General features: G+C 44.6%; 2 protein-coding genes across 3 annotated transcripts; one reads left to right on the top strand and one right to left on the bottom strand.

The window, feature by feature from the left end:
- The first annotated feature begins 27,849 nt into the window (after positions 1-27,849).
- Positions 27,850-108,315, top strand: LOC122931518 (arf-GAP with SH3 domain, ANK repeat and PH domain-containing protein 3-like). 2 transcript variants are annotated; one of them, XM_044285585.1, is made up of 25 exons: positions 27,850-28,472; positions 38,989-39,061; positions 43,562-43,707; positions 44,290-44,364; positions 44,443-44,492; positions 57,669-57,765; positions 57,870-57,955; positions 61,159-61,234; positions 61,348-61,434; positions 62,706-62,809; positions 66,945-67,014; positions 75,407-75,494; positions 80,496-80,544; positions 84,445-84,605; positions 84,694-84,827; positions 84,917-85,008; positions 86,497-86,677; positions 86,772-86,857; positions 89,021-89,136; positions 98,826-98,893; positions 98,973-99,074; positions 102,266-102,455; positions 102,794-102,965; positions 103,053-103,171; positions 106,966-108,315. In XM_044285585.1, exons 1-24 carry the CDS (start codon positions 28,332-28,334, stop codon positions 103,141-103,143), a joined length of 2,535 nt encoding a protein of 844 aa, XP_044141520.1. In that variant the 5' UTR covers positions 27,850-28,331; the 3' UTR covers positions 103,144-103,171; positions 106,966-108,315. The 2 variants fall into 2 exon arrangements, with proteins under 2 accessions (XP_044141520.1, XP_044141521.1); XM_044285586.1 differs by having other exon boundaries at positions 106,848-108,315.
- Positions 108,316-115,080: 6,765 nt separating this feature from the next.
- On the bottom strand, positions 115,081-116,655 carry LOC122931594. The gene is made up of 2 exons (XM_044285667.1): positions 116,432-116,655; positions 115,081-116,347 (listed from the first exon to the last, which is right to left on the bottom strand). The coding sequence occupies exon 2, from the start codon at positions 115,909-115,911 to the stop codon at positions 115,081-115,083; it is 831 nt and encodes a 276-aa protein (XP_044141602.1). The 5' UTR covers positions 115,912-116,347; positions 116,432-116,655.
- Positions 116,656-144,179: the final 27,524 nt, after the last annotated feature.

The raw sequence follows: 144,179 nt of genomic DNA, 5'->3' as shown, positions 1-144,179 counted from the left end.
GCCCTAATGCATTCTGAGTGGACGCGGATCCGCTCAGAATGCATCAGTCTGGCAGCGTTCAGCCTCCGCTCAGCAGGCGGACACCTGAACGCTGCTTGCAGCGTTCGGGTGTCCGCCTGGCCGTGCGGAGGCAAACGGATCCGTTACAAACGGATATGTGTCATATTCAAACGGATCCGTTACAATGTAAGTCAATGGGGACGGATCCGTTTGAATATGACACACTATGGCTCAATTTTCAAACGGATCCGTCCCCCATTGACTTTCAATGTAAAGTCTAGACGGATCCGTCTGAGGCTACTTTGACACTTAGACATTTTTTTACAATATAATGCAGACGGATCCGTTCTGAACGGATCCACCGTCTGCATTATATGAGCGGATCCGTCTCAGACGGATCCGCTCTGAACGCAAGTGTGAAAGTAGCCTTAATCTGCCCCTGGATGCTATGGGTTTTTATTGTCTCAGAGCGGAAAATCTATTATCTGTGATTTGCTTACATCGCCAATGGCGGGAAGAAGGTCCCCTTTTAACTACCTTAGCCCCCCTAGCTTAAACACCCTTAATGACCAGACCACTTTTTACAATTCTGCACTACACTACTTTCACCGTTTATTGCTTGGTCATGCAACTTACCACCCAAATGAATTTTACCTCCTTTTCTTCTCACTAATAGAGCTTTCATTTGGTGGTATTTCATTGCTGCTGACATTTTTACTTTTTTTTGTTATTAATCGAAATTTACCAAAATTTTTGCCAAAAAATGACATTTTTCACTTTCAGTTGTAATTTTTTTTTTAAACGACATCTATATATAAATTTTTTTATAAATTTATTATTCTACATGTCTTTGATAAAAAATAAATGTTTGGGTAAAAAAAAATGGTTTGGGTAAAAGTTATAGCGTTTACAAACTATGGTACAAAAATGTGAATTTACGCATTTTGAAGCAGCTCTGACTTTCTGAGCACCTGTCATGTTTCCTGAGGTTCTACAATGCCCAGACAGTAGAAAAAACCCACAAATAACCCCATTTCGGAAAGTAGACACCCTAAGGTATTCGCTGATGGGCATAGTGAGTTCATAGAACTTTTTATTTTTTGTCACAAGTTAGCGGAAAATTATGATTTTTTTTTTTACTTACAAAGTCTCATATTCCACTAACTTGTGACAAAAAATTAAAACTTCCATGAACTCACTATGCCCATCACAAAATACCTTGGGGTGTCTTCTTTCCAAAATGGGGTCACTTGTGGGGTAGTTATACTGCCCTGGCATTTTAGGGGCCCTAATGTGTGAGAAGTAGTTTGAAATCAAAATGTGTAAAAAATGCCCTGTGTCACATGTGGTATCGCCGTACTCAGAAGAAGTTGGGCAATGTGTTTTGGGGTGTCATTTTACATATACCCATGCTGGGTGAGATAAATATCTTGGTCAAATGCCAACTTTGTATAAAAAAATGGGAAAAGTTGTCTTTTGCTGAGATATTTCTCTCACCCAGCATGGGTATATGTAAAATGACATTGCCCAACTTCTCCTGAGTACAGCGATACCACATGTGTGACACTTTCCATACAGCGGTCCCTACAGCCGCTGCTCTACTGTGAAAGCAGTCCGATGGTTGAAGGGTTAACAGAGGGAGGGAGCTGTGGCAGAGTCCCATTGGTTACCATGGCAACCAGACGTCTTCACGGGCATCCGGCTTGTTATGATATATCTGAGCCTGTTTAGGCTCCTGCTAGGCTTAGTGTAAATGAAAATACACTGCAGTACACTAAACAGTATACTGCAGTGTATTGTAGAGCCATCAGACCCACTTGGATTTTGTGTAAAGTGTAAAAAATAGTTGTAAAAAGAAAAACTGTGATGGAATTACAATTTTCCCACCTCACTTCCCCAAAAATGTTATAAAAAGTGATCAAAAAAGTCATATGTACCCAAAATTAGTACGAATCATCCGTCACCTCACCCCGCAAAAAAAAGCCCCAACATAAGACAATTGCCCGAAAATATAAAAAAATTGCCTTTCAGAAAATGCACCAAAATTCACCGTAATTATTGATGGATATTCACAATTAGGTCACCAATAATTCTAAGTCACAGGTTGTTGTAGGGATGCTAAAAAATAACAAACCAACTTTATTCTGTTACTTGACTTAAAATTGGGGGAAACTACACTTAAAGAGGACCTTTAATGGGTCTGAACATTTTAAAATAACTATCTGGGCATGTAGTGCGCCGCCCAGGGATCTCACTGCACTTACTATTATCCCTGGGCGCCACTTCGTTCACCCACTGTGGCCACGTTACCTTCTCCCGTGCTGTATGGTAATTGATACTATTGGTTCACCAGGGAGGAGTCTACCCTGTTTCTCCCTGGGCGTTCCTTCTCCCTGGCTATAGCGCTGTCCAATCGCAGAGCTCACAGCTAGGGAGAAAAAAAAAAACTCCCAGGCCGTGAGCTCTGCGCTGAGATTGGACAGCGCAACAGCCAGGTAGAATGAACGCTCAGGGAGAAACAGGGTAGACTCCTCCCTGGTGAACCAATAGTATCAATTACCATATAGCATGGGAGAAGGTAACGGGGCCACAGCGGATGAACGGAGCGTTAATGTCAGTTCTTGAACCCTGCAGACATAGAGAACTGAAGTCTGATCCAGCTGACAGAGGCGTTATTCGCAGAGACGTAATGTTCATACGAAAAAGTTTGTAATCCACCTCCTACTGGTCCACAGATCTCGTGATGAGTCACCAACCAAGGAATCCAAACACCGGACCCGAATACCTTCAAGAAGGAATAGAACAGATGGTGCAATACCCTCGGTATCTTTAAAGGTAAGAGGTTTATTGTACTTACAATTATCAAGTTACAAGCATGCACATAGAAATGCCCGACCCGGGTTTCGCTATTCGCTTCTTCAGGGGCTGCGGTGCAAACGCCGCTGCAAACCACGAGTAAAAGATCACTTCTACCCCGGAACTGAAACGGACTTCCGTTATCAGATAACCTATCACTTGCAAATATCTGATGTCAAAACATATATAAAATGTGCATTATAAATAAACACATGAAATCACATAAAATATACCCTAATCCATAAATACAATATAAATACATATATGCAAAGTAAAAATTATATATATAAAATTATCATTATAAAATTTAAAACGGTAATGGTATCATACAAGTCAAGCCATACAGACTGCTTTTATATCCCACTCAATGTTTAATCCTTGTGGATGTAGAGTGTCCATCTCAAATATCCAGTGCCTGCCCCTTCTTAATATTTCTAATATGCTCTGCCACCCGGACTTTAAGCTTCCTTAATGTTCTACCTATATATTGGAGCCCACACGGGCACTCCAACATATAGATGACTCCCATAGTCTCGCATGAGATGTTTCCCTTTATCTTTAATGTGGTTGTTTTGGAGGTGGACACGATTTCTTTTATTTTAGATTTTTTCTTTTCTTCCCTGGAACGATTTTTACAACAGGGGCAGAAACCGCACCAGGTAAATGCACTGGGGGATTTGGTTGTAATGGGGTCATTTTTCACAAAACTGTGCACAATACGATTCCTAACAGTGGGGGCTCTTTTGAAAATAAACGGGGGTATTTTTGGGATAAGATCTCCAATGATCCGGTCATTTTTCAGAACATTCCAGTTCTGATGGATAATATTTCTGATTTGGGGGCAAATGGTGGAATAAGAGGTGGAGAAGGCAAATTGATATTTATCCCTTATCTGTTCTGTATGTTTACTGGGATCCATATTTTTATTCTTTATTTTATAATTGTCTGACTTTACTTCTTCCCTCTGTTTATACAGTGTTTCCCTTTCATATCCCTTTTCTATGAACCGATTTATAATGATGTTACTTTGATTCTCATAATCTTCTATGTTGGTACAATTCCTTCTAATGCGTTGTAGCTGTCCTTTCGGTACATTGCACAACCAGGGCTTGTGATGGCAGCTACTCCTTTCTATATATCCATTCCGATCAGTTGGCTTAAAATACGTTTTGGTTATAATTTTACCTTGTTCTAACGTGATCTCAAGGTCTAAAAAATGGATGGTGGCTCTACTGATATCCTCAGTGAATTTTATATTCCATTCATTGGAGTTTATGCATGAGATAAAATCTAACAATCCTTTTTCAGTACCATGCCAGATACCGATGCAGTCATCGATGTATCTCTTCCAAAATCTCAGACTGCCATCCACGGTATCTCTCTTTAGTGCAGGGGAGATGGTGAAATGCTCCCAATATGCCATAAAGAGGTTGGCAAAACTGGGTGCGAATTTCGCACCCATCGCCACACCAGAAATTTGCAGGAAATAGTAATCATTGTACCAAAAATAGTTATGTCCCAGACAATATTGTATGCAGTCCAAGATAAATATTTTATGATCTTCACTCATCTGTTCATCCCCGTCCAAATAGAATCTAACCGCTTCCATGCCAATTTTGTTAGGTATTATGGTATATAATGATGTAACTTCAAGGGTCATCAGAAAAGTATTATCTGAGATGTTATCAATATCTTTCAGAAGTTCCAATATATGCCCTGTATCTCTTAAATAAGAAGGAGTGGTAGTCACAAACCGCTGTAAAAAAATATCTATGTACTCTGATATGCGACTGGTGATTGAGTCGATACCAGAGACTATCGGTCTCCCAGGGGGGCGCTCTGCATCTTTGTGCAACTTCAGTAAATAATATATGGTAGGGGTTTTGGGATGTAAATGATTTAAATACTGATATTCTTTATGGTTAAGGACCCCTTGAGCAAGACCTCTATTGAGGAGTGTTTTCAATTGCTTCTTATATTCAATGACCGGATCACTTTTCAATTTCTTGAAGTAGAGTACCAAAACCAAGGGAGGTTTAGACAACAATACCTCCCGTATTTTGATCATAGAGGTATGGATAGCTATGCACCTGAATATAACGGAAGGTATCAGACTGAGACAAATCATAGGTATCATAACGATAGGTATCATAATGAAACAAGCTACGGGAAAAAAACAGGATATGGAACAAGGGGAATCTATTCCCCTAAAGTAAACAGACAATATGAAACCCACATCGAAAATGAAAATAGCAATGAAGCACGACCATATCCCAATGAAAGAATTGATAATAGTGTCCAGGAAGAAAATTTTCCACACAAATTAATAAAAGGAAAAATACTGCAAACACTACAAAAGAAGGAAGAAACACCCAGAAAAAAAAAAAGAAAGGTAGATGCAATAGGGGAGGAAAGAGACACAATAAGCCCCGAGGCAAAGAAGGGCAGGGGAATTCTATAGGCATTTACAACCTAAGTTCACATACTTTGTCATCTGAGGAGTTGTCGGTCCTGAGTAAGGGTCTCAAGTTTGCACCCACTTTTCAGGGTAACAAATTTGAGACCTATTTGGATCTGCACCGGTTCATCAGAAAACTAAATATCCGTAAATATCTTATTAAAAATCCTATTAAGGCTCCCCAAACAGATGGGACGGGGATATATACAGATTTAAGGAATAAATCCACCTTTTACCCAGATAATAAAGAAAATGAATGTATTGAAGCTTTTAAACGTGGTGTATTGAAGGGACTTGACCAAATAGATACAAGGGGCACGAAGCAGAATAATTTGAGTAAAAAAGAAAAAGGCTTTAAAAAACCTTGAACAACATGATAAAATAATAATCAAACCGGTTGATAAAGGGGGGGGGGGGGGGGGCCCCATAGTGGTGTTAGATAAGGTAGACTATAATGCTGAAATGGAGAGAATCCTGAGTGACAAAAATACATATAAGAAATTGAAAAGTGATCCGGTCATTGAATATAAGAAGCAATTGAAAACACTCCTCGATAGAGGTCTTGCTCAAGGGGTCCTTAACCATAAAGAATATCAGTATTTAAATCATTTACGGTACATCCCAAAACCCCTACCATATATTATTTACCGAAGGTGCACAAAGATGCAGAGCGCCCCCCTGGGAGACCGATAGTCTCTGGTATCGACTCAATCACCAGTCGCATATCAGAGTACATAGATATTTTTTTACAGCGGTTTGTGACTACCACTCCTTCTTATTTAAGAGATACAGGGCATATATTGGAACTTTTGAAAGATATTGATAACATCTCAGATAATACTTTTCTGATGACCCTTGATGTTACATCATTATATACCATAATACCTAACAAAATTGGCATGGAAGCGGTCAGATTCTATTTGGATGGGGATGAACAGATAAAACAAGGTAAAATTATAACCAAAACGTATTTTAAGCCAACTGATCGGAATGGATATATAGAAAGGAGTAGCTGCCATCACAAGCCCTGGTTGTGCAATGTACCGAAAGGACAGCTACAACGCATTAGAAGGAATTGTACCAACATAGAAGATTATGAGAATCAAAGTAACATCATTATAGAGCGGTTCATAGAAAAGGGATATGAAAGGGAAACACTGTATAAACAGAGGGAAGAAGTAAAGTCAGACAATTATAAAATAAAGAATAAAAATATGGATCCCAGTAAACATACAGAACAGATAAGGGATAAATATCAATTTGCCTTCTCCACCTCTTATTCCACCATTTGCCCCCAAATCAGAAATATTATCCATCAGAACTGGAATGTTCTTAAAAAAATGACCGGATCATTGGAGATCTTATCCCAAAAATACCCCCGTTTATTTTCAAAAGAGCCCCCACTGTTAGGAATCGTATTGTGCACAGTTTTGTGAAAAATGACCCCATTACAACCAAATCCCCCAGTGTATTTACCTGGTGCGGTTTCTGCCCCTGTTGTAAAAATCGTTCCAGGGAACAAAAGAAAAAATCTAAAATAAAAGAAATCGTGTCCACCTCCAAAACAACCACATTAAAGATAAAGGGAAACATCTCATGCGAGACTATGGGAGTCATCTATATGTTGGAGTGCCCGTGTGGGCTCCAATATATAGGTAGAACATTAAGGAAGCTTAAAGTCCGGGTGGCAGAGCATATTAGAAATATTAAGAAGGGACTGGAGACGCATAGTGTCTCAGCCCATTTTAAAAGAGTTCACCAAAAAGATCCTAGTGGTTTGAAATTTTGCGGCATAGAATCAGTGAAACGCTATTGGCGAGGAGGTAATCCCGCCACGCAAATTAACAAAAAAGAGGCGCAATGGATATTTGAGATGGACACTCTACATCCACAAGGATTAAACATTGAGTGGGATATAAAAGCAGTCTGTATGGCTTGACTTGTATGATACCATTACCGTTTTAAATTTTATAATGATAATTTTATATATATAATTTTTACTTTGCATATATGTATTTATATTGTATTTATGGATTAGGGTATATTTTATGTGATTTCATGTGTTTATTTATAATGCACATTTTATATATGTTTTGACATCAGATATTTGCAAGTGATAGGTTATCTGATAACAGAAGTCCGTTTCAGTTCCGGGGTAGAAGTGATCTTTTACTCGTGGTTTGCAGCGGCGTTTGCACCGCAGCCCCTGAAGAAGCGAATAGCGAAACCCGGGTCGGGCATTTCTATGTGCATGCTTGTAACTTGATAATTGTAAGTACAATAAACCTCTTACCTTTAAAGATACCGAGGGTATTGCACCATCTGTTCTATTCCTTCTTGAAGGTATTCGGGTCCGGTGTTTGGATTCCTTGGTTGGTGACTCATCACGAGATCTGTGGACCAGTAGGAGGTGGACTACAAACTTTTTTGTATGAACATTACGTCTCTGCGAATAACGCCTCTGTTAGCTGGATCAGACTTCAGTTCTCTATGTCTGCAGGGTTCAAGAACTGACATTAACTGTCTTTTAGAGCGCGGTTCCCACACCTTTTGTTTTTAGCCACTTAGGAGATTGAACCTACTCCCTTAAGGGTACTGCTGCTGAGGTCCATTACTTTCACACCGGATAACATTATATATTTCTTTTTCCAGTTATCTTACAATGTTCGGACCCCTGAAAGGTCCTCTTTATGATATACTATAAACACATAATACCATACTTAGGCGCTATCACGGTACTGTTTACTGATCTAGCCAAGTACATATGTGTATACACAGGCACATTAGCTCCTATATACTCAACTGGGAGCGGCCTAAGTATGGTATTGTGTGTTTATAGTATATGTTAAGTGTAGTTTCCCCCAATTTTAAGTCAAGTAACAGAATAAAGTTGGTTTGTTATTTTTATTTTAGCATTCCTACAACAACTGTGTTTCAGAAAATGGAGACACAAAAACATGATTTACTTTCAAAAATGCTTTTATTGTGTAAAACAAAAAATAGATATATTAGGTCTGTAACAACCTGCTCTATAAAAATATCACATAATCTACCCCCTAAGGTGAATACCGGAAAAAAAATTAAATAAAAACTGTGTAATTTTTTTTTGTCACCTTACATAAAAAAAAGCGTAACACCAAGCGATCAAAAAGTCCAATAATTACCAAAATAGTACCAATCAAACTGTCACCTCACCCCCAAAGAAATGAGGCCCTGCATGAGACAATCACCCCAAAAAAATAAAAAATATGGCTTTCAGAAAAATAGAGACACAAAACCATGATTTTTTTCAAAAATGCTTTTATTGTATAAAACCTAAATAAAATTTAAAAATAGACATTAGGTATCGCCACGTCGGTAAAAACTTGCACTATAAAAATATCACATGATCTAACTTGTAAGGTGAACATTGTAAGGGTGGGTTGACACTAGCGTTTGGGATTCCGTTATGGCTTTCCGTTATAACATGGTTTTAACGGGAAATAATGGAATGCCCAGACTGAATGCAAAACGGAAGCCTTTAAAAGGCATTCCATTTGCTTTCTGTCTGTCATGGTCTTACCTTCTCACTGTTCTCCTTCGTTTGACATGTGCTGGCGGCCATCTTGGTTTCTGGGTTTCTGTAGCCTCCCACCCTGCGGCTTCTCCTTCCCACTGGGAGGAGCTGGATGCCTAGCTCATATATATAGGAGGTCTGTGGCTTCAGTTCCTTGCTTGGTCCTCCTGTGTTCACATGCTTCTAAGACTGCTGCTGCTTCTGGTTCCTGATCCTGGCCTCGTCTGACTACCCCGTTGGTTCCTGATCCTGGCTTCGTCTGACTACCCTTCTGGTTCCTGATCTCTGTCTACGCAAGACCCTGCTTCGGTTTAGCCATCCGTTTGGACTTTTGCTTACGGCTTGATTTTCAATAAAGCCTTCTTATTTTCCACTTATCTCTTGTTGTACGTCTGGTTCATGGTTCCTTGACATTAGGACCAAGCCATGAATTCTGACGGTACAGGGCCATCCTCGCTACCTATGCTGGTTGCCAGACTTGATCAGCAGGATCACCTGTTGGGTCGGTTCGCTGTGGCGTTGCAAACCCTGCTTGAACGCACGGCTCATTTCGCTTCCGTTGCCGATGGGTCGGTTGTCGCTCCTGGGCCCGCTCCTACTGCCGCTCCGGTTGTTGCGCCAGAGTCTACCCCGACACCTGTTGCTGCGCCTGCGGTGTCTCGGGGTATGACCGGTTCTGCCCCCCTTCCACATCGCTTTGGGGGAGAGCCAACTCAGTGCCGAGGTTTCCTTAACCAGGTGGGCATTTATTTCGAGTTGCTGCCACATGCCTTTCCTACTGAGAGATCAAAGGTGGGCTTCTTGATCTCGCTGCTCTCGGACAAGGCCTTGGCCTGGGCCAGCCCTTTATGGGAGAACAACAATCCGGTGGTTGCCGAGTTTTCCGGTTTTGTTGCTTCTCTTCGGAAGGTATTCGATGTGCCGGCTCGTGCTGCCTCTGCTGCGAAGCTCCTTATGTCCATCAGACAGGGTTCACGATCCGTAGCTGAATACGCCACTGAGTTTCGTACCCTGGCAGCAGAGGTGGGCTGGAATAATGAGGCTCTGGTCGCTGCTTTCTCTCATGGTCTCTCGGATGCCTTGAAGGATGAGGTTGCAGCTAAGGACCTACCAGTGGAGCTCGAGTCTCTTATTTCTTTCCTGATTTTGATTCACACCAGACTCAGGGAGAGACCTTCCTTTAAGGAGAGCCTGCGGAGGTCTTCTAACAGATTGGCGCCTACGTTTGCTGTCCCACCCGTGCCTCCCTCTCCTCCCACGCCTCCTGGGGATGACTTGTCTGGGGGTGAACCCATGCAGCTGGGGTTTGCTCGCCTGTCCGAGGGGGAGAGGGTACTCCGGAGACGCGAGGGCCGATGCATGTACTGTGGTCTCGGTGGGCATTTTCGGTTGGCATGTCCGAACCGTCCGGGAAACGCTCGCACCTGAGATCCTGTCGGGGGCAGATCTTGGGTGGAGTCTCCTCGTCCCCGGTTTCCCGTGTTGACAAACCACTGATCACTGTTGTCCTCTCCTGGGTCGGGGGCTCGGTGACGACCCAGGCGTTGGTGGACTCTGGTGCTGGTGGTTTGTTCATTGATAGTGTGTTCGCTGCCGCCAATTCCATTCCTCTGCAGCCTCGAGGTTCCCCACTGGCTCTTGAGGCGATAGACGGCAGACCCCTTCTGCCGCCACACGTGACTCATGAGACCCTTCCAGTGGGGATAGCCATTGGTGCCGTTCACAGAGAGTCGGTCTGTCTCCAGGTGATTTCGTCTCCACACTACTCGGTGGTCTTGGGGTACCCCTGGCTCCAGAAGCATAATCCGACTTTCGATTGGAGATCGGCCGAGATCCTCTCGTGGTCACCGCAGTGTGGGGCTAGTTGCATCCATGGGCCTGTCAAGTTGCTGTGTACTTCCTCGGACTCTCTGTTGCCTCCTGAATACGAAGAGTACCGGGATGTATTCGATAAGGTGCGCGCGGTTGCCCTACCTCCGCACCGCCCATACGATTGTGCCATAGAGTTACAATCTGGTGCCGTTCCTCCTCGTGGCAAAGTCTATCCACTGTCGGTAGCGGAGAATGAGGCCATGGAGGAGTACGTGAGGGAGGCGCTTTCACGCGGACACATTCGCAAATCCTCGTCCCCGGCAGGGGCTGGATTTTTCTTTGTGAAAAAGAAGGGCGGTGAGTTGAGGCCTTGCATCGATTACAGGGGTCTCAATCGCATCACGATCAAGAACGCTTACCCGATACCCTTGATTTCCGAGCTGTTCGATCGCCTCAAAGGGGCCACGGTCTTTACCAAACTCGACCTGAGGGCGGCATATAACCTGGTAAGGATCAAGGCGGGCGATGAGTGGAAGACCGCGTTTAACACCAGGACCGGTCATTATGAATCCTTGGTTATGCCCTTTGGGTTGTGCAATGCGCCCGCAGTCTTCCAGGAATTCATCAACGATGTTTTCCGTGACCTGTTGCAGCAGTGTGTGGTGGTCTATTTGGATGACATCTTGGTATATTCTGAATCCATGGAGGCCCACATTATGGATGTCAGAAGAGTGTTGCAACGGTTACGAGAGAACAGGCTGTTCGGTAAGCTTGAGAAATGCGAATTTCACCGATCCCAGGTAACCTTCTTAGGTTACATCATTTCCGCTGAGGGGTTCTCCATGGATCCTGAGAAGGTTTCGGCTGTCTTACAGTGGCCCCAGCCCAGAGGTCTCCGTGCCCTGCAGCGCTTTTTGGGCTTCGCCAATTATTATCGGAAGTTCATCAGGGACTTTTCTATGCTAGCCAAGCCGCTCACGGATCTGACCAGGAAGGGCAGTAATTTCCAGGTCTGGCCGCTCGAGGCCATCCGAGCGTTTGAGGCTCTAAAGTCCGCCTTTGTGTCGGCTCCGATTCTGTCGCATCCCAACCCTGGGTTGCCTTTTGTCCTCGAGGTGGACGCGTCTGAGACGGGAGTAGGCGCCCTCCTGTCTCAGCGTAGAACACCAGAGGGTCCTCTGCTTCCTTGTGGGTTTTACTCCCGGAAACTGTCTTCCGCGGAGTGCAACTATCAGATTGGTGACAGGGAGTTATTGGCCATCGTGCAGGCCCTTAAAGAATGGAGGCACTTGCTCGAGGGTTCGGTGGTTCCGGTTCTCATCCTGACGGACCACAAGAATCTGACCTACCTTTCTGAGGCCAAGAGATTGACACCACGTCAGGCCAGATGGGCTCTGTTCTTGTCACGTTTTAATTACGTGGTCTCCTACCTACCCGGTTCCAAGAACATCAGAGCGGATGCCTTATCACGGCAGTACTCCGAGCTGTCCGGGGAGGAGTCGATTCCGACTTCGGTCATACCTCCGAATCAGATCCTGGCCGCCATTCGCACCAGCCTGACCTCTCCCCTGGGTGAGCAGATTTTGGCGGCTCAATCTGGTGCTCCCTCTGGGAGACCCAACGGCAGATGTTTTGTGCCTGAGGAGTTGCGCACTCGGTTGTTGCGAACCTACCATAACTCCAAGGCCGCGGGGCATCCTGGAAAGAATCAGCTGTCCTGGGCTGTTTCACGTCTGTTCTGGTGGCCTTCTCTACGTTCCGACATCGCCGCATATGTAGCGGCATGCTCCGTTTGTGCCCAGAGTAAGTCCCCTCGGCACCTTCCGTTGGGCCTGTTGCAACCCATAGCCACCGGGGAGCGCCCATGGTCACACCTGGGGATGGATTTCATTGTGGACCTCCCTGCATCCCGAGGCCATACGGTCATTCTCATGATTGTGGATCGGTTTTCCAAAATGTGCCACTGTGTTCCTCTCAAGAAGTTACCCTCTGCACAAGAGTTGGCCACGATTTTCGCCAGGGAGGTCTTCCGGTTGCACGGTTTGCCCAAGGAGATTGTGTCGGATCGGGGGAGTCAGTTTGTGTCCAGGTTCTGGCGCGCCTTTTGCTCCCAGTTGGGGATTCATCTCTCTTTCTCCTCGGCCTACCACCCCCAGTCCAATGGGGCCGCAGAACGATCCAATCAGGCCTTGGAGCAATTCCTTCGTTGCTATGTCTCCGATCACCAAGACAATTGGGTTGACCTCCTGCCTTGGGCTGAGTTTGCCAGGAACACGGCAGTGAACTCTTCCTCTGGGACGTCTCCCTTCATGGCCAATTATGGGTTCCAACCTGCCGTGTTACCGGAGGCATTCTCTCCCCAGGATATTCCGGCTGTGGAGGATCACCTTTCCGTCCTACGTGCTTCTTGGGTACAGATCCAGAGGTCCCTTGAGGTCTCTGCGCAGCGCCAGAGACTCCAGGCTGATCGCAGACGAGCGCCCGCTCCTTCCTACCAGGTCGGAGACCGTGTATGGTTGTCCACCCGCAACCTCAACCTTCGAGTGCCCACTCCCAAGCTGGCGCCTCGCTTTGTTGGTCCCTTCCGAGTGCTTCGCAGGGTAAACCCTGTAGCCAATGCCCTTGCGCTTCCTCCTGGCATGCGGATCTCCAACGTGTTTCATGTCTCCCTGTTGAAGCCATTGGTGTGTAATCGTTTCACTTCCTCGGTTCCTCGGCCCCGTCCGGTCCAAGTGGGCAATCGTGAGGAATATGAGGTGAGCAATATCCTGGACTCGCGCCTGGTCCGCGGTCGGTTGCAGTTTTTGGTCCATTGGCGTGGTTATGGTCCAGAGGAGCGTTCCTGGGTTCCCTCCTCAGATGTCCATGCTCCTGCTTTGCTCCGAGCCTTCCACGCACGCTTCCCTCAGAAACCGTTCCTTACTCCGCGGAGGAGGGGCCCTTGAGGGGGAGGTACTGTCATGGTCTTACCTTCTCACTGTTCTCCTTCGTTTGACATGTGCTGGCGGCCATCTTGGTTTCTGGGTTTCTGTAGCCTCCCACCCTGCGGCTTCTCCTTCCCACTGGGAGGAGCTGGATGCCTAGCTCATATATATAGGAGGTCTGTGGCTTCAGTTCCTTGCTTGGTCCTCCTGTGTTCACATGCTTCTAAGACTGCTGCTGCTTCTGGTTCCTGATCCTGGCCTCGTCTGACTACCCCGTTGGTTCCTGATCCTGGCTTCGTCTGACTACCCCGTTGGTTCCTGATCCTGGCTTCGTCTGACTACCCTTCTGGTTCCTGACCTCTGTCTACGCAAGACCCTGCTTCGGTTTAGCCATCCGTTTGGACTTTTGCTTACGGCTTGATTTTCAATAAAGCCTTCTTATTTTCCACTTATCTCTTGTTGTACGTCTGGTTCATGGTTCCTTGACACTGTCCTAATAGAAGTCTATAGGAAAGCATAACGGATCCGTCTGGGTCCCGTTATGCAAGATGGAAAACATAGACTTCTATTAGGATGTTGAGCAAACGGAATGCCTTTTGAAGGCTTCCATTTTGCATTCCGTCATAATACAAGTCTATGGGCAGAAGAACGAATCCGTCCTTCCGTCTTATGGATTCCGTTATTTTCCGTTATAACAGAAAGCCATAACGGAATCCCTAACGCTAGTGTGATCCCACCCTAAAAAACTAAAAATAAAAACAGAACAGCCATTTTTTGGTTACCTTGTGTCACAAAAAGCGTAATATTGAGTGTTTAAACATCATATGTTTAGTACCAATAAAACTGTTACCCTATCCCATGGTTTCCAAAAGAGGGTAATTTTTGGTAGTTTCTACTGTAAGGTGAATCAAGGGGGCTTCAAATGGGACTTGGTGTCTAAAAACTAGTCCAGGAAATTCTGCCCTACAAAAACCATCTAGCGCTCCTTTCCTTCTGCATCCTGCCGTGTGCTGTTACAGCAGTTTATCACTACATGTGGGGTGTTTCTGTAAACTTTGCAATCAAGGTAATAGATATTGAGTTTAGTTTGGTTGTTAACTCTTGCTGTGTTACAGGAAATAATGGATTAAAGAGTAAAATCTGCAAAAAAGGTGAAATTTAGAAAGGGTTAACAAAGTTAGTAAAATCAGTTTTGAATAACTTGAGGGGTGTAGTTTCTAAAATGCTGTCATTTATGGGTGGTTTCTCCTATGTAAGTCCCAGTGACATCAGAAATGAGCAGGTCTTTTAAAAGTGGGTTTTTGAAATTTTCTAATAAAATTATATTTACAAAATGATGCCAACATATAAAGTAGACATATGGAAAATGTAAAGTAATAACTATTTTACCTTAAAAGCAGAGAAATAAAAATTTAGAAAATTGCAAAAAAAATTAAAATTTCAGGAATTGTAGGATTTTTATGTTTTTATTTATTTATAGTTTACCACTGTCATGAACTACAATGTGTCACAGGAAAACAATCTCAGAATGGCTTGGATAAATAAAATTGTTCCAAAGTTATTACCACAGATTTGCAAAAAATGACCTGGGCAGGAGGGTGAAAACTAGCCCAGGGTAATGGTTAATTAATGGGAGTTGTGCTGCCATGAGGCTGAGTTTAGGATTGCAAGGATTACTCAAGTAAATCGTGTAATTCGGGGATTTGTTTGTGTAATGTGACCACAGAGTGTGAGTGAAGTGCTTGCTATTACTCATGCTCCGCGGTCCTCCGCCAGCTTGCACCGTGCTTCACTAGATCCTGACACATGCAGATAAGCATGCACTATGACCTGACTCTGTGTGACGTCAGGAGGCACGCAACGAAGTGGAGGCTAGCAGAGCTGTGGAATGGCGGCAGCGCCTCTACAGGAGAGGTAAGTATTTCACTGGCGCTGGGGACTGAAGGCTAGGAGTGGAGATGGTGACACTGGGGGAGCTGAGGGCACGGAGGACTGATGGCATGGGGGGGTGATGGCAGGGTGCACTGATGGCATGGGGGTGATGTCACAAAGTACTGATGGCATGGGGTGATGTCACAGAGTACTGATGACATAAGGTGATGGCACAGAGTTCTGATGGCATGGGGGTGATGGCACAGAGGACTGATGGCATGGAGGTGATGACACAGATGACTGATGGCATGGGGGGCTGATGGTACAGAAAACTGATGGCATGGGGGGAGCTGCTGGCACAGAGGACTGATGGCATGGGGGAGTTGATGGCACAGATGACTGGCATGGGGGAGCTGATGGCACTGGGAGAGCTGATGGCACAGATGACTGGATGACTGATGGCAATGGGGGGAGCTGATGGCACAGAGGACTGATGGCACTGGAGGAGCTGATGGCACAGAGGACTAATGGCACTGGAGGGCGTTGATAGAACAGAAGACTGATAGAAAGGGGGGAGCTGATGGCACAGAGGACTGATAGCACGGGGGGAGCTGATGGCACAGAAGACTGATGGCACGGGGGGAGTTGATGGCACAGAGGACTGATGGCACTAGGGGGAGCTGATGGCAAAGAGGACTGATGGCAGAGAACGCTGATGGCATGGGGGGCTGATGGCACTGGGGGTAACTGATGGCATGGGGGAACCTTATGGCACTGGGGGGAGCTGATGGCATGGGGGATTGGTGGCGCTGAGGACTGATGGCACGGGGGCTGATGAGTTTTTATAAAGGAAAACTTTCTTTTATTAGTCTTTTCTTATTACTCATTGGATTAATCGATAGAATACTTGATTACTAAAATAATCGACAGCTGCAGCCCTAGCTGAGCTGCGATACCAAGCATAGCCAATATCACATGTATGGTACTGTGTTTGATAAGCAGAGAGAAAGCTGCAGCAGCTGATTGGCGGGGGGTCCCAGGTGTCCGACACCCACCGATCAGATAATGATTACCTATCCATTTCAAAATCCACAATCCAAAATCCATCCATTTCAGCATCAAAGTATATTGTGCGGCTTCCTCAGGGCCGGCTCCAGGTTCATGTGGGCCCTTGGGCGATAAAGTCTCAGTGGGCCCCCTTACACAGTGATAACTCTGCAGTCCTATGTAACAGCACAGATAACACAGTCATGGCTATCTGAGTACAGAAAATGTAGTAGTGTTACCTGCAGTCCTATTTAAAACCACAGATAACACTGGTGCTAATAATGTGGTAGTGTTACCTGCAGTCCTATGTAAAACAGATAACACTAGTGTAGATTATGTGGTAGTGTTACCTAGGTCCTTAGTGTGCCTCCCTATGTCTCTGCCACGGACTCCATGCTGGCGGCGCTGCCTCCTCCTTTTCTTCTTGCCCCGTACAGAACGTCCTGATGCAGCTGCGTCAAGAGAAAGGAACACTGTGGGCATGGTGATGGTGACACGCACACAGAGGGAGAGACACGCACACAGAGGGAGAGACACAGACACACAGGGAGAGACACATATACACAAGGACACAGATTGGGACAGTCAAATACACACAGGAACTGATACACACACACACACAGGGACGGACACACGCACACACACAGGGACGGACATACGCACACACACAGGGACGGACACACGCACACACACAGGGACGGACACACGCACACACACAGGGACGGACACACGCACACACACAGGGACGGACACACGCACACACACAGGGACGGACACACGCACACACACAGGGACGGACACACGCACACACACAGGGACGGACACACGCACACACACAGGGACGGACACACGCACACACACAGGGACGGACACGCACACACACAGGGACGGACATACGCACACACACAGGGACGGACACACGCACACACACAGGGACGGACACACGCACACACACAGGGACGGACACACGCACACACACAGGGACGGACACGCACACACACAGGGACAGACACACGCACACACACAGGGACAGACACACGCACACACACAGGGACAGACACACGCACACAGGGACAGACACACGCACACAGGGACAGACACACGCACACAGGGACAGACACACGCACACACACAGGGACAGACACACGCACACAAGGACAGACACACACACACACAGACATACATATGGACAGACACACATATGGACAGACACCTGTTCAATCGTCAACCAACTTCTATCTAATGTGTGGCCACCTTTAGGGGACATTAAAAGGGAATTCCACCTTTAGTTATGCTCCAACCTTTTGTTACCATCTAATATGACTCCCACTGATTCCCAGTACTAAGGGGACATGGACTGGGGTTTAAAAGGGAATTATCAACATGTACCAGAAGGTGGTCTAAACTGTAACCCATTAGGCACTGGCTAGACTGTGGGATGGAGTCTAAGCAATGCCTTAGGCCTCATGGACACTGCCGTTATGCATCCGTTCTGTGCATTGGAAACCGCAATTTGTGGTCCCCAATGCACGGGCAATATCCGTGCGGCGGCCGGGACGGATTGGGACCTATTCAACTTCAATGGGTACGTGATCCGTCCCACCCGCAAAAAATAGAAGATATTAAAAAAAAAATTGTGGTGCAAAGGCACGGCCAGAAACACCAAGGAAGCACTCCATAGTGCTTCTGTGGGGTTCCGATCCATGCTTTCGTTACGCATATCTGTGATTGTGGACCCATTCAAGTGAATGGGTCCGCATCTGTGATGTAGAGTGCACATGGGCTGTGTGGCCATGGGCACACAATGGCCGTATGCATGAGGCCTAAAACATAAACTCCTATAAGAAAATAATAATCAATAATACACTTTATTGGCAAAAATTCATAAGAGGAAAATTATTGGCTTGGCTTGCTCTTTTATTTTTGGGTTTTACACATATAGCCCCACATTACTTTGTAGACTGTAGTTCATCTGACCTGAATTCTAAAAGAACAACTCCAGCTGCTGCTCCAGCCTCCAGGTTTCCTCTTGGGCTCCGCTCGGCTATCGGCTATGATGTCCTGAATCTTCTTCTGCAGGCTGCAGCTGCGCCTGCTGATCAGCTCCGCCCCCTGTGCCCTCTGAGACGAGTCCTGGCTGGGAAGCTGAGAGTCTGTGCGCTGTAGTGCGGCGTGCCCAACTGTACTCACGCGCCGCACAGAAGCTCAGCCTGGAGAGACCGTGAGGGGGCAGCAGCGCTGCACAAGTCAGTATGTCAAAATTTTAAAAGAGCCGCGCCGGGGAAGCGAGTGGGCCCCCTAACTTACAGTGGGCCGCGGCACTTGCTCGGGTTTGCTGGGTTCTGACGCCGGCCCTGGTGCCTATTATGATGTTCTGCTGCATCTGAGGTGTGTGTTATGTTTTGCTGCATCTAAGGTGTGTGTGTGTTATGTTCTGCTGTGTCTGAGGTGTGTGCTTTGATATTCTGCTGTGTCTGAGATGTATATTATGATGTTCTGCTGCATCTGAGGTATAGATTATGATGTTCTGCCAGGGACCTAGAGCTGTAGAATACAACACAGCTGCTAAGGACCGCTAAATCAGAAAGCGACTACTATATGAGCAATTTAACAAGGAGAAGCATCCTGCAAAACAAGGAGAGTTCTTTAAAATATTGTGTCTTCCCTCGTCAACATTGTGTGACCCAGTGACAACGCATGGGTGACTGATGCGGCCAGTCATTGGCTGCAGCAGCCATGTGACCCACTGGATGTTGACAGGAGACCAGAGACTTGGAGTGCCCCGGGGGATTGATGAACCCAGCAGGAGGGATCAGGTAAATATGATTCCCACTGTGGGTATGTCCACACTAGGGGTTCTAGAGAAAAGGTCCCCAGGGGTGAAAAAACACTTTAAAGGGGAGAAGCATTTATAATGAATTTAATAGGTTTAAGGCAATCATCATCATCAGAGTATCATTTATACAAGAGTATGAAAAACTGTGAAAAATTACAGGTATATTGAGCGCCACTGGATGAGGCTAAGACGGGGTCAGACTGGCCTACCAGAACATCCTTCGGTGAGCCAAGGCTCTGCCATAGCGGGCCCAGGAAAAAAAAACAATTGGCTTCCTTCTGAGTCAATCACTTGCCACTATTTCTGTGACTTAAAACCTATTTGATTTTATTGATGATATAGGAGTTGAACCTTGACCCTTGAGAATCATTTCCTGTCGTAGGCTCAAGGAACCACAGTCCAACTTTGAGCTAGAGGTCCTTGTAGTTGTTTAAATAATGCCTTTGTAACAGATAATACATGTTATAACACTGGAGTGGACTGACATTACTGTTTGGATATATACAGTCTATAAATCCGGTTTTGGCTCCAATCACATCTGCGTCGGAGGCTCTGTCACACTGGAGGAGCGGCAGTGGATGTGCCCATTATTATTATTTATTAACGTGCCATTTTGCTAATCTGAAATGTGTCACTTTATGTAGTGATAACGCTTTTACTTATCCAGGCCATTCTGAAATTGTTTTTTAAATTTCTCTACTTTTATAATAGATAGTAATACCTCCAAAAATAGTTATTACTTTACATTCCCCATATGTCTACTTCATGTTTGGATCATTTTGTGATTGCCATTTTATTTTTTTGGGACGTTCGAAGGCTTAAAAGTTTACAAGCAAATCTTGAAATTTTTCAGAAAATTTCCACAACCCACTTTTAAGGACCAGTTCATGTCTGAAGTCACTTTTTGAGACTTACATAATAGAAACCACCCAAAAATGACCCCATTTTAGAAACGAAACCCCTCGAGGTATACAAAACTGATTTTACTAACTTTGCCAACCCTTTAGGTGCTCCACAAGAATTAATGGAAAATAGAGATGAAATTTCAGAATTTCATTTTTTTGGCAGATTTTCCACTTTAATCCATTTTTTCCAGTTACAGCCAAACAAAACTCAATATTTATGGTCCTGATTCTGTAGTTTACAGAAACACCCCATAAGTGGTCGTAAACTGCTGTACGGGCACACGGCATTGCGCAGAAGGAAAGGAATGCCATATGGTTTTTGGAAGGCAGATTTTGCTGGACTGGTTTTTTGACACCATGTCTCATTTGAAGCCCCCCTGATGCACCCCTAGAGTAGAAACTCCCTCGTTTTGGAAACTACGGGATAAGGTGGCAGTTTTGTTGGTACTATTTTAGGGTACATATGATTTTTGGTTGCTCTATATTACACTTTTTGTGAGGCAAGGTAACAAAAAATAGCTGTTTTGGCACTGTTTTTATTTTTTATTTACAACGTTCATCTGACAGGTTAGATCATGTGATATTTTTATAGAGCAGGTTGCTACGAACGTGACAATACCAAATATGACAATATGACAAAAAAAATATTTTTTAGGTTATCCACATTCTGAAAGCCGTAGTTTTTTTTTATTTTCTGGGCGACTGTCTTGTGTAGGGGCTCATTTTTTTCAGGATGAGTTTGATTGGTACTATTTTAGGGTGTATATGACTTTTTGATCACTTACTATTACACTTTTTGTGATGTGAGAAAAAATGGCTTTTTTTAAACCTTTTTTTTACGGTGTTCACCGGAGGGGTTATGTGATATTTTTATAGAGCAGGTTCTTACAGACGCCACGATATGTCAATTTTTTTTTTATTGATGTAAGTTTTACACGATGATATCATTTTTTAAACAAAATTATTTTTTTTGTGTCTCCATAGTCTGAGAGCCATAGTTTTTTCAGTTTTTAGGTGATTGTCTTAGGTAGGGTACAATTTTTTCGGGATGAAATGACAGTTTCGGGGTGCATATGACTTTTTGATCGCTTGCTATTACACTTTTTGTGATGTAAGTTGACAAAAAATTGCTTTTATGACACCGTTTTTTTTTACGTTGTTCATCTGAGGGGTTAGGTCATGAGGTATTTTTATAAAGCAGGTTGTTACGGATGCGGCGATACTTAATATGTATACTTTTTTATATACTTAAGTTTCACACAACAACAGCATTTTTTAAACCCCCAAAAATATGTTTTAGTGCCTCCATAGTCTGAGAGCCATAGTTTTTTTTTATTTTTTGGACGATTGTCTTAGGTAGGGTCTCATTTTTTGGCGGGATGACGGTTATTTTGGTACTATTATGAGAGGCATACGCCTTTTTGATCGTTTGGTGTTGCCCTTTTAGTGATGTAAGGTGACATTTTTTTTATTTTTAGCAGTTTTTATTTTATTTTTTTGACGGTGTTCATTTAAGGGGTTAGGCCATGTGATATTTTTATAGAACCAGTCAATACGGACGGTGATACCTAATATGTAAAAAAAATATATTTACTTTATTTTGGGAAAAGGAAGCTTTTTTTTTTACTTTATTGTAACTTTTTTTTTATACTTTATTTTTTTGTTCCACTCTGGGACTTCAACTTTTGGGGGTCTGATGCCCTTTACAATGCATCACAATTCTTCTGTATTGTGATGCATTGGCTGAAAGTGTATTACAGACTGTAATACGCTTATAGCCTGCTCGCCTGTGAGATCCAGGGGGCTGGATCTCACAGGCTCTCCCGGAAGGCAGCCACGGTGCCTAAGGAAGGCATTTGGCTACCTTCCCTGCCATCGGGTCCCCGTCACAGCAGCACGGGGACCCGATGGAAGCTCCGATACCCGCAAGGACATCGCAGGTGCCGCGATCAGCGCTGACCGCGGCACATCAAGGGTTAACGTGCCGATTCCGGCGCATGCAGCAGGGGTCTGGCTATCAGTGACTGACGGACCCCTGCCGTGGATCGTCATTAAGTCACGGACATCTGTGGCGTACATGTACAGTGCGGGCCCTCTACGGGTTAAGCATGAACAAGAGGAGTTATAAACAGGTACAAAACAAGAGAGGACAAGGGCTTACACTCTACAAGGGTAAAGCTAGTCATACAGGGATATACACTGCTCACAAAAAGTTAGGGATATTTGGCTTTTGGGTGAAATTTATGTAAAAAGTTTAAAGTTTACCCTACAGTGATATTACGTCATGAATGTACAGCATTTAAGTAGAAGCATGTAATGGTGATTTCCTCATCTTAAACAATTTATTGAAACAAAAGCCAAGAACAGGGTGGGTATACCCCCACAAAAAAATGTCAGTGTCTCAATAACTTGTCATGTGGCCTTGAGCATCAACTACAGCTTGACAACGACATCTCACGCTGTTCACCAGGGCCCTCTTTACCAAGGGTCAAAAGGGGCAGCTGCCCCGGACCCACTTGTTCCTGGGGGACCCAAGGCAGCTGCCTCTTGAGCCCTGCTAGCCACTGCCCCGGGTGACAGGCTGTCAGCTACACAGGGGGTGCTGCCATGCCATGCCTGCCGGCACTGAGTCCAGGCATCGTACTGTGTTAGAGCTGTGATCTAGGACCTTAGATGACATCATCACCATGTGACCAGTAACGTAGCAATATTACTGGTCACATGGCTATGAGGTCATCACAGGTCCTACCAGGAGTGTTGCAGGAGAAGTTTGCCTTAACTGTGGAGCTTTTTTTTTTGTGAAGATTACATCAGAAAAAGGTGTCAGGGGTTGTTATGCTAATATACTGTAAACTACTGTATAGTGGGGTGCTGTATACTGTGGGTGCCTTTATACTGTGTGGGCCTGTACACTGTGGGGGGCCTGTATACTGTGTGGGGGGCTGTATACTGTGGGGGGGCCTGTATAGTGTGGGGAGGCCTGTATATTGTGGGGGGCTGTATACTGTGTGGGGGCCTGTATACTGTGTAGGGGCCTGTATACTGTGTGGGGGGGCCTGTATAGTGTGGGGGGCTGTATACTGTGGGTGCTATATATTGTGGAGTGCTATACTGCTGTACTGTATACTGTGGGTGTTGTATAGTGTGGAGTGCTATTCTGCTGTACTGTATAGTGTGGGGCGCTGTATCGTGTTTAGTTTGGGGTGCTAAATACGGTGAGGTGCTATACTGCTCTACTGTATACTGTGAGGTGTTATATACTGTGGGGTGCTATACTGCATACTGTGTGGTGCTGTATACTATAGGGTGCTATACTGCATACTGTGGGGTGCACTGTAACACTAGGGTGAGCCGAGCCCTGGTCTCCTTCCTGCAGAGCGGTGCCCACTTCCAGCCTGAGCCCAGAGCACTGATCCTGAGCCACTGGAGTCTTCAGAACTGGAAGCATTTACAGTCATTCACTGTACTCTACCAGATGTGTGGATTTTTTGTGTGTGTGTTGTGGTGGAGGGCGTGATTGCCTGCTAATGTGTGGGAAGGCGGGATCCAGGGGGCCCAGGTAAAGTTTTGCCCAGGGTCCAATCAATATTAAAGACGGCCCTGCTGTTCACAAGTCGACTTATTGTCTTCTGAGGCACGGCATCTTCTTGAAGGGCGGCCCTCAGATCATTGAGGTTCTGGGGTACAGAGTTATGAGCCTCTACACTGTGATTCAGCTGATCCCATAGGTTTTCAATGGGATTCAGGTCTGCAGAAAGTGCAGGCCATTCCATTTGAGGTACCCCAGTCTCCAGCAGCCATTCCCTAATGATGCGACCTCGATGAGCTGGGGCACTGTCGACCATGATGATGAAATTAGGCTTGTGTTGTTCATGCAGAGGCACAATGACTGGATTAAGCTACTTTCACACTAGAGGCAGGACGGATCCGACAGACTGTTCACCCTGTCGGATCCGTCCTGCCGCTATTTTGCCGTGCCGTCCAGCATGCAGACCACGCTGTTGTAAACCATTTCTAATGGTCTTACGTGACACTTGGGTACCTCTCACTTTCCTTAAATGTGCCTGAAGTTGTGTCCATTCATCATCTGGTTCAGCAGGACATTGTTCACAATGAAGCAGTAATCAGTATGGGATGTGGCTAAAAGACGTCCACTTCTATGCCTTTCTGTGACTCTTCCAGTCTCTCTGTATCTCTGATACAACTGCTGATGACACTCTGTGACACTCTAAGCTCAGTGGCCACTTCTGTCTGAGAACATCCTGCTTCAAGCCTCGCAATGGCGAGGTACTGTTGATCAATTGTTAGGTGTCGTCTTGGTCTCATGATGTCAAAATGTGAACAGCATGATGAGGAGGCCTGTTTAAATACCAATTCTAATTGAACCAGGAAATTCAATGGGCGATTCACGTATTAAACACCTGTTATGAATTTTGCTTTGAGCTCATTGTTAGAAAACAGCAAGTTGTACAAAAAGTACTGAAACATTGAACAGTTGGACATGTGCATCCAAAAGTTTATTGAAGGTCTCATTAACCGCCTCCGGACTGCCTAACGCAGATGTGCGGTCCGGAGGCGGCAGCGCTGCGCACAACGACGCATATACGCGTCATCTCGCGAGACGCAAGATGACGCGCTATGCTGCCCGCGCATGCGCAGTTCGGGCCGGCATTTCGAAGAAGACCATTTCGTCATCAGCTTGCCAGCCAATGATCGCGGCTGGCAAGCTGATGATTTTCAAAAAAAACAATCACAGAGCCAGATAACAGATCATATTTGTAAATATGATCTGTTATATGGCTGCCTGCTCCTCTGCTGGTTCTTTTCGTCGGTTGGATCCAGCAGAGGAGCAGGCTTCACAGTGAGTACACCAAACACTACACTTTAGCCCCAGATCACCCCCCTGAACCCCAATTAACCCTTTGATCACCCCTTTGTCAATCACTAGTGAAAGGAAAAAAGTGATCAGTGTAAACTGTCACTTTTTTTTTCCACTGGTATTGACCGTTAGGTTTTAGGATAGTTTAGGTCCCTTGGTTAGGTTGTTAGCGATCAGTTAGCGCCCAGCCCACCGCACCGCACCGCAGTCCGTTATTCGCTGATTAATCAGCATTTGTACTTTTATAGTATCTGGAAATGATCAAAACTGATCACGGTCAGATCTATAATAGTACTAGTGTCACTTTAGTTCGCCCTCCACCCAAAACGCAGTGTTTGCCCGATCAGGCCTGATCGGTCGCCCACACGTGCGTTCGCCCACACCCGCCCCACCACATGTGACAAAAAAAAAAAATTCTAGGAACTCGCAGTGCCCCTCACGGAATACCTTGGGGTGTCTTCTTTCCAAAATGGGGTCACTTGTGGCGTAGTTATACTGCCCTGGCAATTTAGGGGCCCAAATGTGTGAGAAGTACCTTGCAATCAAAATGTGTAAAAAATGGCCTGCAAAATCCGAAAGGTGCACTTTGGAATATGTGCCCCTTTGCCCACCTTGGCAGCAAAAAAGTGTGACACACGTGGTATCGCCGTACTCAGGAGAAGTTGGGGAATGTGTTTTGGGGTGTCATTTTACATATACCCATGCTGGGTGAGAAAAATATCTTGGTCAAATGCCAACTTTGTATAAAAAAATGGGAAAAGTTGTCGTTTGCCAAGATATTTCTCTCACCCAGCATGGGTATATGTAAAATGACACCCCAAAACACATTGCCCAACTTCTCCTGAGTACGGCGATACCAGATGTGTGACACTTTTTTGCTGCCAAGGTGGGCAAAGGGGCACATATTCCAAAGAGCACCTTTCGGATTTCACCGGTCATTTTTTACACATTTTGATTGCAAAGTTCTTCTCACACATTTGGGCCCCTAAATTGCCAGGGCAGTATAACTACCCCACAAGTGACCCCATTTTGGAAAGAAGACACCCCAAGGTATTTTGTGAGGGGCATGGTGAGTTCCTAGAATTTTTTATTTTTTGTCGCAAGTTAGTGGAATATGAGACTTTGTAAGAAAAAAAAAAAAAAAATCATCATCATTTTCCGCTAACTTGTGACAAAAAATAAAAAGTTCTATGAACTCACTATGCCCATCAGCGAATACCTTAGGGTGTCTACTTTCCGAAATGGGGTCATTTGTGGGGTTTTTCTACTGTTTGGGCATTGTAGAACCTCAGGAAACATGACAGGTGCTCAGAAAGTCAGAGCTGTTTCAAAAAGCGGAAATTCACATTTTTGTACCACAGTTTGTAAACGCTATAACTTTTACCCAAACCATTTTTTTTTTTTGCCCAAACATTTTTTTTTTTATCAAAGACATGTAGAACAATAAATTTGGCAAAAAAATTATATATGGATGTCGTTTTTTTTGCAAAATTTTACAGCTGAAAGTGAAAAATGACTTTTTTTTGCAAAAAAATCGTTACATTTTGATTAATAACAAAAAAAGTAAAAATGTCAGCAGCAATAAAATACCACCAAATGAAAGCTCCATTAGTGAGAAGAAAAGGAGGTAAAATTCATTTGGGTGGTAAGTTGCATGACCGAGTGATAAATGGTGAAAGTAGTGTAGTGCCGAAGTGTAAAAAGTGCTCTGGTCATGAAGGGGGTTTCAGCTAGCGGGGCTGAAGTGGTTAAATTCACCTATAAAGGTTACAATGCATTTTAGGTTCATCCTGGAATTTCACCCACAAACCAAATATCCCTAACTTTTTGTGAGCAGTGTATTCTAGTGGCAGCAGGGTTACTGTATGTGTGTAGACTTTTCTGAACAGATGGATTTTCAGATTTCATTTTAAGGTTTCCATGGTAGTTGAGCATTTGATATGTTGGGGTACAGACTTCCAGAGTATGGGAGATACACGGGAGAAATCTTGGAGGCGATCGTGGGAAGAGCAGATAAGAGAGTAGAGAAGGAGATATTGTAAGGATCCGAGATTGCATGTGGGAAGTTACCAGGAGATCAGGACACAGATTTAGGCCTCATGCACACGACCGTTTTTCGGGTCCGCATCCAAGTCGCAGTTTTTCACTTCAATGGGGCCGCAAAAGATGCGGACAGCACTCCGTGTGCTGTCCGCATCCGTTGCTCCATTCCGAGGCCCCGCAATTTTTTTTTAGCATGTCCTATTCTTGTCTGTTTTGCGGACAAGAATAGGCATGTCTACAATGGGCCGCCCGTCACGCAAATTGCGGAAAGCATACTGGCGGCTTCTGTTTTTTGCAGATCCGCGGTTTGCGGACCGCAAAAAAAAAGCCATGGTCGTGTGCATGAGGCCATATGGAGAGGAAAAGTAGTTGATGACCTTGCATGTCATAGTTAGAGTTTTGTACTGGGTTCTGTGGCCAATGGGGCGCCAGTGAAGGGACTGGGAAGGAGAAGAGACAGAGGGGTAACAGGAGAGGGGGACTAGTTGGGCAGGGCAGTTGAGGATAGCTTGGAGTATGCTGCAAAATTACAAAAGGTGAGGGTATTTAGGCACTGGCTTTTACCTCACACAGGTTTACACTAGGTGCCCCTTGTCTTTTCTCCTTTTCTAGGTTCTTTCTGTACACAGTTGCTTCAGGGTGTTGGCTGGTCAAACAAAAATAAGTGGAATCCTTGCTTTTCCTCATAAATGTGAAAAGTGGAATAAACCCAGGGGCAGTTTCACACACAACATGCCGGCTCCCTGCACAGGTGAGCACACACTGCAGGTCACATAGCTGTGCAGCAGAAGCAAACATGCTCAGACTCTGCTCCTAGACCGACTGGTCATGTGACTGGGATAGGCCCGGGGAGAGGGGGAGGAGGAGGGGAGAGCCCAGAGACCCCGACTCCTGTGAAGTGACTCCAGAAGACAGCCCAATAGATAATCCCCACCCAAGGAGCCTATCAACACATAATCCGGATTGTAGGGAAAAGTCTCTCTCCTAAGAGAAAGTGAAATCTACAGGGCGTATTGAGTACAGGCTCAGGATGCCAACTTGTCGCTAGCATCGGATCCCCTGCATTGACATAGGAATGCAGCAAGTCAGTGCACAGCCTGGAGCTCACGTCCTGTGAGAGCACAGCAGCATCATCTCAGGTCCATGAAGGAGCTGGCCACCATGCCAGACGTCACCCCAATGTCGCTCTTCCAGGAGGTGTCTTCAGAACTTCTTCAGGGACCTTCAGCCAGCGTCCTGGGCAGAGTGCAGAAGTGCAGGCAGGGAGTGAGTGCCCTGGAGGAGGTGAGTGCAATGCCCACATACCAGTGTATGGAAGGATGTCTTCTACTTCTGGGGCTCGCAGTCACCATTTTCCATACACCGCTGTTGATTGCAGTTCTTTGTTTTGGTTGCGGTGTCCTCTTGTGTCATTATGTCACACCTTGTGGGAGAACTAAAGAAGGGGGGTTATATCCGCATACCAGTGGCTATAAAATACCTCCCAGCCCCCTCCCCTAATATAACGCCTCACCTCTCCTTGCCTATCACAGCAGCCTCCATCTTCAGGAGGATCACACACCACCACAGGGAAGTGTCCGCCACCAAAAGCCGACCTTTCTGTGCTGTCCAGTCTGGTCACACAATTCATGGAATCTGTTTAATCCATTGAAAAAACGTTAGTGACTTTTTTTGAGGAGAAAAACATGACCCCAAATGTGCATTGTGTACATTTAGTGGGGTGCCCGTCCTGCGCCTGTTAGTCCTCAAACTTAGGGCTTGTTCACACCTGCGTTGGTGGCTAAATTGCAGATTTAGTGGCCGCAAAAAGTTCTCCATGCAGGACTTTTAATCCCCTAAAAAAGTGGCTATCCAGACAAAAACTGGACGGACCTCATTGTAGTCGTTGGGGTCTGTTTGGCTCTTTTGGTTTCAGTTATTTTCTTTGTTCTGCTACTCTAAGGCCTCATGCAGACGACCGTATACGGTCCATGTTGCGTCCACATTTTTTGCAGACCCATTGACTTCAATGGCTCCACGGTCCACATTTTGTTCAATTTTTTTTTTTTGCAGAACAGACATACACATGCAGAAAGCAAACAGATCCTCCATGTGCTTTCCGCATCCTTATGGCTGTTCCGTAAAAAGTAGGAACGTGTCCGCAAAATGTGCACCACGGACCCGTTGAAAACAATGGGTCTGCACATAAAATGCAAACGGCACACGGACTGCATCTGTATTTTGCTGATCCATGATTTGCAGACAGCAAAATGTATACGGTCGTATGCATGGGGTCTAACGGAAATACCTAGTGGTGATGTGAATGTGGCCGTCCTGGCATATAGCATTGGGTGTGCCACAGTTGCAGCATGTCATATCGCAGTGCGACATCATAGACTATCATTATCAAAATTGTCACGCGACACATGTTGCAGTGTAGCCCTATCCTAATGCTGAATTAGGAGGTCAAGCAAGGGTGTCTTCACACGCTGCAGATTTTGTTGCACAAATTTTCTGTGACTGAAAATCAGCTCCATTGCTTGCTGCCAAAACAACCCCATTCGGAAGAATGGAATGGATTTTCAGTCACGGTGTGCTGTCCGCAGCCCTATAGAAGTGAATAGGTCCGCATCCGATCTGCAAAAATATGCGGGTTGGAGGCGGACTAAGATATGGTCGTGTGTATGAGGCCTTAGCGAGCGGGGAGGTGGAGAATGCCGTCAGGAAGGACGGCTTCTGGTGATATGTCTCGAATGATTCTCCTAAGAGCCTCTCTTCTAGTCGCAACCATTGGTTTAGTCTCATGAGTGATGTGAGTGGGTCTATATGTGTGATGTCACTTTTCTGTCACTGAGTATCACCTGTTTGATGCATCCTGCATTTCACTGGAGTTCCCCTTAAAATGTGCGGCCTCTTTTGTGGATTAGCAGATTGTGAGATATCTTCGGTGCCGTGTTTTTGATATACACCATTAATCTGTATATTGTTCCCATTTTATACCATTATTTATTTCTGCATGTCCTTCATTGGCATGAAGACTAGGGCTTCATGGTGACTACCATGCTACCTCATGGTTTACCTACAAGGAGAAACATTGCTAGTGTCTTGTCCTCTATAGGTTAGTGATCATGGTAGTGGCATTTAGTGCAACCAGCCATAAAGCCCTAACCTTACCATCCCTCAGAATTAGGCCCCATGCACAGAACCGTAATTTGTCCATGCCCGTAATGTGTATATTCACTTGAAGGGGTTCACAATCCACCAGATACGGTGTGGTAAAGAGCGGAAGCACAGAACGGAAGCACTACGGAACGCTTCTGTAGGCTTTCTGTCCATGCCTCCTCACCGCAAAAAAATAGTACCTGGATCGTGGAATTATTCAAGGGAATGGGTCCACATCTTCAGACGGTGGTAACATGGATGGCCTGCAGCATGGGCACCGACAGCCTACGGGTGTGTGTGCATGAGGCTTTACTCTGACCCATCTCTTATGCTCCATTCACACGTCCGCAATTATCCTTCCGCATCTGTTCCGCAATTTTGCGGAATGGGTGCGGATCCATTTATTTCAATGGGGGGGTAATTGCTGTCCGCATCAGCACTTCCGTAATGCGGTTCTGCAAAAAAAATGAAGCATGTCCTACTCTTGGCTGCAAATTGCAGTCCGCGGCCCCATTGTACTCAATGGGTCCGCAAAAAAGCGGATGACATGCGGAAAGACACCAAATGTCTTCCGCATGTCATCCGCATATCATCCGTATTATGGTATGGTACCCTAGCAGCATGTATTCCTCCTTCCTTTTTTATTTCTGCAGAAACACGGAACGGATGTGGATGCACTTTTGTAATAAACTGAAGGTTTTTACGGAAACACGGATCTGCAAAAAACGGACCGTAAGGATAATTGCGGACGTGTGAATGGAGTCTAAGGCTTATTGCACACAACCGTATGGCTTTTTCAGTGTTTTGTGGTCCGTTTTCACGGATCCGTTGTTCAGTTTTTTGTTTCAGTTTTTTGTTTCTGTTCTGTTTTTCCGTTCCGTTTTTCCGTATGTCATATACAGTATACAGTAATTATATAGAAAAAACTTAAATTAGGCCTCTTTCAGTTTACGGGCCATTTTTTGCGTTCTGTCTACGGTCTGTATACGGTCCATATACGGAACCATTCATTTCAAAGGGGCCGCAAAAAAAAAAATGGTATGTACTCCGTATGCATTCTGTTTCCGTATTTCCGTTTTTCCGTTCCGTTGAAAAATAGAACATGTCCTATTATTACCTGCAAATCACAGTCCGTGGCTCCATTCAAGTCTATGTGTCCGCAAAAAAAACGGAACACGTACGGAAATGCATCCGTATGTCTTCCGTATCCGTTCAGTTTTTGCGGAACCATCTATTGAAATTATATTTTATGCCCAGACCAATTTTTTCTATGTAATAACTGTATACTGCATATGCCATACGGAAAAACGGAACGGAAAACGGAACAACGTATCCGTTAAAAATGGGCCGCAAAACACTGAAAAAGCCATACTGTCGTGTGAAAGAGGCCTAAAGGGAATGTTTTTTTATTCTGTTTCCTGAACATAATTATGGGGTCTGCCATCTTGCCTGAGCTTTTGCTAACAGCATTTACAGATATAGTTTACAGCAGCCACAAGGACAATAGACTGAACATGAGGGGACTTCTATAAGAGAGTTTTGTAGGCATGCTCTGTAACCTGTGCAGAGGTCAAGAGGGAGTAGATAAGGCTACTTTCACACTCTTGTTTTGTGCGAATCAGTCATGGACGGATCCGTTCAGTTAATACCGATCCGTCTTAAGCACCATTGAAAGTCAATAGAGGACGGATCCGTTTTCTATTGTGTCAGTGAAAACGGATCCGTCCCCATTGGCTTACATTGTGTGTCAGGACGGATCCGTTTGACTCAGTTTCATCAGACGGACACAAAAACTCTGCAAGCAGCGCTTAGGTGTCAGCCTCCAAAGCGAAATTGGAGGCGGATCGGAGGCAAACTGATGCATTGTGAGCGGATCCTTTTCCAATCAGAATGCATTAGGGCAAAACTGATCCGTTTTGGACCGCTTGTGAGAGCCCTGAACGAATCTCACAAACGGAAACCAAAACGTGAGTGTGAAAGTAGACTAAGGGCTCTTTCACACTTGCGTTGTCCAGATCCGTCGTGTACTCCATTTGCCGGAATTACACGCTGGATACGGAAAAACGCGTAAGAACGCATAATTTTTTCTTTCCGGATGCGTCTTTCCGGCTTTTTTGGTAAGAGACTGATCCGGAAATCCTGAAGCCAACATCAACGTTTTTTTTCGTACGACGGATCCGGAAAAAAAATGATGTTGGCTTCAGGATTTCCGGATCAGTCTCTTTTCGCGCCAGCCAAGCCCTTCCTATTTCCTGGCGCAGACGCAACTTCTGGATCTGTCGTTGCGTCGTAACAACTGAAGATGTTAGGACGGATCCGGAATAATCCATTTCAATGGGCTATTATTCCGGATCAATCGATGCGGCAAGTGTTCAGGATTTTTGACTGGAGCAAAAAGCGCAGCATGCTGCGGTATTTTCTCCGGCCAAAAAACGTTCCGGTCCTGAACTGAAGACATCCTGATGCATCCTGAACGGATTTCTCTCCATTCAGAATGCATGGGGATAATCCTGATCAGGATTTTTCCGGCATAGAGCCCCGACGACAGAACTCTATGCCGGAAAAGAAAAGCGCAAGTGTGAAAGAGCCCTAAGCTGTGATATTACCCACTGTGAATGGTGGATCATGCGTTATCTACAGTGGATATAAAAAGTCTACACACCCCTGTTAAAATGTCAGGTTTCTGTGCTGTAAGAAAATGACAAAGATAAATCATTTCAGAACTGTACAACTGAATTGAAATACAAACTGAAATCTTTTAGGTGGAGGGAAGAAAACAAAACAAATTAAAATGATGTGGTCTGCTCTAGTTGGTCTTTCCTGAAATTTTCTTAGTCGCATCCCACAGCAAAAGCCATGGTCCACAGAGAGCTTCCAAAGCATCAGAGGGATCTCATTGTTAAAAGGTATTAGTCAGGAGAAGGGTACAAAAGATTTTCCAAGGCATTAGATATACCATGGAACACAGTGAAGACAGTCACCATCAAGTGGAGAAATATGGCACAACATGGACAATACCAAGAACTGGACTTCCCTCCAAAATTGATAAAAAAGACGAGAAGAAAACTGGTCTGGGAGGCTACCAAGAGGCCTCCAGAAACATAAAGGAGCTGCAGGAATATCTGGCAAGTACTGGCTGTGTGGTACATGTGACAACAATCTCCTGTATTCTTCATATGTCTGGGCTATGGGGTAGAGTGGCAAGACTAAAGCCTTTTCTTACAAAGAAAAACATCCAAGCCAGGCTACATTTTGCAAAAACACATCTGTCCAAAAGCATGTGGGACAAGGTGTTATGGTCTGATGAAACCAAGGTTGAACTTTTTGTCCATAATTCCAAAATATATGTTTGGTGCAAAAACAACACTGCTCATCACCAAAAGAACACCATACCCACAGTGAAGCATGGTGGTGGCAGCATCATGCTTTGGGGCTGTTTTCTTCAGCTGGAACTGGGGCCTTAGTTAAGCTAGAGGGAATTATGAATGCCAGTCAATATTGGCACAAAGCCTTCAGGCTTCTGCTAGAAAGCTGAACATGAAGAGGAACTTCATCTTTCACCATGACAATAACCCAAAGCATACATCCAAATCAACAAAGGAATGGCTTCACCAGAAGAAGATTAAAGTTTTGGAATGGCCCAGCCAGAGCCCAGACCTGAATCCAATTGAAAATCTGTGGGGTGATCTGAAGAGGGCTGTGGACAGGAGATGCCCTCGCAATCTGACAGATTTGGAGTGTTTTTGCAAAGAAGAGTGGGCAAATCTTGCCAAGTGAAAATGTGCCATGCTGATAGACTCATACCTAAAAAGTCTGAGTGCTGTAATAAAATCAGGTGCTTCAACAAAGTATTAGGTGCTTCAACAAAGTATTAGTTTAAGGGTATGCACACTTATGCAACCATATTATTTTATTTTTATATTTTTTATTCCCTCCACCTAAAAGATTTCAGTTTGTTTTTCAATTGAGTGGAAAAAGTTCTGAAATGATTTATCTTTGTCTCATTTTTTTACATCACAGAAACCTGACATTTTAACAGGGGTGTGTAGACTTTTTATATCCACTGTATATACAGTTGCAAGAAAAAGTATGTGAACCCTTTGGAATGATATGGATTTCTGCACAAATTGGTCATAAAAAATGTGATCTGGTCTTCATCTAAGTCGCAACAATAGACAATCACAGTCTGCTTAAACTAATAACACAAAGAATTAAATGTTACCATGTTTTTATTAAACACACCATGTAAACATTCACAGTGCAGGTGGAAAAAGTATGTGAACCCTTGGGCCTCTTTCACACGAGCGTGTCCGGATAAGGTCCGGATGCGTTGCGGCAAACGCGCGCGAGTAGGTACCCAATTACTAGGGATCGACCGATATTGATTTTTTAGGGCCGATACCGATAATTTGTGAACTTTTAGGCCGATAGCCGATAACTTATACCGATATTCTGGGAATTTTCATTTTTGAAAAAAAATAAAATAAAAATTCCCACAAATCTGCTGAAAATTAATGTTTATTGTTAATGTGTATTTTTTTTTGTAAATCTTTCTTTTTCATTTATATTTAATATTTTGGTGTTTTTATTATTTTTTTTGTAACTTTTTTTTTTTTTAACTAACTTTTAGCCCCCTTAGGGACTAGAACCCTTGTCCTATTCACCCTGATAGAGATCTATCAGGGTGAATAGGAGCTCACACTGTCCCTGCTGCTGTGTGCTTTGTGCACACCGCAGCATGCAGCTTATCATGGCAGCCAGGGCTTCAATAGCGTCCTGGCTGCCATGGTAACCGATCGGAGCCCCAGCATTACACTGCTGGGGCTCCGATCGGAGGAGCAAGGGAGAGGGAATCCTGTGGGGGGGCGCACTGCGACTGGGGTGGGGGGCCCTATGCGCCACCACTGGGGGGGGGCGCACTGCGCCACCAATGTCTGATACTGGGGGGCTTGGGGGGGCGCACTGCGCCACCAATGAAGCTTAATCCCACATTTATTCATATACAGGAGGCGGGAGCTGGCTGCAGGATCACATAGCCGGCTCCCGACCTCTATGAGCAGTAGCTGCGATCCGCGGCACCTGAGGAGTTAACTACCGCAGATCGCAGCTACAGCTCATAGAGGCCGGGAGCCGGCAATGTGATCCTGCAGCTCCCGCCTCCTGTATATGAATGAATGATAGATTAATCTTCATTGGTGGAGCAGTGGCCATAGCTCCTCCCCTCCTCCTGTCCCCTGTCCTTACATTGGCGGCAGCAGCACAGGGGGAGGAGACACTGCTTCCTTCTCCCCTGTGCTGCTGAGGGGAACACGGAGAGCGCTGTCAGCAGCGCGATCTGCGTTTCCCATACACTATCGGAATATCGGCAAAATAGATGCCGATACCGATAGTGTTCAAAATCCTGAATATCGGCCGATAATATCGGTAAATCCGATAATCGGTCGATCCCTACCAATTACAGTCACTTTTGACTGCGATTGCATTCCGTTGTTCAGTTTTTATCGTGCGGGTGCAATGTGTTCTTCACAGAAGTTCAGGTTTGGGTTCAAGGTTGTATAGATTGTATTATTTCCTCTTATAACATGGTTAGAAGGGAAAATAATAGCATTCTGAATACAGAATGCATAGTACAATGGGGCTGGAGGGGTAAAAAAAAATAATAATTTTTTTTTAACTCACCTTAATCCACTTGTTCGCACAGCCGGGCATCTCTTCTGTCTTCTTCTTTGAGGAATAGGACCTTTTGATGACGTCACTACGCTCATCACATGGTCCATCACATGATCTTTTACCATGTGATGAGCCTAGTGACGTCATCAAAGCTTCTATTCCTCAAAGAAGAAGACAAAAGAGATTGTACTATGCATTCTGTATTCACAATGCTATTATTTCCCCTTATAACCATGTTATAAGGGAAAATAATAAAGATCGGGTCCCCATCCCGATCGTCTCCTAGCAACCGTGCGTAAAAATCGCACCGCATCCGCACTTGCTTGCGGATGCTTGCGATTTTCACGCAGCCCCATTCACTTCTATGAAAAACGCACAATATAGAACATGCTGCGATTTTCACTTAACGCAAAAGTGATGTGTGAAAATCACAGCTCATATGCACAGCCCCATAGAAATGAATGGGTCTGTATTCAGTGCGGGTACAATGCGTTCATCTCACGCATTGCACCCGCGCAGAAATCTCACCCGTGTGAAAGAGGCCTTGGATTTAATAACTGGTTGAACCTCCTTTGGCAGCAATTACTTCAACCAAACATTTCCTGTAGTTGCAGATCAGACGTGCACAATGGTCAGGAGTAATTCTTGACCATTCCTCTTTACAGAACTGTTTCAGTTCAGCAATATTCTTGGGATGTCTGGTGTGAATCGCTTTTTTGAGAACATGCCACAGCATCTCAATCGGGTTGAGGTCAGGACTGACTAGGCCTCTCCAGTGTTGCAACACCCATCTTCTGTTGAGCTTCAGCTGGTGGACAGATGGCCTTAAAGGGATTCTGTCACCTCCCCTCAGCCAAAAAACGATTTAAAAGCAGCCATGCAGCACAGCTTACCTGGATTAAGCTGTGCTCTTTTATCTTGAAATCCGTCTAGCAGTTAGTGCAAAAAACGACTTTGATCGATATGTAAATGTGTCCTGAATGTGCCCAGAGGGGCGTTTTTTTCTTCTTAGTGAGCCCAGTACCGCCCCTCTTTCAGTGCCCAGCCAGCCTTCCTTGTACTTTCTAACCGCCGCCCCCAGCCTGCCACAGCCTCTCCTGCCTCTCCTCCCCCTCTCTCACGCCGAACGAAGTCTCGCACAGGCGCAGTACCCACTGAGGGCTGCGCCTGTGCGATCATCAGGAGACTGAGGGCGGCAGCTTCATCTTCGTCACTGGGCATGCGCCGAGCCCAGTGACGTCCGATGTTAGCTCTTTCCCTCAGTCAGCCTGGTAGGAAGCGCAGAGGATTGCCGATCGGCTGCTGCACCCTGCGCTTTCTCCAGTCTGCCTGCCACAGTGAAGACGGCCAGCGATTTCTTTCCCCACCCTCCCTTCAGGAAAGAAATAAGTATTTGTTGGGGCGAATTAGGTATTATTATATTAAGTAAAGGCAGGCAGACTGGAGAAAGCGCAGGGTGCAGCAGCCGATCGGCAACCCCTCGTTTTTTGGCTGAGGGGAGGTGACAGAATCCCTTTAAGTTCTCCTGCAAAATGTCTTGATAAACTTGGGAATTCATTTAGTTTTGGGGCAAAGCAGCCCCAAACTATGATGTCCCCCACCACCATACGTCACAGTTGGGATGAGGTTTTGATGTTGGTGTGCTGTGCCTCTTTTTCTCCACACATAGTGTTGTGTGTTTCTTCCAGACAACTCAACTTTGGTTTCATCTGTCCACAGAATATTTTGCCAGTACTGCTGTGGAACATCCAGGTGCTCTTGTGCAAACTGTAAACGTGCAGCAATGTTTTTTTTTTTTGGACAGCAGTGGCTTCCTCTGTGGTATCCTCCCATGAAATCCAATCTTGTTTAGTGGTTTACCTATCGTAGATTCGCTAACAGGGATGTTAGCATATGCCAGAGACTTTTGTAAGTCTTTAGCTGACACTCTAGGATTCTTCTTCACCTCATTGAGCAGTCTGCGCTGTGCTCTTGCAGTCATCTTTACAGGACGGCCACTCCTAGGCAGAGTAGCAGCAGTGCTGAACTTTCTCCATTTATAGACAATTTGTCTTACCGTGGACTGATGAACAGCAAGGCTTTTGGAGATACTTTTATAACCCTTTCCAGTTTTATGCAAGTCAACAATTCTTCTGAGAGCTCTTTTGTGCAAGGCATCATTCACATTAGGCAATGCTTCTTGTGAAAAGCAAACCCAGAACTAGTGTGTGTTTTTTATAGGGCAGGGCAGCTGTAACCAACATCTCCAATCTCATCTCATTGATTGGACTCCAGTTAGCTGACACCTCACTCCAATTAGCTCTTGGAGAGGTCATTAGTCTAGGGGTTCACATACTTTTTCCACCTGCACTGTGAATGTTTACATGGTGTGTTCAATAAAAACATGGTAACATTTAATTCTTTGTGTTATTAGTTTAAGCAGACTGTGATTGTCTATTGTTGTGACCTAGAAGAAGATCATATGAGATTTTATGACCAATTTGTGCAGAAATCCATATCATTCCAAAGGGTTCACATATTTTTTCTTGCAACTGTATAGGTGATATCTGTCATTGTAAACATGACTTTGATGATAATGATGAAGAGTGATCTGTAAAGACCAAGAAGTGGCGCCTATTATTAGGCCTAGTGGCTAGTGTGAAAACTGCATGATTTTAGGATTTTTTTGAATATAGGTAGTGACATGGAAAATTAAAACTAACGTCACCAAAGTTCTTTAGAAATATGTTTAACATTAAAAATTGTGTGTCATTTATGAAACTGGTGTAAAGTAGAACTGGCCTAGTTGCCCATAGCAACCAATCAGATTCCACCTACCATTTTTGACAGCTTCTTTGGAAAATTAAAGGAGGAATCTGATTTATTGCTATGGGCAACTAAGCCAGTTCTACTTTTACACCAGTTTGATAACTGACCCCCTTGATTTAAATAATAGGTAATTTTATGATGACCCCTTTTATTTTCTCATGTATGTTTCTTATAATTATAGAGTTTAGAGACGGACCTGCAGGTTCTGAGCAGGATTCGGAAGAGTGTTAGATCCATCTATACTTCAGGCCTGTGTGAGTATAATGGAAGCAGATGAGTATTTGAGTGCATACAGATCATTATTTTCCTTACAGCTTTATACTATAAGCCTTTAGTGATAAACAACAAGCAAAAACAGAAATTCAGATTTTCTTTTTGGTTACAGTTGATCATCCCCATTCTCTTTCCACAAAAAATTCCTGGGATCCAGCAATAAAAGACTGGGGCAGAAGCCAGGCAGCTGGCGGCCTCCAGCTCCTGCATCAACATGCGAGCTTGGATGGCGTGCAAGAGAATGGGATAAGCATCTGCCAAACACTTCTGGCAGTTCTTATTTCCAGGGGAATAGAGGATCAGGTTGTCATTTATCTAAGTATATGTTGTGATCACCTCGCCTTACCAAACAGTGAAGGAATGTCTACTGACAGGGAATCCAGAACTTCAGGGGTCCACTGTGCAGGCCCTTCAGGGTCATGATCACAAGAAAACAGAAAATGAAGACTCTGAAGAGTGAGATGCTTGGGTGGGCCTGCTTTGTGTGAGTGCTAGCTAGCGATATTCAACAGCATATTTATATTTAAGGGCTTGTTCACACGACCATGCCATGTTTTGCAGTCCGCATATTGCGGATCCGCAAAACACGGATGCTGCCCGCGTGCCATCCGCAATTTGCGGAACGGATGGCCCTTTATAGAAATGCCTATTCTTGGTCACAAAATGGACAAGAATAGGACATGATTTATAATTTTTGCGGGGCCACGGAACGGAGCAACGGATGCGGACAGCACACAGAGTGCTATCCACATCTTTTGCAGCCCCATTGAAGTGAATGGGTCCGCACCCGAACTGCGGCTCAGATGCAGAACCAAACCACGATAGTGTGAATGAGCACTAAAGCATGTGGAACTAACTATCCCATCAGAATTTAGGCAAAATACTGTTTCACTTTCACATGTTTTTTTCCTGCATAGACATTGAAACATATCAGTAGGATAAATCATCCATATGATTGGGATCCAGATTAGACATTGATTGCATATTTTAAAATGAAGAGTAATGCACACAGTAGCGTTTAAAAAGGGCCCGTCACCTCTCCTGACATGTCTGTTTCAGCAAAAACTTTCATCCTACTTGTAAAGACAAGCCTGGCGTCTATTCCTTTGATTCTGTGATGTGCTATTATGCATGAATTAGGCTAGGTCTACACGACGACATTTGTCGCGCGACAGATAGGGCGCAATAGCTGTCACGCAACATTTTGTTGCACTAATGTCGCGCGACAATTTTTATAATGGCAGTCTATGGTGTCGCACTGCAACATGCGACATGTTGCGACTGCAACGCAACAGCCGCAGAAAATCCATTTGAGATGGATTTTTCTGCGACTGTCGCGTCGCAGTCGCAACATGTCGCATGTTGCAGTGCGACACCATAGACTGCCATTCTAAAAATTGTCGCGTGACATTGGTGCAACAAAATGTCGCGCGACAAATGTCGTCGTGTAGACCTAGCCTTACTAACAGTTGTCAGACAGTGCAGGGGACCCCCCCCCCCAAACTGGTAACACCCATCTGAATCTTTATTGCAAACTGCTAGTAATTCATTCTTAACTTCTAGCAGGAATAATAAAGGAATCGCACATCACAGTCATAAGAATAGATGCTTTGGAATTGTTATCACATGGGGAATGCAAATAGCTCTTACACCAGACATGTCAGGAGAGGTGACAGGTCTTATGTAAGGGATAGGTGATAAGTATCTGATTGCAGAGTTACTGGGACCCCTATAGCTCTTACACCAGACACGTCAGGAGAGGTGACAGGTCTTATGTAAGGGATAGGTGATAAGTGTCTGATTGCAGAGTTACTGGGACCCCTATAGCTCTTACACCAGACATGTCAGGAGAGGTGACAGGTCTTATGTAAGGGATAGGTGATAAGTATCTGATTGCAGAGTTACTGGGACCCCTATAGCTCTTACACCAGACACGTCAGGAGAGGTGACAGGTCTTATGTAAGGGATAGGTGATAAGTGTCTGATTGCAGAGTTACTGGGACCCCTATAGCTCTTACACCAGACATGTCAGGAGAGGTGACAGGTCTTATGTAAGGGATAGGTGATAAGTGTCTGATTGCAGAGTTCCTGGGACCCCTATAGCTCTTACACCAGACATGTCAGGAGAGGTGACAGGTCTTATGTAAGGGATAGGTGATAAGTATCTGATTGCAGAGTTACTGGGACCCCTATAGCTCTTACACCAGACATGTCAGGAGAGGTGACAGGTCTTATGTAAGGGATAGGTGATAAGTATCTGATTGCAGAGTTACTGGGACCCCTATAGCTCTTACACCAGACATGTCAGGAGAGGTGACAGGTCTTATGTAAGGGATAGGTGATAAGTATCTGATTGCAGAGTTACTGGGACCCCTATAGCTCTTACACCAGACATGTCAGGAGAGGTGACAGGTCTTATGTAAGGGATAGGTGATAAGTGTCTGATTGCAGAGTTACTGGGACCCCTATAGCTCTTACACCAGACATGTCAGGAGAGGTGACAGGTCTTATGTAAGGGATAGGTGATAAGTATCTGATTGCAGAGTTACTGGGACCCCTATAGCTCTTACACCAGACATGTCAGGAGAGGTGACAGGTCTTATGTAAGGGATAGGTGATAAGTATCTGATTGCAGAGTTACTGGGACCCCTATAGCTCTTACACCAGACATGTCAGGAGAGGTGACAGGTCTTATGTAAGGGATAGGTGATAAGTATCTGATTGCAGAGTTACTGGGACCCCTATAGCTCTTACACCAGACATGTCAGGAGAGGTGACAGGTCTTATGTAAGGGATAGGTGATAAGTATCTGATTGCAGAGTTACTGGGACCCCTATAGCTCTTACACCAGACATGTCAGGAGAGGTGACAGGTCTTATGTAAGGGATAGGTGATAAGTATCTGATTGCAGAGTTACTGGGACCCCTATAGCTCTTACACCAGACATGTCAGGAGAGGTGACAGGTCTTATGTAAGGGATAGGTGATAAGTGTCTGATTGCAGAGTTACTGGGACCCCTATAGCTCTTACACCAGACATGTCAGGAGAGGTGACAGGTCTTATGTAAGGGATAGGTGATAAGTATCTGATTGCAGAGTTACTGGGACCCCTATAGCTCTTACACCAGACATGTCAGGAGAGGTGACAGGTCTTATGTAAGGGATAGGTGATAAGTATCTGATTGCAGAGTTACTGGGACCCCTATAGCTCTTACACCAGACATGTCAGGAGAGGTGACAGGTCTTATGTAAGGGATAGGTGATAAGTATCTGATTGCAGAGTTACTGGGACCCCTATAGCTCTTACACCAGACATGTCAGGAGAGGTGACAGGTCTTATGTAAGGGATAGGTGATAAGTATCTGATTGCAGAGTTACTGGGACCCCTATAGCTCTTACACCAGACATGTCAGGAGAGGTGACAGGTCTTATGTAAGGGATAGGTGATAAGTATCTGATTGCAGAGTTACTGGGACCCCTATAGCTCTTACACCAGACACGTCAGGAGAGGTGACAGGTCTTATGTAAGGGATAGGTGATAAGTGTCTGATTGCAGAGTTACTGGGACCCCTATAGCTCTTACACCAGACATGTCAGGAGAGGTGACAGGTCTTATGTAAGGGATAGGTGATAAGTGTCTGATTGCAGAGTTCCTGGGACCCCTATAGCTCTTACACCAGACATGTCAGGAGAGGTGACAGGTCTTATGTAAGGGATAGGTGATAAGTATCTGATTGCAGAGTTACTGGGACCCCTATAGCTCTTACACCAGACACGTCAGGAGAGGTGACAGGTCTTATGTAAGGGATAGGTGATAAGTGTCTGATTGCAGAGTTACTGGGACCCCTATAGCTCTTACACCAGACATGTCAGGAGAGGTGACAGGTCTTATGTAAGGGATAGGTGATAAGTATCTGATTGCAGAGTTACTGGGACCCCTATAGCTCTTACACCAGACATGTCAGGAGAGGTGACAGGTCTTATGTAAGGGATAGGTGATAAGTATCTGATTGCAGAGTTACTGGGACCCCTATAGCTCTTACACCAGACACGTCAGGAGAGGTGACAGGTCTTATGTAAGGGATAGGTGATAAGTGTCTGATTGCAGAGTTACTGGGACCCCTATAGCTCTTACACCAGACATGTCAGGAGAGGTGACAGGTCTTATGTAAGGGATAGGTGATAAGTGTCTGATTGCAGAGTTCCTGGGACCCCTATGCTTCATGAGAATGCTCTGCCATCTCAGTCTCATAGATTTTGAATGGAGTGGTAGTGCATGACCTGTGCTCCATTTACATGGGGGACACTGAATCCCCATTCTTTTGATTAGTGCCGGTCCCAGCATTCGAACCTCCAGCGATCAGATACTTATCGTGTTGAGGTGATAGGTGTCGATTATGGGACGTTTCCTTCAGAGGTTACATTATGGGCTCCATCTTCTGTGTCTATGACTCTCAAAGAATATTTCTCCTTAAACCCCAGCGTTTGTGGAAGCTCAGGAGAGTTTTGTGGAACCTCTGCAGGCTTTGGGTTCCAACCAGCTCTCAACCAACAACCATGAGCTAACCACCGGCTTCCTGAACTTGTCTGTCCTTTCAAGGGAGCTGGGCGCGCTCTTCAGTAACATGGTGAGTGTACTTGTTCTCACTTTATGAATCTTTAGCTCCCCACCCCTGTGTGTAACTGCTGACCTGACAGCACATTCTCCTCTTCATATGGCTCCAATTAAAGAGAAACACCCAGAGAACTTGTTGGGAGTATGCAGACTTTGGTGTGAGAGGACAAAAAAGGAAAACGCTTTGAAAACATGAAAGTAAAGCAAAGTGTAATAAACCATACAAGAAGTTAAAATGTGCGAGATGGAGCAGTTTTTATTTAGTAAAACCTTTCTGCTTTTACCTTACTTAACCAGTGCTTTACTATCGATGCTTCTGTATTATTTTCTGATTTTCTGGCTGTGATGGTTTTCTTTCGTTTCCAAGAGAAGCCACAACCACTGGCTCGATATGTCATACTTTTGCAAAGCCCCTAGGTACATTCTGTTGATCTCAGCAGATTTAAAGCTCCAGATGGGGGACAGTTTGGACAATGGTTGTCTGTTCAATGAGAAATCTTTAGCAGCAATGCAGAAGTAGTATTTTAGGAGGAAAGTAAGATGACTACAAAAAAGTACATTTACGTTCCTTTAACTCGTCAATGCATTTCTGTAGATACACAACCTGAACAGCATCCTCTCTTTTCCTGTTGACTCGTTATTACGCGGAGAGTTAAAAGATGGACGAATGGTGAGTTGGCGTCATTTGCCTTTAACCTGTCGCATGGTAGCTTGTAGCTGTCTGACATCTATCTATATGTCACTACAGGAACTGAGGAAGCAGGCAGACAAGAGCTGGAAGGAATGCGAGATAAGAATGTAAGATAACAGCTCCTTGGGGGATACTATGAGGTGGCGGTGAGCAAAGTGGTTTTGATGCTGAGAAGCGGTCAAATATGTGTGATATTCTAATACCTCTGTTTTTGAGCAGTAAAAGGTATTACTGAATCAGCACATTCCCTTGGTAGGATGCATTTGGAAGCAATCTAAGGCTACATGCACACGGCAGTGGAAGAAAGCGTCCCTTAAAAACGGATAAACTGTCCATTTTTAACAGACCTTTTTTTCACTGATGTCGGTCAGTGAAAAACAGACAATATAAAAATTTTTTTGGACGTCCGTTATTCATTGACCATCAAAAAAACTACTGTGTGAATAACCCCATAGACTACCATTGGTCTTAAACCAGACGTGTGATGGTTTTTAAAAAAACATTCACCACATGTACGTTTTTCACGGACATGTGATCACGTTTCACGGGCATGTGATGTTGAAAATATGAAAAGATAGGGAAGTTTTAGAAGTGTAAGCTCATATATTTTTTTTTTACAATGTAGTTAAAAACACTGGGTCACGTTTATAGTGTTGTACGGGTGTGGGACACGCATACAAGAACCGCACTGCTTTAACTGCAATTCGCATGTTTTTCAATTGCTGGTTGTATTGGTAAAATTGTGATTTTATTGAAGAATGTTCAGATATAAACAAAGTTTATAAAACGGCAGTGTTTGCTTGTAGATTTTAGCTGACGTTCCTGTTGATTTCTAGAGGTGATGATGTCATCAGTTAGGGTCCATTCACACGTCCATAGTTTATTGCTGATCCGCAACACACCCGGCCGGCACCCCTATAGAAATGCCTATTCTTGTCTGCAATTGCGGACAAGAATAGGACATGTTCTATTTTTTTCCAGAGCCGCGGACCGGAAGATTGGGGGTGCGCTCTGGAAATGCGGATGCGGACAACACACTGTGTGCTGTCCGCATCAATTCCTGCCCCATAGAGAATGAATGGGTCCGCACCCGTTCCACAATTTGCGGAACGGATGCGGACCCATTATTACGGACGTGTGAATGGAGCCTTAGACTGTAGGTCATATCCAAGCTGAAATTGGTGCAGAGGATCTGAAGAAAGTCTGTAACGGGATAATAACTATTAGAAATATTCCTCAGAGATAAGATATTTTGTATGATATCCTTAGTTATTTAGGATGCAATGTAGATTAAAGGGGTTATCCCATGATTAATGTAAAAAATTAAAATCAGACATCATATAATACATGACAATCTCTTTCTAACAAAGCTAGAACCAGCCCTGTACCTCACATGGATCCAGAGATCTCCCTATTCATTGCTCCAATTGCTCAGCTAGGTTTGTTTCAAGCTGGCAGCTCAGGGGGCGTGTCCTTTCTCACAGGGCATGTCCTTTCTCAGAGGCCACGTCTTTTCTGCGGCAGCTCTCTTCCTATTACAGCTCATGTTCTTACTCAGGGGGCATGTCTTTGCTGTGGCAACTCTCTTCTTATTACAGCGCATGTTCTTACTCAGGGGCCATGTCTTTTCTGCAGCAGATCTCTTCCTATTACAGCTCATGTTCTTACTCAGGGGGCATGTCTTTGCTGTGGCAACTCTCTTCTTATTACAGCGCATGTTCTTACTCAGGGGCCATGTCTTTTCTGCGGCAACTCTCTTCCTGTTACATCTCATGTTCTTTCTCATGGGCCATATCTTTTCCGCGGCAGCTCTCTTCCTATTACAGCTCATGTTCTTACTCAGGGGGCATGTCTTTTCTGCAGCAGATCTCTTCCTATTACAGCTCATGTTCTTACTCAGGGGCCATGTCTTTTCTGCAGCAGATCTCTTCCTATTACAGCTCATGTTCTTACTCAGGGGGCATGTCTTTTCCGCGGCAGCTCTCTTCCTATTACAGCTCATGTTCTTTCTCAGGGGGCATGTCTTTTCCGCGGCAGCTCTCTTCCTATTACAGCTCATGTTCTTTCTCAGGGGGCATGTCTTTTCTGTGGCAACTCTCTTCCTATTACAGCTCATGTTCTTTCTCAGGGGCCATGTCTTTTCTGCAGCAGATCTCTTCCTATTACAGCTCATGTTCTTTCTCAGGGGGCATGTCTTTTCTGTGGCAACTCTCTTCCTATTACAGCTCATGTTCTTACTCAGGGGGCATGTCTTTTCTGCAGCAGATCTCTTCCTGTTACAGCTCATGTTCTTACTCAGGGGCATGTCTTTTCTGCAGCAGATCTCTTCCTATTACAGCTCATGTTCTTACTCAGGGGGCATGTCTTTTCTGCGGCAACTCTCTTCCTATTACAGCGCATGTTCTTACTCAGGGGGCATGTCTTTTCTGCAGCAGATCTCTTCCTGTTACAGCTCATGTTCTTACTCAGGGGCCATGTCTTTTCTGCAGCAGATCTCTTCCTATTACAGCTCATGTTCTTACTCAGGGGGCATGTCTTTTCTGCAGCAGATCTCTTCCTATTACAGCTCATGTTCTTACTCAGGGGGCATGTCTTTTCTGCGGCAACTCTCTTCCTATTACAGCACATGTTCTTACTCAGGGGCCATGTCTTTTCTGCGGCAACTCTCTTCCTGTTACATCTCATGTTCTTTCTCATGGGCCGTGTCTTTTCTGCGGCAACTCTCTTCCTATTTTAGCGCATGGTCTTTCTCATGGGCCATATCTTTTCCGCGGCAGCTCTCTTCCTATTACAGCTCATGTTCTTTCTCAGGGGGCATGTCTTTGCTGTGGCAACTCTCTTCTTATTACAGCGCATGTTCTTACTCAGGGGCCATGTCTTTTCTGCGGCAACTCTCTTCCTGTTACATCTCATGTTCTTTCTCATGGGCCCTGTCTTTTCTGAGGCAACTCTCTTCCTATTACAGCGCATGTTCTTTCTCATGGGCCATATCTTTTCCGCGGCAGCTCTCTTCCTATTACAGCTCATGTTCTTTCTCAGGGGCCATGTCTTTTCTGCGGCAACTCTCTTCCTATTACAGCTCATGTTCTTACTCAGGGGGCATGTCTTTTCTGCAGCAGATCTCTTCCTATTACAGCTCATGTTCTTACTCAGGGGGCATGTCTTTTCCGCGGCAGCTCTCTTCCTATTACAGCTCATGTTCTTTCTCAGGGGGCATGTCTTTTCTGTGGCAACTCTCTTCCTATTACAGCTCATGTTCTTACTCAGGGGGCATGTCTTTTCTGCAGCAGATCTCTTCCTATTACAGCTCATGTTCTTACTCAGGGGGCATGTCTTTTCTGCAGCAGATCTCTTCCTATTACAGCTCATGTTCTTACTCAGGGGGCATGTCTTTTCTGCAGCAGATCTCTTCCTATTACAGCTCATGTTCTTACTCAGGGGGCATGTCTTTTCTGCGGCAACTCTCTTCCTATTACAGCGCATGTTCTTACTCAGGGGCCATGTCTTTTCTGCGGCAACTCTCTTCCTGTTACATCTCATGTTCTTTCTTATGGGCTATGTCTTTTCTGCGGCAACTCTCTTCCTATTTTAGCGCATGGTCTTTCTCATGGGCCATATCTTTTCCGCGGCAGCTCTCTTCCTATTACAGCTCATGTTCTTTCTCAGGGGCCATGTCTTTGCTGTGGCAACTCTCTTCCTATTACAGCGCATGTTCTTACTCAGGGGCCATGTCTTTTCTGCAGCAACTCTCTTCCTGTTACATCTCATGTTCTTTCTCATGGGCCCTGTCTTTTCTGCGGCAAATCTCTTCCTATTACAGCGCATGTTCTTTCTCATGGGCCATATCTTTTCCGCGGCAGCTCTCTTCCTATTACAGCTCATGTTCTTTCTCAGGGGCCATGTCTTTGCTGTGGCAACTCTCTTCCTATTACAGCGCATGTTCTTACTCAGGGGCCATGTCTTTTCTGCGGCAACTCTCTTCCTGTTACATCTCATGTTCTTTCTCATGGGCCCTGTCTTTTCTGCGGCAAATCTCTTCCTATTACAGCGCATGTTCTTTCTCATGGGCCATATCTTTTCCGCGGCAGCTCTCTTCCTATTACAGCTCATGTTCTTTCTCAGGGGCCATGTCTTTTCTGCGGCAACTCTCTTCCTATTACAGCTCATGTTCTTACTCAGGGGGCATGTCTTTTCTGCAGCAGATCTCTTCCTATTACAGCTCATGTTCTTACTCAGGGGCCATGTCTTTTCTGCAGCAGATCTCTTCCTATTACAGCTCATGTTCTTACTCAGGGGGCATGTCTTTTCCGCGGCAGCTCTCTTCCTATTACAGCTCATGTTCTTTCTCAGGGGGCATGTCTTTTCTGTGGCAACTCTCTTCCTATTACAGCTCATGTTCTTACTCAGGGGGCATGTCTTTTCTGCAGCAGATCTCTTCCTGTTACAGCTCATGTTCTTACTCAGGGGCATGTCTTTTCTGCAGCAGATCTCTTCCTATTACAGCTCATGTTCTTACTCAGGGGGCATGTCTTTTCTGCGGCAACTCTCTTCCTATTACAGCGCATGTTCTTACTCAGGGGGCATGTCTTTTCTGCAGCAGATCTCTTCCTGTTACAGCTCATGTTCTTACTCAGGGGCCATGTCTTTTCTGCAGCAGATCTCTTCCTATTACAGCTCATGTTCTTACTCAGGGGGCATGTCTTTTCTGCAGCAGATCTCTTCCTATTACAGCTCATGTTCTTACTCAGGGGGCATGTCTTTTCTGCGGCAACTCTCTTCCTATTACAGCACATGTTCTTACTCAGGGGCCATGTCTTTTCTGCGGCAACTCTCTTCCTGTTACATCTCATGTTCTTTCTCATGGGCCGTGTCTTTTCTGCGGCAACTCTCTTCCTATTTTAGCGCATGGTCTTTCTCATGGGCCATATCTTTTCCGCGGCAGCTCTCTTCCTATTACAGCTCATGTTCTTTCTCAGGGGGCATGTCTTTGCTGTGGCAACTCTCTTCTTATTACAGCGCATGTTCTTACTCAGGGGCCATGTCTTTTCTGCGGCAACTCTCTTCCTGTTACATCTCATGTTCTTTCTCATGGGCCCTGTCTTTTCTGAGGCAACTCTCTTCCTATTACAGCGCATGTTCTTTCTCATGGGCCATATCTTTTCCGCGGCAGCTCTCTTCCTATTACAGCTCATGTTCTTTCTCAGGGGCCATGTCTTTTCTGCGGCAACTCTCTTCCTATTACAGCTCATGTTCTTACTCAGGGGGCATGTCTTTTCTGCAGCAGATCTCTTCCTATTACAGCTCATGTTCTTACTCAGGGGGCATGTCTTTTCCGCGGCAGCTCTCTTCCTATTACAGCTCATGTTCTTTCTCAGGGGGCATGTCTTTTCTGTGGCAACTCTCTTCCTATTACAGCTCATGTTCTTACTCAGGGGGCATGTCTTTTCTGCAGCAGATCTCTTCCTATTACAGCTCATGTTCTTACTCAGGGGGCATGTCTTTTCTGCAGCAGATCTCTTCCTATTACAGCTCATGTTCTTACTCAGGGGGCATGTCTTTTCTGCAGCAGATCTCTTCCTATTACAGCTCATGTTCTTACTCAGGGGGCATGTCTTTTCTGCGGCAACTCTCTTCCTATTACAGCGCATGTTCTTACTCAGGGGCCATGTCTTTTCTGCGGCAACTCTCTTCCTGTTACATCTCATGTTCTTTCTCATGGGCTATGTCTTTTCTGCGGCAACTCTCTTCCTATTTTAGCGCATGGTCTTTCTCATGGGCCATATCTTTTCCGCGGCAGCTCTCTTCCTATTACAGCTCATGTTCTTTCTCAGGGGCCATGTCTTTGCTGTGGCAACTCTCTTCCTATTACAGCGCATGTTCTTACTCAGGGGCCATGTCTTTTCTGCAGCAACTCTCTTCCTGTTACATCTCATGTTCTTTCTCATGGGCCCTGTCTTTTCTGCGGCAAATCTCTTCCTATTACAGCGCATGTTCTTTCTCATGGGCCATATCTTTTCCGCGGCAGCTCTCTTCCTATTACAGCTCATGTTCTTTCTCAGGGGCCATGTCTTTTCTGCGGCAACTCTTTTCCTATTACAGCTCATGTTCTTACTCAGGGGGCATGTCTTTTCTGCAGCAGATCTCTTCCTATTACAGCTCATGTTCTTACTCAGGGGCCATGTCTTTTCTGCAGCAGATCTCTTGCTATTACAGCTCATGTTCTTACTCAGGGGGCATGTCTTTTCTGCGGCAACTCTCTTCCTATTACAGCTCATGTTCTTACTCAGGGGGCATGTCTTTTCTGCAGCAGATCTCTTCCTATTACAGCTCATGTTCTTACTCAGGGGGCATGTCTTTTCTGCAGCAGATCTCTTCCTATTACAGCTCATGTTCTTACTCAGGGGGCATGTCTTTTCTGCGGCAACTCTCTTCCTATTACAGCGCATGTTCTTACTCAGGGGGCATGTCTTTTCTGCTGCAGCTTTGTGCTCATCACAGTTTGGGGGGGAGGGGTTGTCCTTTCTCAGAGGCCATGTCTTTTCTGCGGCAGCTCTCTTCCTATTACAGCTCATGTTCTTACTCAGGGGGTATGTCTTTTCTGAGGCAGCTCTCTCCCAGTAATTGTCAAATTTTCTAACAAGATATGGCTGGTGGCAGTTGAAGGATGGAACTGAGCACATGTGTCCAAGTCAGTAAGGTGGACAAAGGGATGAGGAAACAGCAGGTGGCACTATACAGATAGATTTTATTGAATAACTCAGTGGCTATACTAAATTTCTCATTATGTGCATTTGCAAAAGTATTCAGAACCAGGTGCTGGTTTGAAAAGGGAAAAATATTTTTCATCGGACAATCTGTTTAAGTGCTCTTGTTGCTTTCTGTGGATCTCTATGAATTTGATATGTTTTGTGAAATGTTGCTGGTTTGGCTACCTTCCTTATTAAAGGTTCCTGGCCAGTTGGTGAGTTTAGAGGGTAAGGACCCGGAGAGGCTAGAAGTTCTAGTCTTGCACTACCAAGAAAGTTGACCAAACTTACGGTTGTTCGGTTTTGAGAAAAGACAATTTGTGGGTGATTATGAATAAATATATACAGTTTATTCCTGTAAAGATGACAAGTGGAGAATGCAGTATGTCTGCAGCAAAGAGCATTTCATCACAGCAAGAATTTTTACAGGGTAATGAGACTATGGAAAGGACTGGATTCCTTTTGCAGAAGACATAATATTCCAATTTATCTGTCGCAGACTGCTTAGATTAATCTATTTGTAGTGATATTTATTCTTCCATGTTGGAGCAAATAAGGAATTTTCTTTGCAGACTATGAGGCCATTAACAGCTAGCTCATAGATCAATGCTGTAATTGGCGAAACTTTTTCAATTCAGTATTTTTTTTAAAGGAAAAAGAAAAAAAGGAAAATATAGTTTCTTTAGTATAAAATTTTTATGACCGTGTTAAGCCTCCTGTACGCGACCAGTAGGTGGCCCGTGCTCGTGCTGCGGACCACATATGCGGATCCGCAATACACGGGCACCGTTCCGTGGGCATTCTGCAAATCCGGAGATGCGGAACGAAAGCACAGAACGAAACCCTGCGGAAGCACTATGGAGGGCTTCCGTGGGGTTTTCGTCCCGTACCGTGGGTATAGCTATGTCCTCTAGGAGGCGTTGACACTAGATAAAGCTGTTAGCTCCTCCCCTGGCAGCTATACCCCCTCCAGCCTGGAGAGAGAGCTTCAGTTTTTTCTAGTGTCAATAGGAGGCAAGACCTCCCTGCTCTGCAGGGATCTCCTGAAGATTTTTTATTTAAGTTTATTTTTTTCCTTTTTTTCAGATGGGAAAACAGTGGACGCCTCGCCTCCCTGTTCTCCCGGGGTCGAGTTGCGCCAGTGTCGGTCACCCGCACTGCTGCCCCCCCTACAGAAGACAAGGTGGACCAGGGCAGCCTCGCTCCCCTGCATCCCGCCAGCCAAGGGGTCACCCATCCAAGCTCCCCTTTCCAAGCGTCCTGCCACTACGGTGCCAGTAGCTGAGGGGGTGACCCTGCTGGACCAGAGGAGGGGTGAAGATGGCAGCAGGAAAGAAGAGAGGTGAGTACACGGTACTAGGTGAGTATGTTAACCCTCCTGGCCCTCCCTCACTCTTGGTAATTGTCTTCATGCCCTGAGGCCATTTCCAGCTCCCCTGAGGCCATTCCAGCTCCCCTATTGACATTTTCAGCTCCCCTTAGGCCAATTCCAGCTCCCCTGAGGCCATTCCCAGCTTCCCTCAAGCCATCAGCACCCTCTTGTCATTCCCTTCACTCCCCCTCTTGTTGTCTCCAAGCAGGGACATCGGCACATGGGGGTTAATGCCTCCGTCCAGAGTGCACATGCAGAGAGGGGAGCGCAGGAGGCTCCTGCTCCCCGACAGTAATCCTAAGGTGGAGGAAGTCATACTGAATGGGCCGGCGCTTCACTATTGCGGCACCTACCTCATTACCACCCCCTTCGGGAGCGGACGCCGTCCTCGCCGCTCCGGAGGGGGTTAATTGCATACTTTCGGCTGGCACCGCATCGGTGCTCCGGCCGTGATATTCTTAGCCCGGCCCGCACTGGCATCCGCCCGGCCCGCGGGGTGGCGCATTCGCCGCTGCTCTGTTCATGTGGCTGGCCGATGCAGGGCTACCATGCCCTAATCAGCTGTGCGCAGGGGCTTGGTGAGCCATCTTGCGGCCTGCTAGACCGCAAATTTCGTCCCATGGAAAGGGGGGGGGGGGGGCGCGGGGAGTATTGGGCCTCTCTGGCGCGAATTATTCCCGCCACACTCCCCCTCCCCAGAAACATGCTGAGCTCCGCCCCGGTCCTCAACTGGACTTAACCCTTTCTGCGGCCACCTCTAGGCGGGCATATCTGGGGATCTGCAGGTTTTGTACTGGGGAAAAACTTAACCCCTTCCTGCCTCTGGTGTACTTGAAGCCGGCACCTTGGTTTAAAAATATAAATAAATAAATAAAACAGATGTGCGCCATACGGGTCCCCTTCTCTGCCCTCTCTACTGCAGGACCACCCTGTCTGGTGGTATCACGCTGGGTCCGTGTCATATCGGACAAGGAGGACCTCTCATAGTTCCCAATCCACCCTCCGGGGCCGTTTGGTTGATAATTCTCCACCTTTGCAGATCCGTGGAGGACAGCTGAAGTTTTCCCAATCCGCCCTCCCAGATCGTTTGGTTGATAATTTCCACCTGCGCAATTCAGTGAAGGACCTCTGCAGGATTTCCAATCCGTCCTCTGGGGCCGTTTGATAATTCTCCACCTCCACAATATAGTGGAGAGCTCCTGGAATTTCCAATCCACCCTCCGGGGTCGTTTGGTTGATAATTCTCCCCCAGCGCATTCAATACAGGACCTCTGACATCCCCAATCCACCCTCCTGGGTCGTTTTGGTTGATAATTCCCCACCTACGCAATCCAGTGGGGGCCCGCTGGAACTCCCAGTCCACCGTCTGTGGTTGTTTGGTTGATATTCTCCGCCGGCGCCGTTCAATTAGGGACCTCTGTCCTCCCAATCCACCCTTCCGCCTGCGCGATACGGTCGACAGACCTCTAGAATTCCCATTACACTCCCTGGTTTGTTTGGTTGATAAGTCCCCACCTGCGCAGTCTGCAACTGCCAGGGACGATATTCTGAAGGGTAGACCTGCGCGCTAGCGGACCACAGCAGGTCATCTTCTCCTCAGATATCTCCCTTCCTCCCGGGTCACACTCAGGCGCACCCTCTCTCACAGGAGCGGGTCCGTCCGAGGGAGGGGGTGGGGGGGGGGAGAATCACTTATTCAGACCCTGACATGAGTCCGAAGCAATCTCCTAAGATTGTGTCTACGGTGGCCAGCAGCACTTGTCGTAGGCATTACCCCCTTCCTTGGCGGAGTAATTGCACTACTTGGAATACAGTACTGACCTTATACATTGTCCCCTGCCATAGGTGGACTAAGTACAAGAACACGGATTTCAGTGCTGGACGTATGCATTCCCCCTTCTGTAGGTGGCGGAATTGCATCTCCACTGGGTTCAGTACCTGCCGTATTCATTAGCTCCTTCCATAGGTGGCGGGATGACATTATCACTGGTTACAAGGTGTGCTGTATGCATTGCCCCCTTACTTAGGTGCTAATTGCACTCCCACTGGGTACAGAACTCGCCATATGCACTAGTTCTCGCTGTGGGCATTAACCCCCCTTCTTAGGTGGGGTATTTTGCCTACCACTGGCTTCAGTACTCCGTACGCATTCCACCTTCCATAGGTGGGGTAATTGCACCACCATTGGATACGGTCCGACTGTCACGCTATCCTTCTATAGGCGGAGTGTTGCACATCACTGTGCTTCCTGCCTGCCTTACCCCCTTTCGCAAGTGATCCACTAGCGGGGGAATATCTGAACATCTTCAAATACGGCAATTCAACAGTCGGTACTCGACGGTACCCGGTACTCTTACTCTAGTACTATGAGTGCGGCCAGTGGATACGGTGGCTATTCCTCATTGTGTTCTTTTGTTGCTGGTTTTGGCCATGATTATAACTCCTCTGTCTTCTCAAGGGATTTACTAGCATCACTTGTGTCCTAGTGACTCCCATCTCCATGGGCCTCCATTGTTCCAGTCGTTCATGATATTGTTCGCATCAGTAGTAGTGCGTACTCCATTGCACATATATGGTCAGTACTTAACAGGGAGTCAAGTGCTTCACTGACTGTATTCTCTATCCACCACTTCTCCTCCTCTGGGAAAGTGGTTATGCTGGCACTCTGGTAGCAGCTACAGCATGTTCTTTTCCACAGGTGCAGCCTTTCGCTAATGCTCGAGTTGGTGGTCGCTGCAGTGGGACATCCCCTCAGGTGGGGGCCCTACCCTGGCGCCAGCGTGGCAGTTGCTCCTGTTCAGCACCGTTCCAGGTAGAGTTTTTAAGGTTGCTCTACTTAAACTGGGGCAGTATGGTACGTGGCTTCTACGGATAGTCTCGGGCCTCCCTCTCAGTTTTTGTGCTGACAGGGCAAGCGCTGGCTACTACTGTGAGAGCGGTATTGCGTTACCACTACATACTTGGGTTCTGTCTGTTCAGCTCTTTCGTCAGGTGATGGACTCTTTTAGCACTAGATTCGGTGGCCTTTGCGGGTGGCCTCCTCTTCTGCTGGGGTATGGGGCTAGCAATACAGTGTGACCCCCCCTTGCCCGGCTTCCTCCTCAGGCAGTTTTTTGCGCAGCCACTTAATCCTTGGCTACTTCTGTATAGCGCCAGTCTCAGACGGGAAATGGGCTTGGACTAGCCTATTCTTCCCCTGTCCTTTTCCTCCTCTGGATCATAGTTCTGACACCCCGCATGCCTTCCCTCATCTGCATTGCACGGGGTATTCTTTTGGTGGCCTTCCATTCCAGACACGCTCCGTTCCCGACTGGTGGGCTGTGGCGCCCTACACATCCCTTCTTCTATGGGGACTCCTTCCATGGGTGTGGGTGTGCTAATGGCATCTACACGAAAGCTCCCCACCTTCTCTCCCGAGCAGGAGCTCCGTAAGCATACGACATGGATGCCCTCACATCTCTTTGGTGGGAGTTCTCCCTCCCTACGTGTTTCTTCTCTCCTACCGAAGGTTCTACGGAGGATCAGATGGAGGGTATTCCGACAAATCCTAGTTGCTCCGGATTGGCCCCGTCGCGCGTGGTACGCCGACCTCGTTCTCCTTCCAGGAGATGTCCCTTGTTACTGCCACTCAGAGACGACCTTCTTTCAGGGTCTGGTCTTGCATCGGCATTTAGGGTCTTGGTTGACGGCATGGCTACTAAAACTGCCATCCTGAGGTGGAGGAAGTTTTTTCGGCGGACGTCATCCGCACTATGATTCAGGCCTGTACCGCCCAGGATCTATTATAGGACCTGGCGGTCCTCCTGGGCTTCTATGAGAGCCGGGACTTCCCCTCACTCAGTTTTTTCTCTCTCCACAGTCCTATCCTTTCTACAATCAGGGTTGGACCACGTAAAGGATTGGCGGCCTCTGAGGTGGCAATTGCACGATGGATTCGGTAAGCAAATGCTGTACCTTCCGCACCGGTGCGGGGTTCCGCCCTTAGGTGTCACGGCTTGCTCCATTCAGCGGTGGACGCTTCTTGGGCTCTGAGGCATCGCGCCTCAGCTGCGCAGTTGTGTTTACTCGGCTACCGGTCCTCCTTACACACATTCACAAAGTTTTTCCAGGTGCATTCTTATGCATCGGCGGCCGCTGCTTAGCCCGCAAGGTCTTGCAAGCGGCAGATTCTTAGCTACCAGCAGGGATGCTTGCTTCCATGGGTCTGTGGTTTTTTCCCTCCCCGTGGACTGCTCTTGAACGTCCCACGGTTTCTCTTTCCCCCAATGAATATGGGCGAGAAAAGGAGATTTTTGTATAACTTATCAGTAAAATCTCTTTCTCGCTCTTCATTGAGGGACACAGCACCCACCCAGTATTATCGTTCGGCCACAGTGTGGCAGTTGCTGGTTAAAACCTTGTTGGATCTTTTGACATGGTTGGTGTTCCATGTTTTTTCGTTGGTTTACTTGCTTCTCCTACTGCTTCTCACAAACTGAAGCTCTCTCTCCAGGCTGGAGGGGGTAAAGATGCCAGGGGAGGAGCTAACAGCTTTATCTAGTGTCAACGCTTCCTAGAGGACATAGCTTTACCCACGGTTCCTGTGTCCCCCAATGAAGAGCGAGAAAGAGATTTTACTGGTAAGTTATACAAAAATCTCCTTTTGCAGAACGGGCAGATCGCGGACCCAATAAAGTGAATGGGTCCGCGATCCACTGCGGCTGCCCCACGGTCAGTGTTTGTGCATTGCGGCCCGCAATTTCCGGGCCGCAGCACGGCCACGGAGTGCGCAGGTTAGTGTGCAGGAGGCCTTATGCTGGGATCCCCTCAATGTATATGCCAATAAAGCAGAAGTAAGGAAATAATCCCCCTGTTTTATACATTGCTTTTGTTAAATTACGGCACCCTATGTGTTGTCATTTTTTATGGCCAGACTACCTCATGCTGTACTAAAGAGGGATCTTCCACTAGGAGCATTGTTTCCCAAGTGAATACACTATGGAACCATACATACATCATCTACCTTACAATGGCACATGCAGTGTCTATGCAGAGACTCTTTGTTGTACGGGGCACATGCCGTACTAAATTGCAACTGTTGGATCATATAAAAGTATTACTTTCACTGCTATCTTATGTGAAGTAAGTGATGAGGTTTAAATGTATGCTGTGTTCCCTCCCTGTAGGACAAAGAAAGCTCGCTCAGGAGGGTCCCGAGCAGAATCTGACAGTGCAGAGGATGCTGACAAAGAGAAAAAACTCTTTCAACTTCACTTATGTGAGGTACAAAAGAAGATAATCAGAAGACAAATAGTTGTGGATAAGAAATCTGCATAAACAGGTTTATAACTTTGCTAAGTAGTCTTCTTTTATGATTTCTTCACTAGTACCTGCTCAGATTAGGAGAGCTGCAAGTTAAACAGGGTCCTGACTTCCTTGAATGTCTCATCAAAGCCTTTCATGCACAACGCAAGTAAGTATTTATGCTGTTCTGTTTGATGGTAGTTTCTTACATAGAAGTTCACCACCCGGTGTGTAAATCATATAGCAGTGTGCAGATCCAACCCCTGAGCTGGGAGTGCTGGTGGACAGGCATACTTAAGGTCTGTTTACATGGGATAATTTAGCAGGCCATTATCAGAAAGGAAGCGTTTCTTCTTGAGAATCGCCTGTCCGTCAGTGTAGGAGACTGCTACATTTACATGCAGTAATCTCCTCTACAGTATGGGAAGAAGCGATTGCTAAAGGCTACTTCCACACTGGCATTTTGGCTTTCCGTTTGTGAGATCCGTTCAGGGCTCTCACAAGCGGCCCAAAACGGATCAGTTTTGCCCTAATGCATTCTGAATGGAAAAGGATCCGCTCAGAATGCATCAGATTGCCTCCGATCAGTCTCCATTCCGCTTTGGAGGTGGACACGCAGCGTTTTGGTGTCCGTCTGATGAAACTGAACCAAATGGATCTGTTCTGACACACAATGTAGGTCAATGGGGACAGATCCGTTTTCACTGACACAATCTGGCACAATAGAAAACGGTTCTGTCCTCTTTTGACTTTCAGTGGTGTTCAAGACGTCTTGGCTATGTTAAAGATAATACAAATGGATACGTTCTGAACGGATGCATGCGGTTGTATTATCTGAATGGATCCGTCTGTGCAGATCCATGACAGATCCGCACCAAACACGAGTGTGAAAGTATTGAAAATAGGTAAATGAACTGGACTGGCACTCTGTATGTGTGAAATAATATGGGTAAAAATGAGCAATAAAATGCTATAAAATACAGTGTAGAGTGATCACACAATTTAATTCAAATAACAATAAAATCAAATAATGTAACTAAAAAAGATAAGATAGACGCTGCGCAGCAAAATAAGATTGCAATGACAATCGTAAAAAATGGTCATAGATCTGATAAATCTTTAGAACCAATATAAAATTTCTGCATATATAAATCTTGTAATGGATGTTAGATCTTTCCTTTCAAATGAAGAAATGTCGCATTGAATGTGCAGTAGTGAGTAATGTCTGTACTCAGAAGGGACTTTAAAAGGAGCAGGTTCCCGAAATAACTTTTCCGTTGGTTATAAATAAAGTGCTGTATGCAGATTGTTATTTGAATTAAATTGTGTGATCACTCTACACTGTATTTTATAGCATTTTATTGCTCATTTTTACCCATATTATTTCACACATACAGAGTGCCAGTCCAGTTCATTTACCTATTTTCAATATTTTCTCCTGTACGGGTGAAACAGTTTTCTGGCCTAGAGCACCTGGTCCTAATTGCTTAGGAGTGAGCTATTCCTGTTATTAATTTCAGCGAGTGTGAAAGTAGCCTAATACCATTGCTCGTCCCCGTACAGAATCCTTGTTTGCAAGTAGGGCGTGTTAAGATAGCAGAATCTGCTCCCAGCAAACAATGATTTAGATGACCGCACAAACGATCATATTACCTTATGAACAAGGCAGAAAATTGCTAATAAGTGCTCCTTTGAACGCTTGTTAGTGATTACCTATCCGATTCTCGGCCTGTGTTAAGCAGCCTTTAGTCACTGCTCCACAGACAGGTCCCTGTATAGTGTTCCTTTGTTCATTGCAGAGCATTCACTAGAAATAGCCTTCTGACCTGCTTTTCAGGGAAGGAGCAGATCCTCTGCTATAGCATGGCAGTAGACTCCTTCTGGAGGTGAAGTAAGAAAGGACTATATTTTCAGCTGCAAGAGGGGAAGGAGACTGATTCTGTCCAGAGCCCATCCACTAGGGAAATTCTAAATAATTAGAGGAATAGATGTATCAGCCACAGCAGAGAGTCTTCAAACAACCTGCATCCCTATGGAGGACGCACACATTTATACATTATATGGGCAGGCCATTGATTTTGACTGGAACGGAGTAATGCTCCTATAGTGGTGTGGCATAGAAGTTGAACACTTCTTGTCAAGTTCCCCCATATAACACAGTTAATTACTGGTGGCTCCCAGTAGTAGGATCAGTTGTGACCAGATGGTCCGTAGACTCTTCTAAAAAATGGGCTAGTCAAAAGTGGAAAACCCCTACAAGGAAGAGGCTGTGCCCATGAAATGCTCGTGGAAAGATACCAGGGGCATCTCACAGACATTCCTTAGTCTTGATCCCCTGGTTGTGCTCTTCTCATATCTCTGATCTGGGTTACTATATTTCCGTATAAGATGTGAAGTTTCAGGATTTCAGGTTTGGATGGAAGGGGGTGGAGTTTTGGAAGGCTCTGTTTGTCATTGCTGTGCCTTGATGTCACAAGCACTTAGGTTACTTTCACACTTGTGGCAGGACGGATCCGACAGGCTGTTCACCATGTCGGGTCCGTCCTGCGGCTATTTCGCCGTGCCCGCGGACCGCTGCTCCGTCCCCATTGACTATAATGGGGACGGGGCAGAGCTCTGGCGCAGCACGGCGGTGCACGGAGAAAGCCACCGGACTAAAAAGCCTGACATGCAGTAATTTTAGTCCGGCGGCCCCGTCCCCATTATAGTCAACGGGGACGGAGCGGCGATCTGGCGGCACGGTGAAATAGCCGCAGGATGGATCCGACATGGTGAACAGCCTGTCGGATCCGTCCTGCAGCAAGTGTGAAAGTACCCTTAATGTTGCAAGTTATTATTTGAGAAGAACCCTCCCTGTGGTCTGTTTGTAACCATTGTTCTTTGTTCTCTTATTCTTTATTTCCGCTGCATGGGGTAAACAGTGGCAATCTTTGAAGGCAGTTATCGGGAATTAACCGTTCATTCCTGATAACTTCCTGCTTGTCACAGGTGAAAGCTGCATTTAGATGCAGCAGTCGTCTCTTTATGGGGACCAGCAATCGTTCATCCCCAGACAGATTCCTTGTTTCTGGGCAGGATCTGCTGCCCAGAAGCAAAGATTTTGGTCTCTGCATCAAGAATAGGACATGTTCTATCTTTTGTGGAACGGACATATGATTGCGGAAAGCACATGGATGACCTGAAGGCAATGAGTCACCTGTATGCTGCGGATTTGCAGTCGTGTGAATGCCCACTAGCTCGTTTTGCTCTTACCGATTATGCATTTGATCCTGATGTAGGTTCACTTCTGTAAAGCTTTGTCTATCTTATAAGACTTGCTTTTCACTAATACTAAAGGTTGTTTGAGGGAAATTGCTAATAGTTGTGGCTTAGTTTTTTTCAGGATGGATTAAATGCTACGCAAAGTCTCCTTCCTTTCATAGAGAAGTTGTCGTCGTCCCTGCATACTGTGAGCACCATTTCCTATATTCCGCATATCACCATAATCATGACAGTAATAGCAGTTTGTTCACTTCCTTCATTTATAATGCTCTGAAATAATGTCTTTCATGTGCTTTTTAGATTCATCAGACTCAGGATGACGACCTCAAACAACTTTCAGATGTTCGGGATGATCTGCAAAAACAGTTACTTATAGAAAATAAGGAGGTGAGAAGATCTTGGCAACATTTCTTTGTTAAAGATAAAAATAAAAAATAAAAAAAGAAAGGTGGGTCATGGACACGCAAGAGGTCCCTCAAGTTACAGTGGCCTTAGGTTGCAATGTTTCCAGCTTACAATAGTCTTTCCTAAAACATTGTAACTTGAAACCACATCCAGCATACATTGTCACAGATGGTCTGGATCTGAGACGTGTGGTTGGCTGCAGGAGCCAGCCAGTCTGCATGGGCATTTTACTGCTAAATCGCCTGTATTACTGAAGTGCATGCACTGACTGGCTGTCTACTAGTGCCTCTCTACGGTGCCGTGTGGTACTGCATACCCTGTACTGCCTTTTCCTTTACCAGCATGAACAGCTCCTTTGGGCACCAGGTAAGGACAGTTCCATCCAACAGCTCTTTCTCACTGATATATGTAAGAATTAGCTTTATTTTTTTACTTTAAAAAAATAATAATTATATCCTCATTTTTTCCTTATTTTGGTTTGACATTTTGGGGCTTTGGAACCAATTACTAATTTTCCATACAGTTTTGGTTTCAAATTGAAATATGTTCAACTTACAATAGTCAACCCAGAACCAATTAATATTGTATTCTTTTTCCCCACAATGACCGTTCTTGGTTAAGAGTCTGTCAGCCTCTGAAGATATATGACTGTTGGCGGATTCATTCGAACTTGGCAGGATGTGCAAACAAAAATCTTCTGTTTCACGAGCTTTAACAAAGGATCAGGCATGTTGACATCCAACATCGTTGGATCGTTGCCCAGACACCCTCTTCCCTGGACGGTTGAGAGGCCCTCATACTCATTACATTGTCAGTTAATTCCATCAGTATTAATGTAAGCTGACTATACATTTGAGATAGCTGTCAGCCAGACACTCATTTGTATATTCTTCCTGACTATACTAAAGTTCACTCTTGGCCAAATGTGTATGATTGTACAAAGGGGAGAGGCCAATAGGCTGCTACAAGATCCCTCTGACATATATCTCTCAGAGCAAAGGATACGGCATGTTTTATTCCACCAGGCCTGTTGCTCCTCTAACCCAACTTCTGTTGTTGAGAGAGAGAGTTAGGGGCCACCCATGCACATTAGATAGTTGGCTGATCCCTCTGAAATTGGTTGGTTTGGTTGAAATGGATCTGATGTGTAAGGGCAGCTTTAGCACAGTGTTTTTTTTTATTTCAAGAAAAGTTGTGAGGAGGTGGTACAAAGCCATGTTATGCTAAGTGGGATATGACTTTTGCTGTTTCAGGATTCATTGAACAGGAAGGATTCTGGATATAGTTTGCACCAACCTCAAGGGGATAAGCAGCATGGAACAGAGAAATCTGGCTTTCTGTACAAAAAGAGTGAAGGGTGTGTACCATTCACAATTACACTATTAATTCATTAGCTATATGAACTCATTCTACTTGTGTCACTTACTACTGCTTTTGAGATTTTTTTTTTTTTTTTCTATATCCAGTCACTATTAGTACTATGAGTAGCTTTTTCTACACACTGTAGTTTTTGCATGTTTTTTTTGGGGGGGTGGAGTAGAAGCGAATAAACTGAACCTAATCGGCACTGTTGAATGCAGCGTATTTCTGTCCATCTCTACAAAAAATTATTTCAGAGGAAACATGAAATACAAAAATATGAGGCTGTGTGTATGCCCTTTCAGGCTGTAGGTTGTAGAATATCTAATTTAGGTGTAAGTCACAGTTTTCTCTTTTGAAATTGGCAATGCCAACTTACTTTCCTGTACCTCTGCTTTTTAATGTGTGAAAAAGTAGTAAGAAATCATTCAAATTCTAAACTCCTCAAGTATTTGGATGGTTTCCCTATATTCTTATAGGCTTATTGTGCAATTCAAAAAAACAAAGGGGCTAATGTGGAACTCAAAGGCCCATAAGTTCTAGTAATTAGTAGAGGTCCCAGGTGCCTATCTTGTGATATACTGACATCTTGATGTCAGAAGATGAACCTTCATTATAACCCTTTTGCTGCAGGGGTTTTGCACCTCTGATAGCCTGGAAAATTTTTGCACTTTTGACGAATGACAAATAAAACATAAATTGTAAAATAAAAAAATCACTCCAATTTTTATACACAACAGCCCCATTCAATTTTGTCTCAGTCGTTGCAATTTTTCATAAAAATCACATAAAAATGTATATTAGTAGGTAAAAGTGTTGCCCAAGCAGAAAGCTACGGTATATGCACCACACCTTCTCCTAAAAATAAAAGTTCAGCATATAATTAAGGGTCCATTCACACGTCCGTTTTTTCTTTCCTGATCTGTTCCGTTTTTTGCGGAACAGATCAGGACCAGATCTGGACCCATTCATTTTCAATGGGTCCTGGAAAAAAATCGGACAGCACAATGTGTGCTGTCCGTTTCCGTTGTTCCGTTCCGCATGTCCGTTTAAATATAAAACATGTCCTATTCTTTTCCGCAAAATTCTGATCCTGGTACAATACAAAGTCAATGGATCCGCAAAAAACGGAAGACATTCGGATGTCATTCCGTATGTCATCCGTTTTATGCGGAATCCGTTCCTGGAAACACATAACAAATTTTTATTTATTTTTTTTCAATTATTTTTTCAAAGAAATCCAAACAACTTTATTTGATTATTGCAATTTATACATGGTTCCGTTTTTTGCGGATCCGCAAAAAACGGATGACATACGGAAACATTTTCAGGAACAACGGATTGAAAATCGGGATATAGGAAAATACTGACGTGTGAATGTAGCCTAAAACCTACATTTGCATGCATATCTCTTAATAAAATTACCAGAACTGGAAAGACCAAAAATCTGGTTTTGAGCTGGAAATAAAAAATAAAATAAAAAAAACAACCTATTAAATAAAGGGATTACACACCTTGAAAAATAAGTGTATTCACAAACCTATTTATTTCCTGAAAGCAGACGACCTGATAATTGCAGTTGACGCACTGTTATTAACTATGTCCACCTTCATGTAACTACAAACAGGTATATATATATATATATATATATATATATATATATACTGTACACCGCAAACAGCTAAATTTCCTGAGAGTGCACATCATACCATTAAATATGAAGGCTAATTTCACATTAGCGTTTTCAATTCCGCTATTGAGATCCGTCATAGGATCTCAATAGCAGAAGACAACTCTTCCGTTTCGTCCCCATTCATTGTCAGTGGGGATCAAAACTGAACTGAACGAAACTGAATGCTCCAAAATGCATTCTGTTCCGTTTGGTTGCTCTCCCATCGCGGACAGAATAACGCTGCAAGCAACGTTTTTCTGTCCGCAATGTAGTGCGGAGCAAGACGGATCCGTCCTGGCACACAATATAAGTCACTGGGGACGGATCTGTTTTCTCTGACGCAATAGAAAACGGATCCATCCCCCATTGACTTTGAATGGTGTTCATGACTGATCCGTCATGGCTATAGAAAACATAATACAACCGGATCCGTTCATGACGGATCCATGCGGTTGTATTATGGTAACAGAAGCGTTTTTGCAGATCCATGATAGATCCTCAAAAACCGCTAATGTGAGAGTAGCCTAACACACAACCACCTTCATGCAGCTTTGCAAAAAAATACTGATTTTGATATAAAAAAAATTGTATGAAAATTCAGTTTTTGACTAGCAGAGTCATTATTCAAATAAAATATAGTCTGCAAAAAAACTCTAGGATGTGACAAGTTTATACATACCACACATGGCTGCATACCACACTGCTGCATGTGTTGAAGACATCCAAAAACCGCAGGAATTCAGCAACCAAATTTTGCATGCAGATATTGGAATTATAGAAGTATAAATCCCTAAACTTAATATAATGTGTCAAAGGGAATCTGTCAGTGTTTAGTGTAAATGAGGCCGAGTCCGATTATGTAAGGCTACTTTCACACATGCGGCAGTGTGATCCGGCGGGCAGTTCCGATCTGCCCGCCGATCTGCCGCTGACTGAAAGCATTTGTGAGACGGATCCGCATGCGTCTAGTTTGGGAGGTGTTTCGGACCTGACAGAGTTCATTAACTATGACCACATTCAGATGGGCACAATGCAAATGCTTCATTGCTCCTGTATTATGGACACAGCGTTTCCTCAGAGGGTACATAACTCTGGTTATGATGAATCATAGATGGTATGGGTTTTACCATAGTACCATAGTATGGACACCAAAAAGCATGTGTATTACCCCCGTCTAAAAAGCTGCCAAACAGTTTTTTACTAATTGATAAAAAATTGTTTATGGTGAAAGTCAGAGGGCGAAAATGTGTTTTCTGACTGATCAAAAAATCTTTTCCGTCTGTCAGATATATGTTAGATATTTCTGTAGTGATGATCATTATCTCATTATCGTAGTATGTAACAGGTATTGCTGGAGAAGTGGTCAGAATATTTTATATTAAATACCTGATGTGGACTAGATACTGACAGTGTAAAATGTAAGCTATTGATGTGTGTGCAGCAAGTGTTTGATGTGACTTACTTGACACTGATCAGGATGCTGGTAGACCTCTGGGTCATGGTGTCACTTAACAGCCTAATAAGTTGCAGAGGGGTAACTAGATGACCAAGCAGTCATCTTCTCACTATTTCTGGAACACCTTCCCCCCACCCCCATAAGTGATTGTTAAATAGCAAGTATACTCTCTAATTGAGAGGATGAGGATTGATAACATGCACTGAAATGCATGTTACCCATCCCCTGGATTCATGTACACCTATACAGGGATAGGAGGATCTATACCTCTCCTTCTTTCCCTGCAGTCTGTCAGCACGTTCCTCACAGACCCTCCTGCTCCAAACTGGCTAAGACTATAGTAGTTCAGTCTGTATAGCAGCTCTGACCAGGTCTTGTTGTTTTAAAGCTGGACATCTAAGAAGTCAGTGCTATCTGCAATACAACCAGAAACAGCATTTAGAAATTGAGTTAGGAGTGAGATCTGCAGGTATGTGTTTCCGACGCGTTTCTAAAGGCTATATCTCTGGCTATAATGCAACTAGATTTTTTTAGGTTTCAAACAAGACCTGGTTTACATAGCGATCAGTAGCAAGGGAATATGAGATACGTCCTTGGCATAGAAAGGGGTTAAAGGAATTGTATCATCAACACTAACACAATTTAAATCAGACTTTTATTATAAACATATGACTATCCACAGAAAATTGCAATATTATAGTTTTTGCACTTGTTGCTAGAGCAGTCACTATAGGCTGACACGTTTTTCTGTAGCTGACTTGTACGTTTTTCTGTGTAGACTGGGACAGGGCTGCAGAGGTTTGGAGATTTAATGACCGTTGTATGACATAGATAAGCCAGAATAGCAACACTATACCTACAAACAAGGCTCTGTGTGCAGCCTCCCTGTCATGCTCTGTGGAAGATCTATATTACATCCCCTCCTGCAGACTAAAAAAAGCTCAATACTCTAGGAATGGTATTATTTAGTATCTAATTTATTTATTCAACTTTTGTTATATTTAGTATCCGAAAAGTATGGCAGAAAAGAAAATGTGGAGTGAAATATGGATATCTGACAATATCTCACAGTACGGTGAGTTAAAACTGTTTGCTCCAAATAACTATGCTGCTGCCTGGATAATTGTTGTATTCCATGTATATGTACAGTAAATTTAAATGTATTACATATAGCATTAAAGTGGCACTGTACTATTATTAAACTTTGGATATGTTATAGGGACATATCAAAAGTTTAGATTGGTGGGGGTCTGAGAAAGAGGGGAGAGAAGTGCCAGCCCATAGAAAGTCTTTGGGCCCATCTCACTTCATTTTTTGCAGCTAAGAGAGAGAGCGTGCTAAGATGGCATGTAGATAGAGACCCTCATTCTAGAGCTTGGTGGGGGTCTCAGTGCTCAGTCCCCCACTGATTTCATCATTTTTATGTCCCAATAACGTATCAAAGGTTTATTGAAAGCACAGTGCCACTCCAAAACTAAAACATGCATGATAAAAAAATCTGAAAGAAAACAAGTACTTGCCAGTCTTCGTGATTTTTTTGAATGTTTTGAGAGGGTGCAGCTTGCCTAAAAGGGACCAAATTCACTTGCCTGGTGGGAGGGGAAGGCTAGACAGCACAGACTGACTGAAGGGGGAATTTGTCAACTGTTGATTCCCTCACCGACGTGGAGAAACAGGCACGGGGTACAAAAAAGAAATAAGATACGATTATTAAAACTAATCAAAATATTAGAGGACTACTAATAGTAGAGGACTTCAACAAACAACACCTATTGGATAGGCCTGGTTCTACAATTCACACAATCATGACATATATCATGTGCAAATAAAGAATGTCACACAAGAAAAGTAAAGACATATCAGCTCATTTTGACAAATTTAGCAAGAGTGGATTAGCAATTTGTCAGTGAAATATATTATACAGTGCCTTATTCATGTCCTAGGAACACTGGCCACATGGTATAGCACCACAGTGTAGGTTTAGACAAGTGACCTATTTTTACCTTATGTCCCAACTATTTATGTAGGACATGCCTCCAACATAAAGCATAGGAATCACCAGTATTGAATATGACCCTCCTCATCAAACCGTAAAGTATATACAGAACTCAGACCCCCTAAACAAATACAGATCCCAGAACTGCATCTAAATACAGACCCCATAAATAAATATAGACACCAGAACCTTAAATAGAGACCCAAGACCAGACTCCCTAAGTAAATACAAATGTCATACGAAACTCCCTAAGGCTATGTTCACATCTCTGGAACTCCTGTAGTCTGTTCCGGCAGAGGAGCATAGCCACATAACTATAATGGGATCTGATAAGGAACTGGCTGGTTTCTGGCATAAATCATGGGTTTCAGCTGGACAGAAAGTCCTGCATGCAGTCCTTTTTGTCCGGTCAAAACCTGGAATTTATGACGGAAACGCATCGAATCTCATTATAGTTAATGGGGACCCAGCGGCTTACAGACGTATCTGGCTTGGCTCACCTGCCGGAAAAGACTACCGGAGTTGGAATCCGGAGACGTAAATGTAGCCTAGGTAAATACAAACCACACTCCAGACTACCTAAGGTAATACAAAGTGCAGTGCAGTGCAATCTGCAGGTAGCATGTTTTAGAGCAGAATGTACTAAGCAGATATTACATTTTGGAAAAAGATTCAATAAGGCCTCATGCACACGACAGTATTTTTTCACGGTCCTCAAAACAGGGTTCTGTTGTTCCGTGATCCGTGTCCGTTTTTTCTTCCGTGTGTCTTCCTTGATTTTTGGAGGATCACCAGACCAGAAAAGTGAAAAAAAAATCTAAGTCAAGTTTGCCTTGAAAATGATAGGAAAAAACGGACATGGATCACAGACGCGGATGACAATCTTGTGTGCCTCTGTGTTTTTTCACGGACCCATTAACTTGAATGGGTCCGTGAACCATTGTCCGTCCAAAAAATAGGACAGGTCCTATTTTTTTGACAGACAGGAAACGCGGATCACGGACGCGGATGACAAACGGTGCATTTTCCGAGTTTTCAACGGACCCATTGAAAGTCAATGGGTCCGCAGAAAATCACGGAAAACGGAACAACGGACACGGATGCACACAACGGTCGTGTGCATGAGGCCTAAGACTTGTAATTTAAGCATACCTAACCTTTCAACAAACTTTGCATCAATCAACAGTGCAATGTGTGTAAATGAGGAATAACACTATTTCTGGCCACTACATTTATAGCAGTTTTGCTCTGTGCATACTGAATGCCTAGTTTGCAGTTTGCCCAGAGGTGGTGGGTGGATAGTAGCTGCCATCCACTGCACACAGAAAGTAGAAGAGAATCTGCTTCATAACTTTCTCTTAAACCCTTCACGACATCTGCCATCCATGTACGGCTGATAAAGGCTCTAGTGTTGAGCCAAAACGTTGCTTTCTTCCCACATGGGTTAATAAAAGTTTTTTAACTTTTTCATATTGGAGTGCTGCCTGGCGCTAGATTCCCAAACTGTGGAAATGGAAGTATTTATTGACAGTGGGGCAGGGCTTAACTTAGTGGATGGCCAGTTTGTCCGTATGCATGGTTTGACAACAAGCGCTTTAGACAAAAATATTTCTGTGTTTGTGAATGATTCTGCCCCTCTCTCTCAAAAGTGGTTGTCTCAAATGGTGCATTAAGTTCGCCTAAAGGTGGGAGATTCTCATATTGAATCCATTTCATGTTTTGTGCTTGAGGGTTTGCCTGCTCCTCTGGTGTTAAGTTTACCATAGTTAACCAAACATAACCCTACTATCGATTGGCAAGCGAGACAGATTCTCGATTGGAGTGATTTCTGCCTTGCCAACTGTCTTAGCATGTCGCTTTCTGTTGTAACTACTAAAATGTTACCTCTAGTGTTGAGCGAACTTGTGTTTTAAGTTCGGCGTCTAAAGTTCGGGTTCGGGTTATCGAAGAATTGCGTTATGAATTCAAAATTCCGTTATGGTCCGTATATTGTCACTTATCGTCCTGGGATTAAAAACGTCAAGGCGGATGCTTAGTCGCGTAGCTTTCCCTGGGGGGTGGGGTAGGTGGGGGGGATGGTGATTCGGAGGATCCTGCTCTGATATTGGCTGATGGGGTGGTTGTATCCGCCCTTTATCCTGAACTTGAGGCAGAGGTGTTGGAGGCCCAGGGAGAGACACCCGATTCCTGTCCTCCAGGGAAGTTGTTTGTCCCTTCAGAACTACAACACAAGGTGTTTAAGGAACATCCCGATACTGTTCTTAATTTCTCGAAGATTCTGGTGGCCAAGGATACCTAAATATGTTGAGGGCTATGTGGCAGCTTGTGAGACTTGTGCGTGTGCTAAGGTGGCTCATACTCGGCCTTCAGGATCTCTTCTTCCTTTGTCTATCCCATCCTGACCCTGGACTCATTTGTCCATGGACTTTATCACAGATTTGCCTAATTCTTCTGGGAAAACTGTGATTCTGGTGGTTGTTGGCCGCTTCAGCAAGATGACTCACTTTTATACCACTATCAGGTTTACCTAATGCCAAAACTCTCGCTCAAGTGTTTGTCTATAACATCATGAAACTACACGGCATTCCCTCTGATGTGGTGTCTGATAGAGGGACTCAATTTGTTTCCAGATTCTGGAAGGCGTTCTGTACTCGTCTGGGGGTCCAATTGTCCTTCTCTTCGGCCTTTCATCCTCAGTCGAACGGGTAGACTGAGCGCACTAACCAGAATCTGGAGACTTATTTGAGATGTTTTGTCTCTGAGAATCAAGAGGAGTGGTCTTCATTTTTGTCGTTGGCCGAGTTTGCCATAAATAACTGTAGACTGGAGTCCACTGATAAGTCGCTGTTTTTTGGTGCATATGGGTTCCATCCGCAGTTTGGCACATTTTCTGGTACTGAGACGCCTGGTATACCTGAAGAGGAAAGATTCAAAACTATTAAAATAAAATGGGCAAAAAGTATAAACGTATGGCTGACAAGAGACGTGTGAGTGGTCGGGACCTTAGAGTGAGTGATTCTGTGTGGCTGTCCACAAGAAACATTAAGTTGAAGGTACCCTCTTGGAAGTTGGGATCAAGGTTTATTTGGCCATACAAGATCTCTGCCATCATTAATCCAGTTGCTTTTCGTCTTGAGCTTCCGCAGGCTTGGAAGATTCATAATGTGTTTTACAAGTCATTGCTGAAAAGATATGTTGGACCTGCTGAACCATCCTCCCTGCCACCACCTCCTGTCATGGTGGATGGTAATCTTGAGTTTCAGATTGCCAGGATAGTGAACTCACGTATTATTTGTGGATCTCTTCAGTACCTCGTGCACTGGAAGGGTTACGGTCCAGAGGAAAGAATGTGGGTTCCTGCGACCGAAGTGAATGCCAGTCGCCTTGTGAGGGCCTTTCACAGGGCGCATCCTGATAAAGTCGGTCCTGGCTGTCTGGAGGCCACCCGTAGAAGGGGGGGGGGGGGTGGTGCTGTCACGGTCCCTCCTTTGAGAGAGGTGAGAAGATCGGATAGACTTGCTGCACGTGAGGCTATGTGACAGGTCTCTCTGTTTTCCTCTATGTATGTTGTGGTTGGGCAGGATCTCACCTCTCCTCAGGTGCCGCTTAACAATGATGAGGCTCGATTTAGATCCGCCTCACATTGCTGATCATGCAGTTGATAGTTTCTGCTTGAAGTTGCTAGTGCTGATTTGTCTTGGATCTCCTGCTTCTCCATACATCTCTAAGGCCTCTTTCACACTTGCGTTGTCCGGATCCGGCGTGTACTCCACTTGCCGGAATTACACGCCGGATCCGGAAAAACGCAAGTATACTGAAAGCATTTGAAGACGGATCTGTCTTCAAAATGCTTTCAGTGTTACTATGGCACCCAGGACGCTATTAAAGTCCTGGTCCACCATAGTAGTCGGGAGCGGGGGAGCAGCATACTTACCATCCGTGCGGCTCCCGGGGCGCTCCAGAATGACGTCAGAGCGCCCCATGCACATGGATGACGTGTCCATGCGATCACGTGATCCATGCGCTTGGGGCGCCCTGACGTCACTCTGAAGCGCCCCGGGAGCCGCACGGATGGTAAGTATGCTGCTCCCCGCTACACTTTACCATGGCTGCCAGGACTTTAGCGTCCCGGCAGCCGTGGTAACCATTGAGAAAAAGCTAAACGTCGCATCCGGCAATGCGCCGAAACGACGTTTAGCTTAAGGCCGGATCAATGCCTTTCAATGGGCATTCATTCCGGATCCGGCCTTGCGGCAAGTGTTCCGGATTTTTGGCCGGAGCAAAAAGCGCAGCATGCTGCGCTATTTGCTGCGGCCAAAAAACGTTCCATTCCGGAACGGAAGACATCCTGATGCATCCTGAAGGACGGACTGTCCATTCAGAATGCATTAGGAAAATCCTGATCAGTATTCTTCCAGCATAGAGCCTCGACGACGGAACTCTATGCCGGAAGACTATAACGCAGGTGTGAAAGAGCCCTAAGCTAAGTACATGTTGCCTTCACTGTTTCTTATTATCTGGTGTGTGTTGTTTCTAGGCCTCAGGGAGACGCAGGTTCCTTCATTCTGGAAGGAACCAGCTGTGTTATCCCCTGCTACCTATTCTAGGGCTCATCAGTTTTAGCAGGGCTTTAAGTATCAGGTGTATGAATTTTTTTCACCATTAGGATCTGCTCATACTGACAGGAGTTAGGGAAAGGCCTAGGGATTACTATGTGGTCACCATCCCTCTTCCTTAGCTTTTGAGACCTTAATTGTTGTATATTCGTTGTGGTGTGTATTTGGTGTTTTCCCTTCCCCTTAACCTGTGACAATTCCCTGTGTAAAGGCTATATTAGACCCGCAAGCAATTGTCAGGAAGGAAGCGTTGCTATCACATACAGCGATCTTCTCCACAGTATGGGAAGGAGCGATCACTAATGCCATCACTTGTGCCCACACTGAATTGTTTGCTGGCACCGATCGTGATTAGGCACCACGATCTGCCTCTGGAAAACGATGATTTTTAAACCTGTTGAAAGATTAGGATTGCCCGATGAATGAGCATTTGTTCATTCATCGGGTAATTGGCGGCAGTATTACACTGCCCTATCATCGCTAACGCACGTTAATACGGGTGCTCGTTAGCGATGATCTGGCAGATTATCTGCCAGTCTAATACAGGCTTCAGTATGTATACTAAGATACTAGTCAGTCACTGATAAAACCTTCCCTGTGAACAATGAATTCAGAAAGAACAGGGTTATAAATGTAAAAATTGCACGTTATACTGAATCTTTTTCCATAAAACTATACATACAGTATATCTGCTCAGCTCCTCCTGCTCTAAAACATGCTGCCTGCAGATTGTGCTGTATTTTGTGATGACAATTTTTTTTTAGAGTCCATTCACACATCCGTATGTGTTTTGCGTATCCGCAAAACACGGACACCGGCAATGTGCGTTTTCGCATTTTGCGAACCGCACATCGCCGGCACTATAATAGAAAATGCCTAATCTTGTCCGCGGACAAGTAGACGACATGTTCAATTTTTTCAGGAATGGAATTTCGGACCCGGAAGTGTGGATCCGCATTTCCGGATCCGGACAGCATATAGTGTGGCCCCATAGAAATGAATGGGTCCGCAAAATGCGGAACAGAATTGCGGACGTGTGAATGGACCCTTGATCAAGTAAAATAAAAGAATCATTGTAAATATTCTACTAATACAGTAGAATTGTATGAAATTACTATTGTGTCATCGTATATATGTTGATTATAATTTAGAAAGAGCTCAGTGGTCAAATACACTAGTTCATAAAGCCAGCTGGTAAAGGCTTCTAGTTGGCATCAGTGGTTTTACAATGTAACTTTCCATATAATGTCAATGAATTGCTTAAATAGCAATCAATATGATGTTATATGCAGGGAGCCTATAGAAAACGCTATTTCCCTGTGGGCTGTAGATGGGATCCAGGAAATATCCTACAAAATTCAATCTCATCATCTAAGTATGTCGTTTTTTCCATGAAAACTTGTGGCCATTTGCTGCAGAGAAACTTTTGCGCTAAAGCAAAACCTTGACAGAAGTAAATGCCCACACTACAGGGAAGAAAAGTTTTACAGTGTTTATTCTGATCCCACACTTTGCAGCATGTGCAGATTATGTCGATCTGTTTACTAACAGCGTTTGGAACATATGGTTTGACATGCGTAGGCAGCTGCACATGTACCGTAAATGTATTGAATATAGCAAAGTCTATGGATTATGTTGCAGCTGTGTTTAAAGTTCAAACATATTTATTCAAAGTGATTTCATACAGAGGAGCTTATGATTCATAGCAGAGGAACAGGATGCAATGACCTCACAGGCAGCCTTCTCCTTCATAGCAATGCTTGCAGAAGTAATTCGGTACGGCTGGCAATGAGTAGTATCTGAAATGTTTACACAATGCCATGTAGAGAAATGGGGCAGGTTTATTATTGCAAATGTTTCAAAATTCTGGAACAGATTAAAGGGATTCTCCGAGACTTGGAACTCAATGTGATATTGCCAGGAAGGGTGCAGGGATGAAAAAAAGAATGAACCGTCACTGGCACCCCGGTTCCATCACTTGGCTCCCTCCTTCTCTGCTTCCGGTCCCCACTGGACCAGAAGTGTGATGTGCCGGGTACACACACGTCACCACTGTTGGGGTTACCGACTGGCCAGCAGCTGTGACGTGCAAGTAGATGGCACATCACACTTCCAGTCTAGCAGGGACTGGAAGCGGAGATGAAGGGAGCTCGGTCTTTGTTTTGCACCCTACCTGGAAAAATTAAAAGCGATTCCCTGTCTCGGACAACCCCTTTTAAAGGGACTGTGTTACCTTTAAATGGGTTTTTGATAGAATACTGCATAAATGTCCAATAGGACCAGTTTCTATCTCAAGAATGGGGTCTCGCAGTGAACGGTGAGCACACCTCACTGTCCTCTTGCCTGTACCTGTAATACCATGCATGCGCTAATGACTGTTGAATTGGTTCAGGCACTGTTCAGATCTCAGCGTCGAGGAGTCTGAGATCTGAACTATGCATGTGCCAATTCTCTATTCACCAGTGCATGGGCAGGATTACAGGGGCAGACAAGAAGCCAGTGGGGATGCCTGGCACTGTCACTCAAGGGGAGTGCCTAAGGGGAAAAGGAAGTGGTAAAGCAGTGCTATAAGGTGCTAGGCCTGCAGATTTCTTCACAAACAGGAGCTCCAGTTTCAAATACTGAAGGATCTTTAACTCAGCATGATCAACCCTTACAGGCAGTATGCCTAGTTTTAGCTTACAAAAGCTCTTTAATATTTATCTAGAATATATATATAATTTTTTACATTTTTTTTTCTCTCTATTAAATAAAGAAGTTAGCTTGAAATGTCTTTATAGTAAATTCACAATGCTTTTTTTCTGTGCTTACATATGGTTTTGTCTTCAATGTACTTTTCTGCTTTGTACTTGCAGATTAATCGACCTCCAACTAAAATTAAATTGCTGACATGTCAGGTACGGCCCAATGTTGAGGACAAAAGAAGCTTCTACTTAATCACACGTGAGTTATAAAACTTAGATCATTCATATTAGCCTGTGCGAACTTGTGCACAACAGTGTGCACTGATGTTCATACACATGTTGGGAGGGAGCAGAAAAAGAGAACATGTTTTATCTCTATACAGTCAAGGCCGATTCTAGCTTTTCTGCTGCCTGATTTGAACATTTAAATGGAACCTCCCTCTCTCCCATGCCACTGTTAAAGATATATTAGGATGAACTTTGGACATTGCATTAAGTGCTTCCAAACATACAGGTTAATACAGCACTACATATATCTATTACATCCAGTGATGTCTCCTCTGATGTAGACATTCTCTTTTCTCATCTTCTCCATTCAGACCAGATCGCCATGATGAATTATGTATGCCTTGCCTCGTCTCTGCAGAGTTTGACACACAGACATCTTAGATTCCTTACTTTTCTACCATCCTTCCCCTCCTGGTACCCCAACAGTGTTATCCTGCTGCTATCCCCAATACTGTGTCCCCAAATCCCCCAATCCTCTACTTAAGAAATTATAGTGCCATACAGATAGTGTCCCCCCCCCCCCCCCCCCCATAGTACTTGTGCTTCTAGACTGCTCTTAATAGTAATAGTGCCCTCTAAAGTCCCACCAATAGTAATAATTCTCTCCCAGGGTGCCCTCATTAGTGATAATACTCCCCATGTCTGCTCCATTAGTAGCATACCCTCAATATTGTTCCCAATAATAATGTACTATCGTTTCCCCAGTAATTATAATGCCCTCATATAGTGCCCCATTATTTATAGTGGCCCCCTATAATGCCCCCCAGTAGTGCCCCCAGTATTTATAATGGCCCCCTATAGAGATCCGGTATTTATAATGCCCCCTTGTAGTGCCGTAAATAATTATAATGCCTCCACTGTAGTGCTATAAGTATATCTAATGCCCCCTCTGTAGAGCCATAAGTATATCTAATGCCCTATCTGTAGTGCCATAAGTATATATAATGCCCTATCTGTAGTGCCATAAGTATATATAATGCCCTATCTGTAGTGCCATAAGTATATATAATGCCCTATCTGTAGTGCCATAAGTATATATAATGCCCTATCTGTAGTGCCATAAGTATATATAATGCCCTATCTGTAGTGCCATAAGTATATATAATGCCCTATCTGTAGTGCCATAAGTTAGGGTGACCATATTTTGGTTTTCAAAAAGGAGGACACTAGGGGCAGGATGGTTGGACGGGGCAGACAGACACCTACACTTGGAAGAAGGTGTGGAAGGGGGGTAATTTTAAAGTAATTGGTGGCACTATTTGAGGCAGAAGAACGGAAACTCTTTGCATCTGTTGTGCTCATTTAGCATCCGTTTGTGTCAGTTCTGTCAGAGATCTGTTATTTTTGAGTTTCTCCCATCAAAAATAACGGATCTCTGACAGAACTGACACAAACAGATGCAAAATGAGCACAACGGATGCACAAAATAAAGGATGTTTTTCTTTTTTTTTTTTGTTCCTCTGATCGATCAGAAGAACAAAACAGTGATGTGAACTGACCAATTCTTCCATAACTATGTATGTTAAAACTAATAAACAATACTACCTGGCTTTGGGGTATGCTGTCCCTTAAGTTTTTCCTATACGCTGCTGGAGCTCGTAAAAAAAAAAAAAAAAGATAAAGGCCTATTGCACACGACCGTATGGCTTTTTCAGTATTTTGCAGTCCGCAAAAAACAGACCCACAAAAAATACGGATGACGTCCGTGTGCATTCAGTTTTTTTGCGGAATGAAACAGCTGGCCCCTGATAGAACAGTACTATCCGTTATGCGGACAATAATAGGACATGTTCTATCTTTCAACGGAAATACGGAAACGGAAGGCATACCGAGTACCTTAGTTTTTTTTTTTGCGGATCCATTGAAATGAATGGTTCCGTATACAGAACGCAAAAAACGGAACGTAAACAGAAAAAAGACTGTGTTATATACAGATGTAAAAGAATGGTGTGTTCGGACTTCTGCTGCTGCAGATCTTCTTTTTGCATGCATCCAGCAAAATGTATATCAGCAGAACGCTCCACCACCCATTTACATCCCTAAAGAACACTGCCTGTGGCTCATCACACTTCGGTTGCAACTTACGATACAGGCTGCATTATATACTGATGAGATGGATGGGGTGTTCTACTGCTGATTTTCATTTTGGAAGCATGGGCAGTACTGCAGCCAGCTGAAACCAGTCCACCATGCTTAAGTCCCCAAATTCATACAGACCCCAGATTTATACACACCCCGGCACCTGCAGAAGAGGTCCAGGGATCTGTGGGTAAAGCACATATTCACTTTTATTAGGGCCTGTCCTTCTGTCCTCTAAGACTACATGTACACAATGGTGAAAAAACGGCCGTCACAGGCCTGTTTTCAGAACCATTACAGTCTGGGGCTATTCACATTGCCGTTTTTTTTTACTCCCAGTTAATAGCGGGTGTCAAAAAATAGGACATTTCACGGCCAGACAGACCCTATTGAAATCAATGAGCCCATTTTTAATAGCTGTGTAGACAAGAGTGCATCCAATTAACTGCCGTTAAAAATGGGTTAAAATGCCTTTTAGGGGTTAAGAAATATATATACTTAACCTCGTCCATTTGAACGTGCTGACACTCGCTCTGCACTGTCAGGTCCTTCCAGTGCAGAGCCGAGTGTCAGCGCGTTCAAGTGGATGAGGTAATATTTTTTTATTTTTGGCACCAAGAAAAAGATTATACTGGAGGCACTACTGGGGCATTTTATATACAGGGGGAACTGCTGGGGGGGGGGGGGGATTTAATACATAAGGTCGCTCTATTGATACTGGGGATATTTGATACTGGAGGAACACTATTAGGGGGGATTTTATATACAGGGGGCACTATTGGTAGGATTTTAGATACAGGGTAGTACTGTGGGGGGGGGGCCTTATATATACTGGGGCTACTATGGGGGCATTATGGAACCTGGGAGCATTACAGGGAGGCCATTATAGATACTGGGGTTAGGATGCTAAAAAAAATGAAATGAAACCAATAAAATTCATCCATTTTTCATGGCCATTTTTAACGACCATGAAAAACGGATGCAAAATAGCCATAAAAAATGGGCAGAAAATGGATGCACAAATGGTTGAAAAATGGCCATGAAAAACTGGCAGTGTGTCCTAATGTTACATTTACACAACAGTGAAAAAAATGGCCAGGGAAAATGGACACACTGTCCGTTTTTCATAGCCATTTTTAAACATTTTTGCACCCATTTTCTGTCCGTTTGTCTATTTTTAGCAGCTGTTAAAAACTGATGAATTCAAGAGTTTTTTTTTTTTATCTGAACCCCTGCATTGCCCCTAGTATTAATAATGCCCACATACGTGACCACCAGTAATATTAATACCCCCATTAGTGCTCCCCTAGTAGTATTCTGCCTCCATTAGTGGCCCCCAGTATTATTAATGCCCCCATTAGTTGCCCACAGTAATATTAATGCTGCCTAGTATTACTTTGCCTCAGTTAGTGGGCCCCAGTATTATTAAGGCCCCTATTAGTATCCACCAGTAAAATGAATGCCCCCATTAGGGTGGGGAGGAAAGAAAATGCATGTACATATATCAGTAATCTGCCAGCATTGCAGGGCTCTATTTACCTTTGTAATGCTTCTCAGTAACTGCGATATTCACTTCCTGACTGGACCATTTACCCCTCTCCCTGACCAGGCGCATTTTCAGTTTTTGTTAGTACATGTGAAAACCCAACCTTTTTTTCCTGTTCAGTTATGTAATAATTTTTGCACATGTTTTTTGTGACACACGGGGCTTTATTTTGAATGTCATTTTAATTCTAGTATTTTATTTTTAAATGTTTATTTTTTATAAATAGGAAAAATGTAAAAAAAGGAGAGAAATTAGTCTTTTTTAACATTTTTTTATTGTTAAGAGCATGACGTGCAAGTAAAATATTTTTATCATTTTTTATCATTTCCCCTTAAGAATGGTGGTTTGGTCTATGGGATGTATGGGTTGTGGTCGCCAGGGGCAGAGCTAGAAGCTGTAATGTGGAGTGTGGTGAAGTTTTTTTATTCTTTTTTATTTTTTTGTCTTTTTTTATTTTATTTTTTAAAATACAAGACCTTTGGGGGACAGTTTACTTTGCATTCTTTTTAATTGCTGATTTCTCCTGTAATGGGGGCTAACATGTTAACTCCTGTTACGGGGGGAAAACAGCCCCCAGAAAGGTTTGGTTTATGTAACCTCACTGCAGAGGTGGTCTCGGCCTCACATGACCGCTGGGACCAGAGCAGGAAGTGGCATAGCTGTTTCCTGATCTCTATGCACAGTGCTCGTTTAGTGCTGTGTACAGAGTGATGGAGAAGGCAGAATGAGCTCTGCGGACTAAAACCACAACCCTGCATATGGCGTGCATATGGCGAAGGGTACATTTGGTTAAGAGGTTTAGCCTCATAACCCCTATGGCCTCATGCACATGATCGTGTGTATCCGCAAACTACAGATACTCTCCATGTTGCAGCCGCATTTTTTGCTAACCCATTGTCTTTAATGTGTCAATAGTCCACATTTTGTGGCCAATTATAGGACATGCTCTATATTTTTGGGGAAAGAACATACAGATGCGGAAAGCTCATGGATCCCTTATGTGATTTCAGCATCCGTATGTTCGTTCTGCAAAAACATTGGATGTGTTTCTAAAATGCGGACCACATAATCCGTATTTGCATGAGACCTAATTTGAAGATTCCCACTAACAAAGCAAAATGTATTTTTGTATAGTAGGCTTTATAAGAAACACTGTAACCACTTCAGCACTTGTTTGTGCTGAGCTCCTAACAGACAGTCATTGTGGCCTGTAGATCATGTGCTTCAGTGGAACACATTAACACATCTGTGTATCTAGAAGAGACTTTGTGCCATAATTATGTATTTTCATGCATGATAAATGATCAAACTATGCATTGCTTTTCATAGTTTCCACTTCTCTTGCAGATAACAGAACATATCATTTTCAGGCTGAGGATGAGGCTGAGGCGTTCATGTGAGTAATAGATAATTTCTCAATTTAAATGTATACCCGTTGCTAGAGTTTTATAGAAGATGCTTTAAAGGGTTTTCCATTATTACACATGATGGATATGCTATCACTTTCTGAACAGTAGTGGTCTGACTGCTGGGAGCCTGGCTGAATGAAAAGATCTTCTCAAAATTCTTCTCTGGCCATTCACTCTGCAACCCAACCCCATTAATGGTGGGTACACACTAGCGTTTGGGATTCCGTTATGGCTTTCTGTTATAACATGGTTGTAACGGAAAATAACGGAATGCCCAGACAGAATGCAAAACGGAAGCCTTTAAAAGGCATTCCGTTTTCTTTCCGTCTTAATAGAAGTCTATGGGAAAGCATAACGGATCCGTCTGGTTCCCTTTATGCAAGACAGAAAACAAAGTCATGTCGACAGGACTTTGTTTTCCGTCTTGCATAACGGGAACCAGACGGATCCGTATTGATTCCCATAGACTTCTAAAGGTTTCAGTTTTGCATTTCGTCATAATACAAGTCTATGGGCAGAAGAACGGATCCGTCCTTCCGTATTATGGATTCCGTTATTTTCCGTTATAACCATGTTATAACGGAAAGCTATAACGGAATCCCTAACGTTAGTGTGAACCCACCCTAACTTGGACAGAGTTGTGCTGCAGATCGCCAGGAGCATTGTTGTGTAAGAGAAAAGAGACCTCAGCCCCTTTGTTTTCAAGAGGTTGGTCCCCCACTTACCATAATGTCATGGCATTTCCTAACGATATAACATTACAAGGTGGAGATGCAGTTTTAAGGGATTCTGTCACTAGACCAGGGATCAGCAACCTTCAGCAATTCAGCTGCTGTGAAACTACAACTCCCAGCATGCAAACATGCTTGGCTGTTCTTATAACACCTATAAAAGTGAAGTGAGCATTCTGGGAGTTGTAGTTTCAGAACACCTGGAGTGCCAGAGGTTGCTGATCCCTGCACTAGACAAATACGTTTGCTTAGAATATCTATTAGATACTACTATCTAAATAACATTAGGGAATCTTTTTCATTTAGCAGTGAACATGCTAAACTGCTGACAGCCCTAGATATGGGCAGGGGAGAACAGTACAAACATATCTTTTGTGGAGGGAGCTTTTAATATCAGGAGCAGTGAGAACAGGAACATATATTCTGCCGGATTTTGATCATTAACTGCACTGAAGGCAGAGCTTCACTCTGAAGTACTCTTTGCATGAGCTGTTTTACAGCTCCTCCCCTCTTCTCTGAGTGACAGCTGTAGCATCCACCCAGGAGACCACTACATCTGTCACTCAGAGCAGAGAGGAGGGGCTGCAAAGCTTTTCAATGCAGAGAGCACTTCAGGGTGAAGCTTTTCATTGAGAGCGGGAGCAGTTTCTGGCAAAATAAAGGGATGAGACAACCCTTTTAAAATCAAGATGACGCAAACATTGAGTATAGGATATATTTCTGAGTTAGTGACATGTCCACTTGCATGCAGTGTCATTATGAATGGGAATAGAGTAAAGCAGCATTCAGGATATTGCAGGCACTTTGTATTAGGCCTCATGCACACAACAGTTTTTTTTCACGGGTTCCGTTGTTCCGTGATCAGTGTCTTTTTTTTCCCGTGTGTCTTCCGTGATTTTTGGAGGATCACCAGACATGAACGAAAGTAAAAAAGAAAAGTCGTTTTGGTGTCCGCCTGGCCGTGCGGAGCCAAACGGATCCGTCCTGACTTACAATGCAAGTCAATGCAAACGGATCTGTCCCCCATTGACTTTCAATGTAAAGTTGGGGTATATTTTAACTTGAAGCGTCCCCATAACCATGGGAACGCCTCTATGTTAGAATATACTATTGGATTTGAGTTATATCGTGAAAACTCAGATCCGACAGTATATTCTAACACAGAGGCGTTCCCATAGTGATGGGGATGCTTCAAGTTAGAATATACTTAGAACTGTGTACATGACTGCCCCCTGCTGCCTGGCAGCACCCGATCTCTTACAGGGGCCTGTGATCCGCACAATTAACCCCCTCAGGTGCCGCACCTGAGGGGTTAATTGTGCGTATCATAGCCCCCTGTAAGAGATCAGGTGCTGCCAGGCAGGAGGGGGCAGACCCCCCTCCATCCCCAGTTTAAAATTCATTGGTGGCCAGTGCGGCCCCCCTCACTCCCCTGTATTATATTCATTGGTGGCCAGTGCGGCCTCCCCTCCCCCCCCCCTCCTAATTAAAATCCCCCCCCCCATCTACTATGGCCCCAGTTGTGCCCCCATCTTTATATTATGGCCCCATTTGTGCCCTTATACATATACTATGACCCCAGATGTGTCCCTATACATATATTATGGCCCCAGTTGTGCCCCCATACATATATTACGGTCCCAGTTGTGCCCCCATACATATATTACGGTCCCAGTTGTTCCCCCCATATACGATGGCCCCAGTTGGTGGCAGCGGAGAGTTCCGATCGGAGTCCCAGAAATCGCTGGGGCTCCGATCGGTAACCATAGCAACCACGACGCTACTGCAGTCCTGGCTGCCATGGTTACTTAGCAATTTTTGAAGCATTATACTTACCTGCGCTGTCTGTGTCCTGTCGGGCGCTCCTCCTACTGGTAAGTGACAGGTCGGTGCGGCGCATTGCTTAATGATCTGTCATATAGAAGAAACCGCAGCACTCTCCTGTCTTCAATCCAGTGGAATTTATTTCACCAGCAAAAAAATGTGACTTTTCGACCGTAAAGGTCTTTCCCAAAGCTTGAGAAAGACCTTTATGGTCGAAACGTCGCATTTTTTTTGCTGTTGAAATAAATTCCACTAGATTGAAGACAGGAGAGTGCTGCGGTTTCTTCTATATGACGCATCCAAGGGGGAACTTCTGACTGGCTCCCAACACGGCTGGCACCACCACAAGATAAGACTTTAATTTTTTGTTGTGCTGCTATACGCATTTTTTCCTATTGCTTAATGATCTGTCACTTACCAGTAGGAGGAGCGCCGGCCGGTCACAGACAGCGCAGGTAAGTATAATGCTTCTAAAATTGCTAAGTAACCATGGCAGCCAGGACTGCAGTAGCGTCTTGGTTGCCATGGTTACCGATTGGAGCCCCAGTGATTAAACTGGGACTCCGATCGGAACTCTCCGCTGTCACCAACTGGGGCCATAATATATCTATGGGGGCACAACTGGGGCCATCGTATATGTATGGGGGCATAACTGGGACTGTAATATATGTATGGAGGCACAACTGGAACCGTAATATATTTATGGGGGCACAAGTGGGGCCATAATATATGTATAGGGACACATCTGGGGTCATAGTATATGTATGAGGGCACAACTGGGGCCATAGTATATGGGGGGGGGGGATTTTAATTAGATGGGGGGGGAGGGGAGGCCGCACTGGCCACCAATGAATTTAAAACTGCGGAGGGAGGGGGGGTCTGCTGCCTGGCAGCACCTGATCTCTTACAGGGGGCTATGATACACACATCTGCGATCCGTCTGTGTGAAAGTAGCCTACGGACACGGATCACGGACGCGGATGACAATCTTGTGTGCATCCGTGTTTTTTTACAGACCCATTGACTTGAATGGGTCCGCGAACCGTTGTCCATCAAAAAAATAGGACAGGTCCTATTTTTGGGACGGGCAGGAAACACGGATCACGGATGCGGATGAACAATGGTGCATTTTCCGAGTTTTCAACAGACCCATTGAAAGTCAATGGGTCCGCAGAAAATCACACAAAACGGAACAACGGGCACGGATGCACACAACGGTCGTGTGCATGAGGCCTTATGATGTGGTTTCTAATGTAAAATGGACAGATTGTAGTGGCCTATATACATAAGCACAAACTTACATATTCTTTGATCATTTTCCATTTCATAAAGATGGATATCAGTGCTTCAAAACAGTAAAGATGAGTCCTTGAACGCAGCCTTCAGCGGAGATACAGGGTCAAATGACCACTCCAACCAACTGGCAAAGCAGATCATTAATGAGATTAGGTCCCTACCTGGGAACCAAGTGTGCTGTGACTGCGGAGCTCCTGGTAATTTGCCATTTTTCTTTATCTTTCTCCTTTTATGGTTCACATTTACTTTACCCTTCCCCTTTCTTATTCTTCTGTACAATCCCAGAACCCTCCTGGGTATCCACCAATTTAGGAATTCTCATCTGCATTGAGTGTTCTGGGATTCATCGCGACTTAGGAGTGCGCTACTCACGGGTTCAGTCTTTAACTCTTGACTTACTGAGCACTTCTGAACTCTTGGTAGGTATCACATTATAGTTGAACAGACCAGTCTCTTCCAACATACCATATAGTGAATTCTATCCTAATATTGCTCTGTGCTTCTTCAGATTGCAGTTTCCATTGGAAATGCCAAATTCAATGATGTTTTTGAAGTATCTCTTCCAACACCAAATCCCAAGCCCAAACCCAGCAGTGACATGTAAGTGCTGTTGAACATTTCATGCACACCAGGTGCTGTTTTTTTATTTAAACACACAGGATGGATAACGATATCAGTGTCAATCCTGGAACAAGAACAAAAGTACTACTATAAATGGGTGCCACTTTTTATTTAAAGAGAACCTGTCACCATAAAACGCAGTGCACTTTGAAAGCAGCAGGTTATAGAGCAGGAGGAGTTGAGCAGATTGACATATAGTTTTATGGGATAAGATTCAGTAAAACTTGTAACTTTATACATTTAAACCTCTGCTTTTTCTGAACTTAAGGCCACCCAATGCACAACTATCAATGACTGACAGTTATCTATGTATACACACTTAGGCCCCTTTCACACGGGCGAGTTTTCTGTGCGGGTGCGATGCGTGCGGTGAACGTATTGCACCCGCACTGAATCCTGACCCATTCATTTCTATGGGGCTGTGCACATGAGCGGTGATTTTCACGCATCACTTGTGCGTTGAGTGAAAATCGCAGCATGCTCTATATTGTCCGATTTTCACGCGACGCAGGCCCCATAGAAGTGAATGGGAAGCGTGAAAATCGCATAGCATCCGCAAGCAAGTACGGATGCGGTGCGATTTTCACGCACGGTTGCTAGGAGACGATCGGGATGGAGACCCGATCATTATTATTTTCCCTTATAACATGGTTAGAAGGGAAAATAATAGCATTCTGAATACAGAATCTCCTCATTTCCATACATTGAGCACATACAATACCACATATTGAGTATGGTGTTGTATGGAATGAAAAGTGTGCTTGAGTACCTGAGGAATAGACACGCACAGTCTAGATTTTCTGTGGAAAAAATATTAGTATACTATAAGAAGAAAATTTGTTTGTTGCTGACACAATAGCACAAAAGGGTGTAGTTGCCCATTAGTCATCAGTAAGAATGGTATAGATGTTGCAGAGCAAATCTTGAATGTCTCGCCCACAAAGCATCTTCACTGCTGGGACAAAGTGTATATTAAAAGGGTATTCCCATTACAGACAATGGGGGCATATCACTAGAATATGCCCCTATTGTCTGATATGTGTGGCCACCAATCTCCCCGCTCCGTTCTTGGTGGCCCCATAGAAATGAATGGAGGGCGGCATGCACAGTGCGTCCTCTGCCACCTTCCCCGCTCCATTCCCGGGGTATTTCCAGATCCTAGAGGTGGGGCCCACACCTATCAGACAATGGGGGCATATCCTACCAATATGCCCCCATTGTCTGTGATGGGAATACCCCTTTAAGAAGTTGTACCGAGTGTTGATTGCTGCTTATGGGTCAGCTTTGTAATAAAGTATAGAGCCCTTTTCAATACCGTTTTTTTTTTTTTCCTCATAAAAAGTGAGGAGCACAAAGGATTTCTGATATTAATGATATTGCAATGATGCTGTAAATGCTGTCAGTGGCTCTCTTTTGGAAGCCTATATGTGAATTATTTCTATAGGGATCACTGTGTCTTATTTATAGGGCTTCCAGGAAAGATTATATCACTGCAAAATATGTTGAACACAACTTTGTGGACAGAGAAAAAAGCAATGCTCTGCATGGAATTAGAGAGGCCATTCAACAGCATGACTTGGTGTCCCTCCTGCAGTGCATGGCGAATGGGGCAGATCTGAGTAAACCCCTTCCCTCGGTGGACAATCAGGTATTCACCACACTTATTAGATTACTACAACCTTCTGCAGGTATGTGTCTGTCCCAAGCAGTTTATAAAATCTTTGTGTTCCCTATTGTGAAAGGATCATCCGGAGCATCCCCTTCACTTTGCTGTCTATATGAGTGAGAAAAATTCCCTCCCAATAGTAGATTTCCTCATCCAAAATGGGTATGTACATCTGTGTAATCAGGCGGAGCATTGACGTCTATCATTTTATTAATATGGTGTGTGTTTGTATAAAAAAAAAAAATATATATATATATATATATATATATATACACTCACCTAAAGAATTATTAGGCACACCTTTTCTATTTCTCATTAATGTGATTATCTAGTCAACCAATCACATGGCAGTTGCTTCAATGCATATAGGGTTGTGGTCCTGGTCAAGACAATCTCCTGAACTCCAAACTGAATGTCAGAATGGGAAAGAAAGGTGATTTAGGGCTCTTTCACACCTGCGTTCTTGTCTTCCGGCATAGAGTTCCGTCGTCGGGGCTCTATGCCGGAAGAATCCTGATCAGCTTTATCCTAATGCATTCTGAATGGAGAGAAATCCGTTCAGGATGCATCAGGATGTCTTCAGTTCAGGACCGGTCCGACTGGAACGTTTTTTGGCCGGAAAAAATACCGCAGCACGCTGCGCTTTTTGCTCCGGCCAAAAATCCTGAACACTTGGCGAAAGGCCGGATCCGGAATTAATGCCCATTGAAAGGCATTGATCCGGATCCGGCCTTAAGCTAAACGTCGTTTTGGCGCATTGCCGGATCCGACGTTTAGCTTTTTCTGAATGGTTACCATGGCTGCCGGGACGCTAAAGTCCTGGCAGCCATGGTAAAGTGTAGTGGGGAGTGGGGAGCAGCATACTTACCATCTGTGCGGCTCCCAGGGTGCTTCAGAGTGACATCAGGGCGCCCCACGCGCATGGATGACGTGATCGCATGGCACGTCATCCATGCGCATGGGGCGCTCTGACGTCATTCTGGAGCGCCCCGGGAGCCGCACGGACGGTAAGTATACCGCTCCCCACTACTACTATGGCAACCAGGACTTTAATAGCGTCCTGGCTGCCATAGTAACATTGAGCGCATTTTGAAGACGGATCCATCTTCAAATGTTTTCAGTTCACTTGCATTTTTCCGGATCCGGCGTATAATTCCGGCAAGTGGAGTACACGCCGGATCCGGACAACGCAAGTGTGAAAGAGGCCTTAAGCAATTTTGAGCGTGGCATGGCTGTTGGTGCCAGATGGGCCGGTCTGAGTATTTCACAATCTGCTCAGTTACTGGGATTTTCACGCACAACCATTTCTAGGGTTTACAAAGAATGGTGTGAAAAGGGAAAAACATCCAGTATGCGCAGTCCTGTGGGCGAAAATGCCTTGTTGATGCTAGAGGTCAGAGGAGAATGGGCCGACTGATTCAAGCTGATAGAAGAGCAACGTTGACTGAAATAACCACTCGTTACAACCGAGGTATGCAGCAAAGCATTTGTGAAGCCACAACATGCACAACCTTGAGGCGGATGGGCTACAACAGCAGAAGACCCCACCGGGTACCACTCATCTCCACTACAAATAGGAAAAAGAGGCTACAATTTGCATGAGCTCACCAAAATTGGACTGTTGAAGACTGGAAAAATGTTGCCTGGTCTGATGAGTCTCGATTTCTGTTGAGACATTCAAATGGTAGAGTCCGAATTTGGCGTAAACAGAATGAGGACATGTATCTATCATGCCTTGTTACCACTGTGCAGGCTGGTGGTGGTGGTGTAATGGTGTGGGGGATGTTTTCTGGGCACACTTTAGGCCCCTTAATGCCATTTGGCCATCGTTTAAATACCGTGGGCTACTTGAGCATTGTTTCTGACCATGTCCATCCCTTCATGACCACCATGTACCCATCCTCTGATGGCTACTTCCAGCAGGATAATGCACCATGTCACAAAGCTCGAATCATTTCAAATTGGTTTCTTGAACATGACAATGAGTTCACTGTACTAAAATGGCCCCCACAGTCACCAGATCTCAACCCAATAGAGCATCTGGAGCTTCGTGCCCTGGATGTGCATCCCTCAAATCTCCACCAACTGCAAGATGCTATCCTATCAATATGGGCCAACATTTCTAAAGAATGCTATCAGCACCTTGTTGAATCAATACCACGTAGAATTAAGGGAGTTCTGAAGGCAAAAGGGGGTCCAACACCGTATTAGTATGGTGTTCCTAATAATTCTTTAGGTGAGTGTGTGTGTGTGTGTGTATATATATATATATATATAGATATGTGTTTTTTCTGTTTTACTGGATGGCTGACTCTGCTTTCACAGGGGAGCTGTGGATAAAGTTACAGCAGATGGACAAACAGCCCTACATTATGCAGTTAAATATAATAAACCAGATTGCATACGGCTTCTCCTGAGAGCAAAGGCATCTGTGAATACTGGTAAGCACATGGCTCATCTTCCTCTCAGTGTCCAGATAAATTCTATATATTGTATCTTGAGACTGTCACCTTATTCTCACACGTTTCTAGTGTAAATGAAAAAAGGAAACATATCTCTATGTGAAACAAAAATGGTTTCGGTAAAGTTAGATATGTAACAGAATAACAAATTATTGCAATGTCATTTACCAGAATTATTTACTAGAAAGGACACTTCCATCAGAAAGAGTTTTTTTTTAACTCAATATTCATAGAAAATAAATTTTTTTAGAATTATTGGCTATTTTTCATTTTAGCAGCACTATACCACTGACAATTAAATACAAAATACTGTCCATCTGTAGCAGTCAGCAGAGTGAGAAACATCTCCTATATAGATAGGTAATCTATTGTCAGTTTGTTACTGCAGTGAGGGGAAAATGTTATCCGATAGGTAATCCTCATGATAATAGTAGGTGTAGAATTGGGATAAGAGCAATGGCAGTTTTATAATGCTTGACTGAACAGGCAATTATCAGGAAGGGACTGTTTCTTTCCAATAATTTCCTGCTCGTCGTTGGAGGTCAAGAGCTGCAATTACTTACACATTACTTACAGTGATGCCTATTGACATTATTCGTCCTCATACAGATTCATTGTTTCTGGACAGCAGATCGATGTTTACACCTCTCGATCTGCTGCTTAGAATTTTTTTTGTGCTGCATGAAAGATCATTTAACTTGATTAATGAGTATTTACATGGGCTTATCATTGGGAACAAGTGTTTGAAGTAACCTCTAACACGCCACAGCCAGGGAGAAGTCCCTATACTGGTGCTCAGCATTAACATATTGGGCGTCAAAACTTTGGGAGATAACAGTGGGGCAGACGAGGGGCATTTCAAAAAAATTAAAATTCCAGTAGCATCAGCGGAGGGTACTCCCCATGTAAAGATACTCTGTTAAAAACAAACAAAGCCATGAAAATTACTCTCTTTTAAACTGCAAAAAACAGGCAGCTATGGCACCTGCTGCGCTGGTGAGCAGGTGCCATCTTGAAATTCCCAACTTCTGCCTAAACGTACGGCGGCAGTCGGAAAGAGGTTAAAGGGACACTTCAATAAAAAATAAATAAAAAAAGTTTATATTCTGTATGTGAATATTCTTTGTGTTTTAAAAAAAATAAAAAATAAAGAGTGATTGTTTTTCAGGTATAAATGTCAAAGTTACTAACTGCATGTATTCTACTTCCTGCCTGGCTCTTTAACTTCCTCCTTGTTTGGAATTTTAGCATGGCAAACAGTCTTGCTTAACTTTTTCAGTTAGGTCATTACGCCAAGTAGAGAGACCCCAGGGATAATGTCTGTGATCGGCAAAAACGCTGATTGCACACATTTAGGCTCCATTCACACGTCCGCAACGTGTTTTGCGGATACTCGGAGCCACGGATCCTCAAAACACGGAAAGCGCCAATGTGCATTCCGCATTTTGCGGACCGCACATTGCTGGCACTAATAGAATATGCCTGTTCTTGTCCGCAATTGCGGACAAGAATAGGACATGTTCTATTTTTTTGCAGAAAACGGAAACACAGATGCGGAAGTGCGGATCCGCAAATGTGGATGCGGACAGCACATTCCGGCCCCATTGAAAATGAATGGGTCTGCACCCGTTCCGCAAAATTGCGGAACCGATGCAGATCCATTTTGCGGACGTGTGAATGGACCCTTAACCCCTCAGATGCTGTGGTTAATTGTGACCACGGCATATGAAGCTGCTTTCCCCAGGAGCTTTGTGATAGCCTCGGTCTCACTGAAGAAACCCATGCTGTTGCAGTTGTATTTCCTTTGGAGCTCTGCATGTGGCAGGACTCCATAAGAAAATCGCAATGGCAATTTATTGCAAAGTAAGAGAGAAGCAATATAATAATTGCTTCTTATAGAGTGGCATAAAAAAGTAAAAAAAATGTATACATTTTTTTTAAAATATAAAAAGTAAAGTCATCAATTCACCTCCCCAATGAAATAAAAAAGTGATAAAAAAAGCTGTATGCACTGTAAAATGGTGTCAATAAAAACTATAGATTGCTCCACAAAAAATGAGCCCCCACTCAGCTTCATAAACATAACCATGAAAAAGTTATATGAGAATATGGTCATACTATGGCGATGAAAAGAAAAGAAAAAAAGTTTTTATTTTTTTCCGTATTAAAACACAAGAAAAAGTATATAAATGTGGTATTGTTGTAATCGTACTGACCGGAAAATTAAGGTAACAGGTCAGTCTTACCACCCAGGGAACACTGTAAAAACAAAACCAATAAAACTGTGGCGGATTTGCTTAGTTTTACAATCCCAACCCATTTAGAATTTTTTCAGCTTCCCACTACATTGTATGAATAGTAAATGGTGCTATTAGAAAGTAAAACTTGTCCCGCAAAAGACAAGCCCATATAGGATTATGTGAATGGAAAACTAAAAAAGGTATGGATCCAGGAAGGCAGGTAACGAAAAACAGAAATGCAAAAATGGAAAATCCTCTAGGGTTGAAAGGGTTAAATTTATTGCATTGTGATCTTAGAAAATAATACAGCTTGAGTGTTCTACCATGAACACCTTTCAGTCTTTTCTTGAAGAAAATATGAATCGGCATATGGTCTCATGTCCATAGTGTCACTTAGGTAGACAGAAGTAACATAGAGCCACATTGAAAGAACAATAGGGCCCAAAGAATTGTATGGGTGCTGTATTCCAACAGGTAGCCAAGGGCACACTTACAAAATCACAGAATATACCGGTACTCCAAAATGTAAAAATCCAGTCAATGCTTTCATTATGATTGAATCTAAGCTGTCTGTGGAAGAGACTGCTTAGTGTCACATTTGTGCTGTAGGCAGGTCTATATTAGGATTTACCTGTAGTCCCCAAAATAATGTGTGTGTCATATGGTAAGAAAATGATCATTTATGAAAAACGGAATCTAATCCTTTGTATTTTTCTCATTTTCATAGCTAAGGTAACTTTTAATAAGAGATGACCCCCAACTTTCCCATTAGGGGCAGCAAGAATGTATCATATTGAAAGTGCTGCCCTATCTGCGGCAGCATGGTTTAGCGGTTTAGAGCAAGAGGAACTGAAAAGATGATTTTATATATATATATATATATATATATATATATAAAAATGGAAAAATGTGGCAGCACCAAAACACAACAGTATAGCGGGTGCTATGTCCAGGGTTATCACTGCTTACCCAACATTTGTATGTAGAAATGGACAGCACATCCAGTAGAGAAATATATTCAAAAAATTTTATTCAGCCACAGTGGCACAAGAGGCGACGTTTCGGCTCAAAAACCTGAGCCTTTCTCAAGCATGAGAAAGGCTCAGGATTTTGAGCCGAAACGTCGCCTCTTGTGCCACTGTGGCTGAATAAAAATTTTTGAATATATTTCTCTACTGGATGTGCTGTCCATTTCTACATATATATATATATATATATATATATATAAAAGCATCAAAAGGATAAGGCAGCACTCCAGGTAAAGTGAAAAAAGGTGGATCTTTATTCCCTCTGCAACGTTTCAACCGTCTCGATGCGGTCTTTCTCAAGCAAGACCGCATCGAGACAGTTGAAACGTTGCAGAGGGAATAAAGATCCACCTTTTTTCACTTTACCTGGAGTGCTGCCTTATCCTTTTGATGCTTATCTATATATAGCCGCCTGAGCCCACGGCTGTGAGGACGTGCACCGGTTTTTTGTCTTGTGCTGCTGAGACCCGCATTTTGTTTCTATATATATATATATATATATATATATATATATAAAAGAGAAAGTCCAATGGGAGCACCAACCTGTGAATGGGTGCAAAGTCCAAAAGGGGGTGACGGCAATCCCCAATAGTATACTATTCACCCATAGTATGGCAAATCTTGTAACCACACCCCGATTGGTGGGACACGTTTTGTAAATGCTTTATACGTCTTCACTTTCACTATCTCTATGCTTGAAGAAGGCTCATATGAGCTGAAACGTCGCAAGATTTGCCATACTATGGGTGAATAAAACAGCTTGGATTTTCATCACAAAAAAAATAAAAAATCAGGAAAATGCTGTGCGGCCTGCATGCAGCATGTCATCAAGCAGATTGCTAGCTATCTATGTATACAAGAAAAGAAAAAAAGCAGCGGGTGCAAATCCTTCCAGAGACCTGAGACCAAAGTCCCATGTAAATATATATGAAAAAAGACGGCAGCACTCCAAAAATGTGATGAAAATAAGTGGATGGTTTATTTACCCATCTAGCAGCAACGTTTCAACTCTCTCTATGGACCCTTTATCTAGCTGACAATGGCCAGGGCCGTAGATAATTTTTTTTCCTGGGGGGAGGGGGGGTTCAGCTTTCTCAAATTATAAGACTTTATCTAGCAGACATACCAGGGTTTGAAAAAAATATACCAGCCAGAACATTCGTAAACCAATCCTTTACCTTGAGCAATACCGATTTAGTTGTTTGACACCATATGGAAAAGACATGTTTTAAAAAGACTCGTAATTGGTACCTACCCACTCCAGTCTGGAGTGACAGTCTATGGCACATCACATGCTAGCTTACTCTTGTAATTTCCATAAGAAATTGCGTTTCTTTATTGTTGAGGAGACTAGAGTGTCAGAGACTAGAAAAAATACATCAAACCATGCAGCCGGTGTTCCGGAATTTTCTGCTACCCGGAATATTTTGCTACCCACGTCACTTCCGGTAGTGACGTGGGAGGTGTGTCACTCACCTCGGCTCCTCATTGGCTCTGCTGGGGGTTTGGTGGCGCAGGCGCGGAGGATTCAGCCATAGCGTGAACGCGCCGAAGGTAGCAGAAAATTCCGGGCCACTGCGCATGCGTGAAAAAGACGGACGAACGTAGCAGAAAATTCCGGCTTCGCGCATGCGCAGTGGGCCGGAATTTTCTGCTACCTTCGGCTCCTACTGCGCCTGCGCCGAGTCGTCTTGTTTAGCGAGCAGAAGGTAGCAGAAGATTCCGGTCTACTGCGCATGCACAAAGCCGGAATTTTCTGCTACCTTCGGCTCCTACTGCGCCTGCACCCAGGACCAATAAGATTTGAACTACTCTAGGCGCGCATGCGCCGTGGCCTGTCATTTTAACCTCAGTGCAGCAAGCGAGCCTGTTATACTCGTGCTTGCGCATGGACCTGTAAAAATTTGCGAGCCATTTAACTGACTCGGCGCCAAGTCGTCTTTTTCGTGCATGCGCAGTGGCCCGGAATTTTCTGCTACCTTCGGCGCGTTCACGTTATGGCTGAATTCTCCGCACCTGCGCCACCAAACCCCTGGCAGAGCCAATGAGGAGCCGAGGTGAGTGACACACCTCCCACGTCACTACCGGAAGTGACGTGGGTAGCAAAATATTCCCCCCTATCCTCCCCCCTTATCTACACCCCTGACAATGGCTCCATTGAGAGAGCTGAAACGTTGCTGCTAGATGGGTAAATAAACCATCCACTTATTTTCATCACATTTTTGGAGTGCTGCCGTCTTTTTTTTATATATATCTATGTATACATGTTATATAGGGAAGATTGCCAATAACATCAAATTACTCACATGACCACTGAGTTCAGAGGGAGCTTTAGTTTCAAGCCTTTCTCATGCACACGGCCGTAGACTACCTTCCTTTCTGGGCTGCAATTTAGTTGAAATTGAAGTAGCCCATTGCAGTGTCAATTAGATAAGGAGACACATTATAGATATTCCTTTAGCCTGACCATATGCCATGACTGTGTACTTTTAGCTGTGTAATGAGCACATTGGCATTAAACCTATGTAAATAAGTGGGTTCCGTTTGGCCTGCTGAGTACAATGTGCTGGGTGGATTGTTTGTTAGAGCTGTAATCAAATACAGATGCCTGTAATATTTGCCATTTTGCACATGTTCTTCATGTAGCAGGCCTTCATTTAAAGAGGACCTGTTATCTTTCCCCAAGTGCCTATTTTACTAAATACTTATATTCCTCATGAAATTCTGGATCGCCTTTTCTTTGAAATCTGCAGTGTGATGTGTCTGTTATTACGGTACTCCTATAAAAAAATATTGACAAGTAGGTGTTACCATTCCCCTCGTCAGTACGGCACATTCCTATACAGTCTGCCACTGGCCAGTAATTGCTGACAGAGGAAACAGACTGTTTAGGGGGAGCTGACTGGTCGTGTTTAAAGTGGTTATCCAGGAAATAATAGTGATGACCTATCATTTCCTAGTACCCCTGCCAATCTGCTGTTCCAGGGAGGCACCGTGCTCACCAGAGCTCCGGTCAGCGCTGTGGACTCCCAGGAACTTACCAAGCACAGAGCCGTACATATTGCAGCTCAGGCCAATTCACTTCAGTGGGGCTCAGCTGCAGCTGTGTACGGTGACGTCACATGGCCTAGGAAGAGGCTGCGGCACTCAATATTTTTTCCTGGAAAACCTCTTTAACTAAATTTTCTTCGTTCTGAAACTACCTACTATACTTTTTTTTTTTTTCAGTTTTGAAGACCTCTGCTTTCTGTTAGAAAATGTGAACAATCCTCTGTGAGCTAAGTCTGAGTTTTACAAGCCTTGGCGGCTGCATGTGGCCTGGACATTTTCTTACAGAGCAATGTCTAATCTGGACAACTGGCTAATTCTGTGAGAAGTATGAGGTCCTCAAGAATTTTACCTGGGGGTGTACATGAGGCATAACACTATTTCTATCCATTATATCACTTGTATCTGGTATTTTTTAGCAGTTTTTTTTAAGCTAGTGGGCAGCACTAGCAAGGATCATGTCTGCCCATACACAGGGCATGGAGAAACAGGAGATTCTGCTTTCTCTCTGTAGCACAACCTCAAAAACAGCAGTTATAGAGGACTTTACACAGCAGAACTGAGCAGTTTAAAGGTAGTCTGTCGCCAGTAACCTCCCCTCTAAACTGTTAGCTTAGACACATAACCATGGTTCACCTAATTAGAACACTGCTATTTTATTTTGTCAATCCGCGGCTCAGTCCCTGAGTTATGATACTTTTTATTAACATGCAAATTATGCCTTTGGTGCAATCAAGGCGTCACCATTGCTCTTCTAGCACCCAAGCTCCACCCGTTTCTGTGTCCAGCCCCTCTCTAGCTCCTTTGATTGACAGGACCAAGCAGTGACAAAGCAGACAGGGAGAAGCTGGCCACAGAAAGTAGTGGAGCTTGCACCAAAGGCTTTAAACTGCATATTAAGAAAAAGTATCATAACTAGGAAATGGAGGCTCGGATTAACAAAAGAAAGACAGCCTTTTAATCAGGAGAATCACATTTATGTGTCTATGCAAACAGCTTGATATGGAGGTCGCTGGTGACAGATTCCTTTTATTTGTAAATCCAGTGGTTACTTAATACAGTAAATCAGGTACTGGCAAGCGGCAGTCTCTCTGTGTCGGCGTTTGTCTCCAGCAGCCTCTCCCTGCTCCTTCTTTCCTCTCCACAGACTTCTATGTAATCTGATCCTTCATTGAGCAGACAGACTGTCTTCACGGAAGAAGGATCTGAGTTAAAGCCCTTTACGCTGTTCTGTTGAGCAGACAATTGTTGGGAAGCAAGCGTGCTTGTCAGTGCAAGAGACTGCTGCATTTCCATGCTCGTCCCCATACAGAATCATTGTTTGCCAGCAGCAGAGGCTGTTAAGACAGCGTGATCTGCTACTAGGAATCGATGATTTAGGTGACAGCACCAATGACCCTATAACCTTTTGCTCGTTCATCAGGTAATTGGCAGCACCTTGACCCTAAGTTCACACCTGAGCGTTTTACAGCGCGTTCAAACGCGCTGTAAAACGCTCAACACATGAAAAGCAATGCTTCCCTATGGGAATGGTTCTCACCTGGGCGTTTTACAGCGCGTACGATCGCGCTGTAAAACGCCCGACGCTCAAACAAGTACTTCTTTGGGGCGTTTTGACGCGCGTTTGTGGCCATAGGACACTGCAGTCAATGACACAAAAGCGCGTCAAACGCGCGTTTACTATTACAAAAAACGCACGTCAGAAACGCGCGTCAAAAACGCGCATTCGACGCGCATTTGGGAAACGCTCAGGTGTGAAAGCAGGGTTACACTGGCAGATTATCGCTAACAAGCGTTTGTACAAATGCTTATTAGCAATAATATGCCCAGCCAATGCTCTCTTTAGTGAAGGTGGGTGGGGGAGGGGAGCAGGAGAAGAGTCTGATAGGAGGCGAAGGAAGCATATTTCTCGAATGACATATATAAAATAGCTGACTGTGACTGTGGAATGAATAGCTGCCCCTAGCTTTCCTTGGCTATAACAGCTGACTGCCAGAGACAGACCAAGACATGCAGTGTTTTACAAAACAGTATTTTAAGGATAATGGGACAGACTTAATGAGAATGCACCAGAGTTCTGTTGCACAGGCTGTGTGCCACATTTACTATACGTTTCAGACACTTTTTGTAGCTTGAACTGCAAGTGAGTGTGGCTTAGTGGGAAAGGGGTGTGATTTAGCAGAAAAGATGTTGCAACACTGTGTGCCAAAATTGTGTCAAAACTATAGTGCAAAAAAGTGCAATACACTGGACAGTCTAAAGATGCACCAAATTTATCATCCAGTATCAGCCACTGTGATATCTCTGGCACATCCGTAGACTGTCTAGTCTGTTTAACCGTCTAAATCTGCCCCAATGTATCTGGCTACAATTTTCCATTTTAAAAAGCTGTAATAAATTATAAAAAGAGCTGCCGAAACCAATATATTCTGTCACATATATTCTGTAGTTTGACATAAACTAAATGCAGACCTGAATAACCACTGGATACAACAGCTGGAACCCATCTGAGCAACATTGTCTTGTAGAGTATCCTGAAGATAAGAACATTCATTGTAATAATAATTTGTGTGGGGAGGTGGGCAGGGGAGTGGCTATAGCTCTGAATTAAATATACGCTGGACTCAATGACATCACGCTGGACTCGAATCAGCTCATTAGCATGCGGCATCTTTGCGTGTATATTATGAGGTAACCATTTGTCACACCAGTAAGTGAATACATCTAAGGCACTTTTTAGTAGTTAATGATTGTATATAATTAGTTAGATTATAATAAAATATCCACATGACAGGTTCCCTTTAAGTAACTGCAGGAAATGCCATATTAGCACTGTTCTGCCTATTCAGTAGATCTTATCTACCACATGGACATTACTAAACCCATAATGTTAAAGAAACACAAGCTAAATTATGTCTGGCTATCAAGGGTTTTCATTAATCGTTTTTGTTTTACATATACAGTTTCAGTCACAATAATGGATGTTGGATAATGAAATATGTCAGTGCTGTCCAAGAATTACAATGTACAGAACTTAATTAGAGTTTTTTTAGGCCAAAGTGCTTGGAACCTTCTGAAAGGCTGGAAGCCAGAAAAATAGTTTTAAAGGGTCTGGCAACTGGCCCAAGGCTTGTGTTGAGCAGGCCTTTGGCGTAGAACTTTTAGTTTGGAGCTGGTAATGGTATTGAAGGTTAGACACACTAATATCGATGGGCTGACAATAGAGACGACGTGGTTGAAGAACACGTGACTTGTATGTTGCTTCTGAGAATACAGATATCAGGATGTAATTATTACGTTATTAACATACTTACTATATCTCTTAACGCATCTGCCTCTTGTCTTTTGGCAGTCAACCATGCGGGATTAACTCCCTTGATGTTGGCTCAGACTCTTAAACACTTAGAATGCGAAGAGCTGGTAAGTTGCCATAAGAGGTATTTTTTTTATTCTTGTCTGGAATAAGGTTCATGTTACAGTTTGTTGTAATTGGTTACAGCTGGAAAGAGCAGGAGATGGGAGCTTTAATATTGAACTGGATTTTGACTGGTTCCACATAGAAGAGGAAGTAAGCAACAGTGATGAGGACGATGGAGAAAAGGTAAGTGCTGTCTTCTATAACACCCTTTTGCTCCCACACAGTAATAATACCCCTTTTCAGCCCCTGCTTAGTAATAAAGCCCACTATTTTGCCCTTTACAAAGTAATAATGCCCCATTTGTGTCCTCTACTCAATATACATAAACATATTTGGCAGCTCATATATAATTCACATTATACCCGAACACGAACTTCAAAATATGAAGTTCCCTCATCCCTAATGAAGACACCAGGATTCTAAATACTGCCTGGTAGATGAAAGGCCCTGATGCAGAATTTGCTATTAAACCCTGAAGGTTCATTGAAAAGCTTCTGGCATTTTGTTGTCCTTTCAGCCAGTTTTCCCCCGTAAGAAATTCGGTACAGTATCTATGCCTATTATTGTATAAGAAATATTCTTAACTGAAATAACCAACCAGATATATTCCTATGTCGCTATTTACCTCCGTATAAAGCTTGTAAAATCTCGGTTCCACATTCAAGCCCCATCAAAAACAAATCTAAAATGACCCAAATTATCCCCTTACTTTGAGAACTGTCACGTCATACTGCACTTCTAAAAAAAAATTAAAAAAAAGTGGAGGTGTTGCCATGGGAACAAGTCATATTCCAGGTAATTCAGTTTTGGGTTAAAAAAGCAAGTTTTGTTCTGATTGGTCGCTATGGGCAATTCCTATACTTTTCCTGTATGTACACTTCATGAATAAAGCCATGCAGTCTTCAGCATTTAATTGCCTTGATCCTTGACACTTATCTTGTTGCCGTTGTTAAATGTAGTTTAACAATTTCTTTTAGGCCCTATTTCTTGTAATTATGTACTTAAGTACCGAGCCCATTTTTGTTTCTGCACTTTCCCATTTTATCTCCTCACATTCCAGTAGCCATAACTTTTTAAAGTTTCCATTTATATAGCCATATGAGGGCTTATTTTTTGCAGGATAAGTATTGTATTTTTAATGGCACTGTTTAATAAACCATGTCGTGTATTGAAAAACAGGGGGAAAAAATGTTGAGGTGAAATTGAAAAAAAAAACACAATTCTGACAAGGTTTTTTGGGTTTTGATATTACGGCATTCACTGTGCACTAAAAATGATATGACATCCTTATTCTATGGTTCAGTTCGATTACGGCGATGCCAAATTTGTATAGTTATTTTTTTCCTTTTCTACTTTTGACAATATTAAAACCTTTTAAAAAATCTAAATTTTCTTTGCCATCTTTGACTGCCATAACATTTTTATATTTTCGTCCACGGAGGTGTATGAGGGGATGTTTTTTTGCTGGACAAACTGTAGTTTTCATTGGAACCATTTTTGGCGTACATACAACTTTTGATCACTTTTTGGGGTGGATAAGGTGACCAAAAAATGGCGAATTACGTGTTTACTTTTTTTTCCATTACGGCGCCCAGGAAAAATATTTTTACATTTTAATAGTCCCTTGTCCTATTCACTATAATATAAATCTATTATGGTGAATGGTATTCTGCCCCTCAACCTGCTTAGCAGGCAGATTACCATGACAGGCCGGGGAACCTTCATCAGGACCCAGGCTGTCATGGTAACCAATCGGAGCCCCGCAAAGGCAGAGGGATCCGCGTGCCTCTGCCTAACCTCACAGATGCTGCGATCTCTATTGAACGTGGCATCATTGTGGCAGCGTCATTGTGGCCGGGTGCCGCTGTATGCAGCCGGCACCTACCGCATATGGAGCGGGCTCGGCACAGCAGCCCACTCCATACATGCCCTCAGCCACTATGACATACAGGAACATCACGGTTGCTGAAGGAGTTAATCATCACCTGTTCACTTGAATACTGGCATCTGAATGTCCACTAAATATGATGCACACCCCCCACAAAATGTTGCCACTTTTGTTTGTTTTTTAGCCCCGCACGCTACGTTTCCAAAAACTGGGTGCAGCGGGCAGCACATTTATTATAAGCTATGGCAGGAATCTCTTGCAGGTTGTATCTGAAATCTACACTAGCTCTTTTGCTGGTGTAATTTCAGTTCTAGCATGCAAACCTGGACAGATGTGTGCCTCTAACGTCAGTGGGGGATAGATTAAAGGGGTATTCCCATCATAGACATGGTGGCATATTGCTAAGATCCTATGTTTAACTCCATTGTTTTGGGAGCCCCTTTCTGTAGATAGGAGCAGAACCCACATCTGGAACCTGCTCCTATCTGACATTCTATAGATATCCTAATAATATGCCATCAATGTCTGAGATGGGCCAACCCCTTTAAGGATGAAGTATAAACCGCCAGTCTTAATAAAGCTGTCTGGGTTTTAGTACGTGATGGCCTACCCTCAGGATAGGCCATCACTAACTGATCAGCAGGGTTCCAACACTCCACACACCTGGGTGTAGCTCTGTCACTGGAAGTCTGCGCTGAAGCTCCACAGCTCCTTGTTGTGGACAGTGCTTAGTAAAGCCATAAATGTCCCTCTTATTGTATGTGGTCTGTTGAACATTGTATATGTTAGTAATGACAGTAAGGCCTCTTGCACACGACCTTATGCCCTCCGAGACATACAGTCTGTGAGCGGGCCATATGTCCCGGAGCGGCAATGATCATGCACACGGGAGCCCACAGCAGCATAGATTACAATGATGCTGTGCGTGTCGGGCCTACCCGGGAGGCTATTGTCCCGCGCGCTCACGGACCGTAATGAGAAGATTTCCATACATCCTACGTCATGACAATCTCAAGATGTTGATGATATTGCTAGCAAGTGTTAGATTGAATGGTAGCGGCCTGTCATGTTACGTGGGCTTACTGTTTTTATGTATTTTTTGTGTTCTACTGGAAAGGAAGTTGTGCGGCTAATAACTGCATGGTTCAAGGCTGTCTTGAACAATGAATCAATGAAATTATCCTTGGTAAACATTTTCATGGTGTTCAGAGCACAGTTTGTCCATATTTTGATAAAATAATTGCATTACTTAATTTCCTAATCCAGTCTGAGTCATGCATCAGAACAGTCTATCCTTCTGCTGACAATTGTATGAGTATGGAAGCTGTAGGGATAAATGATTGTCATACAACATGAAAATGCTTCTGTGGTCGGATAGGAATGGAAACCTTTCACTGTGCTATGCGTTTCTGTGTAGAGAAGTGTAAAAGAGTTCTGTGAAGTGCATTTATGATTTTTTCATCTTCTCTCTGCTGTTTACTTGTAGCTGAGCCCATTATACCCAAATCCTGTGTTGCCTTCAGCAGTCAGATCCTACCAGAGACAAACTTCGATGGGATTGGACATCAGCAACAGAACTTATGAGACATTTCTTATTCCCTCCAAACCATCACCACCTCATAGATCCTGGAGTGTGGAGATGCCGCCACCACTGCCTGCCAAAACACATAGTCGTAGTGAGTACCTTTCTGATTAAAAAGGCTGTGAGGCTTCATATTTGGTGAATCCTGTTGAAATTGGCAGTCAAAAATCTAGTGTCTATAGCTAGCTTTGGAAACATACAAGGATTTCTATTATCTTGTAAACCAGTCCACCAATCTGCCATTTCTGCTACTGTTTCCATTTTTTGCTTTTTATTATACTTATTTTTTTTCTTCATTTTATTGTAGTAGAGTAGCAAGATGATTGAACTCAGAAACAAGCAGCAGAAAACAAGGAGATGTGGACATTAGCATTAAAAGGGTATTCTGGTTTTGCACTCAGAACGTCATCATCTCTTTTCCATCCTTTCCAGAAGCCCATGAGTTTTCTTGGCACACCCCGGTCACTTTGGACCGTCCTCTCAGCGTTTCTTCCTGCCCACCTGGTGGAGGGGATTGGGAGGGAGTTTCAGAAGTGGGATTGCAGCGTCGGTCATCTGAGCCTCCACGATATACGTCAGATTCTCATGGCCATACACACAGCAGGTAAGACCAGTACTGTCACTACTCTTGTTATCGTTACTAGATTATACTTTTTTTTATTTTTATTTCACATCTTTCTTGTTATTTTAGTTTAAGCATGGATGGAGTAAAGTCTTACAGAAGAGTGAAATGTTCTCAGAATGTGGAAAGTTCAACACAAGCTAGACCTCCGTTACTGTAGACAACCCAGTACCGTGGATATTTCACAGGTGTGGACAGTAAAAAAGATGAAAATGGGCCTAATGCACACAACCATGTGACATACGTATGTAGCAGAGTTAACAGTCAGTCACAATGCGTTAGCTAGATGTGATAACTCACCAAGTGTGTGTGTGTTAACATAGACTTGCATAAGAGGTACTTTATACAGTATTATACAGCACTCCATACTAGGGTTGTTTCGGGTATCGAATTTTCGGTACCCAATCAATACTTTTGTCTGGTATTGACCTTGATACCAGGATTTGCCTTTTTTCAATACTTAGCTTCACTATTGTGCAGTCTAGTATCAGAGAACATGGAGCACGCTGCTCTCAGCGCGCTCTGTGTTCTCCCCCCCGAGCCGCTGCCACCAGTGAAGAGAGGGGTGCGCCACCAATGAAAGTAAACTTTTAATCAGGGCTGTGGAGTCTGAGGCAATTTTGGGTACCTGGAGTCGGAGTCGGCAAAAAATGAACCGACTCCGACTCCTACTAGATTTAAATTGGAATAAAAAAAGCAAGTTTAAATGTCCCAATTCACAAAAAGTTGTAATTAATTACCGTATTTTTCGCCCTATAAGACGCACCTAGGTTTTTGAGGAGGAAAATATGAAAAAAAAATTTTTAACCAAAAGGTGTGCTTTTGGTGGGTTTTGAACTAATGGTGGTCTGTGGATGACACTGTTATGGGGGCATCTGTGGGTGGCACTGTTATGGGGGCATCTGTGGGTGGCACTGTTATGGGGGATCATTGTGGGGGCATCTGTGAATGACACATATATAGCATCTTATCTTATGTGTCATCCACAGATCCCCCCCCATAACAGTGTCCCTGTGTAGTGAATGGGGGCCGGCATCTGTTTCTGTAATGACAGCGGGGCCCGGTGCATGCTTCATTCATAAAGTGGTCGGAGAAGGCGCATGACGTAGTGAGCTACGCTACAAGCGCCCGCCCGGCCTCCTGACTGCGAATAAGTTTTTAAGATGATTGGAATACTTTAACAATACCCACAAGTTAGATATGATTACTGTATACTACAGTGAGCGGGGTCCGGTGTAGTAGAATACAGTGACTGCACCGGGCCCCGCTGCCATTACAGAAACAGATGTCGGCCCCCAGCCCCTCCTCCCTCTCAGCCTATTCGCCGGATGGTCGTAGCATTCGCCCCATAAGACGCACTGCTATTTTTCCCCCACTTTTGCGAAAAATACGGTACTTCTCTACTGTAAGAATAAAGGCCAATGCATGCAGTGCGTCGCGTTACCGCAAAACGAACATGTTAAGTGACCATGAAGAACCATGCTTTTCATACTCTTCACTATATGGCACGCGACGCACTGTTAAGGAGCGGCAATACTTATACTTTCCATTGTGTTGTGTTCCGCTGTTACAGGGAACGCAACGCCCATGGTTAACCTAGCCTCTCACTGATAACTGATTAAGTAAATATTTTTTTGGGAGGACTAGACACTTGTATAAGTGACGGTAATGGATGGTCAATAGTTCAAGACTAAGGCTGTAAACCATTTGAAAAACTGCTGTCATTCAGCTAAGGCTATAAAAACTATGTAAACTCGATTGTTAGCTTAAACTTTTAACATGACTATGGGATTCTACTAGGGAAATCATGTTTTATAATAAATGCCCCTTCTTGGATCCGCCCACTGCCCTATCTTCAGCAGAAGATCAGCACACAAAGGAGAAGGCAGCAGCTTCCTAGCCAGTAGTTCTGTGGTAATGACATTCGCATATTAAATACAAAGGAGTCGGAAGTACCAAAAACTGAGGAGTCGGAGTTGGAGTCGGACCATTTATCTACCGACTCCACAGCCCTGCTTTTAATACAAATCCAGGAGGCAGGTGCTGGCGGGGAGCTGCGATCAGCAGCAGTTAACCCCTCAGGTGCCGCACCCCCCTCCTGTATTAAATGTTAACTATCATTGGTGGCGCAGTGCACCCTCTCCCCCTCTTTCCCATTATTAAAATCATTGGTGGCGCAGTGCGCTCCCTGCCCTCAACCCCCACAGTATTAAAATCATTGGTGGCGCAGTACGGCCCCTCCCCTCAACCCCCCTGTATTAAGATCATTGGTGGCGCAGTGCGCCCCCCTCCCCCAGTATAAAAATCATTGGTGGTGCAGTGCGCCACCCCCCAGTATTAAATTAATTGGTGGCAGTGACCACAGGGTCCCCTATCCCCTCCTCCTCATTGGTGGCAGTGGCTGCTTCTGATCGGATCCTCATTGGTGGCAGTGGCTGCTTCTGATCGGAGCCCCAGCAATGTAATCCTGGGGCTCCGATCAGTTACCATGGCAGCCAGGACGCTACTGAAGCCCTGGCTGCCATAGTCGGCTTCCTGCTGCTGTGTGCACAAAGAACAGAGCAGCAGGGAGAGTGTGACGTCCTATTCACCCTGATAGAGCTCTATTAGGGTGAATAGGGCAAGGGATTAAAAGATCCAGGTTCTAGCCCCTAAGGGGGGGAAATAGTTATAAAAAAAAAAAAAAAAAAGAAATAAAAATATTAAGTATAAATCGCCACCTTTCCCAATTTTACATATAAAATATATACACAATAAATAAATAAACATATTACATATTGCCACATCTGAAACATCCAAACTATTAAAATATAAAAAAAATGTCCTATGCGGTGAACACCGTAACAGAATATTTTTTTTTTTAAAAAAGGATCGGACTGTTCTATTATGGGCCGGACGTTCCATAAAATGCGGAATGCACATAGCTTTTTTTGGTGTTTTTTTTTTTTTTTTTATTCGCATGGTATCGAGTATCGCAACACTTGTTTATGGTATCGAAACCGAATCAAAATTTGGGAATCGAAACAACCCTACTCCATACACAGTTCTGTATATGATTTATAATAAGAACAGGCAGGAAAAAAAAATCTAACTGTACTTTACATTGATACACAGGTACACCTTGGTATCCATACACACAGATCTGAGTCTCCATTGCCTTCTATGATGAAAATCTTTATAACGTCTTATACAGCATGCTGTGATTTACTTTCATACAGTATCAGTACAATGTCTCCAAGTGATAATGTCTGCAGGGGCTGCTCACAGACTGCTGTGATAGTTAGAGGAGCATGTTTATTAAGAGCGGTGTTTTAGACACCGTTCTTAATAAACTCTTAAGCTGGGGGTGGATCAGCCGGAGCTATGTCGAGGTGCCGAACTCTTCATAAACTCGGCGGACCCACCTCTGCTTCTAAATGTAAGACACTTTCCTTGCTGTCTTACATTTAGACCCTTTTCTACAGCTGAAACAGGCGTAGAAAATGCTAAGTGAGACAGGCCTGCTGGCCCATCCGCACCTGCACCCCGCTTACTTTTTTAGAGCAGGCGTGAGTGGGGAGAAATTGTATAGGCGTATTTCAGCTTAATAAATGACCCCCATAGTTCATAGCAATACACTGAGTAAGATGATGGTTGCACATACGTGCAATAATATGAGATAAATGGATTTTCAAGGGAAACATTGCATGTAGTTTGCAAGATGACAACTCTAACACGACAATCATGTAGCATGAAAAAGTATGTGTAGAAATGTCAGTTTAATGTATGGGATTGTATCAAGGAAGCATCTGATTTGTGCATCCTATTACCTGTAGTCCTGCTTGTTACTTTCACAGTATGATATCATCATTTTTATGTGTTCAGTTGCAGCTTTCATCATGAAGTTATCCTCGTATCACAGCTTCATATATTATGCTCCAGCGCAGGATAAGATATGAGTACCAGGGGAAAACTGTTATTATCCTTTATTTCTATCCTGCAGGCTGAGCTCAGACGCTGGAAAATGTAAACCGTTAACAATATTCAAATGTGCGCCACCCAAATGGATAACAATTTGAGCGTGTGCACTCCTGACCCATACTGGATGTTTCCTGCAGACTGGAATCTGACGGAAGATGGCATGGTCGCTTTGAATTTGACTTTTTCACCCTTTTTTCACATGCTCGTGTCATGGCTGTGGATTCAAGATACTCACAGATGCCATATATATATGGATTTTATGATTTGGGACTGCAATTTGCGCAGACAGGTTTCCTCTTGAGTTAAATGTCGGAATCCTATATTTGACTGATGAACTAGATGATGCAGTCCTACAACCATTTCTCATCACCCGACTGACTATTGGACTATAGTATAGATATCGACCACTTCATCATTATAGGGACACTAACCAGAAAGAAAATATCTTTTTCATGAATTTTATCTGTCTTTGAGGAATCTATTCATTTTACATGTTTGTGTTCTGCACATTAGGGCAGGTTTATTATTACTGTTATACCAACGAGTCTGTGATGTGTGAGCCCTAGTATCACTCATAGTAATGCAGTGTTATCTGTGTGTTCAGACAAGTCATTTTTCGTGCCATAGAGCCTTAGCCTAAATCAAAAATTGAGTTTTGTAGTTGGAATCCAGATCAGACAGCTTCTGATCTGCCAGAAAATCAAAAATAACTGATCTTTTTTGTAGCATAAGTTATGATCAGTTGGCATCAGTTTGTGTCACTTCTGTCAGAGATCAGTTATTTTTGATGCCAGAAAATGTACTGCATGCAGTGACAAACTGATGCCGACTGGTCATAACTGATGCTAAAAAAAATGGATCAGTTATTTTTAGTGCAATTTGATGATAACTGAGCACAACTGATGGTTAAATTTAGGGCTCATGCACACGGCCGTAGCTGTAGTCCACAGATCCGCAAAACACGGATACTGGCCAAGATCCTTCCACCATTTTATTTTTTTTATTCCTCCAGAAATGTAATATGCTTGTTTGCAAAACGGAGAAGGATAGGACATGTTCTGTATATTTTTGCGGGGCTGAGTAATGGACTTACAGATGTGGACAACATATGAGTGTGCTGTTCGCATCTTTTGTGGTCCCTTTGAGATGCAGAAAAATTGCGGATTAGATGCGGACCAAAACTATGGTCTTGTGCATGAGCCCTAATGCTCAGTTCACTTCATCGTTTAGCCTTCTGTTCTTCCGATCCATCATTAGAACAGAGAAAAACGGATCCTTAGGGATCATTCACATGACCATGTGAAGCCCATGCCCGGATCCGCAATACACGGGCACCGTTCCGTGTGCATTCCACATCACAGATGCGGACCCATTCATTTCAGTGGGTCCGCAAATCCGGAGATGCGGAACGGAACCTTACGGAAGCACTATGGAGTGCTTTCTGAGATTCTGTTACGTGCTTCCGCACCGCAAAAAGATAGAGCTTGCTCTATCTTTTTGCTGAACGGAGGGATAGCGGACCCATTCAATTGAATGGGTCCGCGATCCCTATACGGCTGCCACACGGCAGGTGTCCGTGCTTAGCGGACCGCAATTTGCAATCCACAGCACGGGCTTCACACGGTCGTGTGAATGCTCCCTTAACTTTGAACATCAGTTATGATCAGTTTGTGTCAGTTCTATCAAAGATCAGTTATTTTTGAAGGGAGAAAGTCCTGCAAGCAAAATAAAGTATCCTTTTTTTTTTTTTTTTTTTTTCTGCTCCTTTCTGTTCTTCTGACGGATCAGAAAAACGGAAAGCTAAATGGTGGTGTGAACTCAGCCTAAAGTGGATCAGGGCTCATTCACATCAGTGCTATTCATGTCTGTTCTTCTGCTCCATTATGGAAGCAGAACGAAAATAACGTAAATGGGCCGGATTCGCCACATAAATGACGTGAACGGAACCTGTCACATCCCATTGACTGTAATGCGATCCATTCGGTTTCTGTTCAGGAGAATTTTTTTTTTTAATGGAGCCTTTAATGCAGATGTGAACATACCATCGGTTATTTTTCATTTTTCTGTTCATCTGATGAATCAGAAGAACGGAAAGCTAAACACAGATGTGAAAGAGCTGTAAGCCATTGAAATGTGAGAGCATTTCTAAATATTGCCATAGCAATTCTATTTCTAATGGTTCTGAAAGGGGAATATTGAACTGACAGAACGGTTTTCTAATGAGTATTTTATAAGACTAGAGATTATCTGCTGCAATTTAGAGGCCTTCAGCTGGCTGCAATAGTTCTCAGACTGCTGCAGTTTTGACCCACAGCAATAAAATGAATATTACCCAACTGTCCCTGGTCAGCAGCCATCTAATCAAACAGGGACTTGGATCTTTATATCGCTGATCCATGGCTACCCTCCCTATGGCAATAAACAAGAATGCTTGGTTGTGAATAAAGCTTAGGGAAAATAGCCAATTGCCGAATGCCATCTATAGCCTGTGGGTAGCTTTACTTATTTAGGTTTCTTAAGGATATATTACACTGGCTGATGCTGGGCCAGATCATCGCTAACGGCATTGATAGGAACACTTGTTAGCGATGATCTGGCAGTGTAATGCTGTCCACTGATTGCTCATTCATCGGCCATGATCGGGGGTGCCTGCATGAACAACAGGATCGCTTCATTGGGTGATCGGCGGCACTGGCCAGATTGTCCGGAAACAATTTTCAGGCACCTTTAGGACACAGAAGGTCCAGAGGAGGAATAAGGGCCTTTTACATGGGCTGATACAAAGGTCAATAAACGATTCGTAGCTGATTATTTCCCACTTGTGTGAGCTGCTGTTACATACATGAAGCAATCATCCCCTCTGTATGAGGATGAATGATCATTAATGCATTTGTTTGGCAGCAGCACATCCCTGTTTACACAGGCAGGGGCTTATACAGATCTTATAGGACCCCACAGCAAACCTTACTATTCTCCTCTCCCCCAAACCCAGTTTCCCAGTACATATATTTGCTTTAATCACTCCCAGGGAACGTAGAATGCAAAGTGCGATGCCACAGATGTCTGACCAAATTTCAATTTTATTATTAAAGGGGTTATGCCATGATCGATGTGAAAAAATAAAAATCCGACATCATAAAGTACATGACAATACCTTTCTAACAAAGCTAGAAGCCCTGTACCTTATGTGGATCCAGAGATTTCCCCATTATTTGCTTGAATTGCTCTGCTAGATTATCTTCAGCCCTGCAGCGTTTACTGCTGGACACCCCTTGTCACATTGAAGGAAACCCAAATATTACCCTGTACCACTATGGCTACATCACAGCAGATCCCAGGACCTGGGATTTGCCTGCATGTTTACCTACTCCTGCCCAAATCCTTGCTCCCCTGTCACCTCCTCCTGATATCCTTGTGTTACACTGTCCACTGTCTGGTCACATGTACCAGAGCCAGCAGAAGACTTCCTCATACCGTACCCACTGTGTCAGCACTGCATAGCACCACACACAAACACTTTCGCAGCCTGTTGCACTACAAGTTGCAGCCTGCCCTATTATCTCACAGAGGTCACAGTATTTCTTGAGAGAGAAGGCTTGTGTGACCACAGGAAACCTTCAGCCAGTTTCAGAATTCTTCCCCCACCCAGTGATACTCCTCGAGATTCCTTTAAATCCACCCGCACCTTCATGTCCCTGGCCTGGCACTTTGTGAGGCAGGAACATGCTCATGGGCCGTGACCTGTGTGCAGAGCTGGATAGGAAGAAGGTAACAGTGGCCGCTATGTGGCGATGCTACATGTTCCCCTAATCCACACAGTAGCTCCCCTTCTCTTTAGTATAGTCAGCGTCTCCAGCTTCTCCCCGCTCAACGCACTTTTGATTAGTTCCGGTCCCCGCTGTTCAATTCAGATGCCCCAGGCTGCATGGTATTGCCCGGGACTGGTCTGCGGCCTGGTGGTTGTGGATCACTACTCTATCAAATGTGTTTGGATCAGATTGCAGAGTAGAGGGGAGGTATTCCCTAATATCTTCACGGGGGATGTTCTCCCTCTGTCTTGTAATCTGTACAGCTGAATGGAGATCCTACACATGATGTACAACAGGCTTCCCTGGCTGTGATGGTTCAGAACAAGTTATATACTGTATTTGATACAGTATCGGTATATATTCTGTATATGTATTCTACAGTTTGCAGTGTAATGTTAAACTGTATTAGAGCCCAAAGATGACTCACCCGTCATTACATAATTTAAGACATTATCTGTCATCATTGAACTCCCTAGAACACAATGAGCTCAGTGCAGAATCGGAGCAGCTTTGCTTGCTTCAATTTTAATGTTTTAAAAAAAATGGAACGGAATCCAATTTTCTCCTCAATGTTGCCAAGATGTCTGTGTAGCATAAGGCAGTAATAAGAGAAACGGAGTGTAAAGAAAAAAGAAAGCAGACACCATTGAAATGTGGTAGATGTAGAGTAGTATGTTGTATTGAGCACTAATTGAAGATTATGCTAGCGCTAGTGTACTTATAATCTTAATTTTAGTAATGACAGGAGGCGAGTATTTTGCATTAAACTCTCTTTACTTACTCCACAGCAGTAAAGAAACAGTTAAAACAGTAACCAATCAAAATGCAATAGGAGGTAATATATTCTGAGCCGTGAGACTCCTCCTCCTCTTTCGCATGCGACATCAGAAAAACTGGACAAACTAAAGTCAATGTCTCTTAAACCACGAACCACCGAACGAACTCCTTGTCCTGTAACTGTAAAGCATGAAGAAAATCCGGAGTGAACTGTAACCGGAATCAAAAGACCTTCTGTCCGCACTCAGATCTCCGTGAGACGAAGTCCGATCGACACGAAGAAACTCCCTGAAGTTGGACCGGAAACCTCAAGCATTTATACTGAAAAACAATGTGAAATGGGTTAGGAACCGAAACTGAACCTGCTTGCAGGCATGACCCACATAAAATGACAGTAAATGACATCACTTAAAAGGATCTTGGCTGCTAAAACGCAAAAGGGAGTGAAACCATATACTTACCCACGAGCACTTACCAAGGGTGGGAAAGAGGTGGGAAAATACTCGCCTCCTGTCATTACTAAAATTAAGATTATAAGTACACTAGCGCTAGCATAATCTTCAATTTTACCACATGACAGGAGGCTTTGTATTTTGCATTTTTAACGCTGATTCACAAGACACATAGCCGCCCCCGTGCTTGGACGAAAGTAGAATGTCCTGAAGGTAGACTCCCTCGACCAGTCCGCCGAATGTAGGATGTCTGTCAGAGAAGCGCCTGCCGAGAAGGCCGAGGAAGCAGCCGCCGCACGAACTGAATGTGCCCCAAAACAGGGGTCCACGCCCGCCGGAGACAGAAGCCACCGTATCCACCTGGCGAGTGTAGTAGTTGAGACGGGAACGTTCGGTAGGACACCAAAAGCTGTCCCGAGGCAGAAGTTCGAAGCGCGGAAGTGACCTCAACGTACCGAGTAAGGGTAGAAACGACACAAAGTTGCGGTTCTGAGGCAAAGAAGGGATAAAAGACCGACGTAGAGTTGGACTTGGTACGTCTAGACACCCGAAAGGTAACTCCCTCCGGAGAGACCGAAAAGGCGTCGACGTCGAAAGCCCGTACGTCCGAAACTCGACGAAAGGAAACGAGGCAAAGTAACAAAGTCAACTTGGCCGACAGTTGTCTTAGAGAGAGGGAGGTATTAGTCGGCCAATCTCTCAGAAACGGAAGAACCAAGGCCACATCCCAGAGCCGAGAATATCTGGGGTCCGGAGGTCTCTGCAACCTTATACCCCTAAGTAAACGGCAAACAAGTGGATCCCTACCGATTGGGATACCAAGAGAGGGAACGTGCGCCGCCGAAATAGCGGAGCGCACCACGTTGAGAGAACGATAGGAGCGGCCCAAAGAGAACAAATGTGACAGAAAATTCCATATGGCGGTCACAGGTGCCGTAAATGGATCGAAGTCCCGTTCACAGCACCAAGAGGACCAGGAACCCCAAGCTGATAAGTAACATCTTCTAGTTCCAGGAGCCCAGGAGTCCCATATGAGGTCTCTAGCTGCCTGCGATAAATCGCTGGTCTGCCAGGCTCCCCGGAAAGAGCCCAAGCCACCAGAAGGAGACGGCCCTCGAGTACCAGGGGATGCGGATTCGCTTTCTGGTCCGTGAGGAGCATCGGGAAAGACGGTAGAAGCAACGGATCGATGTAGGAGAGCTCCAGAAGGTCCGGGAACCACGGTTGATTCCGCCAAAGCGGAGCGACGAGCAGGAGAGAAATGCGTTGATTCCTCAGGAATTGAATTGTCCGTGCGATCATGCTGAAAGGTATTCCGCCTTGAGTGAAATGTTGCAGGGAAGGCAGAAGTCGAAGATCTCCTTCGTCACCTCCGACAGTAGACGGGAACGGGCTCCGCCCAGGCGGTTGATCTAGCGGACCGCCGAGATGTTGTCCATCCGCAAGAGAATACAGCAATGTGACTTGTCCTTCGCCAGACTGCGGATAGCGAACGACCCCGCCAACAGTTCCAGGCAGTTGATGTGGAGAAGACTCTCTTGAGCGGTCCAGGCGCCTCCTGTTGATCTGCCTCTGCCCGTCGCGCCCCAGCCCCAAAGGCTGGCGTCCGACTCCAAAACGACGTCGGGAGAGCTCCCGAAGATGGCTCGGCCGTTCCAACGGTCCCGGGAGAAATGGCCTGAATGGAAGCGGATAGTAGACCTACGATCCGAGCCAGAGTACGGAGTGGAATGGAGAAGCAGCGGATGACTCTGCGCAATTCCTTCTTGATAGCCGCGATCTTCGTCGCTGATAAGCGTAGTGTGCTGGACCTGGAGTCTATCTCGAATCCCAGAAACTGGACAGTCTGAGTCGGGGACAACTCCGACTTCAAGAAGTTCACCACGAACCCTAGGGAGGTCAGGAAGTCGACGGTAAAACGTGTGTGCCGAGTCAGTCCGGACCTGTCGTCGCAAAACAGAAGCAGGTCGTCCAGGTATATAATGCACCGAATCCCTTGAGCACGAAGATGTGCGACCACAGGCTTCAGCAACTTGGTGAAACACCACGGGCTGAACTGAGGCCGAAAGGGAGGCACGTGAACTGCCATGGTCGACCTTGCCACAGGAATCTGAGGAAACGTCGGCAGGTCGAGTGGACCGGTACCGACAAGTACGCGTCTTTGAGGTCCAGTCTCGTGAACCAATCTCCGTCTCGAAGGAGGTCCCTCAGAAGGTGTATGCCCTCCATCTTGAAGTGCCTGTATCGCACGTAGGAGTTGAGCTTTTCTAAGTTTAAGACTGGTCTGAAATCCCCGGTCTTTGTCTTCACCAAGAAAAGATTGCTGAAAAAGCCTCCCTGATCGTGTGCGGGCTCCACCGCACCCTTGGAGTGGAGGTCTAGTAGCTCGTTTGCTATCAACCTGTAGTCCTCTGCGGAGCAGAGAAAAGGATGCGGCAGGATCGACTGGTCTGGACGTCCCACGAAGTCTATGACGTAACCCTGTACCGTCTGAAGTATCCATGCGTCCGACGATATAGCCGCCCAGTTCTGAAAACAAAGGGAAATACGACCTGCTGTATGAGTGAGAAGAGGTACCTGCAACCAGTGACGACTTACCGATGGAGTTGAAGCGAGCCCTGCCCCGGGCACGTGATCCACGACCTCTGTCGGCTCCTCTGGTGAAGGAGAAAGGCTGTCTATAGCCTGTTTCTGGGTAGAACGGTTGAGGCCTTTGAGAACTGGGGCCCGAAGGCCAGAATCGGCTGGCTGCTCGGCCTCTGTGGCGGCCGGCCCTTCCAAAAACACCCCTTTGGGAGTTGGCTCGGAAGACCCGCTTCATGGAGGTCTGTGCTTTGTTAAGCGAGGTAAAGACATTCACATGTCTATTGAGCTCCTTCAGAAAAGTCTCACCAAATAGCTTGCCCTGTGCCAGAGGTCCTAGTTCTTTGGTGCCCAATTCCACCAATTTTCCGTCAAGACGGAGTAATGCTGCTTTCCTCCTCTCAGAAGAGAGGGCTACGTTGGCGTTGCCTACAAAGCAGAAGCACCGTTGAGCCCATTCTCTAATGTCGTGAGCCCATTCACGAACCATATTAGCGTCAAACTCCTCTGATCGCGCTAGGGCATCATCCGCCAAATACAAAATGCGGAAAGTGGACCAATGGAGTCCAACAGCTTATCCTGCACGCCGTGGAATGCCTTCTCAACCCCTTTGCGAGGGTCCTGACCACCCCTAGACATAAAGGTGGTCATGATCTGGTCGAACTCCGGAGTTTGCGCCACGAAGTCGGGTAACAGAGGGCGAGGGCATTCGGATCGTAAACGGTTGCGAATCGTTTTGTCCATAGGTTTGCGTAGCCATAGGTGCATAAACTTTGCGAGGTGATCCGGAGGCGTCCAGTTCCCAGAACGTGGATGACGGATGTTTCTCGGATCGAAGAGACGTTGGCCGGAGGGGTCCAGGATGGTTTCCTCATCCTCCAGCAGTGGCGCCGAGTCGTCGGGTAGCTGGGCGGTTTCGAGAAAGGTGCCCTTTTGGTCACCGGAAAACGCGCCCTCATCTGAGCCCCAGGCGTCCTCCGGAACGTCGGAGTCCGCGGCCTGCCACGAGTCCAGAATATTCATGGACGGAGAAAGCTTATCCTCCTCGTCCGAGGAGTATTGATGTTCAGGCGAGGGAGCGAGAGGAGACGGTTTGTCGCGCTTGGCGGGGGCCTTGCCCCTGTCCGGATTAGCAGAGCCCTTCTCTCCTTTCCAATGGCGTTTTTGTGGCCGAGAGTCGGCACGAACCTGTGACTCCGAAGCCTCGGAATCGTAGTCCTGTTGCGGGACCTCAGCGAGGTCATCTGGCCCATCAGCCGCCGTCAGAATTCTGGAGAAAGCCTTCTCCATCGAGGCAGCAACTGCCTCATTAATCATGGCCTGAAGCTGTGCAGTGTTCTGGTCCATTGTCCAACAACACCCTGGCACAGGGTAGTATAAAGTATATAGAGATGGTACCAGCAGTACCTATAACCCCAGCAGGGTAAATTGGGATTTTTACACTGGGCAGCACCGAGGAATAGAGGATGTATAGAGATGGTACCAGCAGTACCTATAACCCCAGCAGGGTAAATTGGGATTTTTACACTGGGCAGCACCCAGGAATAGAGGATGTATAGAGATGGTACCAGCAGTACCTATAACCCCAGCAGGGTAAATTGGGATTTTTACACTGGGCAGCACCCAGGAATAGAGGATGTATGTCTGACACCTCTGTAGCAGCAGCAATTTCGGGGCGACACCCCAAAGCCCAGGGAATGAACCCTGCAGTGGTGAGGCCTGGACAAACGGCCACAGATTTGAGAGCCCTGCCTGGTCGTCTGACAGGCTTATGCAATCCGAGCTGTGAAGGAGGAGAGACACAGTGAGGGCTCTGACACGGAGCACAATATCAAATAGTAAGAGGAAATGGTTGTAATGGACTTACCGCAAAAACCGAGCACTGAGGACATGGAGTCTCTATCCAAAATGGCGGCCACAGTTCTCGCGAGATGCGAGTATAATTCCCGCCGTTGCCGCGAGCGAAAATGCGCGGCGAAAATTTTAGCCGAAAAATGCGCGGCGAAATATCGCGACGCGATATTCGCAGATGGGGTGAACGTTATCCCTTACCATAATCCTTTGGGGGGGGGGGGGTGCTAGTAAATAAATAAATAAATAAATTAAATAAATTGGCTAGTAAAGCTTATCCTCCACGTCCGAGTGAGAAGGCCAGACAGGGACGGGAGACCAAACTGAGGAGAAAATTTTTTGCTTGAGCCACAAACCCCCCAAAATGTAGTAGTAGACATTAAATATTACCACAAGGATAGATAGAAAAACATTCAAATGGAAATACGTAACCCCAAAAGCCTTATAATTGGGAGAGCAGAAACTCTGACCTGTCTGTCTGATGGAGCAGTAAAGAAAGAGGAGGAGGAGTCTCACGGCTCAGAATATATTACCTCCTATTGCATTTTGATTGGTTACTGTTTTAACTGTTTCTTTACTGCTGTGGAGTAAGTAAAGAGAGTTTAATGCAAAATACGAAGCCTCCTGTCATGTGGTAAATTCTATGATTCTTTCTAATACGTTTCTGTATCATTAATCTGTCAGTTAGTTGCCAGTTTATTCATTGTTGAATGTTAAAGGGGTTATTTGAAATGTGCTGCAATCCCGTGCAGCTGCCATTTCCGGATTCACGTGCCGTACATTGGGCATGTGATTCCAGCCTGGCATTACAACCTGCAACACAAGCATGTTAAGTGCTTGCGAGAGATTCAGACCCACACATGCACTGCAGATTCTAACCCCAGGCTGGGATCACATGCCCGATGTACGGCACGTGATCCTGGAAGTCACGGCGGCAGGGGATTGCGGTGCATCTCGGATAACCCCTTTAACATCCCTTTACACAGGCAGGCTAAATAATAAACTATTTGTTTACGATAATTTCCTGATTGTCAGAGGTGAAGAAAGCTGCATTTACATCATTTACATGCAGCAATCATCTCCTATGTATGGGAATAGATGATCGCTACTGTGTTCACTTGTCCCCATAGGAAATCATTGTTTCTGGGCAGCAGATCCCTGTGTACAAAACACAATCTTCTGCCCAGAAACTATGATTTTGGTGTCTGCATTAACAATTCTTTTTGATCAATAGCACCTTCTCACAGAGCAATTATCAAGAACGAGCATTACTAGGATTGTTCCTTCCTGATAATTGCCCTGATCATCAGCCAGGCAATGCCTGTCGTGCTTGCTCAGTGCTTCTATACTACACAGCTCTTCTTCTGTGAAGATACATTTTATTTCCTTATTTAGAAGTATTCTTCCTCTAGTTCATTTTAAATATGCATGTGGTATCATATAACCTCTAGATTATGTTTCTCCTAGGAGTCATACCTCAAGGGAGTCCTCGTATTTTTATTTATTTTCAATGGATAGTATTAGCTGCTAAAAAGGTAGAGACAATTATAGAAATAGTCCATGGGATTTGGTTTGGAGTCGGAGCTACTGAATGGTTCATTAGCATTCCGTCCAACTAGGGTTCTCTTCTGGAAACATACAGGTAGCACGCTACTGAGGATTTGCGCCAAACTTTCAATTTTTTATGATTTTAATGATTAAATCTTAAGATTTACACTAATATGATGTGTACTTCGTGTCCTCTTCACCCCACTAGACTGTTGCATCCCTGCCGTTAAGCCCTGTAGAAAGAAAGCAGTCCTATGACAATAGTGACATCCTCTGCTAGTGTTAGTCTAAGGTCTGTTTTACATTTTTATTTGGCTAAAATGCTGTGGCCTGATGTTAGTTGAAAGTCTATATTAAACTAAGAGCCTACATGCACAGCATCTTGATTTTGGCTTTTGGGTAGAAGTACCAGCGTAGATAAGTAGCTTCCTTACATCTCTGGCTACACTTATCTTCTCAAGAGAACATGTTGAAATGAATTGGACTGCCTATATTCATATTGTCATCTATCCTGTGGTCACAGTTTTTTTTGTAAAGATTTTATGTGTTGCATGTGTACAGCTTAGGTTTTAAGGTGCCCCTACATGTAAGACAAAACTTAGCTCTGAAGTTGGCCATCGCCTGACTATATAATGTGTATACAGGACACCCTACACTCCACAAGGTGCAGATGGGCAAAAATGAATAGTGCACTGGTTGTCCATGTTTATACTGAAGTAGGAGTAGCCTTTATGGACAGTCGTGCTGGGGATATGAAACAGTTCATATCTTGCCTGCAATGGTGATCTAAAGGATTCTTGTTATGTTGCAACTATGTGACATTACCATAATGCTTCTGAAATGTTTCTGTGGTGTTTTTTCCTGGTTGTGGTTATATCACGTAAAAAAAACAAGGGCTTAATAACACAAATTTGCTCAGACATTTTTCACTAAAACAATTCCACAGAAACTACTTTTCATATTGCATGCGGTTTTAATGACTTTTTATTGGTGGCATTTTTTGTCCAGGCGTTTTTTCCCCTATAAAGAAGCAGATATAAAAATGCACTTTATATATGAAATGTTCAATTATTTGTTCTATTGTAAAAAGTGGCAATATTACTTGAAGAGGCTGTTACCCGCTGCATCTGACACTATATAGCTATGCATGGATGTAAATACAAAAAAAATAATGCACCCAGATAAAAATATCGGTTGCTGCAAAACTCCACCTGCAGCTATGTCCTGGGCAGATGTGTAAATGATTACAGGTTTGGGTCTTGGCACAAAAGGGTGTAAAAGTGATTCCTCAACCGTTCCCCTATAAAAAGGCTCTCAGGGTTCACTTTTTGTACCTTCTGAGAGAGATTGCTGACTGCTAGACGTGTCTACGATGCACTGGAAGACATTTTGCACAGTTGACTTTGAGGGTAGGTGCATTATGGGACTGAGAGAAGCAGGATGGTCATTTCAATGACTTGCTCGCCATCTAGGCTGTTCTGACCTAGCTGTTAGGAGCAGTGGTTATGTGAGGGTACGCAAAGTTTATTTATCCACCATCCAGACAAAGCTAGTCCCTTCATTACACACTTCTGTCTCTTCCAGGACCATTTTCAGGTACTTAGCAGAAAGAAATGTGTTGTCACGACTACCATTACATGTTCTGTCATTGACATCAAGCCATCATCGCCTTCATTTGCAGTTGTATCATGAATGAGAAACCAGGACTGCTATGGAATGGAACTGTATTATTTTTAGTAACAAATTCTGTTTGGGATCCCACAATGGTCGGGTTTGAGCATGGAGGCCTTGCTTCATTCCTGCCTTTGCTGAGGAGGAACACATTGCCCCAACTGTTGGTGTGATGATCTGTGGAGCCATCTCATACGACAGCAGTCACCCCTAGCATTGCTATGAGGGACTCTAACAGCTCAGCAATAGGGGCAGGACATCGTGTAGCCACATGTGTTGCCTCATGCTAGAGCTTAAAAATTGAATTTTTCGGCAGGATAATGCTCGCCCACACACAGCAAGGGTTTCCCAGGAATGTCTCCACCAGATTCCTTGGCCTGCCTGGTCATAAGATTTATTGCTAGTCGTGCATTTATGGAACCAGCTGGGACACCAGATTAGGCAAATTACAAGTGTGCAGGATCTACAAGCTGCAACATCTGTGAGAAAATGTTCTGTAGGATACCATACAGAACCTGTATGTGTCCATGCCCAGGCAAATCTCATCTTGTACCCAGTCTAGAAGTGGCCCAACAGGGTACTAGAGCCTTCTTTCTGTTGAACGTTTTTTTTTTTTTACCTAATAGACATTCTTTCACTCGACTATTGTAATTGCTTATATATCTCACATATAAAGTTTCTTTCGATTCCAGCAACTCCTTCTTGATGCGTTATTTTAATGAGTGTATTTGTAATGGTTTCAGCCAAAAGTCATCCATCTGTCAACAAATGCGGATCTTAACAAGGATTGAACCTCATCACTTTGTTACTTAGCTTTTATTGAACTCATGATACATGTATATTGTTTACATACAGTACATCAGGTCACTAAGTAAGATGAATATGAGTCACTACTCGATTTATGTTCACGGTGGTAGAAAATGGATGCCATATACAAGTGCGTCTCAGTAAAGTAGATTATCATCGAAAAGCGAATTTATTTCAGTAATTTTATTCAAAAAGTGGAACTCATGTTATATAGACTCATTACACACAGAGTGATCTTTTTCAAGCATTTATTTTGATATATGATAATGAAAACCTAAAAGTTAAAAAGTCAGAAAATTTGAATATTGTGGAAAAAGGTCAATATTGTAGACTCATGGTGTCACACCATGTGTCTAATCAGCTAATCAACAAGAAACATCTGCAAATGTTTCCTAAGCCTTTAAATATTAGGTTGTTTTTCAATATTATTTATGGCTGTGCAATTAACCTGCAAAAATTGTGACAGGAAAGCACATTGAAAAAAAGCTGTTGCTGCATGGTTTTTCTTTTTTTTTACCATATGGCAAACTAACGGTACAAATAAATCACAGTACCCTATGAATGTATGTATGTTTTTTTTTTATTTATTCCCATCCACACCTTATGGTTAAAAAGCTTTTTTTGAGCATGTTACAGTTTTTGTAGTGTACAGTTTGTCCTATTTGGGGCATACATGTGGCATACATATACTAGTGATCGGGCTTCTGCGTGACCAAAGTGAACTGTGTGAATGTACTTGTAAAGGGTGTACGGAGGTCCCTGAGTTGGTGGAGATGTTCAGCTCTTTCTCAAACAATCACATAGAAATAAATGGAGTAGTGGTTAAAGGGGTGTTTCATTAGAAAAAGTTTTTTTTGATAGCTACAAATGGTTAGAAAAAAAAAAACTAGCTTAGGCTCAACTCTCCAGTCCTCCTGCAATGCAGTTGTGGAGGTGCTCATGTCTCTGCTTCACTCCACTTCTTGCTGTCGTTTGACATGTCGGGAAATGACTGGGAATACCGATCAGCCAATCACTGGCTGCAGCAATGACCTGCCTCAGCCAATGTCTGGCTTAGGGGCACTCTCAGCATTTCCTCTGTGTCATTGAGATTTTGGGGACATCTCTTTTTATGATCGCTATTTGAGGGAAAACTTTAAAGGGGTTGGCTACTTTCTGGTTACTGTTGACCAAACTGTGAGATGATTATATGGCACTTACTAATATATAATATAGACTTTGTTGAAGTTCTGCACCATTTTCTATATTTTATAACGTATACTCCCTTGTTTACAAAGTTTTTTCTGCTATCCACACAGAGATCCTGTCCATAAGAAGGCCACTGATGGAGGGTCGTGTGACCAGACAAATCAACTCCATGTGATGTTTCCCCCATTCAAGTGCAGGTGGCAGGTGCAGTGAACTTGAACGGAGCAGACATCACATTGAGGTGATTTGCCTGGTCACATGACCCTCTATCAGCGGCCATCTTTTGGACAGGATCTCTGTGTGAACAGCACAACAGATTTTGCAAACAAGGGGGCATACCTTTTGGAATTTCATAAAATAGTGCAAAAGTACATAGTATAGTAAGTGCCATATAATCATCTCAGAAATATATTGGTCAACAGTAACCAGGAAGTGTCCAACCCCTTTAAGGAACAATTTCCTCCTTACAAGCAGATGAGGTGAGATCCATTGTTAAAGACATAAATGTGAAATATCACATATACTGTATAACTTCGTCTCAGATATGACTTGTTATTGGTATGTGAAATATGCATGTCTTGTCACTTAATATCAATTATTAAGGTTCTGTTCACATCTGTGTCAGAGGCTCCTTCATATTTGATGGAATCTAATGTAAGCTATGACACAGATGTGAACAGAGCCTAAATCTCTGCCAGTAAAGACAAAGTCAGAACACATTTATCATCATTTTGCAAATGTAAAGTAATATGTAAAACCCACAAAATGTCCTTGGGCTTTATAGATGCTCCCTTACAAGAGCGACACATTTGATGGCCAGCTTGTGTGACAGTTTGTCAAAAAAAAAATTGGGAAATAACATGGCCATTAGGCAGATTATGTCCCTGATGCAGTTTTTATCAGCAATTATATAACTCCATGTATGACTTACCGTACTGCTTTCTTGAAATCTGTGTCAAAACATTTAGTTTGTGACAACACCACTTTTATGTATTCATATTAAACCTGTGCAACTGGAATTGATTATGGAGGATATTGTATTTATTTAGCTTGCCATCTGACACAAAGCAAAGTCAGTCTTGCAATTATGATTGTCTTTTGCAACTGTTAGGGTCCATTCACACGTTCGTTGTGTATCCGCAATACACCCGGCCGGCACCCCCCATAGAACTGCCTTTTCTTGTCCGCGGACAAGAATAGGACATGTTCTATTTTTTTGCTCTCCGCATCCATTTCTGCCCCATTGAGAATGAATGGGTCCGCAACCGTTCCCGATATTGTGGAACGGATGCGGATGTGTGAATGGACCCTTTAGACTGCATGCACATGACCGTTGTGTGTTTTGCGGTCCGCAAATCGCGGATCTGTAAAACACGCATGGCGTCTGTGTGCGTTCCGCAATTTGCAGAACGGCACAGACAGCCTTTAATATAACTGCCTATTCTTGTCCGCAAAGCGCGGACAAGAATAGGACAGGTTATATATTTTTACGGAGCAACAGCATTGTCCGCATCTTTTGCGGCCCCATTGAAGTGAATGGGTCCGCATCCGAGCTGCCAAAACTGTGGCTCAGATGTGGACCACAACAATGGCCGTGTGCATGAAGCCTAAAATGTAGCATTTTAAACTTTAATGTATTTTTCCTGTGAATCACCTAACATTTGTATATAATAATAAATATTTTAAAAAAACTATGTTTCACTATCACTGCCAATCCCAACCCTAAGGAATAGCATCATACTACTCTATAGTTCTGTTAGTTTGGGTCATTAGACCTGCGATTGGTCTGGGATTTGCATCTATACCTGTGATGGCTAACCTCCGGCACTCCAGCTGTGGTAAAACTACGACTCCCAAGATGTACAATTGCTTGACTGTTCTCAGAACTCCACAGAAATGAATGGAGCATGCTGGGAGTCGTAGTTTAACCACAGCTGGAGGTTAGCCATCACTGATCTATAACATGAGTGCAAAAATTAACCCTTATTCCACTTGTGTTTCCAAAGAAAAAGCACAAGAGGCTCTACATTCATGAGAATTCAAATTTCCATTAAAAAAAGCAGAGGCTCAAAAGGTAGCAGGTAATGCATTACTGTGTGTATTGGAAATCATAGTTCACCATTTACAAGTGAAGCTTTCTGTAGCTGGTGTATTAGGGGCACCGCTAATGGTGGTGCAGATGTATCTGTCATATTCAGGTATGGTGACTGTCTCATTATAAAGACACCTATAGGTGGTGTTACAGATTTTGTATTGGGTCCCAAGAGCATCCAGTTATGTGCCTGGTTATTTTATATGTAAAATACAGTATGTACAAGATGCTACACAAAAATTGAGGCTTTTATGCCATAATAAGGTACAAAAGCTTGTGCTGTAAACTCGCACTTATTAAAGGTGCTCAAAAAGTAAAAAAAATCTACCTTCTCTGTACTAGATTTACGCTTTAATAGCCTGTAGGCACAGATTTTCAGGAGCCATACACATTCGATGGAAGTTGAACAAACATCTGGTGATCATTTGTTTCACAGACACGGCCATGCACATTTTAGTCAATATTGGATGTTACAGTTGTTGAGACAGACCGTCCATGTTAAATGCAACCGAGCGACAGATGTAAGATCGTTCTGAGAAAGGTAGATTTTTTTTTTTTGTCCGACTATCAGATGAAAATATTGAACACGGCCAACTTCTTTTCAAATAATAATAGTTTGTGCTCGGATTGACTATCAGAATGACAGTAACCTAAGCATAGCAGTAGAGTAGTGGCGGAACTGCTGTAAAGGGTAGCCTAAAGGGGGCCACCCTATAGGTAATGATGATATGAGGGTTGGGTGGGAGGGGCACACTGCTGCTGTGTCGGGAATCGAAAAGGTAGCTGACAGGGGGGAGGGCGCAGAGGTGCCTTAAGTAGCCTGTGCGGGAGCCTCCCCTCCCACAAATACGGCAACTACGTTGCCTACACTTGTGCTCGGATCGACTATCAGAATGACAGTAACCTAAGCATAGCAGTAGAGTGTGGCGGAACTGCTGTAAAGGGTAGCCTAAAGGGGCCAAAAATACAAGACACGGTAGTGTGAAGACAAAGAACTGTATTGAAACATATCACAGCAGCAAATTCTGAAAAGCTAATGACATCTCTCGTTTAGGGTTGGGGATGTAACGGGTGTAACACAGTGATTTCCATCGCCCCAGTTTCTTTATGATGTGACCCGGTACATTGTTTTTAGAGGCGGCAGAGGCTGCCCCTATTCTGAACGAATGGCCGGTAATGCTTAAAGGATCTACGTCCAGTTTAGGAAACAATACACAAATGTATTTCAGGATTGCTTGAATACTGAGCGGGCCAGAGTTGTGTGCTAACAGAGGGGAGTTGGGTGAAGCGCGTTTGATCAGCACCGACCATTCATTGAATACTGCCACTGGGCACCACTTATTTCCTGTAGTGAAATATTTGATCATTGTGGTTTCGCCGGGTCTGGTAGTTTTAGTATGATCAAGCGTAAGGACGTAGTGGGAGCCTAGCGTAGTAAATGTTTCTGTACAAAGGCGCTGAATTCCCCGGGTCGTAGGAACCCGTAAAAACATAAATACAGGGCTGTTTTGATTAAGGCGCTTGTCTTCAACCCAAAGGGGTTAGTACTTAGGATCGCAGACAAGGACTTAAACATTTCCCCTGAGAAGGGTCTCCTGGAAATTCTGCTAACGGCTGAAGAATTCTGTATCCCTTTGAGGATCGTTTTTATGGGGTGAGCAGAGAATAACAAGGGTCTGTCTGGGTAGGAAATATGCCAACAGTATTGTATACCGGCTAAATATAACTTGATTGTACCATGTGAAAGTTTAAGGTCTGAGTGGCAAAATGCTATGAACGCAAGTAGGTATGTGATGTGATCCACACCCTGTTGTGGACAAATTTGCTGAAACCTAGTGAACGTCCTTGTACGTCCTCGCCGTGTTCTTGGATAACGACTTCTGCATGAGAACCCTGGCTGTATCCAGGTGCACACTCAATGCATGACTAACAGGTTGTGCAAAGGTGTTGGGGTTGGTGTAGGGTCCGCTTCAGGTGAAATCTGAAATTAAAACTGCAATTTACCTCTGGATTGTGCGTCCGCTGCTATGTTTACCTTACTGGGAATATGTACACATTCGAAATGGAATTGGTGCTCCAATGCCAACCAGATAAATCGCCTCATGAAGGCCATGATCTCTCTGGAAGCTGATCTACCCTTATTAATCAGGGCTGCCAGACCTGCATTATCAGTTAGAATTAAAACTGTGTTCTTGCTCCAGTAAGCTCCCCATGCCTGTGCTGCAGCAACGATAGGGTAAATCTCGAATAACGAGGAAGATCCGGAAAAGCCTGGGATGGACGTAACCTCGGGTGCCCAAGAGCTGGCTAGCTAGTGGTTACTGTAAATGGCCGCGAAGCCTAAAGCTGATGAAGCATCGGCGTGGAGGACAGGAGACTCGCTAGACACTGCGGGAGTGAAGAATGAAATACCGTTCCAGCTGGAAAGGATCAGTTCCCACATGACGAGATCGGCTAATGCTTGTTGATCTAGCCTCACCTGGCTATCTTGGTCAGTGGTTAACGGAAGCAGGCTAAGGAGTCTGGAGGTAAAAGTCCTGCCCTGCGGTATGATCCTCATGGCATAGTTGAGCATACCCAGCAGACTCTGAAGCTCTGCTCTAGAACAAATGCCTGCGTGAGCTAACTTGTGAACGGTGTCTCTGACTCTTTGTAACTTGTCCAGAGGCAAACTAGCTTTTAACGTGTCAGTGTCTAGCTGGATGCCTAAGAAAGTCAATCTAGTGTGTGGGCCGTCAAGTTTATGATCTGCTAGCTGGAAAGGAACAGGTCCCACATGACTAGATTGGCCAATGCTTGTTGATCTAGCCTCACCTGGCTATCTTGGTCAGTGGTTAACGGCAGCAGGCTAAGGAGTCTGGAGGTAAAAGTCCTGCCCTGCGGTATGATCCTCATGGCATAATTGAGCATACCCAGCAGACTCTGAAGCTCTGCTCTGGAACAAATGCCTGCGTGAGCTAACTTGTGAACGGTGTCTCTGGCTCTTTGTAACTTGTCCAGAGGCAAACTAGCTTGTAACGTGTCAGTGTCTAGCTGGATGCCTAAAAGTCAATCTAGTGTGTGGGCCGTCGAGTTTATGATCTGCTACTGGAACACCGAGCTTGCCAAAGACTTCGGCTAAAACCCCTAGGTCCCCAGGAGGCCGAGATGGGGGTTCGATCAACAGAAAGTCGTCTAGATAGTGTATGACGTGATAGGCACTGAAGGTGTGCTCAAGGATCCAGTGCAGACTTCTGGCAAATTGATTGAACAGCCATGGGCTTGATTTTGAGCCGAATGTGAGACAATAGTACAGACCGTCCCATTTAATGCCGTGCCACTGCCAAATTAGGGGGTGAATAGGTAACAGTTTAAAAGCATCAGTGATATCTGCTTTTGATAGCCACACATGCTGCCCCAAAGACAGTATGACCTGAATTGACTCATCTATGGATGCATACTTCATGCCAAACTCCTCGGAGGGAATAAGAGCATTGAGGCTTGGAATGTCTGAAGAATGTGGAGCTGACAGGTCGTAAATCAGGCATTTTTTTATTTGAGAATTTCCTGACCATACCTATAGGACTGACTCTCCAGCACTCGAATGGGGGCTGACGCAGAGGTCCTATCAGATAGCCTTTCGCCAATTCTGATTGAATGAGGCTACTAACTGCCTCAGGGTTCCTGATAGCTGACAACAAATTCCTGCACTCGTATATGGTTTGTGGTAGGGAAATCTGGCCTGTATGGAAACCCTTAGTAAAACCACTGAGGAGGAAATTCACCCACTGTTTATAAACGTGAAAAAATGTAGAAGCAGCACCTTACGGTCTCAAGATAATGCGTTGATCAATGCAGCAGCCTAGCCGTAGGCCCTTGATCCATCAGGCCTTGGAATACGTGTATAAGAAAGGATGGCTCCGGCAGCATGTAGCAGTATCAAAAAACTTCTTTATTTGTACCTCCAGACACAAATGGCAACGTTTCGACTGTTCACCAGTCTTTGTCAAGCCTAATAACATCAGTGTTGGTAGGCATATAAATACCCCCCATAATAAAAAAACACGCCCCACATTACATCAACAAAGCTAATCATTGTAATGGAATAAATCTGTACAAATTGTTACTTACTGAAGCCGGCATGGCCTCCATCCTCAACATGTGCACCACAGCGTGTTGTTTTCTCCACTGCGCAGCCGCGGCTCACCGGCTACACATGCCGGAAGTGTCATCAGTCACCATGGCTACGGCCGGAACTGACGTCCCCAACCAATAGGCAGCCAGAAAGAAGCACTGTCGTCATCCTCAGCGCGACACTCACGTGACACCCCACATGGTGCGCACAACCGTGCGTCAATCTCATGGGTCACATGGGTGGCGCAGCCATTGGAGATACAGTACAAGTACCGGAGCCATGGTAACCCCAGACGCCGTGTCCTGCGCAACCTGGCCTAAAGTAATGTGCATGATCCATATGCTAACATGAACCCAGTCAATGCACATAGGTGGCTGAATGAATATTGTCAGATCAAAATCACAATGATGATCGCCACATTCTCGCTAGCTGATGCACATATCCAACGGAGGTGGAGACCATATCCAGCTTCGCATATCACAATCGTTATGTGTAGTACATTTTCCAAAATAACACCCATCAGACAATACAAGGCATTATATCATACAATTATAGCGATCTCTATGTTAGGGATGTTGTATCACTTATAAAAAATTAATTATGAACAATTAATTAATGATGTCCCTATACTGAAGAGGACTATCAAACGACCCACATCAGTCGATGGATGTAACGTTAAACTCTAAATTTAACCCATAAGGTTGAAGGGATCTGAGGGTATGGATCCACTTAAGCTCCTTTTTCCTCAGAATCGCCTTCCTGTCACCACCCCTTCTCAGATACCCAACGCTGTCAATTACTCGAAATCTTAGTTGATTAATAGCATGTTTACAATCAATAAAGTGCTTGGCAACCGGTTTGTCAATGGCTCCTGTTCTGATAGTGCTCTTATGCTTATTAATTCTTTCCCTCAGTTCCATTGTGGTTTCACCCACATATATAAGGCTACATGGACACTGTATCATGTAAACCACGTCTGTGGATTTGCATGTAAAGTGTCCCTTGATCTTAAACCGTTTGCCACTATAGGGATGAGTAAAACCATCACCTCTCATGATGCAACTGCAGTTGCAGCAGGAGAGGCAAGGGAAATTACCATTCCTAAGTGGTGCCAGTCTTTTCTGTTTGTCTAGATCCTTACCCCCTATGTCCGCTTTAACTAGTCTGTCACGTAAGTTACGGGTCCGTTTATATGCCATCATAGGGGGGACAGAAAACTCTTTAACTGTTGACAATCCTTTCTGAAGGATCTGCCAATCCTGACGTAAGATGGCAGCAATATTGCGGCTGTCACCCCCAAAGATGGACACAAAAGGGATACGGGCAGTCTCTTGTTTCAGTGGTTTTCTCACCAATGTAGATCCACGATTCATGGATATAATCCTATGTTTGGTGCGGTAGATCAACTGGTTAGGGTAGCCTCTTTTTGCAAATTTCATGCACATCTCATCTATTCTGTAATCAAACTGGGTATCATCGGATACGATCCGACGTACCCTGAGGAGTTGGCTCCACGGAAGAGAATTCACCATGGTCTGAGGGTGATTACTATCATACATAAGTAGGGTGTTCCTATCTGTGGGTTTCTGGAATAGATCAGTGCGGATCCTTCCATTGTGCACCTGAACCCGGACGTCGAGGAACCGCAGCTCACGGGCAGATTGTATCACGGTGAACTGCAGGTCCCGGACCCCAGAGTTCAGGTGCACATGGAAATCCTCCAGTTCAGGTATAGTGCCTGTCCAGATCAGGAAAATGTCGTCGATGTAGCGCCACCAGCACAGAACCCTCTCAAAAAATGTGGAGCGATATACAAGCCGATCCTCGACCTCCGCCATGAAGATGTTAGCGTAGGTAGGGGCCATATTGGACCCCATCGCCACACCACGCTTTTGTTGGTAGAAGGTGTCCCCAAAGAGAAAGTAATTTCTCCTCAGGACCACCTCCAGGAGGGCGAGGATCAACCGGCATGCCCCAGGAGAGAGCTCTGTGCTGGCAAGGGCCACATCGACGACACTTAAACCATAAGAGTGGTCGATGGATGTGTACAACGATACAACATCAAAACTTACAAGTAAAAATTTCTCAGGCAAAACTAGTGCGTTCAGCTTGGTCAGGAAATGGCCAGTATCCCTGATATAGGAGGGGGCCGTGGTCGCATGGATCCGCAATACCCTATCCAAAAAAATGGATATGGGATTGAAGATGGAGCCCCTGCCCGACACAATGGGTCGGCCAGGAGGATCCATTAAACTCTTATGGATCTTTGGTAGAACATATATTACAGGGGTAATCGGGTGGCTGACATGTAAAAAATTATATAGTTCATCATCGATGACTCCTTGACTAAGTGCCTCATCCAATAATACCCCTATAACACATGCTATATCAAACTTCGGATCCTTGTTCAATATCTCATAGACATCAACGTCCCCTACCTGTCGTATGATCTCATTAATATATTTACAGGTATCCATAACGACCACGGCACCTCCCTTGTCAGCTGGTTTGATGGTTAATTTTTTATTCCGTTCCAGCTCAGACAAAGCCCGTCTCTCAACATGGGACAGATTATGCCTGAACTGGTCAGTGCTGTCCTCCCTCAATTGGTCAATTCGTTTCCTGACAAAGCTGATATATGTTTCGACCACATGGTTATTTTGCGGCGGCGAGAAATGACTTTTGTTACGTAGGTCAAAATCTTTACACATAAGTGTATCAGTGGATACTATTGGTTGACACTTGGATGTATCAATGTCTCTCATTGAGAAAAAGGCTTTCAGCCTAAGACGTCTAAAGAACTTTTGTAGGTCCAGTTCGAGTTCGAACCAATCACGTGGGGTAGTGGGGCAAAATGTCAGGCCCCGGCTCAATACCTTGGTTTGTATATCATCCAGATGTAAGGATGAAATATTCACAACCAAGTTCATTTCCGTAGCCCGCGTCTCGTTATCCTCCCCTGTGGATGGGAGGAGGCTTCCATGGGGATAGGGGGAAGGGCCCTTGCTGGATCGATGGTGTCTCCTACCACCCCGTCTGTATCGCCCTCGCCTCTTTTTCGGCCATGGCCTAAAAAATTATTGGATGCACCTGACTCATCAGCAGAATCGGACTCACCAGTGCTGAAGCCAAACTTGCCTTGATCAAAGCGTTTCCCACGTCTCCGTCTGTTAAATCTTTGTGATTGAGACGTTTGCCAATTATATACTTTGCCAGATTGGTAATCATCCAAGTCTCTGTGCCACTTATCCCTTTTAATGTGTTCAACCTCGGATTTATGTCGCATAACATGTTGAGTCGTCTTTTCTTTGTAGGTTGTAAACTCCTCGCCACTCATCAGGTCCCGAATCTGGGTTTCCAAACCGGTTGTAATTAGCTTCAGGTTGTCGACTTCTTTCTGTAGAAAATCTATATTAAGTAGCATCAACTCGAAAGAGTATTGATTATTTATTGCTTCAAAAGCTTTGCAAAAGTCGCCATTAGTAGGAAATAAATTCGGGCGAAGATTAGATCTAAGGCCCCTTGGTATTCTTTGCTGTTTATAATACTCTCTCAGAGTTATTAGATGTAACTCCATGGTATTTAATCTCTTCAGATCTTGTTCAGCTTTACGTTTCAAGATATCAACCGAGGGGGAACTTAAAAAGATCCATAAGAGTTTAATGGATCCTCCTGGCCGACCCATTGTGTCGGGCAGGGGCTCCATCTTCAATCCCATATCCATTTTTTTGGATAGGGTATTGCGGATCCATGCGACCACGGCCCCCTCCTATATCAGGGATACTGGCCATTTCCTGACCAAGCTGAACGCACTAGTTTTGCCTGAGAAATTTTTACTTGTAAGTTTTGATGTTGTATCGTTGTACACATCCATCGACCACTCTTATGGTTTAAGTGTCGTCGATGTGGCCCTTGCCAGCACAGAGCTCTCTCCTGGGGCATGCCGGTTGATCCTCGCCCTCCTGGAGGTGGTCCTGAGGAGAAATTACTTTCTCTTTGGGGACACCTTCTACCAACAAAAGCGTGGTGTGGCGATGGGGTCCAATATGGCCCCTACCTACGCTAACATCTTCATGGCGGAGGTCGAGGATCGGCTTGTATATCGCTCCACATTTTTTGAGAGGGTTCTGTGCTGGTGGCGCTACATCGACGACATTTTCCTGATCTGGACAGGCACTATACCTGAACTGGAGGATTTCCATGTGCACCTGAACTCTGGGGTCCGGGACCTGCAGTTCACCGTGATACAATCTGCCCGTGAGCTGCGGTTCCTCGACGTCCGGGTTCAGGTGCACAATGGAAGGATCCGCACTGATCTATTCCAGAAACCCACAGATAGGAACACTCTACTTATGTATGATAGTAATCACCCTCAGACCATGGTGAATTCTCTTCCGTGGAGCCAACTCCTCAGGGTACGTCGGATCGTATCCGATGATACCCAGTTTGATTACAGAATAGATGAGATGTGCATGAAATTTGCAAAAAGAGGCTACCCTAACCAGTTGATCTACCGCACCAAACATAGGATTATATCCATGAATCGTGGATCTACATTGGTGAGAAAACCACTGAAACAAGAGACTGCCCGTATCCCTTTTGTGTCCATCTTTGGGGGTGACAGCCGCAATATTGCTGCCATCTTACGTCAGGATTGGCAGATCCTTCAGAAAGGATTGTCAACAGTTAAAGAGTTTTCTGTCCCCCCTATGATGGCATATAAACGGACCCGTAACTTACGTGACAGACTAGTTAAAGCGGACATAGGGGGTAAGGATCTAGACAAACAGAAAAGACTGGCACCACTTAGGAATGGTAATTTCCCTTGCCTCTCCTGCTGCAACTGCAGTTGCATCATGAGAGGTGATGGTTTTACTCATCCCTATAGTGGCAAACGGTTTAAGATCAAGGGACACTTTACATGCAAATCCACAGACGTGGTTTACATGATACAGTGTCCATGTAGCCTTATATATGTGGGTGAAACCACAATGGAACTGAGGGAAAGAATTAATAAGCATAAGAGCACTATCAGAACAGGAGCCATTGACAAACCGGTTGCCAAGCACTTTATTGATTGTAAACATGCTATTAATCAACTAAGATTTCGAGTAATTGACAGCGTTGGGTATCTGAGAAGGGGTGGTGACAGGAAGGCGATTCTGAGGAAAAAGGAGCTTAAGTGGATCCATACCCTCAGATCCCTTCAACCTTATGGGTTAAATTTAGAGTTTAACGTTACATCCATCGACTGATGTGGGTCGTTTGATAGTCCTCTTCAGTATAGGGACATCATTAATTAATTGTTCATAATTAATTTTTTATAAGTGATACAACATCCCTAACATAGAGATCGCTATAATTGTATGATATAATGCCTTGTATTGTCTGATGGGTGTTATTTTGGAAAATGTACTACACATAACGATTGTGATATGCGAAGCTGGATATGGTCTCCACCTCCGTTGGATATGTGCATCAGCTAGCGAGAATGTGGCGATCATCATTGTGATTTTGATCTGACAATATTCATTCAGCCACCTATGTGCATTGACTGGGTTCATGTTAGCATATGGATCATGCACATTACTTTAGGCCAGGTTGCGCAGGACACGGCGTCTGGGGTTACCATGGCTCCGGTACTTGTACTGTATCTCCAATGGCTGCGCCACCCATGTGACCCATGAGATTGACGCACGGTTGTGCGCACCATGTGGGGTGTCACGTGAGTGTCGCGCTGAGGATGACGACAGTGCTTCTTTCTGGCTGCCTATTGGTTGGGGACGTCAGTTCCGGCCGTAGCCATGGTGACTGATGACACTTCCGGCATGTGTAGCCGGTGAGCCGCGGCTGCGCAGTGGAGAAAACAACACGCTGTGGTGCACATGTTGAGGATGGAGGCCATGCCGGCTTCAGTAAGTAACAATTTGTACAGATTTATTCCATTACAATGATTAGCTTTGTTGATGTAATGTGGGGCGTGTTTTTTTATTATGGGGGGTATTTATATGCCTACCAACACTGATGTTATTAGGCTTGACAAAGACTGGTGAACAGTCGAAACGTTGCCATTTGTGTCTGGAGGTACAAATAAAGAAGTTTTTTGATACTGCTACATGCTGCCGGAGCCATCCTTTCTTATTCACCCACTGTTTGTCTGGATGGTCTGCCAGGAATGAAGCTAATGCGTCTACGTGTACTCTGCCTACTCACGCTGTATGAAGGCCTTTCTGGGGGCATGCTGTCTTGGGCTGAGCCCTGAAGCAATTAGTACACAAATGCAGTAACCGACATTGGCTATAGAAGCACCCTGCGGAATTGAAGTTATTACAAATCTCTGACTTGCCTAGGTATTTGATGGGTCTGCCTAATTTGTCTACCCCTGTTGTGAACTTAGGCATGACGCTATCGGGTGCATACTTAGCCTGAGAGCCGCCTGCTGGAGGATTGTTGGAGGAGCACCACTCTGCGGTATGGGAGTGGGAACCGCATGTGGAACATGTGGGGGCTTTTAACCCCGCGAAATGGCGACAGAAAAGCTCAGTGTCAGTAACTGACCAGTTGACCGTGTGCTGGAATTGCGTGAGTAAAGCTGCCGCCTTTGCGGAAAAATATCTATGGTAATCATAGAATGCCGTTCCCCCGTATTTATGACCTAGATCCACAATTTTATAAAGATACAGGTCTAATTCCTCGCGGCGACTGGGAGACACGGAACAAACTACATCCCGGTACAGGCTAAACGCCAGAACAAACTCTGTGACGCTGAGTTTGCGGTTTAGCCTGACATCCCGTGATTTGAGAATGACTGACACCTCGCCGCAGGCGATAGTTTTGTTATCAGGTACCTCGTGCGTTGCGATGAGCAAACAGGCTAAGTTGACGTCCTTACCGTCTAGGATATCCTGCCTAATATTGGCCGGTATGAAATGTGAAGGCGCGATGTTAGGGAAGTTGGGGGGAAAGGTTGCCGTGTTCGTCATGGGGACTGATGGAGTCAGAGGTCTTGGGGTGGCAGCGCTGGAGGTAGTAGCCCTGTTTTCTATAGCCTCTAGTCTAGTTTGGAAGCCAGACATAGAGGATGCGATATTGTTGATCGTGGCATGTAACTGAGTGATGGAAGTCTGTATCGTGTTTGAGGAAAATATCTCTTGGCTGGACCCTGGTTCGGACTGTAACAGGCGAAAAAGTTCGGCCTTCCTGGCAGATGCTGGGAAAGGGATCCCTCTGCGTAACAGCTCCGTAGTGATTTTTCCTACGGTCCAAGACCTTAGCGATGGGGTAGCATCTCTTTCTAACTGTAGGTCCCCACTTGCTTGGGATGATGCAGATCCTAGTGGAACCTGATTGTGTGGCAGCTCTAAAAAACATAAACCATATGACTCTTGTGCTAACTGAGTGTGACGATGTCACGGCCATGGCCATGACCGTGACTCCTGAACCGCATGCAGTTGTCAGCGGTTTAGTTTGGTTGTCAATCACAGGTGAGGGCTGTGGTATTTGCCTAACCTGTGGTTGCCGCTGGCAACAGTATGTATGTGGCAGCATAGCAGTCTTGGCTGTATTGTGGCAGCTTGCTATGTTGTGCATGCGGTTGCACCTAGCAACCTTTCTGTTAGGTGTGTGTGTATGTGTGCACTAGGTTTTATGTTATTGTGTGCACTTCCCCTTTTAGTGGTGTTTTCCCTTCCCTGGTGATGGAAGGGTTAACTCCCTTTCTGTGTGTGTGTGAGACACTGGGTGTGTCTGTGTGGGTGTGGCCACTTAGGCCTATAAAGCCTCTGTGTTTGGCATGGCTCAGTGGGTTGCTTCAGCCATGCTTAGCTGGAGCAGCCTCCTGTGAATACCATCTTCCATTAAGGGCCACCCTTCCGGTCATAAATATCCTAACCCCTGATGTTTAGTTTATGTCTGTTACCTTTGGTTTTCATTGCAGCTATGGATGTCCTGGTCCCTGTGTGTCTTTATGTGTGTGCTGTTTGTCTGTTTGTGCGGACAGCGTTTTCTGAGCACGGGTTCCAGTCAGCAAGGCTGTGGCAGGTTTGTGTGGAACTGTTTGGGTTCACCTGTCATGTTCATAGTTCTGTTTATGTTCTCCTTCTTTCATGCTGCTTGGCCAGTGAGACTCCTGCTCCTCCGTGCCTAGGAGGAGTAGGTTGTCTTACCCTGCTCCTTAGTTCAGGGCCGTCCTGAGGGCTTGTAGGGATTATTAGGTTCCAGCATATGAGCCCTCCTACCACCGGGGTCGGCTCATACAGACAGGAGACAGGGTCAGCGTTAGGGACGCATTAGGAGGTGACCTGCTCCCTAATTCTGTTGCCCTGACCGAGTAGCGACTGGACATTTCTGAGCATCGCACGGCTGAGGGTTTTCCCCATCCTCAGCCGTGACAGTATGACCGGAAAGGCTCCTTGCATGGATCCGTCTCCCTCGAAAGAGGGTGAAGCATGCATCGCCATAGGCTGATGGGGTGCATTCACGTTCTCCGGAGGGAGAGCGTTGTGGGGGTTTCGCCGCTGACGGCGCGGTGAGTGGCGTTTCCCCATCATCCCTACACCGTGTCCTGTCTTGGCGTCCCCTTATTTTTATTGCACCGTGGTGTTTGTCTGGTGTGCGGGTGCACACCTTCGAAAGAGGGTGCAGCATGCAGTGCCCTCCTCTTGTGGCCTGCATGCGCGTTCTCCGGAGGGAGAACATTCTGGGGGGGATCACCGTTAACGGCACGGTTGGTGGCTTATTCCTCGCCACCTTACCTTCCGTGTCTGTGTTGGTGATCCCTCGTCCCTCTCCATGTTCCCATCTCTGGTCGTTTGCTGGCAGCATTCCGTTTGTAGTCCAGCTGCGTGCTGGGTAGGAGTGTCTGCTGGCAGCGACTGGAGTGGGGACGTGAGTGGAGAGTCCCCTCGTCCATTCTCAGTGGTTCTCTTCCCGTGTCACTGGGGCGGGCTGCAGGCCTCGTCGGACTGGCTTAGTGTGTGCTGGGAGAGGATGCAGCTGGCAGCGACTTTCTGGGAACCATCTCCTGAGAGTGGACGTTCCCTTCTCCTATCCCCTTGTGTTAGTCTCTCACCAGTTTCCTTTTTTTTTGGTGGGGGGGCTTTGAGGGGTGGGAGTGTCACGGCCATGGCCATGACCGTGACTCCTGAACCGCATGCGGTTGTCAGCGGTTTAGTTTGGTTGTCAATCACAGGTGAGGGCTGTGGTATTTGCCTCACCTATGGTTGCCGCTGGCAACAGTATGTGGCAGCATAGCAGTCTGAGCTGTATTGTGGCAGATTGCTATCTTGTGCATGCGGTTGCACCTAGCAACCTTTCTGTTAGGTGTATGTGTGCACTAGGTTTTATGTTATTGTGTGCACTTCCCCTTTTAGTGGTGTTTTCCCTTCCCTAGTGATGGAAGGGTTAACTCCCTTTCTGTGTGTGTGAGACACTGGGTGTGTCTGTGTGGGTGTGGCCACTTAGGCCTATAAAGCCTCTGTGTTTGGCATGGCTTAGTGGGTTGCTTCAGCCATGCTTAGCTGGAGCAGCCTCCTGTGAATACCATCTTCCATTAAGGGCCACCCTTCCGGTCATAAATATCCTAACCCCTGATGTTTAGTTTATGTCCGTTACCTTTGGTTTTCATTGCAGCTATGGATGTCCTGGTCCGTGTGTGTCTTTATGTGTGTGCTGTTTGTCTATGTTTGTGCGGACAGCGTTTTCTGAGCACGGGTTCCAGTCAGCAAGGCTGTGGCAGGTTTGTGTGGAACTGTTTGGGTTCACCTGTCATGTTCATAGTTCTGTTTATGTTCTCCTTCTTTCATGCTGCTTGGCCAGTGAGACTCCTGCTCCACCGTGCCTAGGAGGAGTAGGTTGTCTTACCCTGCTCCTTAGTTCAGGGCCATCCTGAGGGATTGCAGGGACTATTAGGTTCCAGGGTATGAGCCCTCCTACCACCAGGGTTGGCTCATACGGACAGGAGACAGGGTCAGCGTTAGGGACGCAATAGGAGGTGACCTGCTCCCTAATTCTGTTGTCCTGACCGAGTAGCGACTGGACATTTCTGAGCATTGCACGGCTGAGGGTTTTCCCCATCTTAAGCCGTGACAGACGATTGACCACTACCGTGCACCCTGGTGAACTAGTGTGAAGGGAAGGACAGAAACACCACAACACCGTGCCCAAGGAGATGATGCGCAACTTGCAGGACAACCACCCTGTGTAACCCTAATATCCATGCGCCACCCTGTGTACCACGAGAAAATGGCATGTACAGCCATAACCGCTGACGCTTAGCCGTGGGGAGATGCCCATGGCTACCTGTGGATGGGCTGTTACAGTGGCCGTGTGAATGAGACTTAAGGCATGTGTACGTACCGCTGTAGGCCGTACTTGGCTAGGACTTGACCTGGGGTAGATGTGGACGAGACAGGCTTGCCCTAGCGCCTGTAGTCATGACAGGACTTACGTCATATCTGTAGACGTGACAGACTTAGAGTATGCCTGAAGTCGTGACAGGACTTATATAGAGTCTGAGGACGTGACAGACTTGATGAATGTGCCTGAAGCCGTGACAGGACTTAAACCGAGTCTGAAAACGTGACAGACTTGACGGGTGTGCCTGAAGTCGTAAAAGGACTTACATCGAGTCTGATGACGTGACAGACCTGACGAGAGTCTGAAATCCTGACAGGACTTGCGTTGAGTCTGAGGACGTGACAGACCTGATGAACGTGCCTGATGTGGCGACAGGAATTAGTCATGTCTGAAGCTGTGAAGGACCAATGCGTGCCATGACACAGATGGAGTTTTTTTTTTTTTAGTTTTTTTTTGCTGTACATGAAACCCCTGGTGAGGGGAGAGAGGGAGAGAAGAAAAAAATATAATTCTCTTAAAAATTTATTTATTTTTTTAACGGATCCTGACGGAAGATTGTTTGTAGTCACTGCGACTGTAACAGCAGTGCCGGATCCAGCAAAAATGCTAGTTTGAAAGTAGCCTTACAGATTCTATTCCAGCCTGTAGCTGAGAGGTAGGTCAATTATTTAAGGGTACTTTCACACTAGCGTTAAAGTTCTCCGGTATAGAGTTCCGTCCTAGAGGCTCAATACCGGAAAAGAACTGATAAGTTTTATCCCCATGCATTCTGAATGGAGAGCATTCCGTTCAGTATGCATCAGGATGTCTTCAGTTCAGTCCCTCTTACGGTATTTGGCCGGAGAAAACGGCCAAAATTCCGGAACACATGCCGGATCCAGCATTAATACATTTCAATATAAATTGATTCCGGATCCAGTACCAAGTATTCCAGAAAACTGGATCCGGTTTCTCGGCTGCGCATGCGCAGACCTTTAAATCTGTGGAAAAATAATAATACCGGATCCGTTTTTCTGGATGACACCGGAGAGACAGATCCAGTATTTTAATGCATTTGTCATACGGATCCACATCTGGATCTGGAAACAAATGCTATCTGTTTGCATATGGATTTCCGGATCTGGCAGGCAGTTCCGGCGATGGAATTCTCTGACGCAGAGATGTCAAACTCGTGGCCCTCCAGCTGTTGCAAAACTACAACTCCCATCATGCCTGGGCATACTACAGCTATCAGGGAATGATGGGAGTTGTAATTTTGCAACATCTGGAGGGCCATGAGTTTGACATCCATGCTCTAACGCAGGCATCCTCAAACTGCGGCCCTCCAGCTGTTGTAAAACTACAACTCCCACAATGCCCTGATGTAGGCTGATACCTGTAGGCTGTTTGGGCATGCTGGGAGTTGTAGTTTTGCAACAGCTGGAGGGCCGCAGTTTGAGGATGCCTGCTCTAACGCAAGTGTTAAAGTACCCTTAAGAGTAAGATTTCAGCAGAAAGATCCACAAATATAGTAATAATGTTCTAAGGATACGGAGTAAAGACAGAATTTTATAGATATCACTGATCCCTCTCAGGCAAATACTTTATTCCACAGTAAGTAGATCATACAAACATTGTGCTGCTAGTAGTGTAATGGCGAAGCGATGTTTTGCTGCCTCAAGACCATACAACTTGTCAATATTGAATGATGCATGAATTCTACGCTGTTTCAAGAAAGTGAAAAGAAAATGTGAATGTCCTGACTTGAACCCAAAGGAAATGCAAGACCTTAAATTAGCAGCATCTTGCAAGGTGCCTGAGTGAAAGACTGTTAGTGACCCAGACTTCATTAACATCAAGGTGAAAGCCTGATATCGCATTATAGTAAATGTTTTAGTCCAATTATTGCTGCCTATGTGGTTCAAACAGTTACCAAAGGTCAGTTACTTTTTCAAATGGGTGATTCAGATGTTGGAGAATTTTGTTGTGGTCTGGTATCGTTTTATATAGGGGTCTAGTGTGAGGTCTGAATTTAATTTAGATTAAATTAAAGGTCTGGTCTAGGTTGTGAATTAGTTTTGAATTAATATTGTGGTTTGAGATATGGCTAATAGAAAAGTTTGATATGGGGCCCATCATTTTGTAATTACACCCCTGCTGTCATCTTCACTAGTATATCTAAAGTATAGAATTTGGGGGAAGTGGGCTGCACAGGTACAGATATGGTAACACATGGGTCAACAGCAGGCACAATATTAGTGATAGCAGCCAGATGGCAGTATTAAACGATGGGGAGGGTTGTGTATTTATAGACGCTGGTGATGGAGGGCCAGGGACCTTATCATATTGGTCTGGGCCAGATGGATATGGAAAGGAAAGATAATTATAGAAAATGTCAGTGAGTGTCTGTGCTTAATAGTTATGTACTTTGTGACTGTTTCTGATCAGATCAGAACTTAGACCTAGTCTAAGGCCTAGTTCGCAATTCAGTTATTTGGTTAGTTATTTTCATCAGTTATTGTAAGCCAAAAGCAGGTGCGGGTCAAAAACATGGAACAGGTGAAAATCTTGTGTAGGCCTCACTACGGGGTTTGGCTCACAATAACGGATGGAAATAACTGACCAAACAACTGAGGTGTGAACTGGGCCTAACCTGGCCACAATACAGATGCACGTTAGAGTTTGCATTATATCACAAGGTTGTACTGAATTTAAAGGGGTTGTGCCACAAAAATATGCTCTACATTTTTCAAACCAGCACCACGATCTGAATATTTTAGTATTTATTTTATAACTAAGTACTGTACCCTATTTAGTACATTAAAGAGGACCTGTCACCACTCCTGCCGTGCCTGTTTTTATAGCTACATGCATTCCCCATGTTTGGGTGCATTAAAGGCTGTGTCGGGGTGTGATCTAGGGTCAATCTGAGGCTGTGTGTAGGGGCGTGAGAAATTGAATGCATGAAATAGATTGACCCTTGGCAGTCGCACCTGGGTCACGTGACAGGGCGGTTCCCGTCAGTGACAAATCCCTTTAACATAGATCACTACAGAAATTAGGTTACCTAGAGCTGAAGAGTTTGATTAGATTCCTGGAGCCCATGCAGTGTGATACAGACCCTATACTATGTTTGTATTTTGGGCTGAATGAAAAAGGCCTGAGGTGCATTTTTCTTAATTACATGATTGTGTGATCAGTATCAGTGAGTACTGTATATTTTGCATTAAAGAAGAAGAAAAACTGCTACAAAAGGACATAGTTTTAAATTAGAGGGGCAAAGGTTTAAAGGTAATATCAGGAAGTATTACTTTACTGAGAGAGTAGTGGACGCATGGAATAGCCTTCCTGCAGAAGTGGTAGCTGCAAATACAGTGGAGGAGTTTAAGCATGCATTGGATAGGCATAAGGCTATCCTTCATATAAGATAGGGCCAGGGGCTATTCATAGGATTCAGATATATTGGGCAGACTAGATGGGCCAAATGGTTCTTATCTGCCGACACATTCTACGTTTCTATTAAAAACAAAAAAGAAAACAAAAAAAGATCAGACCCCATAGAAGGAAACCATCCCTAAGGCTAGATGCACACGACCGTATGTGTTTTGCGGTCCGCAAATTGCGGATCCGCTAAAAATAAAACGGATGACGTTTCGTATGGCATGCGTTTTTTTTGCAGATCCGTTTTTTTTGCGGATCCATTGTAATAATGCCTATCCTTGTCCAAAAACTAGAAAAAAAATAGGACATGCACTATTTTTTTTGCGGAGCAACGGAACGGACATCCTGAAGCGGACAGCACACGATGTGCTGTCCGCGTTTTTTGCGGACCCATTGAAATGAATGGGTCAGCATCTTATCCGCAAAAAAAACAGACACAGAAACAAAATACAGTCGTGTGCATGAGGCCTAATGGAAAGTCTTGGGAAAGGCTGTCGAGCCTATCTTTGTGGATATAAAGTATACAGCACTGGCTGATCAACACTACAGTCGTGTGGGATAAAGCAGTAATGAGCTATCTGGTGCAGTCAGCTGCCACCTCTCTGTACAGCTAAGACAGCTAATATAGATATTATTTCACCACTATAGCTACAGTATTAGGTCAGTGTCATTATCTTTGTCACAGTATTGCAGTGCATAGATGCTTTATTACACTGTTTTTGTCAATTTTGGTTAACAGTGTTTTTGTATTGCAAAATGTAGTTGTGAGATAACAGCTGATTATCTATTTCAAACCAAATGTTGTGAATTAGAGGTCTTGATAAAATTTGTATATTCATCCTTGAAGACTGTAAAGAAACTGTTATGCTTTAAAACAGTCTCAGGCTACTTTCACACTTGCGCTTGATCGGATCCGTTCTGAACGGATCCGATCATATTAATGCAGACGGAGGCTCCGTTCAGTACGGATCCGTCTGCATTAATAACTTAGAAAAATTTCTAAGTGCGAAAGTAGCCTGAGCGGATCCGTTCAGACTTTCAATGTAAAGTCAATGGGGGACGGATCCGCTTGAAGATTGAGCCATATGGTGTCATCTTCAAGCGGATCCGTTCCCATTGACTTACATTGTAAGTCTGGACGGATCCGCACGCCTCCGCACGGCCAGGCGGACAGCTGAACGCTGCAAGCAGCGTTCAGCTGTCCGCCTGGCCGTGCGGAGGCGAGCGGAGCGGAGGCTGAACGCCGCCAGACTGATGCAGTCTGAGCGGATCCGCATCCATTCAGACTGCATCAGGGCTGGACGGAAGCGTTCTGCTCCGCTCGTGAGCTCCTTCAAACGGAACTCACGAGCGGACAGCAGAACGCTAGTGTGAAAGTAGCCTCATGTGTATTTCTGTGCATGAGACTGAACCGTATAACAAGAGCTACAGCGCTATACAGCACGCAGCTAACAAACTGTATTAGTCCTCATTCAGCTGGTATATTAAAGGTCTCAACAATAGTTAGGTTTTTTACATTAAAGTTAAAGGGAATGTGTTACCACAAATTGACCTATTGTTTGATGTTTTATGTTAAATGGGTTCTCCAAGAGTATAAAATGCCCCCTCATGAAAACATCCAGTGTTGGGGGGACAGCCAATGGCAGACGGGGACAAGCCTCTCTAGCATTGCTGGTGACGCTAAGAAGGCTCGTCCCCGTCTCCGCCTGCCATTGGCTGCTTCCCCCGACACTGGATGTTTTCATCCGTGTGCAGGGAGAAGTGGCAGTGTGGGAGCCAGGAGCGGAAACTGGGGTAAGTATATTCCATGTGGGATAACCGGCACATGAGGAGACATTTTATACTCTTGTAGAACCCCTTTAACATTTAGGGGCACATTTATTAAGGCCGGCGTTTTAGACATCGGTCTTAATAAAGACCCATAGCTGGCGGAAAATCTGCTGAAGTTATGAAGAGACACAGGCCTCTCCATAACATTGCCGCATCCAGTGCCAGTTCTAAATTTAAGACGGCTATCAGGGCATGCTGGGAGTTGTAGTTTTGCAACAGATGGGGGGGGGGGCGCAGGTTGGGCATCTTTTCCCTATAACATAGCAAGGGTTAACAGCAAATCAAACTTTAATATTGATTACCTTGTTTCTGCAGTTTACAGAAACACCCATTGTGAGGTTGTAAAACTTCTGTATAGGCACACCACAGTGCTCAGAAGGGAGGGAATGCTGGAGATGTTGCTAGAATGGTTTTGGGGCACCATTTCTCATTTGAAAAGTACCCCTTCAGTGAAAACCCTACTCATTGACCCCATTTTGGAAACTACACCACTCAAGGAATTTACCAAGTGGTACATAGAAACACTTGGCTGTGAAAATTACATTTTTTTTCCAATTAAAAGTTGCTTTAGCCCCAAATATTTAATTTTCACAAGGGGTAATAGAAGAAAAAGCACCCCATACTTTGGTACTTATTTTCTCCTAAATACAACACCACCCTATATGTGGTTGGAAGCTGCTGTTTGTGCACACCGCAGGGCTAAGAAGGAAAGAAGCATCATTTTACTGAAATGTTGCA

The sequence above is a fragment of the Bufo gargarizans genome, chromosome 3 (assembly GCF_014858855.1).
Source record: "Bufo gargarizans isolate SCDJY-AF-19 chromosome 3, ASM1485885v1, whole genome shotgun sequence".
Taxonomy (NCBI): domain Eukaryota; kingdom Metazoa; phylum Chordata; class Amphibia; order Anura; family Bufonidae; genus Bufo; species Bufo gargarizans.
This window is presented reverse-complemented; position numbering and strand designations above follow the sequence as displayed.

Bases quoted from the DNA above. Each gene is read 5' to 3' on its own strand.
- LOC122931518 (XM_044285585.1), top strand. From the start codon at position 28,332: ATGAAGGAGCTGGCCACCATGCCAGACGTCACCCCAATGTCGCTCTTC. The intron at 98,894-98,972 runs GTAAGTTGCCAT...AATTGGTTACAG, and splicing joins ACTTAGAATGCGAAGAGCTG to CTGGAAAGAGCAGGAGATGG. The intron at 99,075-102,265 runs GTAAGTGCTGTC...GTTTACTTGTAG, and splicing joins ATGAGGACGATGGAGAAAAG to CTGAGCCCATTATACCCAAA.
- LOC122931594 (XM_044285667.1), bottom strand. From the start codon at position 115,911: ATGGACCAGAACACTGCACAGCTTCAGGCCATGATTAATGAGGCAGTT.